We start from the raw sequence: 118,343 nt of genomic DNA on the forward strand, positions 1-118,343 counted from the left end.
CCGCAACGAAACTTAAGCAGTAGGTGAAATGGGCGATTCTGGGCCTGCCCTTTGACCTACTTTTTATTTTACGACGTTTTATGCACTAAACTAACCTACAATGAGAGAAAAATAGACAGAAAAAGCTCTGACATCACTTTTTAAGCTATTTTTTATCCTATTTCAAAATGTTGCTCTTATGCTACCTCGCCCTTTGACCTTCATTTAAAATGACTTACGATATTTTCCTATAAGGAGGCTGTCTCCTCCTACTGTAAGCTCCCTCAGTGTAATCTACTACGACCTGCTAATAGGCTTCTGCTCTCAGCGTAATCTGTTTTATGCACTAAACTAACCTACAATGAGAGAAAAATGGACAGAAAAAGCTCTGACATCACTTTTTAAGCTATTTTTTACCTCCTGCAAATTTTGCTCTTATGCTAACTCATTTTTTGACCTACTTTTTATTTTACGATGTTTTATGAACTAAACTAACCTACAATGAGAGAAAAAATGAACAAAAAAAGCTCTGGCATTACTTTTTAAACTATTTTTTATCTTATTTCAAATGTTGCTCTTATGCTAACTTATTTTTTGATCTATTTTTTATTTTACGACGTTTTACGCACTAAACTAACCTACAATGAGAGAAAAATGAACAGAAAAAGCTCTGGCATTATTTTTTAAACTATTGTTTACCTCCTGCAAATTTTGCTCTTATGCTAACTTATTTTTTGACCTATTTTTGAAATGACTTACGATATTTTTCTATAAGGCTGTCTCCCCTTACGATGTTTTTCTGTAAGGCGTATGTTCTAGCAACGCCTATTGACCTACTTTTGAAATGACTTCCTATAAGGCTGTCTCTACTTACGCTGATCGTCTGTTCCTCAGTGTAATCTACTACGACCTGCTACAATGTTTTTTTTTAAACCTAACGGGGGGCCCTCCTACAATGTGGCTCACTGCTATGATGATTTTTTTAAACCTAACGATGGTTTTGGGCCCCTGCTACGATGTTTTTCTCCTCATGATGCAAAATATGGTATTGTAGCGGTATTTGCAATTTAACGCCGGACTTGGAAAAAAAAAATCGGAAAATTTTTGGTTCCATGACGACCTATGTTTATTTTGGTATGGGAGGACAGAGGACACCGAGACTCGACCGACGCACTAAACCCGACCTCTCTACGACTATTCGTTCAAAAGTTACGAGTGATCAAAGTTTTTGGGAGGGGGTGGGCTAACTTCTTACCCCTTGACCCCAGGACCACCAAAACTTGGTATACGTATTCTACACCTCCAAAATCGACAGGGGGCATCTAACGATGCCGTATGGGGGTGTTTTTCGATATTTTTTTTCGATAACTCTTACCATTTTCGAGATATTTGCAATTTAATATTTTTTTAATGCTGGACTTAGAAAATTTTCGGTATATTTTTTTTGTTCCATGACGACCTATGTTTATTTTGGTATGGGAGGACAGAGGACACCTAGACGATGCTAACGCAAGAAATCCCAGCTTTCTATGATCATCTTTTCGAAAGTTACGAGCGATGAAAAAAATATTTTGGCAATTGGCCCACCTTTTACTCAGGACCTCTAAAAAAACTTTGTACATGTACTCCGCATCACCAATATCGACAAAAGGGTCAACGGGGAGGATTTTTGCACTATCTTTCTCTCTCTCACTGTTTTTTCGAGATATTTGCAATTTAACGCTGGACTTGGAAAATTTTCGACAGATGGGCGGTCAAATTTGGTTTCATCACAACCTATGTTTTTTTTGTTAGAAGATCAAAAAGGACACCGAGACTCGACCAACGCACTAAACCCGACCTTTCTACGACTATTTGTTCAAAAGTTACGAGTGATCAAAGTTTTTGGAGGTGGGCTAACTTCTTACCCCTTGACCCCAGGACCACCAAAACTTGGTACATGTATTCTAAACCTCCAAAATCGACAGGGGGGGGTAGCTTTGCTACCGGGATGGAGGTGTTTTTCGATATATTTTTTCGATAACTCTTACTATTTTCGAGATATTTGCAATTTAAGATTTTTTAACGCTGTGGACTTAGAAAATTGGTTCCATGACGACCTATGTTTATTTTGGTATGGGTGGACAGAGGACACCGAGACTCGACCAACGCACTAAACCCGACCTCTCTACGCGTACTCTACGTCACCAAAAAAAAAAAACGACAAGGGGAGATTTTTCGATAACTCTCATTGTTTGCAAAATACTTAGGTTTTTTTGATAGATGACAACGACGGAGTCATCAATGAGTAAACATCTGAACTCGGTGAACAAGTCAACTTCTGCAAATATTCCCCGAGTGTGCGTGCGTGTGTGTATATGTGACGTCGACCTGTTAAGAATGCCATGTCAATAATTCTATAGTTCAAATCACAAACCCTGACACCTTCTGTAAACAAAAACCACCTGCATGCAGAAAGTATTGCAAACTCATAGAAGTAAAATAATCCACACGAAAATCCAGAGTTGTTACAGGATTTATTACGTAAGGTAAAACAATGGCAAATTTGTAGTATGGGATACGCTGCTGCAAATGACGTCTCACTTTAAACCCAATGCTTTTTTTGTACTTATTGCTTCACTTTTATGATTAACTCTTTGCACCAGTAATCACTTCCCATAAATTTGGCTTTTTTTTTTTTTTGCATGTGAATTGAATATATTTTACTTGCATCTTTTTAGACAAAATGATATAACATGGTAATGTATATTTCTAAGGATGATATAGATAGGAGTGTATTTGAAATTTGTTTGTAGATTTTATGTAAATTGTATCTTATGTAAATAAAATATATAATAGACATAAACAGCCATATGCAATGCTGTAAGTCCAATAAATATATTGATGATGATGACAAAGAAAGTTAGCAAATTTATTGCGGTTGGTAACTTTGACAAGCATCCTAATAACGATTTTTTGTTCCACCAAATATAGTGCACTTCGTAAAATAACTTGGTGACATGGCAAGGCAAGATAAGTGTGAACATTTTGTAGTAATATGCATTGTAACTTTCAATGAGCTTTGAGATTTGTGTACATAATGATATTTTATAACATTGGTTATTTTCTAAAAATAATCATGTGAACAGCAAGGAAGTAGTGCAACTTAGTAATATTGCCTGACTTAGCCTTAGAAAAATAACATGGCGAGTTCTATGCGTGAGGGAAAGTCTCAGTGTTCTCCTAACTTGTTTTCAAAACACCAGCAAGGACAGCTTTTGAAAAGGGGTGAGAAACAGATTCTACTCAATATTTATGTAACGTTCTGTCAGTAGTATTCTGAGAAACCAGGAAATGAAGTGGCTAAGTTGGTATCCCAGTGCAGTGGTGTGTCAGTGTCTGCAGTTTTAAGGGTTATGAAAGAGAGAATGACCGGGGGGGAGTAACAATGTATGCGGCTGCATATTCGTCTGAAGTTTTGAGAGCGGGTTCTCACATTCAGAGGCTCTTATATAAAATGAATAGGTGCGGCGAACTATGAGTGTAACAGCAGATGATTGCGGTCATGGATCAGCTGACGCGGAGTGATACATCGAATCGATGAGACCGTTTGTTTACAGAAGGTGTCAGGGATTTTGTGATTTTTAGACCTTAGCTTGGATATGTCATAATTTTTTTTTTTATAGAGAGAAAAGAGAGAGAGAGAGAGAGGGGGGTCATGTAACTGGTGATTTGCTTGGCTAAGGGGAATTTTCTGAGAATTCTTTCTATTCCAAATATTCTTTGTATATGTGTGTGGGTACGCAAATATATTCTTCTTAGGACCGGCGTATCTTTAAACACCTTTCTTAATGGGACCAAAAAAAATGTTGGGACTTTTTGCCGGTCCCAATAAGAAAAAGGCATTTCGAGACTCCTGAGAGCCCTTGCGACCTGTACGCGAAGTATTTCGAAGGTACCAAAAAGTTCATATTTGTTGGATTAGTGTTTATGTCGCTGTGTTACACTCTGCCACCTGCTGGTGAAAGCTGGTACCTTCAAGGCTGTGTAAAACTGTGGTGTTTAATCGCATCCCTTGGTACCGTGAAGTGTGGGTGTGTAAAATCTTGGATCTATTTCGCATGTATTGGTACCGAACATCCCAGGGGGTTGAGAGGCGAGGAAAGGTACGTGCAAATGCCGTCGGGGTTCCCCTCTCGCCTGGCCGTCTTGTTGCTTCCGAGCTGTCAATGTTGCCAACTTAAAACTTTGGAACCAGATCTGTTTTTCTATTATCTTCTAACCCTCCAAGTGTAATTGTAATTGATTTGTTTTGTTTTACTTCGCTTTTTGTACCACTGTTGGCTAATTTGCCAAGATGGGGATGAGTGATGATATCATGAAATTGATGAATCGACTCCCACAACATCCATGCCCAGACCGGGATTCGAACTCGGGAACCCTGGTGTCGTAGCGCGATGTGTTAACCACTCCACCACGGGGGTCGGCTTTAATCCTGCAATCAAACAAAATGCTACAATAGAATTTATTCCTCCAAATGTGACCGTTCTATATGTGTCTATAACAAATTATTAGTTGGGTTTTACTATAATACTGGTAAACAGAAATCCATTTGTAAAGCTCATTTTCTTCCATTACCAGGAAACAAAGAGTAGAGTTATCAGATGTTATCAGTAGAAACTCGTTACTTGTCTCCTTTCGGCCATGATGAGGATAAGAATGGAGATTTCTGACCAAGGCGACAAGCGATCCGGCAAAAAAAAGGGGGGGGGTTCATATCGAAGTGACAAGTGACACGATACCTCTGTCTACAAGCAAGCGTTCTTCTCAAATGCTCTAACAGACCAAGGCGACACGCTGCATGACATCCATGACTTTCAGAAGCGGAAGCCGAGAAGCGAAACGTTTCGAAACGAAGAAGCAAGTCTCGCCTGTTACTTCCGTTTGTCAATATCCTGAATTGGGTCGCCTAGGTCTGGTGTTCGGGCTTTAACAGTGAATGCTTACTTGAAGACTGAAGTGGCTTGTCTTTCTTTTCGCTTGTCACTTCGGTATGAACTTCAGTGTCATTTGCAGCCGTCGTTTGCTACTTGTTGCCTGTCGTTTCGGTTTAAAATCTCTCGGCAAGAAAGCATTCAATGCGTAGGCATGACCACCAGACCGAAGCAACACGATAACGTCCCTAGTGCGTGAAACATGCAAGTGGCACGTGTAGTTTGTCATATCACATTTGTTAGAAAGTTTTATTTATTTAAGAATTTTTGTTTCCAAAGCCATTTATCGCTTCGGTACGAAAGTTCCATTGGGACGAAGCGACGAGCAACGAGGGGTTTCTCACTGAAGTAACACTACCCGTGCAGCATAGCATATATTATTGAGTGTTTGTTTCCAAGTGACACGTGTCGCGTCTCGCTTCGGTCTGAAAGCATCCCAAGACTCGTACGGTATTCGAACATAGGATCCCTATTCGTAGAACACGAACACAAACGTTTATACTTCTCAAAGTTAACGGCTTGATTGCAATCCTTAACTACATTTAATTTCAATGCAGTTCTTTTTTTAACAGTCGTGTTTGGCAACACTGATAAGTGAAGCGAAGTTTTCACTCTCGCCTCTGCAGCCGCGCCGAAACCGTGGACAGAGAGCTGTGGATGTCTTTTTGCGACGTTGCATGCTACACGTATTTGACGTCTTCTGTACTCGCTCGCTCTGTTTAACGTGCGACTAAACGAGAGGGGAAAGTCTTCACCCGACAACGTCGCAGGGGCAAAACAATCGCTTCCTTGCTTGTAGTAAGTTAACCGCGCATTTTCCCCCTGTGTCTGTTGTCACGGTATCTTACGCTTGATCTCTCCATTGCGTTATTTTCACAAAGTAGGAACTGTGTCCTGCTCGTCACTTCGGTTTGCGTCTGTTTCTTCATAGTTCAAATGTAAAAAGATAACATACAAATGCTTACGCAGAGATATTCGCATTATTATATGCGTATAACGCATTTGCTTATACATAATTGATTGATTGATTTGGTGTTTTAAGTCCACTTTATGCACAATAAGGCTAATCGGGACTGGACCTACAGTTTAAAGTGGGATCCGAACCACTATGAGCTTCCACCGGTTATCGAACCCGGGATCCCTTGATTACAAGGCAACGACGCTACCACTGCGCCATCTTATGCATAAAACAACCGAGAGAACAATGACATGTACATTTGATAATGTTCCCCACCAGAAAACTTTAAGGGAAAAAGCTCGAGTTGAAGACATCGATTCAATTTTTTATATAATGCCTGGAAACAACATATTTGCCTTCTATGACCTTAACGAAAATATTAAATCCACTGTAGTAAACATTACTTTCTAGATGGCAAAATAAAATGTAAACGACATAAATACTCTTCCCGTTTCTAAACCTGACAATTTATAGCCGTGTATTTGATTGCACTTTATAATTAATAATGAAATTAAGTAAATGGTCACAAAGTATTCAGGTTTAGTGAATGATAGCGTATTCCTTCCCTCAGTGTGGTCTTTATATAACAATATTTACAAAGTTACAGAAGCAAATGTACTTGAAGGGACAGCAAAGATTTTATGCCATCAAAATATATGTGGCGACTGCCTGTGTTCTCCCCTGTGTATGGCAGCGTGCCGTGACACCATTCGAGCAAATGATATGGCTCCACACATTCTCGATCTCTGCCGTAGTGAAAGAGACATGAATGATCAACACCACGCTCTGATGTAATCTAGGGGTGGCGGGTTCGACACGCGGTGGAGGCACATGGCACAGTGGTTCGGATCCCACTTTAAACTGTAGGCCCAGTCCCGATTAGCCTTACTGTGCATAAAGTGGACTTAAAATTCCAATCAATCAATCGATCAAAAACCACGCTCTGATGAAGCATTATAAAGGGAAGTCTCCTTAAAACGAACATATTCAGTAGATTCGACTCTATTGCAGCTCACCTGCGTGAAGGAAAGGTTAACACAGTGCGTTACGACGATACGTGGTTTCAGGTTCGAATCCCGGCCTGCTCATGGGTGTTCCTTTGACGGTGCCCTTCATCAATTTCATCATATTCTTACTCATCCTCGTCGTTTGGATTAGCCAAAAATGAAAAAAACCGACGCTAAAAATAATCTAATCCAATGTATTCATTTGTTACCTTCTGGCCTCCATGAAGAAGTAGCTACGAAGCCAGAAGCCCTACTTTTGAATCCTGGGTGAGGAATGGATATATCATCGTGTTCGTTCTAATTCCACCATTAATTCTTATTAACGATTAACCTACGACGTAGAAAAACGCTTAAAATTAACGTAAATATACGTCGCATTCTTCTGTCGCTACATTGATGTGGATCATTTCTCTATCCTAGGGGGAAAATGTTAGTTTAGCAACGTGAAGAATATTCGCTTTCGAGGCAACCCAAGGCATTAAGAGGCAGTGGTGTAGCAAGGGGTGAGGGAAGTGCCGGACCGCATGGCTCCTCGTGCGTAAAGGTGCCTCGCGTCGAATGAGCTTGAAACGAAAAATGTTATAAACAGAAGTGGGGGGACATGGAAAATGCTATTTTTGCGGGAAATAATATTAAAACATTTATTTATTATTTATCTGGTTTTAAATTCTAATTAAACGTTATAATTTGAATGAATACGTCAAATCAGAAGCATAACATACAGGCAGGCAGGTCTTAAGCCTAAGGGGCACGAAAGAAGTAAAAAATGATCGTCGTATTTCTCACGTGAAACAGTTAGCAAAAATTCACGATAACTTGCTTAGACATTTTTACCCATTTATTCTTTCATTGAATAAAAAGCCCGTTGTCTTGTATTCTCTTCTTTCTCTTTACCTTTCACTCCCGAATTTAATAAGTTAACAACAAACACCTCCAACTGCCACGAAGCAAGCGTGAGGCATTTAAATGCTCGCGTTTTTTCATTCCTTCCTAGAACAGGCCTGTACCCAGGATATTTTTGAAGTGGTTAGAGACAAATCCGAAAATGTGGAACAAAAGAGAACATCCGAAATGCTGTTGGATTTGTTGAATTAGGCTATTTTACGTCGATTTTCTGACACTTTTGGCTGATCGCGATGATGAGGATGAGTAACGATATGATGAAATTGATCAAGGAACACTCGCAAAGAACATCCATGCTCAAACCTGGATTCGAACCCGTAACCCACGGCTTCGTAGTGCGCTGTGCTAACCACTCCGTCCAGTTGGTCGACCCTGGTCGGCGAAATGCTGTTGGGAGTATAGGATGTGACCACCAATGTTATGGTAGTATTATTGTACGAGCTAGTGCTAGCTCGTAGATACAATGCTAAGTGTACACTCAACGGTTAAAGCAATATGTCCATCTCCTTTGAATTGTCATTCAGTCTGTTTTCCACAGTGTCATGATAATGGGTTGAAAGAGGAACGCAGATGTCAACATAAACTTCGCATGAAAAGAATTAATGACCCCGTAGAACAACGCAAGTTGTAGAGTAAAGAGAGAATGAAAATGGTGGTGAACAAATTGCCTACTATTATCTTTCCTAGTTGTAGAATTGTAGAGTTGCAATGTTACGGTCCAAAGTATCGGGAAAAATCAACTCACTGATAACCCCCTCCCCCCCTATCCGACAATCAGCATTCAGCAACGCAATCGCTTACAGACTAAAGTTGTCACAAGGCGTACAGCTTGGTGCTTATTGTTTACGTTCAATTCTCAGAAGTATTCGAATATTTCTGTCTTCCGCAAACTAACAATATTTTATTTTTTTAGAAATGTTCTTGTACCAGCACCATTGAACAGCCGTGAAAATTCTATGGTTAGAAAATAATACATTTGTAAATGAAATGATATACATTAGCAATCATTATTAAAATGAAGAACATGTCTAAATGTGGGTTAACCCCCCACCCCCACAAATAAAACTCGAAACATTTTGGTAAATACGACTTAAGTTTGAAATAAATTGGGACAGGGATTTGGAAGAATGGACTGTCTCGACTAAATTAAATGTCTTGTAAACAGGCATCAATGATTATAAAACAAAAATTACAAGGACAGTTTACTTTCCCTTGGTAGATAAGGTTTAGCATAGTGCTGGTGCAAAGGTGGAAAAAAAGAGGGGAGAGACTACTCGCCCCCCATTTCCCCTTAATTTCCGCCACTGGATGGGGGCCTCGCATTCTAATCTCTTCCAGGGCGTCGCTATATGTTGCTACGCCACTGTTGAGAGAGGATTACTAAATTCAAAATTCCATCTTTCGAAGCGTCATACATGTTTTGTGCACTAGTTTTTATACAAGTACTTATTGTTAGTTGATTTAATTTATTTGACGTCGCATTTCTACCACTTCTGGCTAATTGCGAGGATGCAAACGAATGTCAGAAATTAATGAAGGGACAATCACAGATTTAAGGTTCTTATCAATAGCAACCAATTTTCGCGACGTGTGCAAGTCGCAACTGGACGTGTTCATTGGCAAAATAGGGGTGACGGAACTATGTTCAGGAAGTGAGTTTCGTGAAAATTGTCTGCTGTGGAAACAACAATGAAATTTCAAACGTAGTAACATCACCATCAAAATACGTAGAGATGTTTACGAATTATGTAAGGGTACAGAATGAAAAAAAAATAACCATCCATATACTACTATATACGCAAACGGAACATATCAGGAAAGTATTCATTACGTCACATTAGTAGATAAACTTGTTTGTAAACCAGGAACTTTATTTTGGATCATTCACTTAAATTGGTCTCCTTAGTAAATCGTATAATCAGCACAAATGCACACAGCAGTAATCAGGATAATATTCACTAGTAATAGTGTTCACAATAAAGAAAATGTAGTAACTGAATGTTTTTTGGCATTCTGTATTGTATCGAGGGCGTTTGTAGAATGTGCAACAGGGACCAAAGCGTCACAGTTTTATTTGTTCCACTTCGAAACGGTTTGTTACGAATTGTAAGAGATATCACAAACACAACACAGAAAGCAGTAATAAACACAGCAAGCGAACCTTAGCAAGCAAAAGGCACAGGGTGGTTTGGTGAGTGTTCTACCTGCTTCCCCTCTCGCGTTTGGAATCGTACTTTCCAGCTAGTTTCGTTTCCCTTGAACGGACTTTACCAGTCAAATAATTTAGAACTCCAAGTTACTTGGTGACAAATAAAAAAAATACTACACTAATCCGAAAAAAAATTTACCTTACTTCACAGAATATAATACTAATATGATCCTTTCTTTAACATGGAATTATCATTACCCGCAGACTATATGAGTGTTTCCAAAGATCTGCTGCATATACCCTTTCCCTCATAACAAACATCAACTAAAAAGTAAAACACGAGCGTTTCTCTATTTGCAGTCCGTCATTGTTTACGTGTAGCACGCAAGGTTAAAGTTTCAGGGTTTGAATCCCAGAAAAGCATGTTTTTGCACTTGTCCTTTCTTGCATCATGATAAGATGTACAAATGTCTCAGCTCGACAAAATTCGACGGCAGAACTGTTCTGCTGCTTGCAGGAGTGTATGTTATCTGCTTCAGTAATCTATACTCCCGTGTTCCACTTGCCAGGCTGCGAGAGTAGTGCTTTCAATTATTTTGACTGGTATGCAATTTTCGCTGCTGGCTACAAGCAAGGTGTAACAAAATCATACCTCATGTGATATTGAATTTGAATTTAAAAATTTTGGGTGCGTCAGCACTTAGGCTATTTTGCACCCGTCACAATATACGGGGTCCAGCTCCTTACCGTAACTAAAATAGCATTATTGCACTGTCTTGTTACTAAATTACAAAAATTTTCTGGCTTTCGTTAAAAGCTGAGGCTGCAAAGTGGAACTCAGCACACACAAGGACAAAAAACAGGACAAGACACACAAAATTATACTAGCCATAGTGCCAGTCGCCAGAGCCTCGTTCGTCTGCAAAATGTAGTGTAGGGTGTACTACTTGACAATTGGGTGTACTACGTTGAAGGCCACCCCTTACACCCCACCTCAAGTGGGGATTGTTACAGATTAATTATTCGTTAAAATTAACATCAACAAGATAGCAAACAATGAACTATGAATCAACGAAATTAATAACAGCGTTTGCTTTTCTTTGACGGTTTACTCAGGAAACTGACCAGTGATCCAATATTTTGTTCCCAGTTATTTAAATTCATTATTTTATTATTATTATTATTATTATTATTATTATTATTATTATTATTATTTAAATCTTGTATCTACAAAGAAAATTAAAAAAAAAGAAACATAAGGACGTCTTATTTGAAATTCTTAACCCGTAGCGTGAAACAAAGGATGGGAGGGACTTCGAAATGCAACAGTTAACTTTCGTACTTGGTTCTTGGAGAGAACGTGCGTAATATTAATTTAACGAATGGTTTGTCCAATGAATGATTAATAATTGTGACAGACAGGCGGAGCAAGGGGCGAAAATCCCGTGGATAGAACGAAATTACTATTTACATTGGGAACCATCAAACGTCATGTAGTTACCTAACAACCACTGCATAGCCAACCCAAATCTCGACAAATTAAAAGTAAAAGCGAGCAAATGTAGAAATATTATGCAATAGATATTGGTCCATCATTCCCAGCTGAATTGTATCCCCAGACATCTCTCACAAGTGACTTATCAAAAGTTTCATCTCCACATGATTTTGCAAAACTCTACCTCTGCAATTCTACTTCCCTCTCCAGAGGTATACCATGTTCGATTCCCGGTGGAGGCACATAGTGGTTCGGATCTCACTTTAAAACTATAGGTCGTGTCCCATTTAACCGATCTGTGCATAAAAGTGAACTTAAAACTATACATTAAAAAAAACTCGAGAGATATTCCGATCTCCGCACGGAGTGCTTAGCAGAGAGTTTACGAAGCCAATGTTTACGGTTCGCATCTCCCCCTGGACGTGGGTGTTCTTTGTAAGTGTTCCTGCATCAACTTCCTAATGTCTTCCTATCATCACTCATTCTCATCGTCGCGATTAGCCAGAGTGATAGAAAAGCGACGCTAAATAACAAAATCGAATCATTCCAGACACACACACACACACAAACAACATACATACACTGAAGAGACTGAATAGTAGGAAATGTTTTGACATTTTTTATCACAAGTATGTGTGTTTTACATTGAAGGTAACTTCAATAATGCTTTGAGATGGGCCCAAGATATGTAGATCCGTCAATGACAGTCATTTGTTTTCTCCTCTCTCTTCCTCCGCATTGCTTTTACCCGAGAACCGCCGTGTTGCCAGTTTCCTTCAGTGCTTCGTTGTCAAAAGCTTCAAAAACGATAAATATTACATCTCTACTTTCGATGTCTAAGTTTCATGATGATACAAATGCTTAGCATTGAATAAAGGCGACGACCATCTGTTCAAGAATGCTTAACATTTTGACAACGCAAGGAAAGGATTCTATTGTAAAGAGCTGCTTGCGTCACCCACGCTCCGACCGCTCCCTTACTGTTGGACTTATGCACGTTGTGGTTCGCATACCACTTTTAATTATAGGTCAGCACCGATTAGCCCATCTTTGCATAAAGTAGACTTAGAACTCAATTTAGCGTGATCACAGGTTCCATTACCGAACATTTCGGTTTCTTGAAGGCAATTGGGGAGCTACGTGAAGTAGAGGATAAAGATTACAGGGGCAAAGGGATTCGATGTGCTGACCACGTGTCAACTTATAAGAAAGCCACTTAACAGGCCTTTGTTATTCAAGGCCGTTTCGCCACGGAGTTTTTTCATCGTAACTGTTATGGAGATGATTAATTTTATATAAGATTGGCGAGAAAATATTAACAAAACATCCTATTATTGTGTTTCACGCTAATCGGAGGTGAATTCTGTTACTGGGTGATAGATGGGTGTTATGATATGTCAGCTGTAAAGTTAAGAACAGTGGCGTATTTAGAAGGAGTTTTAGAGCTAGGTAGTCTTATTTTTGCTCAACTTTCCTAAAAAAAAACGTCAAATTTAGGAAAAGATGGCATGATCTAGGAGTGGTAAGAAGTAACTCATAATCCCTTTACTGCATTTGTGAGTACGCCACTGGAAGCGTGGGGAATACTGCTGCAAATGGAGAGGGTTCCTTACATAACGATAACAGGAGCGAGGTGTAATGAATGGCTTTCCTGCAAGAGCCTAAATGTCAACCTCTCTTCCACGTCCTGGACTCAGGGGGGGGGGGGGGGAAGGTTGCCATTAGGTTATCCTAGGCTATAACCTAGGGCCACACAAAAATGAGACACTGAAGGGACAGAAGTGAAGACCATGGACTATTAACATTTCTTAATGTTGTGATAATGGCAAATTAAAACATGCCAAATCCTATTACTTGCTTATTTCGTGAACGAAGGACTATCTAGCGCTTAAATAAGTTCTTACACAATGACCTATTTTCAAACGTCACCTAGATCATACAAACAATATGTACCGATATTGTATCAATGTTTTAAACTTTACAAGTTTTATTAGTACAGAGCATGCAGTTAGTGAAAATAAAGTACCATGATATCAAAATTATTAATAAAAATGTCTACAGTGCCCGAAAGAAAAGATAGCCTAGGGGCCCAAATTCTATTACTATCCCGCTCTGCATTGGCTGCATTTTGCAGACAATTTGGGCATTGACGTCTAGACTCACATTCAGTCTGTTTGTTGCGTACTGTCCAAACATTTTTGTCATTGCCCTCACATCAATTCCATCCTAATCTTAGCGATTGACCAAATGAATCAGAAGCGAGAAGTGAAATTAGTTAAATCAATCTGTAGATAACAGCAGAAAATGGCTGTGCCTTCCTCAAATTGAAGATTCCTATCGCAAATATATAATATAACATGAAGGATAGTATGAATGATGAAACAGATTGTTGGAACAAACACAATTTCATGTCAAGGTTTTCCAGAATGCGAACCTAGGACCCCGAGTTTTGTAACACGGTACGCCAACCATTCAGGCACAGAGCCGACCTGAAATACTTTTTTTATTATTATCTAAACCTCAAAATAATATGTTAATATTGAATCAATGCTTTTTCTTGTTCACATCACATCACCTACAAATTATCAGTGATTGAAGGGTGTGTGAGGCCCTACACATCGTTTTATATATTCTGTTAGATAGTCTGGTCATTGTTAAGAGACTAAACAAAATGCAGGACTACATTTAGAATATAATCGTTATATTTGCACCTTCAATCACTGCCACAATCACTGTAGATGTAATGCCTATAAAGTGTGTTTACAACACGCTCCGAAACGTTTGCCGGAATCATTGCAATGGGTGTGATTTCGCGCAAACAATTGTGGGGGAAGTTGTTGGCTGAATATCATCCAATGGTAACAGCCGCTGAGGCTCTAATGGTGTACAGCAAACTTGAACCATATTGGGAGTACTGCATTCCCAACTAGTTGCCCCCATGCAGACGCCACTGTTGCTTGTGTATATAAGTGTTCACTCACTTACAAGCGAAACCGAAACTCGAGCTCTCAGCGAGACAACTCCAGGCGCCGTGAAACAGATAACGGTTGAGCCACTGACGTTCGTTGGAACATGCATTTATACAGTCGTGGCGTCCCACTGCTTTGGTTGCGTTGAAGTATTTTGACAGGTGTCCGTATTTCGTTGCAGGATACATGCAAGACTTAACAGAAGAATGTTAATGATATACATATGATATAAAATGGTGATTAATTATTATTCGGAAATTAATAGACGATTTCTCTTCTGCAGAGTGTAAGAATGTTTTCTTCCGATAAAATTAACGACGAAATAGTAAAAAAAATATTTAACCAGAAATCAAAAAAGTGAATAACAGCCCTTGCTTTTATTTACCTTTTGATATATTACCAAAGCAATTACTGACCTTTTTTTTAATACTGTCGATACTGTGCGTAAATGCAGTCAGTACCCCTGCCCCCAAAATGATATGTTTACTGTCTCCTTATATATATATCTCTGCCTCTAATTAATTATATATTTGCCACGTAAGACAGATGAAACTGACATAGGAATTCGAACCTAGAATTTATTGTGTTCAGATAATGAGTCGACCGACATTTAACAATCGCGACGTCCTTTAACTTCTCCAGGCACAAATAGCCTAGATATATAAATTTACTTTCTTTTGATCTATAAAACAATTTAAAAAAACATCTTTTACATATGAAGCAAATTAAAACTGATTTGTGAGGGCATAGGAGTGCGCACGTGGGTTGCCAGTGGTGCATGAACACCTCCAAATGCGTCCTCAAAAAATTAAGAATGTAGAGACAACCATTATAATAATGAAAATAATGTCTCCCCTGCTGTCTCGAGATTTGAATTTAATGGTCGGACCTTTCTAAAGTTAAAGCCAGAAGAGTGAAACGACTTGCAGCCAAAGATATCCTCTTCCCTAAATTTAAGCTGCTCTTGCCTATCCTCTTCTCTACTCTGCTTCATAAATTACAAACGTGTCGTGAGGCTAACGCTCTCTTCATTTTCGTCAGTTAATTTTTGAACAGCCTGTGTAATTTTACTTTTCCTCCTTGATATTTTGCTTTTCTGACAGTGCGCAGCATATCTTCAAGGAAAAAATTCTTCTAAATGCAACTCAAATTTCGTAAATTCTTCTTCGCTCATTCCCGTGCAAGATTTATGGTACCACTTTTTACAAAAACTACATTCTATTGCCCCCTCATAACAAAGTTCCTTGACGCAGCATTCAAGTATTTTATTCCAGCCTATTTCGGCTGCTTCGTCCTGAGACTGAGAGATCGACGTTCGAACCATGTTTGTACCACTGACCTACTTATCGCTAGCTCCCTAATCCCTTAATCCTGTACAGCTGCAACGAAAGAGCCTGCTCACCCGATCAAACTGTACAGCTTTTTTTCACTTTCTTACGCAGGACACAAATATCTTACACACAAATAATCCTATCTCAACTTATTATTAACAAGATTTCTTAAGTTAAATGTATTATCTCAAAAAATAATCAGAAGGAACTCCCGGTACAAGGCACCATGTAGCGTTATACAAAATTGATTCGAAGATGAATTTTTTGTGGACTGACGTCAAAAGCAAAACAGTAAATAAAACCAACAGTGGATTTATATATATATATATATATATATATATATATATATATATATATATATATATATATATATATAATTAATAGAACTGTGCTTTATAGGTGAGGTTTCAACATACAATATTTATACATCCAGGCCCAGGTATCTGACATCAACGGTTTATAAACGTTTTCCGGAATACGTTGAGGGCCAGCTTCCAGAATAGATTTGTTGAGATACAATACGATTTTTTTCAATAACTCTTTGTACCGTACAGAAATTTATTTTTTCTTGTTGTAACCAATGTTGCCTACTACACATGGCAAGAAACTACCTACCCTGTCGTTATTTATTTATTATTTTATTGTTACTATATATTTTTAATTTCATCACTCCAGGCGTTAACTTCCTTAGCGCGCTTAGTAAATATACTCAACACTAAACACACTAATCAATGAACACACTGAAGCACTAAACACATGGAGGGAGTTGGGGGGAATATAAACCTGGATGGTGACTAAAATCCAGTTGTATGTCTTCCATCTTCCTTAGTTCCGCTGTCTAGGGGTCCCGGGTTCGAATCCCGCTCGGGCTTGGTTGTTTGTAAATGCCCATTCATCAATTTCATCATTTCATCCCTCATCTCCATCTTCGCAAATTAGCCAAGAGGCACAAAACGCGAAGTAAAATAAACTAAATCAATCAATCAATCATTCAGTAAATTCGACTTTATTGCTAACGGCCCCCATGGCTGAGTGGTTAGCACATCGTGCTACGTCGGCAGGGGTTCAGGGTTCGAATCTCGGCCTGAGCATAGATGTTTGTGAGTGTCCAGTCATCAATTTTATCATATCATCATCATTCCCATTGTCGAAAATTAGCCAAAGTGACACACAAAGTGAAGTAAAATAAAGTAAATCAATCCGTCAATCTATTGCTGCTAACCTTCGTGGCGGAAAGGTTAGCACATCGCATTACGACGCTACTTCGGTGTTCCTTTGTGGATGCTTTTCATAAATTTCATCGTATCATTACTCATCCCCATAGTTTCGACTAGCCAAAATGGGTAAGAAAAGCGAAGCTACATAATAATAATCTAATCAAATCCACTTTATTTTGTTCATTTTTTTACCTTGCTGCATTCAGGAAGGAGTGGCTACGAAGCCAGAAGTTCTAATTTAGAATCATGAGTAAGGTATGCCATTGTGTTCCTTCTATCATTTATATCTGCATTCCAGCATTAATGGTCATTAACGATTAACTAAAGAAAAGCGACTCAGATTAACATTAATAGGCTATACGTTTAATTTTTACTGTCGCTTCATTAATGTGGATCATTTCACTATCCTAGGGGAAAATGTTACTTGAGCAACGTAAGGAATACTTGCATTCGAGGCAATGCAAGACATGGGAGGGGGATTACTAAATTTAAACTACCACCTTTCGAAGCGTCACATATATTTTATGCAGTTTATGCTACACTGAGAGCATTTTATTGTTAGTTCATTTAGTTTATTTAGCGTCGGATTTCTACCATTTCTGGCTAATTACGAGGATGCAAATGAATGTTAGAAGTGGAGAAGGGACGATCAGAAACATATAACGCAAACCCCACAGAGGATGATTATGTATGGCAGTTGGCAGTGGCTGAAAACAAAAATAAAGTATTTAAATTTTTCCTTCCGAATTTTTATGTGCTGTTTTATGTGCATGCATTACATTTCAAGCTCTTCTTGGTGATTTTGTTTTTCTACCGACTTGAATTTCTTTGGCCGTTATCTCTTTGTATCGATGTCACGGACCCAAACAGCACAGGTGACGTCACAGAAAGTACAGTAGTGCGTCCCAAATGGCGCAACGTTACCGTAATACGTCAACATATTATGCGCCGCTCAGTGTTCTGTTTTTTACGCCGAACAACCGATTGGGAATTTTAGGTTTGAAAATTAAAGCCTTAACCTCCAAAAGTATCATATTAATATGAAAGATTAATCTTAGAAAATGAAAGAAACTCTTCAACAAAGTTTTAAACTATATACGAATTGTAGTTATAAAAACCTACCGATTAAATTATATTCTTACACCAATATCCATATTTTGAAACATATTTTTATAGAAATAAATTACGGCTTTTCAACAACACTTTTAATGTCAGTTAAAATATATTCATATTTTCAATCATTGATTGACGCATAGTCGTAACGTAATTTCCTGAGAAATATGGTGTGAAAAGATTAATTTCCCCACTTCTAAAGATTCGACTCTGTGGACGAGTGCGTTGAGTGACCGTACACTCCGAGTTCGAGTCCCGTCAGCCTGGACGAGGCTGTTTTGTGAGTGTCTCTTCATCCATTTAGCATAATCATGATCCATCGTCGTGAATAGTCAAAAGTGGAAGAAAAGCGACATAAAATAAATATGAAATACAAATGGCTTCTAAACAACACTGGCCTGGAAGACGACAAAGCTTCGTATTGTCCATAAACTCCACAAATGAATTTCGCAGTCCATCACCCTCCCCCCCCCCCCACTTCCCTTTTAAACAGGGGATCATTTCGTGGGCTGTACAAATATAAGACATAAAATAGAACAAAGTAGGTTTCACCGGTGACCAGTAGCATAGAAGCAGCTCCCTCAATGCAGGGAAGGGGGAGGCTAGGGAGCTGGAAATGTTGTCTATGCCTTCAAATATTGGATAATTTCACGTACATATTTTTTTACACTAATAAACCGGTCTAAATTGTCCATTTTAACCCTAAATTGAGTAAAGAAAATTTCCTCGCTCGGCTCACAATGAGAGCTTTTCTTCATATAGAGTATATATGTTCTAAAATAATACTTTCGACAGAAGCAAAAGTTTAATGATGTGTAAAGGGTGTGTCGAATTGTGTGTTGTTCTCTTTGGCATACAATTCTCAACCTACGGCTCTCTGAATGCACAAATTTTAAACAATATTCACTGTACAACTTCTCTAACTGAATGTAATGTATTCGCTATATGTTATACGTCTAATAATAATAATAATAATAAATGCATGTTAACTGAATCAAGTCTTTTTCGGTGTAATGGGCTTTCGATCCCCTAGAAATCTTAAATATCGATCTTTATGTGTGAGACGAGACTTTTTGCCCCTGGAGGAAATCTGTCGACGCTAACTAAACAGATTGGTGAAACTTCAACTTCCCTGGGAAAGCCAAGGTTTGCCAAGCAGTTTTTCAATGAATAACACCATGTCAGTGTATGGAGTCCAATTAATTTTGAAAGAAAAGCAGAATGAAACGATACCAAAATTAATGAACAACCATGAGTAGAAAAATTGCGAAAATAATTAAACACGAACACTTTCAGCACGAATAGAGGTTACATGGAAAGAACCCCTGCAACAATTCTATGCTGTCTTCAGCCGAAAAATATACGCAATGTTAGTGGTATAGGTGACTTCGCACACACCACACTGCGAGAGGAGGGGCCCGTGCCCCAAGACTCCATTCCGAGACCGGAAAGTGAAAGAAAGAAAATAATTATGATGATAGATTGAATTCTTGAAGTGCATCCGATTTGGAACACCTTTTATTAAATAATTCTGAATTTTGCGTACGTATTATGTGTGCCCATATTTCTATTATTCATTTAAATTATGAAACTAATTAGTATATTAATACTTGCTATTTAATCAAGTTAAAACATCATGACACTTTGTTGAATGAGTTGAAAGGTGCTTAGACTTAAAATGTGCTAAGGTGACAAGAGAACAGGCGATTGGTTTACATGCTGTTAACGAACAGCGATATCTCTTTATATGTAATCATCACGATCTCTCGCACAAACACTGCGTTATAAAGGAAGCAATAAAGAAAGATTCTGCCGAACTACTCTCCAATTAAAAATTATGGCTACTGGAGTTTGCACTCAAATTAAAAATTAACCACTTAACTTATTGAATTCTGATTTAAGCTAAAAAAAACCTATTTTTTTTTCAAGTATGCTCTCAATTTCTTATCGTCGTGAGAACAAAAAATGCAGCTTTTTTGTTGTTTTTCAAACTATGCTCTCTTTGAGATTCTGTAATTAAAAAACTTGTGGTCCAATCGGGACGAAATTTAAATACGTAGCTCTACTGGTTAATTTTTAATTGGAGTTCAAACTCGAGTCTCCATAATGTTTAATCCGACTGTAGACAATCATTCGCTCTCAGGCCATAAAGCAGAGAAAACAGGAATGGCATAGTCTCACTTCTGTCCGTACTTTCAAGCGGCAACCCTCGAATCAGCCACGAACGGCGTCACCAACCCCCTCCCCTCCCTTAACGTCCCCTCGCACTCAAGCAAGAAGCACAGCGTCGAAGATCCAATTGCTTACATGGGCCAATCTTGAAGGTCTCAAACAATTATTAAAATTCTGGTTTGAAAGATTGCGTTAATACTTTTTCACAATTTTCCGCAAAGTTTAGCTAAATCTAAAGAATAAACGCGATAATATGGAGTCATGGACATCGTGTTTGTACCTTCATAATTTTGTCATTCCACCTCATTGTCTCGATTTATCCACGAAATAGACCAGCGGCGAAAAATAAACAAAATAGAAATAGCTATGTAGGGAACATTTTAATTGAATAGGTCGCTAATTCTTTCTAAATAATGTGACGTGTAGAAACGTTTATATTACAATCGAAGCAAGCAAGAAATATTATTTTGCAAAATTGAGGGGAAAACCGGCAATTTTGACCAAATATTTAGTCTAAAATTTCTACTAAAGTAAAAAGTTGTTAACCGTAAGTGGCTGCTGGGAGATCAGAATGTAATCTTGATTTATTTGGGAGATGTAGGAAATGTCTCGTCTGACCACCCACTTCCCCCAAGAACAAAGTGTGCCTGTATAAAATGAGTAGGCATAATAGTCCTTCCATTAATACTGGCCATGGTTTGATTGCATTATCTTTCAGACATCTGTATTTCAACTGACTTGCAAAAGCGTTTTAGCATGATTTTTCTTTTACATTTGTTGAACAAAGAAAACTGGGAAACATTGTTAACTGTTCGACCATTTCTTACATTAATAATACGCAAATGCGCGTAGGCGTGGAACTAAACGTACTTGCAATCACACGTGTAGGTACTTTAACTTTGTTTCGGGCGGGGTATAATATTAGGAAACTCATTAACATACATATACGTATTGCATTCTCCGTACCTTGTCCGGTACCCCTAGTGTCGTAGCGCCATGTGCTAACCAGTCCTCCACGGGGGCCTGCCGCGACGATATATCGCCTTCATGATAAATATCGCCAAATGTCGTGACTATATATCGCTGACACCTTATATGTCGCCAAATATCGTGACGTTATATCGCTGACACGATAGATGTTTTAAAATTTATTGACGATATGTTGCGCAACACTAGTAAGAACTAATAACCTGGAAGTTAAATTGGAAGTTTAATTCGAAAATAAACGAAAGAAGGCAAGGAGAGGAAATTTAAAATTACAAACAGATTTAATAAATGATTCAAATGTTTGTAGATAAGCGAAGATTTGTGGCCACCGAGAAAAGTGAGTTTACACTGGATATAAAGCAAAACAAACAGCCCGACTATTTCTTAAAAGTTCTTGAAAGAAATGGGCCGGAAAAATCAGACCATCCCATTGGCTGGTCGCAAATCTGAGTTAACCATTTTTCAGGACCAAACTTGAAACTAAAGCTGAAGAAAAGAAAACAGGCAGTTTCTGGATCCACGCATCTTTCAAATCTCCATTGCCGAAGTTGAAATTAAAAGATTGTCGAAGGGAATGTAAGGACACTTTATGTTTTGAAACATAAAAATGAACAAAACAAATTTTGCACTTTCATTTAGCGTATCGAACCGTACTCTTGGTTATTTGTTAGTTTGATTTTACAAGTAATCCTCTGCTCCAACACACCACACAAACACGTGGGGCCTCTCCGATGGCGTAGTGGCAACGTTGTCGTTTTGCCAAGAGGTCCTGGCACACAGTACAGTGGTTCGGATCACACTATAAACTGTAGGTCCAGTTCCGATTAGCCTATCTGTGCATAAAGTGCACTTTATTAACAATTCAAATCAACCACACATTCATATATACACATATTTGTGTGAAGTCAGGTAGAAGTCGTAGAAATAGTATAAACATATGTTTAAACGTTTTGGTATTATATTATCAAAGCTCAATTATTGTTTTCCCCTCCAATAATTCCCATCAAGCATCGTGTCACAACCCCCTCCCTCCGGACACCCCTGTCTCCAGTTTGTTTCACGACTGAGTTCACTGAAAACCTAGTCCGGTCAACTTAAGTAGCTGTTTTGTAGGGATATAAGAAAACAAATGCAGAAGTTATTAACTTTGAGCATCTCAAGAATTCTCAGAATTCAAGATTAAAGAATTTTTACTTAGAAATGCAGAAAGTGATTAAAAACAAATTCTCACGATAACTTATGACATGTGTTTACAAATTATTTATCTCGGTCAATAAGACTTACGAGCGAAAAATATGTGCGACTTCCAGAAAAGATAATAATGATTTGAGATTTCCCCGCAACATGCAACACAGTGGCGACAAGCGATAAAATAGTAAAAATGTACACATTTTTGTAAGTACTGTATACTGGTTGTATACATTCTTAAACAATAACGTCTAAGATTACATCAACTTCATACATTCTCTCTTTCCTTTTCCCTCCACTAGAAAGAACTTTTCGTTAAGCACTTTGGTTAGCGTAATTTGCATTGGATACCAAACTCTAGATTGAATTATTCTTGTAATAAATTGTTGACTATCAGCCAAGACATCAGAAAAGCGTCTTTGTCGTATTAGAACTTTCCTAATTTTACGCCTCCTCTCTGACAATTTTGATTGATTCCGACGATGAGAACGAATGATGAAGACAAGAAATGACAAAAAAAAAATATTTAAAAATTTGTTTTAAGTCAACCTCTTGCAAAGATCGGACTCCACAATGTGCCTCCGCAGGGAATAGAACCTAGAACTCCTTGATTACAAGGCAACTGTGTTACCCACTGCACGATACACTACACAAAAATAAAACAGTCATTCCCAAACAAGGGGTGTATGCTTTATGTGAATAAAGTGGCCTTAAAATTAAAACAAAAACTAAAAAAAGAAAGATAGAAAGCAGAAATAAACTCAAGGGGTTCAACCTTGAACCGTTGGTGATGATATCTACATTCTGTCATTTGACATCTGAAACCTTTAGTCGATTTCCGTTGCGGAGTAAACGGCGTAACACGCTGTGAAGCCTCAGGCTCCTACGTACCTGGTCAGGCGTGGATGTATCATTGTGTGATCCATCACCATTTCATCGGTTCGTCATTTATCCTCTTCGTCGCGATTAACCAGATAGGTAGAAAATGGGCGTAAAATAGAAATACACTGGAACCCTTAGTTTAGTGTTGTATTGGCGATGCATGGAAACTGTAACCACAAATATTCGTTCGTGTATTAGACGACCAAGATTTGAAATGTGTGCTCCTTTTCGAAGAATTCAATTGCTACTTTTTGCACAGAAAGGCTATTCGAGACTGAACCTACAGTCTAAAGTGGAATCCGAAACACTGTACCACGTGTCCCCACCGGTATCAAACCCGTGACGCGACCCCTTGATTACAAGGCGACGCTATCGTTTTCCAAGACCACAGCAAAACGTCCTTTTGCTGTATACAGTCAACGGCAAAAATTATAGCAGGCAAGATATCAATAGTTGTTTTCAATTATTTACTTTCCCAGACAGGGCTTTTTTTTAAGAAGCTGTATGACGATTCCGATCCTTGAAAATCACATTGAGGAACACAGACTTAATTAACATAATGATGAGCAATTTGTCTATTATTACATTTGCCTTCGATTGTGCGCACAACACAGGAATTCTGCATTTATCGCAAGTTACACAGGAAGAGCGAGAGAAACCTGGGAAGTGCTTTTACATATAACATCTAAAAGCAACACCGAGTTTCCCCCCCCCCCCCCATCCCTTGTCTGCGAGGGGCTTAGTGGGCATGGTTGCCACTGCTTCAGAAACACATTCAGGCCGTGTGGGAAGAGAGAGAACTAATAACGCTCACTCCCGTGTTCTCTCAGCATTGCTTCACGAAACGTATAACAGAAATATTTTCAATTTAAACTTTGTAAACCAACTTTATGCTTTAATGTTGAAAAAATAACGTTATTTAAAAGCAGCGAAGTTAATCATAAAAGATGAGTGTCTGGCAACCTTAGATACCGATAGAAGAGAAACAAGATCGCCTGCTTGACAGTAAGGTTGTCCTGTCTCCTGGTTGCAACGTTGCAAACGCAAGCTGCAGAAAATGCAAGCTCTTCGAAAAAAAGTTTAGAAAACACCTTTTTTTATAATCAATCGGTCTACAAACCGAAGGCAATAGCAATTGAATAGAATGGCCATATTTTCACGCAACAACTTTACTTTTTACTCTACTTTTTTTTGTCTGAGAGCGTACCGGGGGTGGGGTCTGTAGACTCCCCTAATACATTAGCAATATTCAAAGAAATTTAAATGCAGTATTTATTCATTCATTCAGTATAGGTTATATACGCGTGACTTACAAAGTACGAAATTACCTTACATATAATTTTGTTGTGGATTTGTCACATTTTACATTGTTATAACAATTTTCTTCTGCGATAAACAAGTGCTTAGCTTTCCTTAATTTGTCATTGAATATAAGTCAACTAAGGGGAAAACAGAAATCCTCAGCATTGTACGTACCAACATGTGACACTGACGACACCTCACAAAATTAGATAAACTTCATAATACAACGACCTCGTACTCTAAACCAAACCAATGCAATGCTCAGGTTATAATACCAATAATATGGCTACCGTTCCAAGTATTTTTTTTTGTGAAAGTATTGTGGATTGTGTGGATTAGTACGAGGTGAAGGTAACTAATTTGTACCGTCTGGTTAACCACGACGCGGATATGAGAGGACGTGCAGAACGGAAGAAACGGAATGTTTCCTGCAAGTTATCTAAGTTTCTGGTCAAATAATCGTCTGCAATAAGTGAGAAATAATTCCAAAGGGCGGAATCACAGCCTGATTAACTGAAATTGCTGTTCTCTGCTTGCTTTCCTACTCAATAACATGCAACTCGCTATCACTACAATTCACGAATGTTGACGAAAAGAAGATTTAAATAAGATAAGGCATTTTGCCACCGCAAACTCGTTCACCCCAAGGTCCGGGCTGAGACGTTAAGGCAAAATAAATTCATTAAATGAAGGGCTCGAGTGTAAAACATGGTAAGTGACATCTTACCATGTACATCTTATACGTACCATCTTACAAAAATGATCAAAATGTCACAAACAGTTCAATCTGTTCTTTATACTTAGTTTTTTGCGATTTTCTTGTCACTTGAAGTGAAGCGAAGGAAGGTTTTTCACCGTAACACTGGATTGCTCAATATCCCTCGAAACGATCTCCTCTCAGCGGATGATAGTGCATGAGAACTATTGGGAGCGAAGAGGTCCAAGGGCAAGGTGCAACGGTGGCATTTCCACAACAATCTCTCTTTCAAAAGATCATTAACAGATCTACAGCAATAGCAACGTATTCACAATTAAAGTGAAACAAGAAAGGACAATAAATATAAGAATGAAACCTAATTGATTTATATTAATAGCAAAACTAAACACAATGTTTCAAGTGTTACGCCGACATCCGTGGAGGAGTGGTTAGCATAGCGTGCTACGACGCCTGAGGTCCCGGGTTCGAATCCCGGCCTGGGCATGGTTATTTGTGAGTGTCCCTTCATCGGTTTCATTGTACATCAGCCATTTCCATCTTCGCGATTCGCCAAAAGTGGCAGAAAAGCAAAGTAAAATAAACCAATTCAATCAATCAATCTTTCAGCTGTACCATAATAAAACAATTTCATCAATTTTGAAATTAATTGACATCTTTAACCACTTAGTAAAGAAATCAGTTTGCTACTTTATGCAAATCTGATATTTATGAAAGTAAAAAATAATTCTTTAAATGTATTTAATAATGTTATTTCTAAATATTTAGTTATTTAGTAATTAGTAATGTTGTATTTAATTACGTATACATATTAGCGCGCACGTACGTGTAGATTAAGATCTTTGTAAACCTCAACCAGTGATTTCACACCATGTACACGAAGCAAAAAGAAGAAGAGTCAGTATTGATTGATTGAGTTGATGTTTTAAGTCCACTTTATGCACAGTAAGGCTAATCAGAACTGGACCTACAGTTTAAGGTGGGATACGAACCACTATGTGTCTCCACCGGGCATCGAACCCGGGACCCCTTGATTACAAGGCAACGACGAAGAGTCAATATGATGATGTTACACCCATATTCTGCCTTCCGTTCCAAAGATATGGGCCTTCCTGATTGTTTCATGCCCAACGCTGTCGCTTTGTAATGAAGGGATTCCGAGATCGAACTTTCATGCCTGCTTGGGGTAGATTGATCAGAGGCTCGAATCCCACTTTAAACTGTAGGTCCTTCCCGATTAGCCAATCATGCAAAACGTGGACTCAAAACAAAGTTAAACCACAGATGAATGTGGTTTGACCAAAGTTTTGCTTTGACACGTACGCCATATTAAACGATGAAACAACATTGACCCCCCACCCTTCACTCATCCGTTTTGCTTTGTATTTCGCATGTATTGACTTCAATTATATCCTACTTAAGTGGATGATGAACCAAGTTTGATGTACAGATATTACCAACGATGGCAAAAACGAAGTACGTAGTGACTAGCAGCTAATGCAAACGCAATTTTGAGTCTGTAACTTTTCCGAACGCGGGATGAGACTTCCTGGCGCCATTCTTTACTCCGCAGACGCTGCCAGCAAGGGAGGCCACGAAGCAAGTTGCACAGAATTATAAAAAAAACCGCGTTTGGTAGAACCTGTCCCGCTTCCCGCGCTAGGGAGCGCTCGACAGTTTCGGTGCCAATGAGAAACGAGGAAAAAATCGTCTGCTGGGCAGCGAGGAGCGAATGGAAGCCAGAAGAGAGGCGCTTACGTAGACGCTGTTGCGACGTTGCGTATTTTAATTGGCTGCCTGGCTTTGACTTTCCCCAGCACCGAGAAAAGCCAGGGAGCATCTAGCGCGGGAAGCGGGACAGGTTCTACCAAACGCGGTATAGTTATTGCTTGTGGCGTTCTGAAAGACCACTGTGGAAAGTAAAGGAACCCACCACAGAGTGTTTTCTTTTTACTTTGTACAGTCAACAGCAAAGAATTGGTAGGAAAATTGTCCATTGCTATCTTCATTACTTTTTATTCTATATCCTGTGCTGTTTTAAGGAATGACACTATGTTGGTTCGAAGCAGGCATTGCCCTCTTCATATTGACGTCATTATTTCAATTCAGTACCATCACATTGTGTAATACAGACTTAATGAAAATGGTGGTGGACAATTCGCCTACTGTTTCTTTCGCCGCTGAGTGTACAGCAGAACTATTAAATACATTTATAAAATGATCAGAAAATACTATAACTTTAGATCAATTCGTATTTTCTTTAAAAAAAAATCAGCCTGAGGCTATCCAACTACTCTTCTTTAGCCAACATATTTAAAGACGCTAAAAGCATGAAGCTTGTACAAAATTATGTAACGAGATTGCTAATTTGAAGCAAGTATATATGATAAAATATTTTGAGACTCATTTTAATCAACGCAAAGCAATGTTCATTTTCTGCAGCGACCAATTTATTCGTCCAACAAACTTATGTAAGTTATTTAGATAACTATCCGCTTCTACTCGTTCCTCTGGACCGGCACCAGAAGGCAGAGTGGTTAGCACATCGCGGTACGACGCCAGGGGTCCCGGGTTCGAATCCTGACCTGGGAACGGAAGTTTGTGAGTGTGCATTCATCAATTTCATCATATGATCACTCATCCTCATCTTCGAAAATTAGCCAAAAGTGGCACAAAAAGGGAAGTAAAGTAAAGCAAATTAATCAATCAATCGTTCCTTTGGGGCAGGTAGGAGATTCAGTTCAGACGCGATTGAGTAATGTGGAACGGTTTCACCCCTAAATAGAACCGAGACGTAGTGCGATAATATTTTCTTTCGCCCATCTTTTTGTTAGATGTTTGACTATGCATTATGGCAATTGCCAGTGAGTCACTGATAAAATAAAAACATTTAAATATGAAGGATAATAGCAGGTTGACGTGTGAATATACAAAATTATTAATTTGGAGTACCTAAATGTAAAATCGTCGCGATTAACAAAACAGGAAGAAAAGCCACGTAAAATATACAGTGCGTTCAATTTAAAATTGAACCCACCGGAAAAGCATCATGAGAGTAAGTATTAATTTCCTTTTCAATTTCCTTGCCTCTAAGTTCCACACCAAGCTACGTGACTATGCAGCCGTAGTGTTACCATTACAAACATATAAATGCATTGCGTTAGGTATTCGTAAATGGGCGGACTGCGGTACAATTTTAAATTAAACGCGCTGTAAATAACCGAGTATAAATAGTTGTTTATTAACTTCGGCTTTTCCTTTTGTGTTGCTTACGAATTTAGAAACAGTACCTGAATACTTTCTTCCGAAAGAAGCACTGCACAGGCACACAACCTCCACATGTGTACATAAGTATAAGTGTGTGATTTGAAATTAAATATGAATGATAAGAAACGTTATACTTTTTAAAGATGGTGGAGTTATTGATTTACCGTTACTTGAAAATTCCGGAATCTCAGGTATTGGCAACGACGAAATATCGATATATCGAAAAGGTACCTTCGTTATTTTCCGGTACTTTCTGCATCTTTGATGTAACCGGTAGTTCGAGATATTGAACCAGGGTATCTAAAACTCACTCTATTCTCGTAATATTCTGAGACTGACTCTTGCAAGGTATAAGTTTACTCTCCAGCACTTGAAATGAGAAGAGAAAGGAAAGGGGGGGGGGGGATTTCTCGCGCCCATAAGCAAAGATGAAGACATGGGACTGGATCGCAATTCTGCCATTGATGGCAACAACTAGGGTGATGTTCTAGCCCCTTTTAGCCCTAGTAATGAGCATCACCTCACGTCACGAAGTCTCCGGGGTGTCACTTCGCGAGGTTTTCTTTCTCCTGATAGGAGAGGGAGCTACTTTTTTAGTTTTACCGTCGGGGCAAAACGAGCCGACATCTGGACAAAGCCTCGGGTTCGAATCTCGAACGTCCCCCAACCTTTACGTTGCAGAGAAAGCAATGGCAAATGGGCGCGGTAGGAAGAGAACCAACGAAACGCACGCATTCATGTAATATAAGATTTTCATATAAAACGTTGTTAAATGTTTAAAAACTCATACTTGACTGATCGAAATCAAATTATTTCAAGGATGGGGTCGACTTCTCAACTGATCACTCTTTTGGTTTGCCTCTAATTATGGTCATCCATTCTTAACTTACTTATTTCTTTTTTCCATTGCTTTTGAAGTGGAGATGAGTGAAGTGTCAGGAAATTTCGTTAGAGGACGCAGTTGAGGGGACAAGAAGTGCCAAAATTTGAGGAGAGGCAACTACCCCCACGCCCCCATAATCGCCGCCACTGTGTATAATCCTATTCTAGTTAATATTATTAATAATAATATGTTAATGTAATTGCCCTTGTTCACCAAGAAGTGATTCCATGGCTGATGGTTACTGTGGCACGATATTTAGGGAGTGGCCTCGGCTGGAATCTACGATGGAATTATTTTTTATGTAATCCGCTTCGAGTTAATTACTTCATTTCCTTGTTTTTAACTTGCTGGTGTATATAGTGCACCGTAAAGCAGGCAAAATTAAAAAAAATATCCTGAAATGGTCACATAAAGGGGATATATTTTGTGCTGTTAAAACTATTGATTTATTTGGTTTATTTTACTTCGCTTTCTGCCACCTACGGTTAATTGAGTTGAGGACGAGTGATCATATAACCTAATGAAATTGATCAAGAGACTCGCACAAACAGCCAATTTCTGGCCAGGGTTCGAACCAGGGACCCCTGGCTTCGTAGCGCGCTGTGCTAGCCACTCCGCCACGGAGGCCGGTTGCTGAAACCATCGATATCCGTTATCTGTACTCGAAAATATGACCTCTAAATATCGATATACTGAGAACCTACATTTTCGGTATCTTCGGTAACCAACATAAAGTACTCTCTTTAATGGTGACATTCATTTATATCTTGTAAGGTTGAAGAGTAGAGGCACTAACGTTAGGCCCTACGAGAATATTTGTGCGCGTCTGAATTTATTTGCTCTCATCTACCAACCACTTCGACTCATTGTTATATTTATGATAGAAACGGATGATTTGATTTGATTTGAGTTGATTTAGTTTATTTTACTTCGCGTGTTGTGCCTCTTGGCTAATTTGCGAAGATGGAGGATGAGTGATGAAATGATGAAATTGATGAATGGACATTCACAAACAACCAAGCCCGACCGGGATTCGAACCCGGGACCCTTGGCGTCGCAGCGCGATGTGCTAACCACTCGGCCACAGGGTCGGGCTAGAAACGGATGAAAAACGCCCGCTCTAGTAAAGACGATTTTATTATTATCACTATTAATATTATTACGGTTTGTATATATTCTTTGCCCCAACAGGCAGCGAGTAGCAGAAGGGCGATTGAGTTGTGTAGAAAGAGCCACAACTGATGACCGAGACGCACTGGGAAAACATCCCCCACCCCCCTTTTTTTCAGAAGCGTGCGGTAAAGGAAACTGAGCAAGCACCACTTGCGTTTTTTTTTTTTTTTAACATTTTTGTTCATGTCTTTCAATGCATTTAACACCTTAGAATGGAATTAATTTCTACAACATATTTACATGTGCAGACCTTTCAGTTCTCCTATTTGCAGTGGTATTGCCTGCAAACATAAACCGGCTCGCTCAGCCACGCGGGTTAGCTGATCGCGTTACAAGGAAGAGACTGAAGCTTGACGCCCAATGAGACGCGGCGAAACATGGAAATTTCCGGCAACAGATCTGCTGTCTGCTTCTACTTAAATCAAATGGTGTAACGCCCACTACAGTGAAACGCGCGAAACCGAAGCACGAAAATTTTGGCAGGCTATGTTACAGATTATCGCCCACTGAGACGCCGGAAACGGGTCTGTCGTGTTCATTTGCTGAGTTTCTCCGCGTCTCAGTGGACGTCATGCTTTATGCAGTACTTACATGGTCACTGTCCGTCCCCCTTCACGTTAAATAAAAAGCGATTCCAGGCCCGTGTTTGTTATAATAAGCCGAAATGGAAAATTGACCCGTCGTTTGCCTATCACGAAAAGTCACGCCCCTTTCCCCCTTCCTATGGTTTAGCTGTTTGACTGTGCATTCTGGCGAATGTCAGTGAGAGAAGGATACGCTTAAACTAATATATTAGTAAAACATTACTCACATTATTCACAGTTTAGAAGTATATAAGATCGTCACGGTTAACCCAATACAAACAAAAGTGCCATAAAATTACTTAGTATAAATAGAAGTAATACTTAATTTGTCTAAAGTTGCATTATTTTCATAAAGCTTATCCCTTTTGCGTTGATTCCCAATTTAGTAAAAAAAAAAAAAACGAACGCACGTTCACCCATCATATATTTTTAGTTTTGAGTTTGTATTTTAAGGCCACTTTATGCATAGATAAGCTAATCGGAACTGGACCCACAGAAGTGCAGAAATGCAGGACGTTGTCTGATTGCAATATAAATACAACTTGTAAGAAACGTGATACTTATTACGGCTGCTGGAAATATCAATATAGCAGACCCCCAAGTATTGGCATCAAACAAATATGTTCTGCATCTTCGATGTGACCTGTATTTCGATACACCGAAACCTGGTATCTAAAATCCATAACTGGCTGTCCTACGCATTTTATTCTGGGATTGACACTTCCAAGGCACAGTCAACGGCAAACATAATGGTAGGAAAATTGCCCAACGCTATTTTCATTACATTTTCATTCTATTGTACATCCTATGTTGTTTTTAGGAGTAAACTACGTTAGTTCGAAGCGGGCAATGGCCTCTGCTTATTGATGTCATTATTTCAATATTTTATTATCACACTGTGTAATACAGACTGAATGAAAATGGTGATGGATAGTGGCGGCAATTGGGCGCCAAAACTGCGGTGCAAGGTGCCAAAACGGGGGGAAAGATGCCAAAACTGGGGGGAAGGTGGCAAGGACAGTTTAGTTTCCCTTCGTATATAAGGTTTAGCATAAAAGTTGCAAAAAAAGGGAGGAAGTGCCCCCCTTGGCACCTCTGGCGATGGACAATTCGTCGTTACCAGGATTTCTGAATAATAGAGCTGTCCTATGTTTTCTTGATGTTTTGTGCATAATAGGTTAGACGAACCAGGTGATTTAAATTGACTTGAGCTTTTATTATAAATCAACTTTGTGTAGAAATAGGCTAGTCATGGTGGATCTACAGTTTAAAGTTGAATCATAACACTATGTGTCTCCATCGAACACAGGACATCTTTATTACAAGACAACGAAGTTGCCACTACACCATCGGGGAGAGCCTCTAAAGACACACCAGCCAAATTATAATCGAGAACTCCAAATTACTTAGGGACAAATAAAAAAAAATAGTACACTAACCCGAAAATGTAATACTAGTATGTTCCTTTCTTTAACACGAAATTAGCATGACCTGCAGACTACATGAGTGTTTCCAAAGACCAAAGATATGTTGCTTATACTCTCTCCTTCACAACAAACTTCAACTAAGAATTAAAACACTAGTGTTTCTCTTCGTCATATTCTGGTGAACCTGATTAACAAAAATTTCAGATCTAAATTTTACTTCCAGTCTGTCTTTATTTACGTGCAGCGCGCAAGGGTAACGTTTCAAGTTTCCAATCCCAGAAAAACATGCTTTGTACTTGTCCTTTCTTGCATCATGACAAGCTGTACAGTCACGAACAGTTCTGGGTTGTAACGATTTCATTGACTTTCGATTGGACAATTACAAACCAGTAGTGTCAGTGACTGTACTAACGTCCCAATTCGATATTTCAACGGCAGAGTGTTTCTACTGCTTGCGCAAGTGGGTGTTATCTGCTGCCGTAATCTACAGTCGTTCCCCTTCTCCCACTGGTTTGGCTGCGAGAGTAGTGCGTAAGAATTATTTTGACTGGTATCTAATTTTCGCTTCGGGCTACAAGCAAGGTGTAACATGATTGATTGATTTAGTTTATTTTACTTCGCGTAAAAATTGCCTCTTGGCTAATTTGCGAAGATGGGGATGAGTGATGAAATGATGAAATTGATGAATGGACATTTACAAACAACCAAACCTGACCGGGATTCGAACCCGGGACCCTTGGCGTCGCAGCGCGATGTGCTAACCACTCGGCCACAGGGTCGGGCAACATAATTATACCTAATGCCACATATAACATGACGATTATTATTAGAGATTAATTATGATTGCCCTTTTGCGGAGTGAAATACTTTTCTCTTTCGCAATAACTAACAACAACGGGATAGCAAAGTTATGAACTATGAATTAACGTAATGAATAACAGCGTTGGTTTTTCTGTGACAGTTTACTTAGGAAACTCACCTGTGGTCGAACGTTTCATTCCCAGTTTTTCTAAATGTAATATTATTATTTTATTATTTTTCTAAATCTTGTATTTACAACGACAATCAAAGAAAAGTAAGAATACCTTATTTGAAATTGTAAATCCCCCGAGACAAAGGGAGACTGAGTTCGGAATGCAAAAGTTAACCTTCGTACTTGGTTCTTGGAGAGAACCTGCATAGTATTAATATTACGAATGGTTTGTAAAATGAATGAGTAATAATTGCAACAGGCAGGCGGAGCAAGGGACGAAAATCCCGTGGATAGAAAGAAATTACTATTTACGTTGGGAACCATCAAACATGATTTGCTTACCTAAACACTACTGCATACCCAGCCCAAAGCTTGACATATTAAAAGTAATAACGAGCAAATGTAGAATGAAATGTATTAAGAAACAGTTATTGGTCCATCATTCCCAGCTGAGTTTTATCTTTAGACATCTCTCATAAGTGACTTATCAAAAGTTTCATCTGTCCATGATTTTGCAAAACTCTACCTTTCCAATTCCACCTTCCTCTTCAGAGGTATACCTTGTTCGATACCCGGTGGAGGCACATAGTGGTTCGGATCTCATTTTAAAACGTTAGGTCCAGTCTCATTTAGCCTACCTGTGCATAAAAATGGACTTAAAACTATCCGTAAAAAATCCAGAGATATACCGACCTCCGTGCGAAGTGGTTAGCACAGAGTTTACGACGCCAGTGGTAACGGGTTCGCATCTCTGCTGGGCATGGCTGTTCTTTGCGAGTGTTACTGCATCCACTCCGTAATTTCATCCTATCATCACTCATCCTCATCGTCGCGATTAGACACACTCTGTAGGCGACGCTAAATAACAAAATCAAATTTTTCCATGGGCCCGCACGCACGAACAATATATACATACATTGAAGAAACGGAATAGCAGAAAGGTTTTGACATTTCCTTTCACATACTTCTGTATTTTACATTGAAGGGGCCTTAAGTGATGCTTGCCATGGGCCCAAAATATGTAGATCCGTCACTGGCAGTCATTTGTTTTCTCCTCTCTCTTCCGCATTTACCCGAGTACCGCCGTGTTGCCAGTTTCCTTCACTCCTTCGTTATCAAAAGCTTCAACAACGATAAATATTACATCTTGACTTTCGGTGTGTGACGTTCATAATGATAATGCTTAGCACTGAATAAAGGTGACGACCATCTGTTGAAGAATGCTGAACATTTTGGCAACGCAGGGGCAGGATCACATGGTAAAGAGCTCATTGCGTCACCACTCTCCGACCGCTCCCTTATTGTTGAAAATTAAATAACAGGGCCAGTGGATTTTTCTCATCTTGGTCAAGCTTAAACATCAAATTCATTCTCTCTATTTTTCTTAGCTGAAGTTCGACTTTCAATCATTCTTCGGCTAATTCCGTCCTTTGCAGCTGATACGTTTTCACCTTTCAAGTAAATGCAGGATTGATTGATTTGGTGTTTGAATAGCACTTTCTGCTAATCGGGACTGGACCTACAGTTTAAAGTGGGATCCAAACCACTGTGTGCCTCCACTGGGTATCGAACTCGGGACCTCTCATTACAAGGCGACGACGCTACAACTGCGCCATGGGGGAGACCCAAGTAAATGCAGGAAAAATCATGCCTTGTGTAAGAAATAAGAAGCTAAGAGGATGAAAAACGTTTCTGCTCTGTCACTTTGCCTTCCTGCAAGAAAGCGATAAGAACTGCGTGCTTTTTTTTCCTTTCGCCAAACTACATTGTACATGCAGTACAAGAAGACCTGTGTCAGGTGGTGCGGACGGAATAGATAGTCAAAATGCTACAAAAGAAACGTTTGACCCATCTTTCAGTGCTGACGGAGTATCTTTGCGAAACTTTTCTTTGGTTTGTTCAAAAGATTTACTGGTAATTCATTACTGCAAAGATTAGGTACTGTAACTGTGTTTGCTTTATCAATATTATTTCCGTACTCAACCCACGATTTTCAAAGTGCTTTGAAGCAGTCGAACGGTTATTGCCTAACATATACGGCCAACCCTATGTAGTTGTGGTAATTTCTTCGGCCTGTAATCAAGGAGATCCGGGTTCGATACCCGGGGGAGACACACAGTGGTTCGGATACAACTTTAAACTGTAGGTCCAGTCTTGATTAGCCCATCTTAGCATAAAGTAAACTAAGAAATCAAGTTAGCGTGATAACAGATTTATTTACCGGTGGGAGCTCGAACATTTCTGGCTCTTGAAGCCAGTTGGGAAGCTACGTGAATTAGTGGGATCCGATCGAGAAAACCAGATAACAGCGGCAATGCGATTCGATGTTCTGATCACGTGTCAACCAATCAACAGGCGTTTGTTATTCAAGGGCAGTTTCGCCACGGAGTTTATTCATCGTGACTGTTATATAGATGATTAATTGATAAGATGAGCGGGAAAATATTGAAGAATCAGTCTGTTATCCTAACTACTACGTCAGCTTGTATTGTGTTTCACGCTAAACAGAGCCGAATTCTGTCACTTGGTTATGATATGCCAGCTGGAAAGTTATGGAACAGCTGCCTATCTACTCGTAAAAGGGGTTTTAGAGCAACTTTCCTTTTAAGAAAACGTCAAATTTAGGAAAACAATGCATGATCTAGGAGTGGTAAGAAATAACTCATAATCTCCTTATGCTCACATCCCTTTACTACATTTATAGGCACGCCACTGAAAGGGTGGGAATATTACCCACAAACAGGAGCGGGGTGTAAGGGATGACTTTCCTTCAAGCGCCTAAATGACAACGTCTCTTTTAGGTACGACACGAAGGACTCAAGGAAGGGGGCGGGGGGTTGGTACTAGATACCTAGGGCCGCACAAAAATGAGAAGCTGAAGGAGCAGAAGTGAAGAAGACCATGGACTATTAAAATTTCTTAACGTTGTTATAATAGCAGAATAGAACATGTCAAATCCTTTTTCTTGCTAATTTCATGAACGAAGGAGTATCTAGCGCTTAAATAAGTTCTTACATCATGACCATATTTTCAAAGGTCACGTGATACAAACAATATGTACAATTTTATTGCTCGAATATAAACAATTGTTCCTCGAAATAAACGAATGTAAACATTTTGAATGCCAACAATTAAAAGTCAAGTGGAGAGATATTGAAGGCTGAAATCAACATCCTTGTTTCTTGGTTCGCGTCCAGTGTGGCTATTGTTTTCCTTTAGTGCGTTTGCGGTATTTGTGTTATATGGCGAAATATATATTGAAAGTGGCAGTTTTAAAGGACAACGAAGTTTAATGAATATTTTTAATCAGATGTATCGATATTTTAAACTACACAAGTGCTATTAGTACAGAGTGTGCATTTTGCAGACAAACGGGGCTTTGGCGTCTAGACTCACACTCAGTCTGTGTGTTGCTAACCGCCCATGCGTGTTCGTCATTGCCTGGCTTCAATTTCACCCTAATCTTCGCGTGACCAAAAGAGACAGAAGCGAGATGTAAACTAATCAAATCAATAAGTAGATAACAGCAGCAAATGTTGTGTCTTCATGCAAATGTCGCATATAATGTGAAGGCTAGGATGAATGATGAAACAGGCTGTTGGAACAAACACAACTTCATGTCCAGGTTTTTTAACCGGGATGCGAACCTAGGACGCCGTGTGTTTTGTGGCACGCTACGCTAACAATTCAGCCACAGAGCCGGCTTGCGGGAGTGATTTCCGATACGTAAACGATATAACTGGGAAGATGAAAAGAGACTGTTGCATTGGCGTCTTCAAGTCTGCACGGAGCGTTCACCACATCAGTTGCAAAACCTTAACTTGATTTTGCTGTTTCATGGGTGATATTATTTATTCCCATATTTTCGGTCATTGTGTTTCTGTATAATCAAGGGGTCTCGGGTTCGATACCCGGTGGAGGCACTAGTGGTTCGGATCCCAATTTTAACTGTAGGTCCAGTCCCGATTAACCTGACTGTGAATAAAGTGGACTTAAAACACCAAGTCAATTAATTGTGTTTTTGTAGTCGAACTTTGAGATATGCATGCGAAAAGAAATGTTAATTCCACGATGGTGGATTAAGGGTGTATGCTTTGTTAACTGACTAGCAATTACAATTATGGAAAATTAAATCTTTGTAGGTAGGCTCACCTAAAGAATACTGGTAAAATGTTTTACTTTTATGTAGGAGTGCTGAATTCACCGCATTATTCCTACAAGGGAAGGGAAACTATGCCTTCAAAATGTAAATACTTTTATCCAAAACCCGATTAGCCTTCCTGTGCATAAAGTGGACTTGAAACAAAAAAATAATCAATCAATCTTATCCAAAACGCTAGTAAAAAAAGTAAAAAAGAGGGTGGGAAAAGTTGTTTTCAGCACTCTGTCGCTGTCCTCAATATTTCGGCATCCATGTCTTACTTCAGAAGCACGGACTTGAACTTTCCTACAGTATAAACGAAATATTACGTGCAACCCTCCCCCACTCCATCCGCCAAAAAATCTGCTGCTACCAGGGGGCTCTGGGTTCTACTCTAACTCCGCGCTTTTAATCCGAGGAGACGGGGTTCTTCACACATTGACTCACATGCTAGCCTTTCATGAAAATTCGCGCTTTTAGTAGGTCATTCCCAGTGAATAGAACTGCGGAGGTGTAGCTCGCGCACATTGAAACAATGTTTGTTAAAAAGAACTTACGAAGCTTGGTTCACGTCAAAATAGAGGCCTAGCAGTCTTTGTCGAATTGTATGACTCGTTCCCGTGTGTCTCCATATCGATGGCGGGGCAATCGTTTCACGGTTAAGCTCTCGAAATTAGTAATATTTTATCATTACTGCAAGAATTGTGCGTTACTCTTCCTTTCCTTTATGCTTACTTGAGAAATGTAGATTTATTTCAATTTCACTGGTTTTTATAGTTTTCACTTTGTTCTACAATACGTATATCCTATCAACATACGTATTTTGTATTTTTACCTGATCAAATGATATAACTTGGTTCTCTAATATCTAGAGTTGAACAACGGCCAATTTGTAGCCATTTTTATACCTTACTTAAAACTGTTATTCCGACGAAAATTATTTGTGTTATTGAAGTCGTGACTTTACAATTTTATGATCTGTAGGAATCGAAGATGAAAGAGTTTCAAATTACATCACCTAGCCTATACCTTTTTTCGACTACATTTGAATTGTATTCTAGCTCAGGAGTAAAAGACAGAAGAGGAAAGGTGGCAGCCAAATTGTTGATTGAATGGGAATCTGACCAAAGCGAAGAACCCTTGCAGCAATACCATATAATACATGATTGCAAGCATAAAACCATTGTTTTACAAAAGAACTACAGTTAAGACTGGAATAAGTTTGGTTTTTCTTATCCCTAGCTTCCCCTGGCGTACAAGAAATTAACATACCTGAGGGGGCCTCAGAGGCCCAGACATTTTTTTCCTTTTTAACATTAAAATTAAAATTCATGGAACAATTTTTTAATGAATCATTTCTTCTTTTGTTTTTCATATAACTTATATAACAAATATAATAATTGCAAAATGACCATCATGTGAACCAATTATTACACGAGTCTCACACACATTTTATCATTCACTAGATCTCAAAATTACATGTTAATGTTGAATCAATGGTATTTCTTGTTTTCGTATGTGCTGTTCTCAAGTAATTATAATAACTACATTAATTACCATAATTATCAACCAATTGTACACTGTTACAGGCACAAGTTTCATGGCGGAACATACTGATAGGCCCACAGCGTGAATTTTCCTCCTATGTACGTTACCTTCATCATTGTATGAGCAAAAGTTATTCAGAAATATTGGTAGGGACCATTGCAACGTATTTCAATTTATTTTCATTTTTTAAATACAAATGTCCACAGTTGAGAATTTGGTTGGCCTGGAATCCCCCCCCCCCCGGGTAAGCTAGTGCTAACAATATATCATTTTAATTAAGGGCGCGGGGGAGGGGCTGATTCCAAATAAATAATAGTTATGCACAATATAATGTAATCTAGTCAGTAGGGCGCCTGTCTGCCACACGGGAGTCCCTTGGATGATCTAAGGTCGAAATGTTTCCGTCGTTGTCCCCGCGTAAAGCGACTGGAGCTCATCCAGCCTCAAATAAATGGTGGGTAACTAGAGGTAAAACTCTGGGGTGTAAAGGCGACAGGAACGTAGTGCTGATCACATCACCTCCAAATTGGCCGGGATCGAAGAGTGTGTGAGGCCTTACACATCTTTTTAGATAGTCTGATAGATAGTCTGTTAATCTTTACGAGGCTAAAACAAAATGAAGAAGAACTGCATTTAGAATGTAATCGTTATATGCGTACCTTCAGTCACTGCCACAAATACTGTAGGCGCAATGCCTATCAAGTGTGTTAAAAAAACACCCCGAAATGTTTGCCGAAATCGTGGCCATGACGGTGGGTGTGATTTCGCGCAATGAATATCATCCAGTGGAAACTGAACCACTGAGGCTCGAACGCCGGACCGCCGCATCGTTACATGTGATACCGTTACCACTACGTGACTTGCGATAGTGGACAGCAGTCATACTATTTCCCCATCTTTCTTTGCAGTTCACGTTAATTGTGCAGCGAACTTGAATCAATTGGGGGTATTGCGTTCCCAACCATAACTATCCCCCTGCACACGCCACTGATGCTTGGGTGTATACATTACTCTCGTTCACTTGGAAGTGAACCCGAAACTCGAGCTCTCACAGCAGATCCAGCACACATGTCTGGGCGAAACAACTCCAGAGTCCAGACTCTTAGGCGCCAGTAAAAGTTAGCGGTGGAGTCGTGCGAGTTTCGTTGAAAGGAACGTTCATTTTTACACACGTGGCCAAAGTCCTTTGTTACACTGGTTTTGTTGCGTTTTTACTGTTGTCAATATTTAGCTGCAGGATACATGCAAGGCGTGACAAAATTACGATTTATCTTTTGCAGAGTAAAAAAAAATCTCTTTCGATAAAGTTAACAACAACGAGATAGGAAAATACTTAACCAGACATCAACAAAGTGAATAACAGCATTTGCTTTTCTTCACCTTTTGATGTATTACCAACGCAAATAGATGCCATTGTTTTTTTAAAAACTGCCGATACTGTGCGTAGATGCAGTGAGGACTTCTGCCACCAAAATGGCACGTTTGCTGTCTCTTCCAATTCTCTCTATACTCTGTCCCGGGTATCTATGGAGCAAGGCTGCGCAAGAAAGGGGAAGAGTGAGTAAGCGGAGCGCTGCTGGAAAGGGTGGTCGTTGTTCACCTTTACCACAATCCCGTTCCCTCGCACGCGTTCGTTAGTCAGTCCTCCATATTGACTGATTGCGCAGAGACTTGCTTTCGTTCGGCCGCTGCAGAGAAACCTGGGGCAGAGCATATTTCCAAATTATTTCCTATTTGCCTCATTAGAGATACGAAACTGACATAGGAATTCCAACCCAGAATTTTTGGTGCTAAGATAATGAGTCCACCGAGATTTTACAATCCTAACGTCCTTTAACTTTTCCAAGCAATCATAGCTGAAAGATATAAAAAGGTTCGATTATAATTCTGTTAAAGTAGAAGCATTTTTCGTAAGTAACGAAAGCGCTTTGCTCATATTCGAATAGCATCGTTCAGTAAACAAACGATTCATTGATTGACTTTGTGTTTTAAGTACACTTTATGCACAGTGTGGCTAATCAGGACTAGACCTACAGTTGAAGGTGGAACCCGAAACACTATATTCCTATGCCTTCATCCGCTATCGAACCTGGGACCCCTTGATTACAAGGCGACGACGTTACCACTACACCAACGGGGAGGTCCCAGTTAACAAACGAAACACAATACGAGTGCAAGGAAGAGTAACAGTGTAAATAATGCTTTCTTTTCTTCTACAACACACCCGATATTAACACACTTTCAAACAACATCGCTAATTTTGGTTACCGTCAATACTTTCTTCTACAGATGAAGCAAATGAAAATTGATATGTGAGGGCATAGTCTTGCGCACGGGGGGTGCCAATGGTGCCTGACCACCCTGGAATGTGTCCTCAAAAAATAAAATATGTAGAAACAACCACTACAATAATGAAAGTTATATTTCCCGTAATGCCTCCAAATTTGAATTTTAACAGTTTGGTCTTTCTCGAGTTCTAGCGAGATGGGAGAAGCGATTTGCAGCCAAAGCTGGAAACATCTCCCTTTCTCTCATTCTCATTCTACCTTTACTAACCAGATATTGTTGAGAAGCATCGACATGGAGAAAAAGTATACAAAATTGATTTATGTACGAGAGGTGGTCAGAATTGCTACAGCGTAGAGCTAGAATTTATGTTTGCATTCATTAATATTTACATCGCTTTTCAGCCACTATTGGCGACGACGAAGATGAATTATGAGTTACACTTACAAAGGTAGACTCATGCAGGCCGGAACTTAAAAATACTTGATTGATTTATTTAAATTATGGACACGTCAGCACATTTAACACTCACTCTGGTCCCCCATTTCCCAGTTCTTCACTGCCTTCATTTGAAAATGTTGGTTTTCTTAAAATTTCGGAGTGGACCGTAGCCCCTTCAACCATCCCCCCTCGGCCTACGGCAGTGATTACGTACAGTCGAGGCAAATACTAGAACTGCCGTCGTCTGAAGACTCAAGTCTGTACACCCTAGTTAAAAACAGATGTTGCGAAGGGCAACTTAGCATGCAGGGCGCCAACACGCAACCGCAGAGGATTATACTGTCCGTGCATCTGGGCTCCAGATCCTCATTATTCTGCAGAATGCGGTCCAGGGTTTTACTGCGTGGAATTCGTACTCTTCACAAACGTCACGCCTTACACCTCACACAGGGAATCGAACCCGGATCCATTGGCACCTAGGTCGCCAGTTTACCACTGAACACGCTCGACCACCGAGCTATCTACGTATGACCCATACAATGCAATGAAAAATGCTGCACGCCAGGCTGATAAAAATCAGAAGGACTGATAATAGCCTAATTGTCAAAATACTTTTTACTCCAAGGTGTGAGTTTAACGACTAACTAAAGTAAACCGTGCTCTAGAGAAATATTTTAGTGCTAAATTTTGAACTTTAGAAGATGTTGACTTTCTTAAATGTTCCCTCCTAATATTCTAAAGCTCATGAAATATTGTTGTTTTGCAAACACCAATTCACTTCTTCTCTGCCTACAGAGGAACGGGACCCGCCTCTGCAACTCATATGACGTCATGCTTCAGAAGGGAGAGTTTCCATGACCGCGTTGCATTCACCTTGTGGTCTCTTGTGGTCTTTCAACGGTGGGAGAGCTCCACCTTTGACCCCTGTGTACCTTCACAGCATGATTCAATGCACGTAGATTATATTTACCTTTTACCTTTAGAATAAGTATCACTGAAGATTTCAACGACGAATTTAAAATTGCTTTTTCTCCCATTTTCCCTGTTCCCTCTCACGCGTTAATTGGTCGAGCACTCTCGAGTCACTCTCGGAACAGAGTATACAAACAGAGCTACAATGTGCCTAGCTCGTAACTTCACTCAAAGTTTCAGAAAATTGTACATGAAAGGCCGAGTTATCCAATATATATAAAGCCCCAATCCCACCACTGACTGACTCACTGACACAAATGTTCTCCATGAAGGAACCCCCGGAGGCGAGAAATGCCCAACTACGACACCCCATGAAATCGTCACAAAAGGCCGAGAAAATTCAAAAATAGCTCAAATAGCCCTTCTTTTTTCACGTCCTTAGCAACCGTTGCCACGGACATTTTTTGCAGCACACACTGTTTCCTTCAATTCTTAATTGTGGAGATACATTATATTTCTCACAGATCTACAACACACAGCTGAATCAACTCCTGGCTTTGAAAAGGTGGATCAAACGAGGGTGACATCTACATAATAAGGAGTTTCAGCCCAGATACAATTACGTACATATATTGGTAAACTCAATGCGAAAATATTATCTACATCGTGGTTGCTTTAACTAAATGTTTAGAGGTATAATAACAAACAATTATTTAGAGAGTTTGCCGTGCTTGTTGTTCACCATGGAAACGGACGTTTCCCGTTTTGAACGAGACAGTCCTGTTTGAGAGGCGTGTCGCGGTCGTCCCTTCGATATTATTTAAAAACACTATTTGTACCGTTTTAGAAAAGCCTAGGGGTTAACTTGAAAACCAAGTATAAAGTTGAGATATTTCATGCTAAAAAAAAAAAAAAGTTGTATTGTTTTGCGTGTGTTCCGTTATTTGTAGAGAGTGCATAAGCATGCCCAAGAAACGTATATGCAGTTTCAATATGAACTTGGGACAAACCACAAACTGAAGTGGGAAATCACGCGTCAGATGTGTGGGGTAAGGTTTTTGAGGAGATTTACAAACGGTTGGTGAAAAATAAAGCCGCTCTCAAGAAGATTGATTGTTCTGATACATACTTCTGGCACTCCCCAACTTCTGCGTAGGGCTAACATCAAAGGTTGATCAGAAGGAACCAGAAATACTGTGTAAGTCACACCGAGATTATAATAAATAATAGCTTTTGACAATGAGAGATCATATTTCAAATAATAAAATAATAATAATACTTTAATTATAACAATAAATTTATAATTAGGCCTAACTGATTTTTCAGGAGGGGAGGAGGTACACTGATCTCCTTGGGATGTCCCGTTTTGGGGTCAAAATATTATGGGCACTCTACTACTAGGGTGCCAAATATCTAGCCCCTGGGTTCTCATTCCATTGTAATTATCATACTCTTACCATGAAAAGGTCTCCTGCGTATTATCTGCGGTCCCGGGTTCGAACTTAGATGAGAGCTCCAAAATTTGGGTGATGACACAACACAATTAATATAATTCAAAGACTTAATAAGGTTCTCCAGTCGGGGGAGAACCGGAAATTTTTCCACCTGTTCAGGCAGCTCCGGCGTCCACCCATCGTCGTATAAAGTGGGTACCTGGAGGAAACTCTGGGGGTAAAGGCGGCAAGGGACGTGGTGCTGATCACATCACCCCCACCTTCGGCCGTAATCAAGAAAGTGTGAGGCCCTAACCCCACGCTCCCTATACGCCTTCATGGCGTGGTGCATTGCACAGGGGAGCACTTTCCCTTCACTTTTTTTTTTTTTTTTTTAAATAAGGACGATCTGGCTCCTATTGAGAAAGTCTGATAACAGCGTCGATGGGACTGAATGCGATCAACGAAGAACCCATTTGATAAGCTCTGGTCTTCAAAAGGCTGTTGGACTATAGAGTTACTAAATACATGGTAAAAACAGATAACTTGGTCCAAATTTAACAATGTATATCTTGTCCCAACCCTCCATCCCCGGTCACGTTCCTGGTCTTGTGTGGGTCGCTCGGAACTTGCTTTTGGCGCGCCACGATTCGGATGGAAACAGACAACTCTGCTAGTGATTCTTGCAGTCTAATTCTCGAATGAATATTTCACTTGCTCTCGTTGCCTTCACTAATTCTATTTAAACCAGCCCAATAATCAAAGAACAAAATAGCTATATTGGGAACCTTTCCAACAACTCCCACATTCGCAAAATAGTACATATTTTGCTTGGTTAAGTCCGCTTTATGCACAGTAAGGCTTATTGGGAATGGATCTACAGTTTAAAGTGGAATCCAACCCACAAAGTGCCTCCACCGGGTATCGAACCCGGGACCCTTTGATTACAAGGCGACGAAGCAACCAATACGCCATTTTTTTTTAAGGAATGCCCCTAACCGGAAGTATCCCCCGTTTTTCACTATATTATCAAGATTTTCATTTCTCGGTTATTCTCAATTTTCAGTTTTTCTCATTTGGACAAACAAATACCCGTGCCTTACCCGGGACTCGCACCCGGAACCCCTGACGTCGTAGCGCTCTGTGATAACCACACCGTCACGGAGGCCGACAGGGCCATCGGGGAGGCTTTAAGTGGAACTCGTACCCCTCCTACTTGACTGCGAGAAGAACTACCGAAATAAGAAAGGACCGGGCGTCCGGTAAAAAAGGCGCGAAAACGAAATGCTTGTGGTCTAGGTGCTAGGACGCAAAGAAGCACCAGCAGGCTTCATGGGTGACGTGGAAGTAGAGGTCAGGTGATCAACAGTTACTGTGATTGGGTGGTTGCAAGGAATGAGATTTATAAAACATTTTCTTGTTCGCTCCATTCGCGAAACAAACATTTCTCTACGATTCACATCAAGTTTATACGTCAATCATTCTTTATTACAATTATGCCCTATTTCAGGGGATCCCAAACTTTGTAGTTTCAAAAGTTTTCTGCGGCGCCCAAGTCAGAATATAGGCATAGGCCTATCTAAAACTTGCAACGCTAAGTTAGTGTTGTTAGGTTGCTTGCCTTATGTTAAAAAATAAGCACATATTTCAAATTCAGAAACATTGTTTATGTAAATAGTACTAAATAAGCACATGTTTGGAACAAGCATATCTAAAACCCTGTGTAGATTAACAAGTAAGTGGCATTTCAGTTAAAATTCCGGAACATTTCGCGGCACCCCAGGGCGCCGCGGCGCACCCTTAGGGAACCACTACCCTATTCAATATTGAATCAGTTTGTTAAGAAAGGTTTAATTGAAATGTCCATTAAGACTCACACCATTATAAACTTGGATAGTTTCGCTGTACTGGACTTCTGGTAAATTAACACTTAATTCATTTTACAAAGAAATTAAATAAGTTACTTTTCCTTTGCTCCTTTTGTTCAAATCTACAGTCTACATGGAACAGCCATCTGAAGCACCACCCTCCTCCCCAAATCTAATAACTCCAACAGAAATAACTTTTTTGTCGACTATAGTCTCCAAATTCTGTTCTCAACCAGAGAGATAAAATCGTAACAATTCTATTGCGAGTGACCCTTCACAACGATGAGGAAAGTGAGATCCAAGTTCCAGCGAATAATTTGTTAGGGCCGCTTCAGTTGATTATAGTGCACGCTGAGTTTCAAATATAATGAGTGGCTTCGCAAATGATCTACGGAGACTGTATTTGTATAAGCATTCTCTTCCTTTCCTGAGGAGAATTCAATGAAACAATGGCTTGGTGTAGCTTTCAGAGGGGAGCGGCACGTGACACGCTTAACTTGCAAACCAGCATTCAGAAATAAATGCAACCTTTCGTATCAAGACAGGTCAAGCTGCACGTGTAGCTCTGATTAGGCCGTTTTCTCAATACCGTGCATCCTGTCACCTAGTGCTCTTGTTAGCTCATGCGCGGTGAATGTTTGGATTTAGACTAACTGTGCTAGTGTCGCTTGCCGCTTGCAGCTTCTGTGTGAATTCTCCGTGTCGCTTGTCGCCTGTCACTTGTCGTCTGTCGTTTGCAGCTTTCTTGCCTTGTAAGGGAGAGAAAGCGCCAACCAACACATGTCCCTTGGAAGCGAACCAGCAGTAATGAATTGAACCTTTCGAACAGAAGCGACACGACAAGATGCAGGTGTCGCTTGTAGCTTGCGTGTCGCTCTGATTGGCCAGTTTTGTTAATACCGTGCATCATGTCGCTTCGTACTTTTGTTCGCGCATGCGCGGTGAATGCTTTGCCTTATATTGAATGGTCTAATGTCGCTTGTCGCTTTGGTATAAAATCTCCATGTCGCTAGTCGCCTGTCGTTTATGCCGTTTAAGCAGATTCCAGACCGAAGCGAACGCGACAAGCGACAAGCCTCGGTAATCATTGCAACGTTTCGAACTGATACAGCACGGTAAGCTGCAAATATTGCATGTCGCTTGGTTGTGTCACTCAAACTGGCTACTTTATCAATGTTGTGCATCGTGATGCCTCCACTTGTCGTGCACGGGCGGTGAATGTTTTAGTCTACAAGACAAAAGGGACCCGTGTCTCTTGTCGATGTGGAAGCACACTGTCGCTTGTCGCATCCGTCAGAATTCTTCCCCTGACCCCTTCAAGGAGACTTCAGATCGAAGCGACAAGTGGCAGGCGACAATCGACAGACAACACTGGCATGGACGTCAGCAGGGTTTTTTCCAGGGAAGGGCAAGGAAGGTATTTTGTTTTTACAGGGGGAGCAAATAAGCCACATTTTACCCAATGTTCCTTCAAAAAAACATTGCTTACATTTGAATTTATCATGTTCGTGCATTAATTAACACATATTATTGTGGCTGAAATGGAATTATATGTGTGAAATATATAATTTTTGGTTGACTTTCATTTTCCAAAGGGGGCACGGGTCCCCCTTGCCCCCCCCCCCTTACGGACTCCCATGAACACTGGCGACTTCGATCTAAAGCAAGAAATTCACCGCTCATGCGCGAAAAACCTAATGCACCGAGCCGAAAGCGACATGTGTATCTTGCCCAGTCGCATCAATGCGAAAGGTCGAATTGATTACTGAGGGTTCAATTCCAAGCGATACGTATCTCTTGTCGCTTGTTACCTATTGCGTTTCGCTTGGTAGCGTTCCAATAAAGAGCTTCGTTTCACACAGTTGCGGCATGATAGGCCACACAAGCCTGCTTTGATTTCTGAAATCTTCAAACAACACATAAAAGTATGCAAAGTAAAAATTAAGAGTCAGCGATTAGGGTAAATGTGATTATTTTCTCAATTCCACAGTGGGGCAAAAACTCCTTAAGTACGGCACTGACTGCACAACAGTTAACCCCTTCCTAACTCCGCCGCGAGAGGAACTCTTCTTTTTCCCCTCCCCTTCCGACCGCCGCGAGAGGAACTCTTTCCCCCTCCCCTTCCGAATGCTCTGCGCCGAGACAGAAACGTCCAAGTTACGCGCTCTCAATTGACGCCGTAAAGCGCATTTCACAACTATTTGCTCAATTCGGTATGGTACGTAGCTGCTTACACACAGGAAGAAATCATGTGACCTACAAGAATTGTGATTGGTTGGACGGTTTGTGCAATATTGATCGGTACCCACAACGGATGCAATTGTATTAAAAATTACAACACGTAAATTAGACAGGTGATATTGGTACCAGGTTCCAACAAGAATAGTAACCATTTTTTCGTGAGGAAAACTGCATAAATGATAATTTTCAAAAACCACGGTGGTATTTGTAATCACATGCATGGTCTCGACATTTTAAAATGAATTTTATTTTGCTAATTTATCAAATTATAGTGGTTCCAACAACATATGTACACTCACTCGGGCCTTATAAGACCACGTTTACACGTATGTGTGTAGCCATAACAATATCAAGAGGGCCATATTTTTAACAAGCTTATGGACAACAATCTTACAGATGTAGCTTTTGTAAGTGTAGGCAAATCAATCTGAGGGGGGTCATACTTTCACGGGAAATTCCCGAGGGCATTTTTACAAAAATCTTGGGTTAGACCGAGTACCACACTTGAGCAATAAGCTCATATGCACATCTTGAGCTAGTTTTAAGTGTAGCCAAATCTGCCCGAGAGGGGCTCATACTTTCTCGAGTTTATATTATCACAAATCCCCCCAAAGTTGATGGTCTAGAACATTTCAAATGTGTATTTAAAGTTAAGTTCATGTGGCACAATTCAGAGTAAACTTTACAAGAGAAGCAAAATGAAACATTAGATCATCTTAAGCAAAATTATTTGGGGGGTTCTGACCCACATCGTTAACATTGGGGGGGCTCGAGCCCCCCCAAGCCCCATGCACTCGGTGCCTATGTGCACAGGGAACTTTAACTTTACCTGTGATATTGTATTAGTTTCTGTACCTCTGAGTAACTACGTTTATTTTTTATATGCGCATATACGAACCCTGTACTATGTCAATGGCTGAGGGTCCCCCTAAAGACTTACTTGTCTCAGCCCCCCCCCCCCCCCCCGCACTGCGGGGTTTTGCGGGTTGTAGATCCGGCACTGCTCATGAAGCACATGAAATCTAAACTTCTTCCCAGACACTTGAATGTAACGCTTTACAAAACGCTTATCAGACCGGTGCTCACTTATGTAGCTGAAAAATTGATAAATTTAAGTAGGCTAAGGTGGTCAGGTTATGTTATGTGTCTCAATGAAAACGATCCAGCAAGGGAAGTGCTTGTGTCAGAACCTGGAGGTTAAAAGGAAGGCGAAATTTGAGATGGCAGGAGCAAGTTGAAGAGGACGCCGCAAGAGCTGGGTGTAGGAACTGTAATGCTGTTGATACCAGACGAGATGAATGGCAGACTCTCTTGAGGAAGGCCGATGCCAATCCTGGGCTGTAGCGTCACGGAAGTAAGTAAGTGTATTTTCCCTAAACAAAACATTCAACAATTGTCCATTTGGGGCAGCTTAGAGGAAAGAAAGAACAAGCGCTTTCTACCTTACATTCCCTCCATGAGTGTTGGGAGTACGATGCAGTGATTGTTGCAACAATGCGATCTGGGCTTAAGCAGTGACAAACGAATTGTAAGCGGCATGCCTGTTGAGTTGAAAGTGTACTTATCTGCTACATTTAGACTTTTATTGTGAAGTTCTTTTTAGAATAGTTTTAACTTTACTATGGGACAGTGGCGAGAGTATTGAGTGTCAGTGAAATGGTGAATCCTGGTACAAATGGTATGCGGTAAGCTGTTTCAAGGAAGATTTCATCGAAACGCATGGTAACTGTACTTTGCCTTCAAAAGAAGGAAATGAAAAAGGAATAATGTTTATTTTTCACTCCACTAAAAATATTATTATAAATGAAAGCACAATATATACTGCTGGACAAAAAAAACCGGACACCTTAATATTTGACATCTGATTTGCAATGTATTACAGAATGTTTGGCAGATCATGTAGTACGTACCATATGCACTATTCATAGATCCGGACTTTGTTTATGCATTCGTACTTAATTCCGTTTCTGCAACATTTAGTTAGCCTTCGAATCAGAATTTATGCGTTATCACAAAAAATGCAAGTGTCCGGTTTATTTTGTCCAGCAGTATATATATACCATTCATATATAGAAAAGGATACATGCAATTTCTTGCATTTTTCACTTTACATGATACAAAATTTAATGTATCCCTTTTTATATATGAATGGTAGAGGGTGTTCCGGGAGGAAGCGGCAATACCTTGGGAACTGGTAGTATGGGTGATTCTAAGCAAAAAAGTTCATATGAACATGGGTCCGATTTTGAACGATAACGGAGATATGAACAGAAATAAAAATGATGTAGGAAAACGTAAACAAAAACAGTAACGAGTAAAACATGGCAATGTAGTGGTAATTGTGTAAGTAAATACGAGAAGGGACATACTGATACTAATCTTTATTGCATGAGTTTGTGGTGTAGCAGTAATTAGTACACGATAATTAAGTAATGAAGCAAGCAATAAATGTAGAACCGCTCATTCCAGTCGGTTGATCATTCAACATCTGAATTCCACCTACCCTAATCGATGGATTGGTCGTTGTCGTCGTCGTGGTAGTGGTCTGGTTCCGTGGCCACCTCGTTCTCCCGACCTAACCCCCTCTTGATTTCTGTTTATGTGGGTGGATGAAGCAGGAGGTTTACCGGGATAGGGTGAATACAAGGGATGAACCGCACATTCGCATTATGAATGCTGCTGCGTTAAGGCTCGGCTGGACCTTTGGCATGCGAATGGGCGAATTTTTTCAAATTTTCCTCTCCATTCGGAAAACCTCTTGGATATTTCAAAATATGAAAAATTACATACGCTTAGAATTGCTTCTAGTGCATTGACGTGAATTTTCGTGTAGTTTTCTTTCACTGTTGTCTAGATATTATCAATAGTTTCGTGATTACGTAAGTCTATTAAACTATTGATAATATCTAGACAACAGTGAAAGAAAACTACACGAATATTCACGTCAATGCTCTAGAAGGAATTCTAAGCTGAATGTATTTTTCATATTTTTAAATATCCAAGAGGTTTTTCGAATGGAGTGGAAAATTTGAAAAAAAAATCGCCCATTCGATTGCCAAAGGTCCAGCTACAGTGCCTTGAATAATGTAGTGTGGAAAACGGACAGTTTTGGCCTCTCTGGCAGGTTCCACTCGGAAAGGATACCGCTAGAGGCGCTGGTGTCGGTACAAGTGCATGGCATTCGTCTGGTTATAATGGAAGTAAATGGAGTTTTCGCTGCAACGTCTGATTCTTTTACATGAAGCATTTCTATGAATGTGATAATTACTATGATATTTGGTACAGTGGTCGCGAAGATATTAACGAACATTCTAGACATTCGACCACGTCCTGTTATAGTCATAATTTCGTTAATAATACGGGAGAAAAATTCGCGTGGAATGCTCTTGGCAACTAAATTTTTGTGTATGAATTAGGTTCATTATTATTATTATCATCATCATCATCATTTGTTTTAAAGATATGCACACTGAAGCATTTGTATTTTTGATATTTACTGTCTCTTTTCTTCCGCTTTAAACTAATCGCGGCGATGATGATAATGATGATTGCATGAAACGCCAAGGGGAACCCCACAAAACTTTCTTAGTGCCATCGACATGAGTGTAAGGAAACTTTCAAACCAATGGGACAAGCGACACGGGATGTTCACACTGTCACACTAGTGACACACACTTCCAGACTGTAAAATAGCATTCATTGCACATGAGGGTCCAAACAGCAAACGATACGTTCATATGGCGTATTGGCGTGCTACTTGTTACTTCGGTCGGAAAGCTCCTTAAAGGAAGGGTGCTCAGACCGAAGCGACGCGCTACAGGGGGAATTCCCAACTAAGTGACAAGCGACGTGGTGCTTTCAGTCTATTAGCAAGCGTTCGCTGCTAATTGTGCGAACAACAGATAGGCGACACGATAAACCGCATTTTACAACAACAGATCTATGTGACATGATAAGCCACACGTGTCGCTTTGTCGCTTGTGCGTCACTCAAACTAGATAATTTCCTCAATAGCTTGCAACATGCTGCCGTGGCTTGTTGTTCGCGCATGCAATGAGTGTCTTGCTTTAGGGAGATTGCGCACCAAAGCGATAAGCGGCACGCGACACTTATCGCTTGAGGATTTCACCAACCGAACGCTGGCCTGTGCTTCCCGTCATGCCGCTACGATGTGAAATGTTGCTCTTGATTGGCTCGTTTCCAAGCAACATGTGTCGCTGCGGTATGAAAGTTGCCTTGGACCGAAGGACCCGTGTCGCTTTGGTGTGAAATACTCGTATCGTTTGTCGCGTGTCGCTTTGGTCTAAAATATGCTTGAGGAAACGGTGCAGTCAGAGCTTGTGTCCCTACGGTTCGAAAGGCTGCATTGATTACGGACTGCTCGCTTCCAAGCGACACTTGTGGTTTGTCGCCTCGGTATGAAATATCTCTCAGGATACTATTTATATTCTAATAACATAGAAAAATAAAACTCTAGTACACAATCCAACACCCGTCCGGAATCACTTTGCGATGTTTCTTCTTGTGTTACGCATGCTATTTATTTATTAATTTTATTTTACTTTTCTTTCCAAATTAATGCCGTTTCGTGACTGCAAATCACTACACAAATATAACTGTTTCCATCAATTCACGTACCGCATTTCAAGACAAACAAATCTACACAATATATTCCAAAAACTAACTAAGCCACATTACTTTCATAAGAAAATTAGCACTCGTACTGATCGCACTGCCATCTATGTTTTCATCCGTCTGGGGAACTAGTTTCTTGGGTCGTTTTCCACACTACGTTATTCAAGGCGCTGTAGACCAGCCGAGCCTTAATCCGGGAACATCATCGGGAACTTTTGTAGTGCAACACAAGATGTCATCCTTTCACGTAGTACACCCTGGACTGCATTTTGCAGACGAACGAGGCTCTGGCGACTGGCACTATGGCCAGTATAATTTTGTGTGTGTTGTCCTGTTTTTTGTCCTTGTGTGTGCTGAGTGCTTCTTTACAGCCTCAGCTTTTAAAGAAGGTCAGAATATTTTAATATTTTAGTATCACGACACACACTGCAATTATGCTATTTTAGTTCTGGTAAGGGGCTGGACCCCGTATAGCGCGACGGGTGCAAAATAGCCTTTAAGTGCTGACGCACCCAAAAAATTGAATTCAAATTCAAAACAAGATGTCCTCCGACGGGCTCAGAAGTGCATGTATGTTGGTGGTGATGTTTTTGAGAGTCTGCTCTGACCTGCTACCATTTCTGTGCCCTTTTCCCTCCTTACATTCGTTCATGTGAGTACTGACCAGCAGGTGTTAACATATCATTTTTCTACATTTATTGCTTGCTTCATTACTTAATTATCGTGTACTAATTACTGCTACACCACAAACTCATGCAATAAAGATTAGTATCAGCATGTCCCTTCTCTTATTTACTTACACAATTACCATTACATTGCCATGTTTTACTCGTTACTGTTTTTGTTTACGTTTTCCTACATCATTTTTATTTCTGTTCCTATCTCCGTTATCGTTCAAAATCGGACCCATGTTCATGTGAACTTTTTTGCTTAGAATCACCTATACTACCAGTTCCCAAGGTATTGCCGCTTCATCCCGGAACACCCTGTATTGTGCTTTCATTTAAAATAATATTTTTAGTAGAGTATAGCTTTTCCATTTCCTTTTTTTTAACAATAATTTCCTCTTTTTTTGTTCTTTTGAGAGTAAAATTTTTACCTTTAAAATCTGGTCTCTACACATGACTAACACAAATGGACTATATTTGTATTTTTGTTATTTTGAGCAACATTTCTGCCCCTTTTGGTTAATTTAGATGATGGCTATAAGTGATGATTAAATGATATTGATGTAGGGAAAATTGCACAAAACACCCATGTCCGACCCAGGAGAAAGATCTTTAATGGAAGATCGAAGGTTGACCACTTACTCGCTCAGCCACCGAGTCAGCTTAACAAAGTATATTTGCACATTTCATGACACTGTAGGAAAGAAAGTTGACATGGACATGCACAGTGCCGGATCTACAAGCCGCAAAACGCCTTCAGGGGGCCCTTAGCCATTGGCATAGTAGAGGGTTCGTATGTGCGTATGTAAAAAATAAACGTAGTTACTCAGGGGAACAGAAACGAATACAGTATATACAGGTAAATGTAAAGTTAAAATTCCCTGTGCATAAATAGCACCGTTCCAAAAGGCACATTTAGGGTATGTGGGCCCTCATTTTTTAGATGTCGGCCATCTTGGAGGTGATGTGATCAGCACCACGCTGCCGACGCCCTTACCCTCCCCCCGGTACCATTTGATTTGAGGCTGGGTGGGCCCTAGAGCCGCTATATGCGGGGGACAAAGCCGGAAAAATTCCGACCTCAGATCACCCACCCCGGGTTTCCCGCGGGGCAGTCAGACTAGAATCAAATCAGGCTGGAATTTCACGAGAAATGCAGTGGTGAAGGATTCTTCTACCTATCTTTAATCAGGAGAAGTTACGACTGGATGATTGTAACAAATGTATCATTTTCCAGGTGTGAGGAAACAGTGCCATATGTAGGCTATATCACATCACCCCTTCCGTATTTACAAAAAATTGAGTTGAATTCAATATGGCGGACGTCCGCTTGGAACACACCAATGTGGTTCCCCCTAAGCCTAACCTGTTTCTATCATGACCAATTGTACCCAGCCTAACTCCTTTACTTTTTATAGGGGTGTTAGGGGAATTTGAATCATCCTCTACGCCCTTATATGTGACTTTGTCAACATGAAATCAAGAATTACACACACATACAGTATATATAAGTGTTCGGAAAGTTACTCTTAAAAAGGTAACTAGTTTCAGTTACTCTTTTTAAAAAGTAACTCATGTCAGTTACAGTTACATGTGCTTCAAAAGTAACTGTAAGTTACTTTAACAGTTACTTTCTGCTGAAAATTTTCTTGCAACCAAATTTCACAAATCGATCATTAATTGTAATAACAAATTTTATGAAGACACCATGAAGGCGTATAGGGGGTGTGGAGTTAGACCCAACACTTTTTTGATCATGGCCGAAGGTGGAGGTGATGTGATCAGCACCACGTCCCTGGCATCCTTTACCCTTCTCCAGAATTTCCTCCAGATATCCACTTTATATGACGCTGGAGCCTCTTCAACAGGTGGAAAAAATCTCGGTTCTCCCCCACCGAGGATCGAACCCGGGGTCTCTCGCATAGTAGTCAGGCACCCTAACGATTTTTTTTTTAGGAATATCCCTATGCGATAGTATCCCCGTTAATCACATCATCTCAATTTTCACGTATGCCAATTTTCTGTTTTCTGTGTTCTCATTGGAACAAACACAAACATCCATGTCCGAAACGAACTAGAATCCAGGACACCTGACATATAGTGCGTTGTGCTAACCACTCCGCCAAGGAGGTTGACCTGAGCTACTGCGACTTCAACATTTGTATTTATTATCATTGTTGTTCTTAAGGAATGTCCATTGGAGTGAAGGGGATTCTAGAAACTGTATAGAAAGAGAGAGACAGATATCACTCACGTAGAATATATTCTAAGAAGGGAGGTCTGTTTCGCATAAAGGGCGTGTCAGAGAGAAATAAATTTTGTTGTATAATTTCAAGTGTTTAGAACCAGAAAATGATAAAAATTGTAGTAGCCTATAATTGTGCGTTATCAATTAAGGTGAAAATGGCATTTTAAACTTACCCTTTCAGTTGTCTCTAAGAGGATTACGTAAACAAGCAAGAATGATGGCTAGGGTCTTCCTGATTCGTTAGTTTGCCACTTGAGTGTTGTAATTCACTGTTGTATCGATAATAATGGTGAGATCTGTCGTATCTGTTATTTCAAGGAAATGAGTTCTCATTTAAATTTTAAACGAATAGCACTTATCAAAATATATTACTTTTTTAAAAAATATCCAGAAATGCTGAATAATCAAGCGCATTCTAACCGAAAACATTTTTACTTTCATTTTAAAATTATCAGGAACTGAGATAAATGAAATCACGTGGAAACAATTGGATTGTTTTCCATTCATATGCGCAATTGCTATCTCTCGCCTTCTTCAGTTTCGTTCATACTACCAATATCCTTGAATTTTTTCGTAAAAACACTGAAATATTGCAGTACGTCCCTTTTCAGCTTAATCCGATATTATAGCAAAGGAAGAAACTATCGGATGCTGCTTACAGAAGGGGGAAGTTATTCACTGAGGAACACCACAGAGGAACAAACTACGGAAACAAGAGGCACTTCACAGCACACATCTGACAATGACAAACTGTCAGCAATAGGAAGGAATTCTCCTCCTAGAAGCTTATCTTCCCGCTTCTGGGAAATCCACCCCTCTTCCGAGGTATGTATATCGCTTTGGAATTCAGGTCTACCAAACAAGAGATGAAACATACGATAAGCCTTGAAATTCTTGGCACCTGGCTGGAGCCTGCCGACTGACCACCGCCAGGAGACAAATTTACTATAACTACTTTCTCTTTTCCTCTTCATCTATTGTTTGCAAGAATTAATGTATCAAAGAAGGGCTTCTATATCACAGCAGAAAATGAATTCCGGTTCACTTTGAGTCCTAAATCGCTTATGACACTTATATAGCAATTTAAGTGTCGCAAAGTAACTGTAGAAGTAACTGTTAAAACGTTACTTCTATCATAAAAAAAGTAACTCAGTTACAGTTACTCACTTTTAAAAGTAACTAGTTACAGTTACATTTTCTCAAAAAAAAGTAACTGAGTAACTTGTAGCTAGTTACTTCCAAACACTGGTATACATGTATATACAGTGCGCTCTCTTTAATTCGAACTTGGATAATTCGAATAATTGGATAATTCGAAAAAAGCAAATTCCCCTTGAAACCCCTATCTAAAACAACGTTAAAAATTACTACTTAATTCGAATTTTGAAGGTTAAATTTGGATAATTCGAAGTCAGGTTTCCAATAATTTAACATAAATACTTCCAAGAAAGACCAAAGTGGTTGCTACATAAGAAATTCCAACCGATGACTCGTCCCCCTTTTCTTCTTGGAAAGGTTGTTTTTATGGTTAACAGATATGCGGAAGGCAGATAAGAGAGGGCAGTGGGAATCCCCAGAGCTTTTGTTTCTAGGAATGTGACCTTCACCCTCTCAGAAACAAGTTGAGAGGGGAGGGGATAGCTGGACAGAAGGGGTCATTTGTCTGTGTGTTTTATTGGAGTCTCAGTGTCGAAACATGGTGCGTACAGTAGCTTAACATTAGATAAGAAAGTTGAAGTGCTTAGAGAGGTAGAAAGAGGAATGAAAAACAATCACGTGAGGCGAATATTCCAATAAGTGTACTGTTCCTGGATGGAGATATGGATAAAACAAAGCAGTTGTAAGGTAAGTTGTACTGTTTGCGTATTAATGCAGTTTTATGTTTAATACAGTTTGTTATTTCGTTGGTGTTTTTTTTTTTCAATTACATTCTGGTTAATTCGAATTTTGGATAATTCAATTTTTTCGCAGCTCCTTGGAGTTCGAATTAAAAAGAGTCCACTGTATATTTTATGTATGTATGTATGTGTGTGTAAAGGTAGGTAGGTAGGTAGAGGGACCTTTGGTATTATTTTGCGGGGGGAGGCAAGATTTGTAGTTCCGGCACTGAATTTGCTTGAGATAGAATATTGAAGAAAAGCCTTAATCAAGGCTGAAAGATTGTAGCCCCATCTAGTTGGCTGCACTTTTTGACACTCGGTGCAGTGCAGGTGTATCCAGGGTAAGGGTGGTGCAAGGAAATGACGTTTAACCAACTACACGGAAAGCGGTGTTCAAGTTCAGAAGATTCGTCAAATGCCTGTCTGCTGCTTTAAAAGCCCATTTGATTTGATTAGTTAGTACTCACCACGTGATCATACACCACACATACACCGGTCCGGAAGGTAGTGCAAACGGTGCAGACACCAAATACACTACATGACTCCAAATCAACTAACTAGACGTGACCATGTAACCAACTAAGTTAGTCAATGAGAGTCAAAAAGTTCAGCGGACTGGACGTGGCTTGTATGTGTATATTAGTCTACCATGGAACGCTGGTTGTTTCAGACATGAATCGTGGCAGTAGATGTGTAAGTTCCTTGTAGAACCGTTCAGTGGCGTACGCAGGGGGGGTTACGGGGTTTAACCCCCTCTCGAGCTTCTAAAATATTATGAAAAATGCTGTGGAAAAAAATAAAAATGGCCAATTTATCACAGTCAAAGATCTGCGACAATACAATTACTATTACTATTGCTACTACTACTACTACTAATAATAATAATTTGAATTAATATTTCCATGCAGCCAGGACCGGATTAAGACGAAATTGGGCCTGATGCTGCATACCGTCGAGGTGAAAAATTTACTACCTGTGTCTAGGCGTCCAAAATTGGGCCTGCAAATTTCCTTCTAAGATTTATTTTCAGGTTAATATGGCAAAAGAAAACTGTTCAGCTTTCGGAAAATTCTCGTCTGTTTTCATCTGGGCCTATTTCAGGAATCGAATGGGCCTAATGCTGCAGCATCAATAGCACCCACCTTAATCTGGCCCTGCATACAGCACGGAGAAAAGCACAGCATTCCAAACACACGCGTCTTTCAGAGAAAATAAACACGAATTCTTGAAAATAAAATATGAGGGCAACTACGATTTAAAAGAGAAAAAAATGTTTTGTATCTCAGTTGCAACAATGTTCAATACACTGGCGTATGCAGGATTTTTTTTCGGGAGGGGCTGGAATAGTAAATGTGGATAGTACAGTACATGGCTTCGTTTTGGAGGGCAGGATGCATAATAAAATATTTCGTATTTTTAGAGCTTTTCAGTCTATTAAAATTGTATTCAAAGACAAAAATGGTAATCGGGACTCACTTTAAAAGAGGTTTCGCATTTTCACATTTTGATTATTTAAAGTTCTTAACGGATTTTTGTTTGAAAATTCTGATTTTCTCAAAATTTCGGTAGGGGCTGTAACCCCATCAGCCACCCCTTCACGTATGCCAGTGTTCAATGAACATGTATTTTTTTGTGCGAACAATGAGAATTAACTAAAGAAAGTTATTGGTTCGTTGTAAGAGGCTAATGTAGACAAAGGCTACGCGGGCAAGAATACAGCCAACCGTCCGCCTTCCCATTGTTTACCGCAGCACGTTTGAATATCTCTCTTTAAAATGTGTCACCTTGTTGACTAGACAATTATTCAAACAACAATAAGCTTAACTATTGCAAAATATTTTGTTGGTAAGATCAATGAGACAATCCATATGTGAATTATCGGCGACATTTATGCGGGGAAGAAGCCGGAAAAAGTCCAATTACGGGAATCGAATCCGGATCTCCCACGTGGTTGTCAGACGCTCTACCGACCAGACCATCGCAGCTCCTTGGATGAGTTCCATACTTTCATTATTTCAATTTATTTTAATATATTTTCTTGTTTTTGTGTATTTTCTTCACACTTAAAATATCTCGCATCGTTGACCAGACAATTATTTCGTAACAAAGAAACAAAAAATGCTCCCAGAATTCGAATGACTAAAAAGTAAATTCGTTCTATTGCTTTCATAAATACTATATTTATGTAGATCTCTACTACTTAATAGTAGTAGTGGTATTAGTAGTATTATTAGTAGTAATTCAGCTAATTAATTAATTATAAGTATTATTAATTAATTATGAGTATTATTTAATTAAAGTGTAATAAAACAATGGTAGTGTGAATTTGTAGAAAGTTTTAGAAATAACCCCATCCCTTGATAAAATCCTGCGTACGCTACTGGAACCATTCCTAAATAGAAGTTCTTGGACCGAACCTTGCATCCAATGAAACAAATATAGTTTGATCCCTGACGTCATTTTATGTTAAGCATCAATTCAACGACTTGCCACCTGTACACATTGATTTGACGCTGGATGACCTCCAGAGCCTCTGCGGGGACAAGGCCGGAAAAATTCCGACTTTACATCACCCACATCAGGAATCGAACCCGGGCCGACCGCGTGCCAATGAGACGATCTACCGATTAGACCACTGCTGCTCCAAGGAATACATTTCTGAATTTAGTGCTGCACAAAATACATACATTTCAAAATCATGTAGACATTTGAGCTGTTATTTTGATATTATTATGTAGGAATTAAAAATAAATGTGTAACTACCTACAATAAATGTATTCTTTAACAGTAATTCTTAAAGTATTTGGAAATAAGGCTTTAATTGTTGTTACTTTAAACAGTAAATATATAACATGGTCAAGCAGTGGCGGCGATTGCGTTCCAAAACTGGGGGGGGGGGGGCAAGGGCAGTTTATTTTCCTTTGGTAGATAAGGTTTAGCATAGTGTTGGGGCAAAAATGGCAAATGTCCCCCACGCCACCCCATAATAGCCGCCACTGTGGTGAAGGTTTTATTGGAAGCGGATAGTAGGGCGACTAGGGTGGAAAGTAGGCAGGGGGGGAGTTAAAAATCCACCTCACCCGGGTAAAAATTTTATCTTCAGCCTCCGTTGCCTATTCCCTTACCAAGGACAAAGGGGAATGTTATCGAGGAAATTTCATAGCACAACATGCACCTCAGAAGCAGTTGAAACATATGTATATAAAATTTGCATTAGTCCATCGTAATGCGCAATAAAATAAATGCCGTTTCGTTAATTCTTTTGTATTCAATGTGTCTTATTTACGATTTTATTTCGATCGAGGAGCACAAGTTTTATTCGTGACTTAGCAATAAGGTACCTTTAACATGTTATGTTTACCTCGCAACACTCCTTATTGGTGCTTTCAAAATCTTCACTCGTGTTGTTCACTAGATCCAAGAGGTAAATATGAGCTGTTGACTTTGCCGATTTGGCAAATAAGGGTAAATGAAGCCTACACGTTCGTTTTCGCCGACAGCTTACTAATATGCACGTCACAGAAAACGAACTTTGTGACGCAGGTGTCACGAATATCGCTTCTTACCTTTACGTGCAAATTGACGTCGAGTTTTGCTGATTTTTATAACAGATGCTTTCAGTTAGTGAGGAGAAGTTATTGGGGATTGAGCTATGGATGAGAACACGACTTCAAATTGTATTGGATCAGACGATGATTGATCACGTTCCAGAATTCAGAATTCACCTGTAGAGAAGGTAGGTTTCAGGGTTAGCATAAACACCGGGATGATCCTTTCTCTGTTTCTGTATTCATCAGATGTCTTATATTTTTCTCACTCGTTATATTCAAAACAGTTTTTTCGATTGCCCCAGTATTCGCGCCAGGAGGTTAGCTAGAAACACTGCAGTAGGATTTAAACATGTACAGTCACGGATACTTCCGGGCTGTAACGGTCCCATTGCATGCAAATGAGATCATTAAAACCCAGAAGTGTCCGTGACTGTACATCAGGGGTCATCTATATCAGTGAGAAAACCTCGAAAACACTTGCAAATACTGGATGTTTCACTCGCTCTCGGCCTATGATTCTCGCTTACAAAAATCAAACTATTGGTCATAATGTAACGACATTTGCTGTGGACATACCTTGGTGTATGAGAAGCATGGTGACGTCACAGCGAGTGTTGGAAGTGGTCGCCATTACCATGCCTGCACACACCTTTCCATGTTGCAGAACGTAGCCACCAACACATGAAGAGGCACAGCGTGAAGTTCCCGCCGAATGCTGTCTTGCAGTTCCATGATAGTCTGTGGCTTGTTGCGATAGACCTTTCCTTTCAGCATACCCCATAGGAAGAAATCCGATGTGGTAAGTTCAGGCCAAAGTCAATTGGAAATGACACGATAGTCAAAGAACGACGCAATTTCTTGCATGCTGGCGTTGGAAGTATGGCAAGTGGCGCCACCCTGCTGAAAATAGCCATTACGGAGTTCCTCGTGATCCAACTGACCAAGAACTCAGACTGAAAGCACACGTCCGTACGATTGGCATTTAATGACAGAATCGCCCACACGCACGCGCATGACCACGCAAATACTAGATAGACTGTGGCGCCATCTACAATGACGTCACCATGCTTCTCATACACCAAGTTATATCCGTAGCAAATTTCATTACATTATTAGTAGAGACCGGATGTTTAGGCACTAAAAACATATAAAATAGGCAGGCAAATAAGCACTTATAATTTTCAAAATAGGCAGTAAAATAGGCATTAAAATACAAATAGGCAATAAAAAAGGCAATGAAATTTAACTCAAAATAATGAAGATAGACATACAAAAAGAAATAGGTGTTTAAATAATATAAAGACTTACCTGTACATTCATTATAGTTGCTTAAAATAAACCAGGAGCTCATCATTAGAGACAGCAGTCCAATGTTGTACTTAATAAATCACTGCAAACAGGAGTCACGTCAGCCCAAAATTTTCCATTGTATAATGGCTACACACAATAGTTTGACAAAATAAATTGTTGGCTACTTCCAACCAGTACGCAAATTATTTAAATATACACTTTATCACTGCACACAGGGTTATTTCAGTTAAAAAATATACACTGTATATTCCACACAGCAGTTCGAACTAAGAAACTGTTTAAATGCATTTCAAGTTTGTACTGTACGGTTTGGCAGTCTCTGAATAAGAAGCACTAATTGCGGTACAAGGTATTTCTTCAGGTGATCAACCGACAAGTTATGTCTACGATCGGACAACACATTTTTTAGAATTGAAAAAGATATTTCAACCTCCACAGATGTTACCGGAGCATACTTAAAGCACGCGAGAACATGTGGATCTAACTCAGTTTGTATATTTTCAGCTTTCAGAACTTGTTGAATTGCCCTTAATTTGTCCAAGTTCTTATTAGCTGCAATAACTCGCTAACTGTTATTTTTAAATTTCTTGGAAGCATCGGAAACTAATCCTGGGAACAGGAAATTGTATGCACAGAGTTCAGTCATGTCCCAATTTTAAAGAAAATGCCTAAAATAGGCAATATCTGGCATTTATGAAATAATATAGGCAATATCGTATGAAATAGGCAAAATAGGCAAAATTAAATTGACTTTAAATGAAGCTAATCCCTCCCCCCTGGCCTTTGCAACATTCGTTTTCATCATATCTCTAACAGGAAAGAATAGGCATTTTGCCTAACATCCGGTCTCTAATTATTAGCAATAGTTTGATTGGGGCCGAGAAGGAGTGAAGCATCCTGTAATTCGGCTTACTTAAACCAAGACACCCAAAGTTCTTATTTAAAAGTACTTAGGGACATATTATCTCGCAGAAATTATCTAGCATTTGAATATATGCAGTAATATGCTAAGCAAATTTTATTTATGTTGATGGTACAACTGTGCGGCTTAAGAGTATTACAATATATTTCATGGTTACCAGAAATGATGTAAGAATGGTTAAATAGCTCATTGCCATATGTTTCAGTTCACAGTTTGTCTTATTTATTTTCAAGGGCATGATAGAACAGAACTTCCAATGGATATTAAATTGGAAGAACTTGGAAATCAGAATCAGGGACACGGAGGAACTTACGTCAATGGCGGTTTCATCCTACCAGAACTTTCAGTGAACCCGTTCATGGTCTTTGACTACAATATCAAACAATTGAACAATGTTTCTGTTGTTCCAAACCTGAATAAGAAAGAACAACCAAGTCCAAGTGATAGTTGGAAGATATTCAAGAACCTCGTAGTCCTAAGCATAGCTTCCATGGTATTCTCTACTGCGCACTTGGGCAATATTCAGTTATACGACTCGTTAGACAAAAGTGAAGGTGTGGAAGTGATATCGTCGATAGTTCTGCTAATTTGTGTGATTTTGTCAGCGTCTCTGTTGGCTGTCTTCGTTATCTACTGGCTTGGATGCAAGTCTAGCATCATCATATCTATTCTGTTCAGCATACCGTACATAGCAGTACAATGCTATCCTCGCATGTACACAGTGATTCCGTGTGCATTTATTTTTGGGATCTTGAGAGGTCTGTTGACGGTGGCTCAATATCTCTACGTGTCTACGTTAGGAAACATGTATGCAGAATATGCCAAACAAAAAACTGACGAGGTGCTTCCCAAGTTTTTTGGAATATTTTTCATGATGGTTCACTCTTCTCAGATATGGGAACATCTGTTGTCGTTTTCAGGTGAGTTTTTCATTTGTTGCCAGATAATTAGTAGAATATTAAATAAGTTTTGGTGTATTCGTATATCTATTAGACCATGGAATTACTCCACGTCACTATGAATTCTGAATATGTTTGACATCACATTATATTTTAACTTCTTTTAGCCCCTGAAACGTACCTAATAATGTCATCTCTTGGGAATGAAACTTGAGATGTTTTCATTTTGAGTTTTTGTTTCGTTGGTCGCGCAAGGTCTCTTGTTCCTGGTGTGTGATTTTAACGTCGTTATTCATCAATTATTGTTTTGTCAACACCCTCCCTCTGTCTAGCTGAGTTTCTAACCTTCCTCTTTTACCCCACGATTTTGTTTCCAGTGTTAGTAAGATATTCGAACCGCTAGGGAGGGTTCGTTGAAGCCCCTTGCTGTCTGAGTACATGCGCGGCTATAGGCGTACCTGCTTAGTTTTTAATGAAAATGCTGTCTCCCGTTCCGTGCCTCATTAACGAAGAGTACCTCTTGATAATTTTACAGAATTTCATTTTTTATAGTTTTATAGAATCTCAATTGTTGAAAGAAAATATCTAATTTTAATAACTGAGGATTTGGCGTTTTAGACCATTAATTTGTCATATTTTAAAAACCCGGTCTCTGAGACCGTCGACGTAACTTTTCTCGCGCGACCTACTTTATACTCAGATAGGCTAATCGGGACTGGGTCTACAGTTTAAAGTGGGATCCGAACAACTAAGTGCCCCCACCGGGTATCGAACCTATGATCCCTTGATTACAAGACAACGACGTTACCACTACGCCATCGGCGAGGCCCTATGAAACTTCAGAAGGCATAGAAATTTTGCATGTCGTTTTAAATATATATTTTGCACTTAGGCCCAAATAGTGTAAAATACATACCTTGGTAAGATAAATCGTGTAGCGGATCCACATACCAAATCCTACTGAAATTATTATTGATTTTTGCATACAGTCCATGATTCCAGAAAATATTGACATACAAGAACATGTCCTCTAAATAGATGTTGTTAATAGTGAATTAACTTCGACAAATTTCTAGACCAGGGAAAGAAAAAGAATGTATTATAATCGGAACCTAGACTAAAACCTATCCATTGATAACTTAAAATTTTAAATAACAAGAATGGAAAAGGGGGGATGGGGGAGTAAGCCCGCCTCCACCTGCATACTACATTCGAAATACTCTTAATGACCTGTTGGCTTTAAATAAACCAGGACGTCAGTTGCATGAATTTAACGGTTCCCCGCCTTGTTATTTTCTTTCTTTTCATCTTTAGTTTCAATTTACGTACATAAATACAATAAGAAAAATACAATTAAGAAGTATAGTCTTTTGCAAATGTATTTTTTATTTATTTAAGGATTTTAATTTTGTAATTAGTTAAACTATTAGTAGTGTAGTTTAATGTTTAGTTTATGTTGGTTTATGCCAAGTTTTGGTTATCTAACTGTTGTTATTTTGGGTAGGTTATAATTAGATAGAACAACCATTCTGGAATCCAGAACAGTTCATGGTTTGAGTGGTTTAAGAAGGTAGGGTTTTAGGGGCGAGGGTTTAGATGGGGGTGATTGGAGAACTATATAAACCGTACATCACAAAGTTCAAATTTCTTGTCTAAGGCTTCACTGAAATAAACTATCAAACAATGCAAATTAAAATAAACCGGAAGAAAACCTCTCGTTTTGCAGATTTTCAAGATGGAAGAAAGAAAACCTGAATTTGTTCACAAGTCAAGAATTTTAATTTTATTTGTAAGTTAGTATGATTTGTATTTTGAATTTTAATTATATGTGGTTTTCACATGCTCTTCTACATTACAAGAAAAAAATAATAAATTTCTGTGAAAAAAACTACGTGGATTCTGACCAAGACAATTGAAGACTAAAATTGGTAAACGCTGTAAGTGCCAAAATAATTCAAACACAGTTTTCCATGTTAAACTGTGAAATGTGCCATGCTTTATAATGTGGTAAACGTGAAAAGTGGCTGGTAGCCCTCTGAGTAGTTCAAAGGGCGTGTAAAGAGGTCACTAGTGTGAACGTTCTTACGGGCTGATGTGCGGAACGATGCGATTTCCCAACACTTTCGCTTTTGGCACTTACAACGTTTACCACTTTTAGTTCTCAATCCAATCATTCAAGCTTACAGACTTTGCAAACAGTACGTTAGATCATCAGAAACTTCCATAAGGGCATGGATATGCACTAAGTTAGCCATATATATGTGACAGTACTTTCTACTGACAATGTCTATAGTACTCTTTAGAGAATGTGCTCGACAATGGTGATATCGACAATTAATTTGAAATCAAATATTCAAGAAAATTACGATTAATTTTTCTTCTTGTTTCAGTGTTTTTCCACGGAAATTCTAAGAACGCCAGAATGGAGGAGGGTGACAGAAATTCCAGTGGAACGTTTGAGCAGGATTTCACTTTGTCTCATTTCCCGCGTCCAGCTGACTCTAAAATTTACGCCGCGTCAAGCATTTACGTTGTATGTGTGGTGCTATCGGCAATGATCGTAGCGCTATCCTTAGATCCAATAAAAACGTAAGTACATGCATGTCACACGCGAGAGCGTGCTAGAATAAAAACTTAAAAACTCATCTTGTTAGTTTGAGAATATATATTTTCTATACTTCTCTTTGATGTTAAATACGAGGTGCATTTCAAAAGAAAAAGCAGATCATTTATAAAAAGTGACTGGCAATAGTGATCGCATCGCACCTGCACAGTAACATCATTTAGTCTATTATCGACCTAACAGTTATATTTTCGCTATCAACTGTTGTGAGTTAGAGCGTGTTAAAATGGCTGCTCTATTACACAATCCCAGCGGTTGAGACCTACGTCTGTGATTCGATTTCTTAACTCAAAAGGTCATAATGCTGCTGAAATTCACCCAGAACTGTATGAAGTGTAGGGTCCGAGTTGTAATGAGTGAATGAAAAGTATGGCAATTGTGTCGTGCGTTCACACCCACAAAAGGCGAAAATGTTCAAGCCAACTCCATCTGAACAAAAAGTCATGGCAACTGTTTTCTGGACCAATAAGGTGTTCTTTTAGTGAATTTCATGGATCCGGGGGAAACCATCACATCGCAGGCGTACTGTGAAACACTCTCAAAACTAAGACGTGCAGTACAAAACCGATTACGTGGAATGCTGCGTTCAGGAACTGTTTTTATCCTTGACAACGCTAGACCACACACTATCCAGACGATTGATAGGTTCGAATGTAAACTTTTTGATCACTCCCCTTATAATCTGGACCTTACACCTAGTGACTATCACGTCTTCCTGTACCTCAAGAAGTGACTTGCGTCTCAACGATTTGAAGAAACTAAAGTTCATCCCAGGCGGCGAACTTATATGCAGAGTGTATACAAAAGCTTGTTCTACGGTACCAAAGGTGCTCGGAAAATAATGGTGACTATGTTGAGAAATGAAGTAGATATGTACGTGTTTATAACCACTAATACAGTGTTCCTACACTTCTCTTCTTGTTTCATGTAATCAGTCGGTCCTTTCTTTTGAAATGCGCCTCGTATAAGAATTGTCAGTTTGTCTTGCAATTGTTTTCTGTAGTTGTTACAGTCAAGGCCTTTCTATGAAGAGAAACGACCTCAACATTATGTTTATTGAGACTCAGAAACCAATTCTGTAGGTATATACAGGAACCTATCACATAACAGATTTGAAACAATTTTTTGCCCTCATTTAGTAATTATTTCATAACTCTATTTCCATCACAATCTAAATCCTCCACATGATGTATTTAAGTTAAGTCATTGCAAATGTATGTATTACCATTTTCAGGTTCAGGCAAAGCCATGTAAATGATAACGGGAAGTCGACTCTAAGGTTTGAGTTAGTGATGAAAACGATATCCTTGCTACGCAGCCACACTCAGTTGCTTCTCATTCCTTTGACATTGTACTACGGAATGCACACCAACTTCATAGCTGGGGAATTCATGGAGGTAATTAAACTATTTTAGTAGCATATATGTGTTCCCTCATACAATTGCGACCAAGTCTTCTTGAATTTTGGTTCTAATAATACAAGGGTCGGTCATTCCCACTCGCCACCTCCGAAGAAATCGAAGCCTATGCAGAGTTCTCGCGGCCACGTATGTGCTCTTCCTTACTGGCCTCCATGATATGCCGGACGGCAAGTCCCTGCACATCTGCACTTCACACTGCTCACACTCGCACTGCTTCACAGAAGCCTTCGACAGAACTGTCATCTACCGAGCGATAACGGAACCCTCCCTCCTTCCAGTGGCAGGAGTTTCGTACCGCGGCATCTACAAGTCGAGATATACGAGGTGGCCTGTTTTCCACTGACTGACCCTTATATTTTAAAACTCAAATCTCTACATAGTCGAATAATAATAACTATAAAAAATAGGCAATAAAAGTTTATTGCACTTCACTTACAATTTCTCTATGAGAAATTCAAAAAACAATATAGGCACTTCGAAATTGATAGTAATTTTCTCTAGTTATTTAAGGTAAGACGATCAATATGGCATTTTTTAAAGTTTTTCTTTTAATGAAAACTTCAATTTAAATACCCTAGAAAGAAATGGTCTGGGAACGACACCTTTGATATTATATGAGTCTGACGTTATTTAGCACAGAAAGAAGTTCGGCTCATATCCTTGTGTTCAAATAACAATTGAATACATTATTGATTGATTTTGTTTATTTTACTTCGCATTTTTGCCACTTTTGGCTAATCGCGAAGATGGGGATGAGTGATGATATGATGAAATTGATGAAGGGACACAGACAGAACGCCCAGGCCAGGTTTCGAACCCGTTGAATACATAAATTATTATGTGTGTACATAAAATGTATTAAAAGTAATGCTTGAAACGAAAGTATTCTTGACAAAATAACTGGGTAAAGCTATAGAGCAACACTTTCTGGTATTCATTGTAGATCTTCGAAGTAGACCACTTGGCCATGTCTCTAAGGTGCTACATCATGGTTTGCTTCGGGACCACGTGCTCTGTTGCGGCGCTCGCTCTAAGCTGCGCAGTGAAAGTCACCGGTCGCCTAATCGTTTTGATGCTGGCTGCGGCAATCCACCTGTCGCTGATTATAACGTTGATTGCATGGACTCCAAACCGGGACCCTTATCAAGCCATGTTCCTCCTAGCTGGTCTCTGGGGGATTGGAAGCGGAGTGCTGAGTTTTCACCTGAGCTGTAAGTTGGTAATCTGTCTTGCAAAACGAGCCTCACTTGCCGCACCCAACTCAAAATCCTTCTCGGTGAAGCGCCGTATTTTGTTTTATGACGCCAGGCTAAATACGTTGGTTGGATATTTAATAGTGGCAACACTGCTGTATATACGCCATGAAACGGAACCGGTGCTTCTCACTTATGCCACATGTTAGTTTGATACCTAAGCTACCTCCCAGTAAATGGACTCTTCCTTCCAACGCTAGGCGCATGCGCAGTGACGAAAGCAATAGAGTATCGTTGGAGTTGGCGGTCTAAAGCTGTGTAGTCAGAACCTCACTAACGAGAAAGTTCTGCTGATTCTCGCCGTACCTCCAGGACAGATCGTCAATGCGCAGTATTACTGTTCATTTTTGGAACATAACCTGCGAACTGCATTTCAAAAGAAGAGCTAAATCCTCCCATCATTTTGCAACACAATGCTCGGGCGCATGTAGCGCAAGCTGTGGCTGATTTCTTAGCTCGATGGAGGTGGCAGATGCTCTACCAGTGCCTGTGACTTTGATTTGATCCCTAAGATGAAGGGCATTCGCTTCCGAACTGTTCCAGAGATTCATCAGGCAATAGACTGTTCCATTCGAACCATCAACAGAACAGGCGCTGCTGCAGAAATTCTACGACTTTCACATCGGTTGTACACAATGCTGCTGACTACATCGAAGGGCTGTAAAAGTTTCACAGTGGTATCTCTTTTGCACCATTTGAGAGTAAATAGTAGCCACTATTAAATTTCCAACCCACGTACATGTTATGCTATGTAGTGTATTTATTAAGACATTTAAACCTAAGAAGCCTAACCCAAACACGAAAGAATTCCGCGCTTGCGTCAGAAAACTAAAGACGGCGCTTGACCAAGTTTTGACTTGGGTGCGATGAGTGAGTTGATAGCCCTTGCTAAACATTGAATAGAAACAATCGGTAGATAGAGGCTAGTGTAACCTACAATATTTTGATTCATTGATTGAGTTGGTGTTTTAGATCCACATGCACAGTGCGGCTAATCGGGACTGGATTTACAGTTTAAATTGGGATCCGAACCTGTAAAGACCTCCACCTCAAAGTACAAGGCGACCACGCTTATACTGCGCCATCGGGGAGGCCGTATATTTTGATCTACCTACCTAAGCACTCGCATTAGTAATGGGGGCATTCAAAGAACGATACTGAAATTTGTGTTGCACATATCACACAGGGATATTTTTCCTATAGAGTGATTAAAGTTACCTCCTTGTAATAAAGGGAAGTCGAGTTTGATTCTAGGAAGTCTCGATTCTCGCTCTACTTTACATTGTTGGTGCATCTTTCCAGCCTATCTGTGCATTAACACGGTTTAAACCAACTTTGTGGTGAAGATCGTCCGTTGTTTGAACGACTTTCCGATAGATCTTATTTCCGATCCCCACGAAGGATAACAATAGTTTGAGACAGGAGAAGAGAAACTGAATATGTTGACCAAGGCAGAAATTAATTTTATTATAAAACATAAACTAAACGTAACGTTTCAACCTTCTAGCAAGGTCTTCTTCAGACTCTTCACCAAGTACAAATGTAACAAGGTACAATAAAGGACGATATATATACACAAACATTACTCCCCTAAAGACTATTAGAAAGTTGTTCTGGAACATTCTAGCAGGTGGCTTTCCCTTGTCAACTGTACTTTCACCTAAAAGTCTAAACATATTTTCTTCCATATAGAATGTGGTTGGACTCTTCATCTAACGCTCTTTTTCCTTCCTTCTTCTCTCATCTTTCTCTCTTGTCCTTTCCACTCTTTCTAACACCTTCTTCCATTCTTCATTTATCTTCAGTCTCCCATTCCAGTTCATTGTGTCTTCTTCACCTTTCTTCTCTATTTCCTTGGCCTCCTTCCATTTTCTCACTCTATTCTCCCTTCCTATCTGCTTAGCCTCATCCCACTCTATGTCATGTCCATAAATTTCTGCCTTGGTCAGCATATTGAGTTTTTATATCATGGAAACAAGGCTTAATGGCGTTATAATAGGAGAAGAGAGTTCCTGGCTACAAACGTAATTGTAGCCAGTAGCATCTAGTAGCGTCCGGTCGAATTCTGATACAATATCATTGTCGCCAATATCCAGGCATTTCATAGACATTTCCTTGCTTGTTTGAGTTAGTTCAAGTGCACGTTATACACAGAAAGGCTAAGCGGGACTGGGCCTACAGTGTAAAGTGGGATCTTTGGTTTGATTTGGTGTTTTATGTCCACTTTATGCACAGATAGGCTAATCGGAACTGGACCTACGGTTTAAAGTGGGATCCGAACCACTATGTACCTCCTCCGGGTATCGAACCCGGGCCCCCTTGATTTCAAGTCGACGTCGTAAAGTGGGATCTGAACCACTGTGTGCTTCCACCGGTATGGAACCCGGGACCACTTGATTACAAGGCGACTATGGTACCACTGCACCATCGAGGAGGCCCTTATAGACATTTGCTTCGTCGGCATCAGTGCACGTGACCCTGGTCGTCGCCAGAAATTTTTGTAGGGGGTCGGGCAAATGATAAATGTTGAATAGTAGATAAATAATAAGTATTATTACCATGGTTATAAATATTATTATACAATAATAAATATTAAAAACTAACACAAATAAATTGTATTCGAAATAATAATAATAATAATTATTATTATTATTATATAAATGGCGAGACTAGATCCACCAGCACAACTATTTTCTACTATTTCTTTTGCATTTTATGCAGTTAATATCTGAAATGCATTTTGATATTAACTTTTGTACGTCTTATTCAAGAAAAGGCTTTAAATGTTAGGGGGATTTTTTTCATGAAGTTTGTTGCGTGACCTCTCAACTACAACAGTAATTCTTAGAGTCTTGAAAACTATAGAACCATTTGTTCTTTGGATGAAATGGTAGAATATAACCATGTTCGTGTATTTTTCACTTAATGTTTTCCATCCAATGCATTTTTACTTTGATTATTCATCTCTTCGAATACTAACTAAATGAACTTTATTTCTGTTCTTAACAATAAGAGGAACAAACTTTCGACTTTCTTGTATCTTTAAATGAACAATGTCAATTTCCAGGCGGAGTCCTCCCCCTTCCCATGCTCCCGACACCCATGCACGTGACAATTAAGTATACTCCTTTTGTTCTTGCAGCAACGTACGCACTCCTGTTTCCGGACAGAGAGGACGCCTCCTTCGGGAGCTTGACGGCGTGGGAAGCGGTGGGCCTTCTCCTGTCGTACGGTTGCCGTTCTCTTCTGCCCCCTGGCGGCCAGCTCTGCGTCCTCCTGTCGCTGCTCGTGATTGGATTGGTTGCCTACGTGGCGGCCGAGTACTTGGAGCACAAGATGTTCACCTACCAGTATGACGTTACCAAGATCAATGTCATAAAGCGACGGAAGATTTTCTGAAAGCACTCCTTTCCCAAAGCTGTTATTTTCTTTACACACAAGGAACCAAGGTTGTTAAAGGTCGAGGAATTTTAAATACATTCAATTCCGGTCCAGGAGAGAAAATCAGCAAGCGTAAATTCGTTCTGGACCGTAAAGGACCTTTTTACCTGTAAAGTATTTCAATTCGGTCCAGGAATATTTTTTCCGGCTGAATTTAAATACGGTCCAGGAACCTTTTTTAAATTAAACAATACGCAACTTGGACCGAATTTAAATTGTGCAAGATAAAAGGTTCCGGTCCTGCAGCGGAACCCAATAGAACCCATTAGAATTTATTGCTTCCTGGACCCTTAACAACCCTGCATGGAACTTCTATAATTTGTTTAAAGAACTAATGTGTCATGTGCTTTGAACCAAAATTTCATTCCAGAGTTTTGGAAATGCAGAAAGTCACAAAGACAAAAGTCAAATATACTATTGTTGTGTAAGGGAAAACTGAATCCATTGCGGCGTTAAAAGCTCATTGAAACAAATGTAAGAAGCAGTTGTATTGTGAAAAGCATTTCAGCTAATTATTTTCCTTGTCTCGCTTTATCGTTTTCCAAGCGAGTCACCAAGCCAGTGCCGAATCTACAAGCCGCAAAACCCCGCAGTGCGCGGGGGGGGGGGCTGGGGCAAGTAAGCCTTTATGGGGCCCCCAGCCATTGACATAGTAGAGGGTTCGTATATGCGTATGTAAAAAATAAACGTAGTTACTCAGGGGTACAGAAATGAATACAATATATACAGGTAAAGTTAAAGTTCCCTGTGCATATAGCACTGTGCCATGAAGGCACATTTAGGGTATGTGGAGGTTGGGCTCCCACATATTTTCGATATCGGACATCTTTACCCCCACCCGGTACCATTTGATTTGAGGCTGGGTGGGCCCTGGAGCCGATTTATACGGGGACACCCCGGGTTTCCCGCGTTGCAGTCAGACTAGAATGAAATGAGGCTAGAATTTCACGAGAAATGCAGTGGTGAAGGTTTCTTCAACCTATCTTTAATCAGGAAAATGATGTTATGACTGCATGATTGATACAAATGTATCATTTTCCAGGTGTGAGAAAACAGTGTCATATATATATCACATCACCACGTGCGCCGAAACCAGGGGGTCAGGTGGGCCCGGGCCCCTCCAGTTCTCGTTTGCCCCCCCCCCCCCCCCCGCCATAGGGGTCCCAATGTATAACTTTCAACATATTACTTAACCTTTGCACACATAAACTTCGCACACAACAGGTGGGAAATTAGGCAGGATTCTGCTCTGAAATGGGTAGGTAGAGGGGGGGCCTTTGGTACCATTTTGCGGGGGGCCCAAGACTTGTAGATCCGGCACTGCACCAAGGGTGTACAGTCACGGACACTGCCGGCTTGTAACGAATACATTGACTTTCAATTGAATCGTTACAAGCCGGCAGTGTCCGTGACTGTACATTTGAAGAGTTTGTTCAAGCACAGCTGTAAGAGCATGCGAGGACGACACTCGCAACTTTTATGCATAAAGATGAAGCAAATGTGGTAATGTAAATAAAGTCATAAATTAATAAAAAAAATACAAAGATGGTGGCTCTGTATCATCCCCGGGACGAAAAGTGAATTGTGTTGCTACTTTATCATTTCTTCCAGGGTTGAAATGCGTTCAACACCAAGGCAATGGTCCTGAAAGAGTACGTGAAACGAACATGACCAGTTCTGCATCGTTGAAGTTCTCTGAGGAAAAACGAGTGAGTGCCACAGTCACTTCACGCATCAAATGGTAACAAAATTAATTATGTGTCACCCTATTGACGAAAATGAATATGTTGACATACAGTAAATATACCCTAATATAGGCTGTCAAAATTTCACAATTTACCCTGCAATCCTTGACTAAAATGTAGCGTACACCGGCAGCGTGTTCTGCATGGAAGACAGTTTGACATTTGAGTGCTTACGGGAAATTCACCCCACAATGCAATTAGAAGAATGCATAATTAAAACTCAATAATTGTGAGTGCCCACCTCTTCAACCGAAGTACCCTTTCCAACCTTTTAACTGTTGGCGTTGCTGGACATATTTAACATTTCAGTAACATTTTGTTGGGCAACCACACCGTGTGACAATTACCTAAGTTAAGAAAAGCGATGAGTGGAGCGTTGTTATTTTTTGTCTAAAAAGCAGAGCCTTGCGTGTTGGTGTAATGACAACTCTGCAATGCACAAGGCAAAATGTCTCTGTTCTTCCTTCATGCAATAAAGCTTTTTTTCTTTATCTATCGTGGCCAAGGGTAGAGCTTTCAGATAGCAAAACGCGATTCACGCAGCTAAATGGCCACCGTGCTTTACACCTGCACGGAACCGGTTACATAAACAGGTGTTATCCAATGCCATCTTTTCATGCACATAAACACAGTGACACGTTTGTAAGGAAACGAGGCACAACCACTCTGTACTACCTGTTTGCTACTTCCTGCAGCTAGTTACCAACTGTGATGGAAATCGTAACCAACCATTCAGGCAGCTATTGACCAGGTAGGGAGAATCTTTTCATTGTGTTTAATGTTGTGTTTTCTCTGCATGCATTGTCCTGTAACAGTACTTAACATGTTTGCCATAAACATCGTGTACACTCAAGCTTACTAAAAGTCTTCAGCAAACATCGTCAGGGAGTTATATGTAAATACATAATTATGTATGAAGCTGAAGTCAGTTATATGTTGCAGTGGCGTCTCGTGGCCTCAAATTTGGCCGGGGCTTATTTTTTTGAAAGAATTTAAAATGTAATGACAATTCACATGATTACAAAAGAAACAGGTTTTGTTGTGAAACATACCTTTCTACGAACGTTGACTCCTGTTCTTCTGCTCAGCAAATTTTGTTATTACTTTTTCGTTGAAGCCCTCTTTGTTTGAAATGTATTCTATCTCTATTGTAAGCAAGTGCCAAGGCATTTGGTCTGTCTTGGCCCATTGCATTTCTTAAGCAGGTTTCAATACGCTTCAATGTGCTGAAACATCGTTCAGATTCAGCTGTAGCCACTGGAGTTATTAAAACTATGTTTGTCATTTTTACTGTTTCTGAAAAGGTACCCTCTAAATAATTTTAAATAAAAAATGAATGCAATCTACTGATAGAGTTTATGTTTTTCAACTCTTCACTACAATAAAGAACACGAAGTTCCCTCTTTAGTTTTCCCTCTTCTATGAAGGGATAATAAATCTGGGAAGATGCCTCTGTTTAAAGATTGTTCTCTTTCATTATGTCCTCGTAGAGCAAGTTCATGTCGACCACAGAATTTTAAGCAATCGATAATTCTATTTAATATATGCCTTTTTTTCCGGACAAATTCAATGGGTCTTGTAATTGACAGCCAATGTCCTTCATCAATTTGTGTTCGAACATCAACCCTGCCAAACTCACTCAAACATAGCGAATGAAAGCCACCAAAACACTACAGCACAACACGCGAGATCGAACGCGACGCAACGGAGCTAGCCCCGAATCAGCACTCAAATCCATTGCACTCTTCCCTCCTCTCTCTGCTAGCATGTGACCTTCACTGTAGCGTAGGTGGATGTAGGCCACGCCTTCCTTTACGACGTGCCCCGGAAAACGATAATTGACATCAATGCCGCTAGGAGCGCTGTCGTATCCATTGCAACAGACGATGAATTTACGTGGGTAAAAATCGCCTTTTAAAAGACTGTGTAATAGTTATGCGTTATGGTGATTGATAATTACGTGAATACGTCCGTTTTTCTTTAGGGGCTAAGCCCCGGAAGCCCCAAGGGACGAGACGCCACTGATATGTTGTACTATCTTTCCGCATCATGGCATGTAGACACGAAAAATGCAGTTCTCATTTTCCATATTTCTATTAGGTTTTGGCTCATATTTTACATATTTTAGTTATTTTTAGTTTAGGAGGCAGTAGCGGCTTCCGCCTATTCGCACATTCGCACGTGCACACCCAAATAAATCTGTAATGCAAATCATTATTATTATACTTATTTGTTGAACTCTATCTCATTCGAAACATCAAGTGTTCCCACGCCGCTGCACCAAGAGAGATGGTGGAGAAGCCTGCGATCAGTGATATCCACCCGCGTAGACCAGGTCGCGATCGGGGCTGGAACACAATTGTAGTTTCGCTCCCTATGACGCTCTTGCAGCAGTCGCGTAGAGGACGCTGATTGGGTGTTTTGGCTTAAGCGCCGTGTGAGTGGAGGTTGCATCATTTAGGAAGGCTGTGAACGCAGGGATGTGTGTGCGAGCAAATGTAGTGTTGCAAACCCATCCCATTGGAGATCGTGTCATGGAGTCGATGGAACCCATACATCATCGCAAATTGAGGGATTTTTTTTTATGAAAGAAAAATTTCGATGGCATAACAAAGGAAGAAAAGGGCGAGAGGGGGAGGGCAAGTGAAACCAAAACGAGTGTTTTAAGCATGCATTTGCTTCGTGCATCTTGGTCAAAATAAGCGGCCTCTGTGGCGCAGTAGCCGAATTATCAACCCGCGAGGAGGGAGCGTGCATCAAAATAGTCAGCTGTTTCCATTGTGTGCCTGTTACTGCGTTACAAATTATTTAACGCTGTCAAAAGGCCGTTCTTGTTTCAGTGCAAAGTGTTTGATTTCATGATGAATAGGGAAACTGTACATAGCGAAAGCAGACTTAACGTTCTTGAATTTTTGGAGGGAAGTTAGCTAGAAAGCCTGTAGCAACTGCAGTAATATATGTATACGGCGGAAAAGAAGGAAAATTGTGAAGTACGATTACGAAGCAGGGCAGTGTGAACTTAGTGAATACTGTAATTTGCTTTAACATTTATTATTCTCTTGATTTCGCTTGATTTGCTTTGTTTGATCAGGCTGTCAACAGCTAGATAAATTACAACTAATTTCCTCCGTGTGGTAGTTTGATCGGTTTCTTTGGTGTACGCCAATGCTATTATTCTCATTGCTCATTAATATCAGCAGAGCGGGGGAGAAAGTTTTTACGAAATAATTTGCAAATCGATATAGTATCATCGTATTGATATTGTAGATCGGTATTTCTATGTTTTGAGTGATTTTGTCAGGTTATCGAATGCTGAATTACATACTACACAATAACATCGCTCTTCTCGTGAATGGCTGGATAATTTCCGAAATATTTTAAATTTGTAAAACAATTCGTGTGAAAAAAAAATCATGAAATACGTATAACTCTGTCATAGCCCCATTTTCAGTGAAAGGTGATCAAAACTTGGGTTGCCAATATATTAAGCTTCATTATGTACGCAAAAACGGGTGTGAGTATTCACAGGAGTAGTGTAACACTTCTGGACGATAGACTGAAGTGCACACTCATAGAGCCAGACCACGAGCCGAGGAGGTGTACCCGTTTTTCCATACGCGCACACTATTATCAATATATACATATATCATTTTCTTCTACATTTATTATTATTATCGAACATTCAGCAAGACTCCAAATCCCCGTCAGTTTCAGTGAAGCCAAGCAAAGGTCATTTGCCTTGCCCACAAAAGGCGACGGCTATATTTACCCTTTCTCTCCCAGAAGCTCCTTTGTCTCCCGAACGTGAAATATTTCCATTCTTCCCTGCAACCAACCCCCTCCTCCACGTCAGCCAACAGAAAGTGGACATGGACAAAAAAACCTAACCCAACGGTGATTTTGGCAGTGCAGTGTGCGTCTATAAGCTAGACAGAAGAGTCGGTGGAGAATTCAAGTGACAAGTGTGTGTCTAGAACTTGTGCCGGAGAGTCTGTTGTCGAGAAGCTGCGATAGAAGTGTTGAGGATTTGCCTTGACAAGTCTTTGTCGATAGGTTGCGCTGAGAGTTCGTGTAAAAATGGTTATACTGAACATCCTGAGTCTAGAAGTCAGTGTCTGTCAATGCTGAGAGCATAGCATTTAACCCTTGATTTACGATGTACGGGATAGTTTTCGTCACAAGATAAACTATACCTTTTTTTCATATAAAAGGATATATGTAAATGGTCAGTGTACAGAAGACAGATGTGAACTGTGACGTGTGCTTCCGCGGCCTGATATATATGTAGGAATCGTCACCGGAGGGCAGTGTGATTGACACCACGGACAGTTGGGACAACCAGGACAACCAGGTTCCCAATACACAACGCCAGGACATCGGTGTAAGTGTGACAGGAATTGAAATTAAGGTGTGGACTTGTAATTCTTATTATCATGTAGAGATTCTTAACATAATACATATTCACATATCACAGTCCATCAATCAAATCGCTATAATTTAATATGCAACCCCATCCTTTTCCCCATCTCAATAATATTTTCTATTTGTTTATGTGCACCGTGCAGGTACAGCCGGGCATCGAACCCTGGACGGCTTGGTCCCCAACCGCCTGTTGTTCAGCTTCAACCAAGCGGCCCTGGGGGGAAAGAGCTAGCCTGTACGGACACATAACACTTCTGGACGATAGACTGAAGCGCACACTCATAGAGCCAGACCACGAGCCGAGGAGGGCTGGGATTAGAGTTTCAACACTTAGTTTTGTCGTTCGTTGCAAGTAGGGTGTGCCACGCATCAGACCCGAGGCAAAAGAGGGGAGGGGCTGAATATTTCCCGAATGTAAATAACATTCAATATACCTAACATAATATACAAAGATATCGCATGTGTGCCATAATAATACTTATTTTTTCAACCTAAGTCTTTTGTTTGGCCTTAAGGGAAACAAGACGGCATCATCGTTGAAATCTCGTGCTTTACTGATTGAAGTATCAGAAGGCTACTGATTTCGTAGCACAACAAAGCCAGGTAATTGCTCTGCGCTTGAGGGCCTCCCCGATGGCGTTGTGTTCGCGTAGTCGCCTTGTAATCAAGGCGTTCCGGGTTCGATACCCGGTGGAGGCATACAATGGTTCAGATCCCATTTTAAACTGTAGGTCCAGTCACGATTGGTTTATCTGTGCAGAAAGTGGACTTAAAAACATACTCACTCACGTTCCTGGCTTGAATATGGCACAAATGGTCGAGAACTGGCAGTCATACCATAGCGTCAACGAGTTTATTTGGGTTGTTTTACTTCGCATTTTGCCACTTGTGGCTAATCGCGAAGGTGAGAATGAGTGATGATATGATTAAAGTGATGAAGGGACCGTAAATTCTATTGGGTTCCACTGCAGAACCGGAAACTTTTTTCTCGCACAAAATAAATTCGGTACAAGTTGCGTATTGTTTAATTGAAAAAATGTTCCCGGACCGTATTTAAATTCATCCGGAAAAAACTTTCCTGAACAGTATTGAAATACAGGTGGGAAAGAAGTTTCTGGACCGCATTTAAATTGATCCGAAAAAAAAAAAGATTCCTTGACTACATTTAAATTCAGCTTAAAAAATGTTATTGGACCGAATTTAATTTCATCCGGGGAAAAGATTCCTGGACCGTATTTAAATTCATCCGGGAAAAAGTTCCTGGACCGAATTGAAATACACTACAGATAGAAAGGTTCGTTACGGTCCAGAACCCATTTACGCTTGCTGATTTTCTCTCCTGGACCGGAATGTATTTTTTAAGAAATTCCTGGACCTTGTACAATCCTGGTGCTAACCACTCCGCCACAGAGGCCGGCAGGCATGAAGTGAAAGAATTGAAAATGTGGAGTAAGCAACCTCGTTGTTTTCAACATGCCAATATTACCCGGGTGTGCTTTGTACAGACAACATTCCAGAGTCAAGGATTGTATTTATGTATGTGGAGAAACGACAACACGACGATGCTGAGTGCATTCCTTTTCCATTCTCACGTTCCCTGACCTTCCTTTTCAAGACCCTACGTGATTATCCTTTCCTACCGCAACAAATATTGCTGTAGTGGCTCTCCAGGTGCTTTCATGACTGCAACTGTACTTGTTAACACCTGCATGAAAAATTATATATTTAAATAGGGAATAATAATTGCTCGAGTTTCGTTTCTTCTTGGTTTGAATGCAAAAGTATGCAGATATAATGTATTAACCAGGGAAGGGATTTATATATAGGCTAGTAAAATGTGCTAAATATGTAAATACATATTCACCAAAATATGGAGTTAAATATGGACTTAAAATTGTAAAAATTTACCTTTTTAATAATATAAGAGACTACACGAGCTACATAAAATACAATAATCTTACATTAACATTAATTGTAAACAACACAAAAAGTGTTTTCATTTTTTTTTTTTTAAATAATGAAAACAAAATTTTGTGTGTTAGTGTTCGAAAGTGGATTTATATTGATTCAAGCTGCGTTCAATATTGTATGTTAGTTATTCGCAAGAAATTAACCCGACTCTTTCGGTCACACGGGGACATGTAGAGTTTTTGCACGAATATGGAGTATATGCTGAGAAATGTTCTGAAATATGGAAATAATATGCAAAAATAACTAAAATATGTAAAATATGAACCAAAACCTAATATGTGTAAAAATATGGAAAATAAAAACTGAATTTTTCGAATCTAGATGCCATGCTGCGCAAAGATAATACAAATATAACTGATTTCAACTCGTATATAGATATGTATTTACATATAAATCCGTTACATGGTAAACCATTTAATGAGTAAAAATAACACGAAAGCAAAGACAAATATACTTCCGCACTATGCCCTCTTAATGCTAAACCTTGTCTTCAAAGAAAAAGTAAATTGTCCCCAACACCCTTCTCCCCCGCAGTTTTGGCACCCAATAACTACTGACGGAAATATATATATGTTTGGGTTCAAGCACAGCTTATTTTCTATTTTGTTCATCTAATTTGTCGCAATTTTGAATTAAACAGGCCTCATATCTAGTACTGTAGGTGAAACTCACATCTTACACACTTCGTGGAGAAATTTTACAGGTGGAAGTGCAACACTGTTACCTTAGTCGACACAGACACTATGAGATAAGGAGTGGCCTTGTTGTCGTCTGAAGTCAGTATTACCTAATAGCCCTTCCTAAAACCATTACTTTCAAGATATTAGCCGAGCACAGCACACAGGGAATATTCATATTTATTTTTCCACTGTCAACAACAGAACTGGAGCGAAGTAAGTTGATGTTGTTTTGTTATTCTTACGGTATTTGCATACTGATGTCGCGATATCTGTTCATAATCTTAAAATTCGAGGAACGACGATACACGTAAACAAATACAAAATAGCATGTACACTGACGATGTTCTGGCACAGATCCACGGGGAGGGCGATGGGTGTGAACGCCCCTCCCAAATGCCTAGACTAAAGTCGTTTTCACGTTCAGAAGACACAATAGCGTTTATGGAGAAACCGCACAGTGTTGCCAATACAGCGCTAGCACATGTCGCCGGGAAATGATGACCTTCCTTCACAATGAAGGTGTTACATATTTTGTATATATAATGATAATTCTATGTAATTATTAATATTAATATTATACTGTGAACGTTACAGTTACCCTTTTTACTATGATCATTGCGATCACTACACACGCGAGTGTAATGCACGAATATGACACTTCAGAAATCACTTTAAAAAGTAAAAATCACTGATCGCTCACACAACTGAAAACACTTTTTCGAGAGAGGGAAAAGGTCCAAAGAGACCAAAGCAGAGCTCTCACTCAAGTAAGGGGAACCTGGCACATGGGTTAGATTCAAGTTGCAACCCAAACAAACAAATGAGTTATGGCCCACGTGAACTGATAATGACTCAAGCAAGGCATGTCATATTTCTATCTTGAAGTCCCATATTTTGTCACGTGTTGGAAAGCCTTTCAATGGTTAATATGGTGTCTATGAATTTATGTGTACGTTGGAAACTTCATTTCAGTATTAATGTCGACAGTAATGTAAACAAAAACAACGTGTATTTGCGACAGCACTATGTTACTCACAACAGCAGCATTGGAAATAATTGTCAATTATTAAATTTAAGTAATTTCAATTCTATTATAACAAACTGCATGAAGTTCATATTTTTACTGAATGGAAATAAAATAAAATAAAATAACAACTCGAAAACTTGGCCGGAATGCTGCGGTGAGCCAGCTCAAGATGGCCAGACAACGTCTCCTTTCTTCGCGCGCGGTTCGGGTTAAAAAGAAACTCCAAATGCATGGAAGTAATATTTCTGGGAACCTTTGAGTGGTTACAAAAAATAATTTCATTATTTTCTCCACAACTTTGTCGCTGGAAGTTTTTACTTGGAATTACAGAACAAAAAATGGCCAGCGACGACATTTTCTACTGCACGAATATAAAAAATCTCCACATACTTTATTTGAATATTTTTTAATGCAAATATGCTTTAAAGTATTGATAAATTCTGAGTACCACCATCACTTATGACAATTAAAAAACAGTGTCAATTTTTTTAATAATGAATGCTTCAATTTTACGGCATGTTTCAACGTTAGGAATGAAAACAATGTAAAAATTGTGTTTTCAGAGAAAATTTGCGTTTTTAATTTATCTAAAATTATGTAAGCAAGGTACCAGTTTTTTGTGTTCACCATCGTATTCTCTACAAAATTTCCTGCAAAACTACAGGTACCGATTTTGCTTAAGCTAAATTTGTAAATCCAGAAATTTCACAACAGCGCGCTCGTATTTCCCATAAGAAAAGCATTGCCCATAAGAGCCCATTGTGTCTTCTGAACGTGAAAACGACTTTCGGTTTTTGCATGCATTGTATTTAATCTGTGTCTTATTCATATCTCAGTATTATATGTGTAAACTATCATTTATTTCATTGGCGTAAAACATTTTGTGTCGTTATTAAGGATATTTTGTATATATTGTAACAGCGAATGACAGTTATTATTATTACGGTGCCTGACAGCCAAGAATTACCTTCAAAAAGTTGAATCTGTTCAAAAGCTATTTATGAGGTTATTATGCAAGAAATTTAAAATAATTATTATGACCAATATTACTCTAAATGGTTAACACAATTGAATATGTCTACCTTAGAAGAAAAAAGAAAAATAGAAAGTAATAATTTTATACAGAAGAATTTATATTTCCAAATAGATAGTGAATACTTTTTGAATAATATACCTTATAAAATTCCCAGATATTCCCAAAGGAATATCTCAATTCTAACATATCTCTGAAAGACTAGAAGTTTAATAGGTATCTGAACTTGTAGAAAGCTACAATATAAACTTATGATAATGTGTAAGATTGTAGAATTTTTTGTATTATTCTATAATTATGATACGTTCAATTGCCTGTATTATTATACTAAACTAACTAACTAACTCTCTAGCCTTCTTAAACCCGAAGGTTCATGGCTGCAGCAACACAGGCCTTCCATCTGTCCCTATCTTGTGCAAGATCTATATACTCTTTTCCATCCCTACAGATTTCCCTTAGGTCCATTTCGACGTTGTCCCTCCATCTTCGTCTTGGCCTTCCTACTGGTCTCTTACCATCAGGTTTCCCAACAAGAATCCTGTAAACTCCTCTTTCCTCTCCCATTCGTGCCACATGGCCTGCCCACCTAAGTCTTCTTGATTTAATTATTCTAATAATGTCTGGACATGAATACAAATTATGTAGTTCTAAATTATGTAACCTTCTCCACTCACCTGTCTCCTCATCCCTTTTAGGTCCAAATATTTTCCTAAGGATCCTATTTTCAAATACTCTCAATTTATGTTCCTCTTTCAATGTAAGGGACCAAGTTTCACATCCATATAATACTACAGGCAAAATTACTGTTTTGTATATATTAACTTTTAGTTTCTTAGATATTAAACGAGAAGACAAAAGTTTATGAAGAGAGAAGTAACATGCATTTCCTGAATGAAGCCTACTTTTTATTTCCTCTTTAATATAATTTTCATTTGTTAATATTACTCCTAAGTATTTGAATTTGGAAACTGTTTCAAACGAGTTGTTATCAATAATTAGATTTTGATTATTACCTAACACTTGGTTTCGGCCTGTAAGCATATATTTAGTTTTCCCTTTGTTAACTTCCAAACCTATCTCTTTAGCAGTTTTGAAAAATATTTTAGCATTATTCTTAATTGTATTCACATCATCCCCCAGTAAGTCTACATCATCTGCATATGCTAACAACTGAGTCACACCATTTAATTTTAGTCCTTCTTTAGTTTCGTTTACCTTCCTAACAGCATATTCTAAGGCAAAATTAAAGAGCAATGGAGATAATGCATCTCCTTGTTTTAACCCATCATGAATTGTAAATTTGTCAGACATATTAATACCCACACGAATTTTACTTTCTGTTTCACTGGTGCATACTTTTATCATACTAACAAGCTTCTTAGGTATTACAAACTCTACTAATATATTATATAATTTATCTCTTTTGACCGAATCATATGCTTTTTTGAAATCAACGAATAGCTGATGGACATTTTGATTATATTCCCACTTTTTTTCAAGTGTCTGTCTGATGTGAAAAATTTGATCTGTAGTTGATCTGTTGCGTTTAAATCCACATTGATAATCACCTATAATTTCATTAGCATATGGGGTTAGTCTTGTTAAAAGAATGTTAGATAATATTTTATATGTTGTTGAGAGTAGAGAAATTCCACGGTAATTATTGCAGTTCATTTTATCACCTTTTTTAAACACAGGGACAATTATGGATTCTTTCCACTGTTGAGGGATTTCTTCTTTATTCCATATTAAACAAATTAATTTATGAATTTGACATATTAATGAATTTCCACCATATTTAATTAACTCAGCTGGTATTAAATCAATGCCAGGTGCTTTGTTATTCTTTAGCCTTTTAATAGCATCTTTAACTTCAGTCAAGTTAGGTTCTGGAACTAAAGGTTCTGCTGTGTGGACTTCATTTACTTCTGATTTATCTCCTACATGGATATTTAAAAGGTCATTAAAGTAGTTCTTCCATCTATTTAGAATATCGCTTGGGTCAGCTAGAAAATCACCGTCTTGATCTTTTATCAAGTTTACTTTAGGTTGCCACCCCTTTCTAAACTCATTTACACCTTTATATAAATCTCTGATATTTTTATTTTTGCTGTTTGTTTCAATTTCCTTAATTTTGCTTTTCAAGTAATCTCTTTTTTTACTTCTAAACGTGCGGTTAATTTCTCGCTTTATTCTATTATAATTGTTTAGATTTGTATCATCAGAGTTATTTAACCACCTAAGTCTAGCCTGATTTCTTATTTCTATTAGATTATGACATTCATTATCAAACCATGGCTTACTTTTTCTCGGTTTATGGTATCCTATACTTTCTTTAGCTGCTGATTCTATTGCATTACGTATGTGCTCCCAATTCTTATTTACGTCTGTTTCCTTTATATTTTCATCATCATTTAAATCCTGCAAAATATCAAATCTATTTGACAGTTTAATTTGGTAATCTTTCTTAATTCTTTCATCAGTAAACTTTCCTGTATCAAATTTTATAACTTTTAGATTTTGTTGCTTATGATTTATCACTGAGAGTCTTTCTCTTAATTTAGCAATTACTAAATAATGGTTACTGGCACAGTCAGCACCTCTATGTGTACGAACGTCAATTATACTAGTATGCCTTCTCTTATCAATGAGAATATGATCTATCTGATTATGAGTTTTACCATCTGGAGAAGACCAGGTATATTTATGGATATCTTTATGTTTAAAAGTGGTACTTTTCACAATTAAATTCTTTGAGGTTGCAAAAGTAATCAATCTTATACCATTATCATTACTTAATTCATGAAGACTTTCTTTACCAATCGTGGGTTTAAATGTCTCTTCTTTGCCAATCTGTGCATTACAATCACCTAACAGAATTTTCATATCATACTGAGAAAATTTATCAAAGACCTGTTCTAACTCTGTATAAAAATCATCTTTAGTATTATCATCTTTATCTTCCGTTGGTGCATGTATGTTTATTAAGATCATTTTACACCACCTACCCTGTAAAACTGCATATGATATCCTATCATTAATAAATTCTACTGTTTTAAGAGCCGAGATAATTCTATTATTTATGAAAAAGCCTGTTCCAAAATTATGATTTTCAGTACCACCATAGAAAAAAGTATAATTTTTAGTTTTACAATTCCCTTCTCCTGGCCACCTAACTTCCTGGACAGCTACTACATCTAATTTATACTTAACTATCTCATTAACTGTACACTGAAATGCCCCAGGCCGGTAAAGGCTCAGAACATTCCAGGTGCCTAATTTAATATCCTTATTCCTAACGTAGATCTTATCCTTAGTCCAGGGACCTCCCAAAGTAGTCCCCACCCGGAGATCCGAACGGGGGACTATTTTACCTCCGGAATATTTTACCTTGGGAACATCCATGGCCTGATTCTTGACATGGCTTTTTACAGTGCAGAGTTGTCAGCTCTACGCCTAACCCCCAATATGAATGGAGGAACTACTACAGAAGACAACCACAAACACATTAGAGAGCACAACTACTACACAAGACATACACAAACACATCACAACTATAACACAATATAAACACAAACACACCACAACTACTACACAAGACAAACACAAACAAATTACTACTATGCAAAACAAACATACTAGACAGCACAACTACTACACAAACATACTAGACAGCACAACTGCAACACAAGACACATACTATTAAACGTATTATTATATTTATTAATAATAACTTAATAATACTCAGCGGTGAACGATGAGACTCGATGAAGTAAACAGAATCGTCTCAGGTGCAGGGAACTACCACACCAAGAGATATGCTATAATAACTGAGCCAATATTTGCTCTTTAGCCTTTTATTTCCAAATGAATTTTTAGGCTAGCTTTATTATTTAACGTAGAATGGTTGCAGTATTGTGCATAGCATCAATGCATGGCTATCGGCGGACCTATGGTCACATAGGTCTAGCTTGCGCCCATACCAAGATGCACGACACCGAGGAGTTCTTTTTAAATTTAAAAGCTTCGTCGATCCGTGGCGAAAGTGTGGTTGTTATTACGCGATATCATCGCTTTTATACTATTTTCGAGAACACAGATTCAAGTACAGATGAATCACTCACTATCTTCAAAAGGATACTATCAACAAAACTGACATCTACACATGTTTAGAAATACAAATTCACATAGTGCACTCTCGCAAACATGAAGATACATTAAACTACTCATAATAGAGCATAAAATACAATAAACATTAAACAAAAGATTTACATTACAAAACAGGGTGCAATATTGCATATAATAACAAAGAAATTAAGCTTTCCTTTACAAAAATAAATACATTAGTGACATATCTTCTACTGGTGACGTCACATAAAAATGTGGATCATATCATCTGCCCATTCCTTTCGGAAACTAAGTTTCAGGAAGGAAGTTATCTACCTGGAGGAAACTTAGTTTTAAAGTACAAACTCTTTCTTTTTATCCTCCGAAAAACACACCAATTTTAGGTTATCCACGTTAACCTTACCATATAATTCTTTAGTCCTTGGAATTAGCAATGTCACAACATTATTTTCCACTTTGTGCACTAGATAAAGTCCTATCCACAACATAAATAACTTTTGAATGGTCCTATCTAGTGAGGAGCTTAAGGAATGTTTTTTAACCATCACGAAGTCTCCAACTGTCACTGTCTTGGCGTTTCCCTTCTGTTTTAAATCCTTCGACAGCATCTTCTTTTCCCTGACTTGGGCTAAGAATAATTTGGACTTCCAATCTGGTTGGGCTTCTTCCCGTTCGGGCCAATTGAAATGTATTAGGATCTCTCTGGGTATGGGATGGTTGAAGAATAGTTGAGCAGGCGAGTATCCAGTTGTTTCAGAAATAGAATAATTAATTAACCTAACAACTTTTGATATGTATCGCGACCAAGTCTGATGTTCTCGATAACAAAATAAACGAAGTAATCTGACTCTCTCTTGATTTGCTCGTTCTACTATGTTCCACTTTGGATTGTAAGCTGTTGTGCAAACATGATGGATACCACCGCTTTTGGTAAATTGTTTCCACTGCTTAGAGGTAAACTGAGCTCCTCTGTCGCTTAGGGTAAACGTAACGTTTGGAAAGTGAGCAAAATATCCTCTCTGAAGAGTGTTTATAATTTCTGTAGTGCTGGCAGTCCGTAAAACATATGCGGAGACAAAACGTGTACCCACATCAATAAGTTGAGTTGAGTTGGTGTTTTAAGTCTACTTTATGCACAGTAAGGCTAATCGGGACTGGACCTACAGTTTAAAGTGGGATCCGAACCACTTGTGCCTCCACCGGGTATCGAACCCGGAACCCCTTGATTACAAGGCGGCGACGCTACCAATGCGCCATCGGGGAGGCATCCACATCAATAAGGCTCAAGATGTATTGGTATCCATTAGACCGAGGAAGCTTCCCAATCAAGTCCAGAGAGAGCATCACATGAGGTTGCTTGGGACTGATATGAAGGGTCTCCTGGATTATCCCTAATTTGTCTGGTTTACTCTGGGCACAAATTTCACAATCTCGGATGTACTGTATCACGTCATCTTTCATGCCTTTCCAGAAGTATTGTACTGCAAGTCGCTTCAATGTCTTGGATACTCCAAAATGGCCAGCTTCATCATGAATTACTTTCAAGAGAGGTTGCTTTATTACCACCAGAACACACAATTTCCAAAGAGACTGATTATGACCCTCTCTTAAATAGAATTCCTTCTTGAATGAGATAGGAACGATGGAATCTGAGGTTAGGTTCCTGAGAATTTAGAGATTGGAGTAATTTTTTGCAGAATTCATCTTCATATTATACCTCTCTCCACTTGTCGATGTCATCTAATTCTCCCCTTTCGGCCCACAGGTAGTTTATTCTGAATGTCTGCTGGCTATTTTCAGGATGAATCTGGGGTATATCATCAGCAGGATACCGAGATAAAATATCTGCCAGATCGTTTTGGCGACCAGAGACGTATACTATTTTGTACGGGTACTGTTGGAGTTTTAGAGACCAACGACTCAAACGACTGTTCCAGTTTCTGGCGTCTTGTAACCATATCAGCCCTTTGTGATCACTGTAGATAGTGAAGTGCCTGCCTTTCAAATAAACAGCATACTTCTCAGTTAGCGAGGCCTAAAAATTTCCGAACATCCTTTCTAGTTTTAGGTTTAGGAAACAACTTAATGGCTGAATTTTTGTCAGGTTGGATTTTGATGGTATCTCCAGAAACGATGTGGCCTAAGAAGGTAATTTCATTCTAGACAAATTTACACTTTCGAAGCTTTACTGTCATTCCCACTTCTTGGAGTCGCTGTAACACCTCATCCAGATGTTGGAGATACTTGGAGAGCTCTTTATGGAAAACCAGCAAGTCATCCATATATATATTGAGTTAGATACAGCATGCATGGCAGCTATGAAAATTGATACAGCACTTGGGATACCAAAAGGCATTCGAGCAAACATCCACTGACGTCCCTTATAGGAGAAAGCAGTACATGGTTGGCAGTCAGTTTTTACAGGAATCTGTAAATACCCAGAAGCCAGATCCAGATTTGTAAAATAACGAGCGCCTTTAAATTTTTGTAAGGCATCCGAAATGGGCTCAACTGAATTCCGTTGAACACGTACAATTTTATTCAAATTTCTGAAGTCAATGCATGGGCTGCTACGCCCTTGGGGTACGCACTTAAATGTTATTTATACCACGGCTACAGATATCTTAATCTCAGGGGATAGGTTCTTTATTCGAGAATTCCAAATAAGAAAGCGTTTTTATAGCCAAGAGGATATAGTTAAATGCGGATTTAAATTCTGAAAACTATACACAATACAGAGAAAATATATAGCGAAGCTTGTATATACATTGATATATATATATATATATAGTATATGATGATTCCAAATTTACGTCGGTTATATTCTTCTTGAAAGGAAATCTTCTTTCTTCTCATAATTTCTGGAAAAGGCTTCTTCTTCTTTTCTTCCTTCTATTTTGGGAAAAGGCTTCTTCTTCTTTTCCTTCTTCTAATTTATTTCTTCCCCTTTTTTAAATCGTAATCTTATTTATTAGATATATGCGCTCGCTTTCCCCGCTTCTTTGGTATTATACAAACGACATAAGCTATACTTATAGAAAGAGTAGGGTCGACTAAACTGACAATAGCGCCACCTCCTATGTAACGACCAAAAGGGGATAGCCCAGGATCGCTAACAGCAAGCGCTGCCTATGGCCCAGTGCGTCTAATAAGAAGCGCAACCGTAAGTGCTTCAAGGCGTCTAATTTGACCACAGCGCCACCGAGGGACGGACAAATACAAAAGCTGACAATGTTCTCCTCGTCAGAGGTATTAAATCAAATTTTGATCACTAGGATCAAAAAGGAGATAGAGATACATTTCTGAATTCATTTGCTCACTTATTAACTTCTTTCCTAATTGTTTCATATACGAGCATATTCTTAATTATCTTAAGTGGATATATAAAACATTTTATTCACTCCTTCTATAATTTTTATACTCTTCCTTTATATATTTTGCATTTACTATAATATATATAATCGCTCTTCTCCGCTCCAAGTTTCTACATTGAACTCTACTTTTCTTCATATGGCGTGCTCTATCTATCGTCGCTCTCGGGAAACATTTCTTCCTTGTATTTTTCATTGTGTCGTCGGAACTGGCACGTGACAGGGCATACTGTACCATCAGGCTTGTCGACTACAATTAAAGGGTTCAAGTACGAGGAATTTACAAGACATTATAACACCCCATTGCCTACACTTTTCCAGTTCTTCCTCCAGGAGTTTCCTTTTTGCTACAGGTATGGGATATGGAGATCGATATACAGGTTCTGTGGTGGTGAGTTCAATCTCACACTGGAAGTGAGACTTCCTTCAATTGGCTTCTACCACTTTTGCATAAAATCTCATTCGCATTGACCTTCTGAAGAATATCGTCAGGACTAGCAGTCCACTGATCGACATGGGAATCTTCACGGACTTTTCTTACACACTTCGCTATCGAAGATTCATTATTCACGAGGTCCTGCTCTACCGGAACTCCGTCTACGGTGAGGGATAACTTCTCGTTCTGTAAGTCCATTCCTGCTTCATATTTCCTGAGGAATGGGTCAGCTTCGAGACCTTTCAAGACAAACATGTCCTCCAATAAATTTCTTCCAGCAATACTGTGGGCACACTTTAAAGATGTAACTCTCATACCTTTTAGAAGTTCTACACGGCGTGCTGTAGAATTTGGCTAGCCTTCAGTCCTTTTTCAATGTATATTCCAAACGTGTTGATCACCAAGAAGAATTTGACCAACCTTTCGAGTTTTTTAGCCCACGTGTAAACTTCGTGCATCTGGATTTTTACATGTTATAGTCAGACGTTCGTATATATTAGTTCGTGACGCTGCTTATAAAATGCGTGAAATTACACTCCCCTTGCATCGCTCTTGCCGAGAATAGCAAAGTACCTGCGATACAAATTTGAACAGCCGTAACGGCAATCGCAACTGCCCCTTTCTGATCCGTGATTCGAACTGTGTGTCGACTGTGTCTGCTTGCTTCGCACGGCACTTCGAGTTACGTCATGCCAACTGGCGTGATTAAGAAATCAGCCAAACAGCATAACAGGTGTTGCCACCTATAGCGAGTTTCCTGAACTACGTCACTTTTCTTTCGTAAATGAACGGAATAACCGCAAATAACACTCGGTGTTGAAGATTGTAGGATTTTCGGTAACTTTATACAGATAAACCAGGTTTTTACCAAAAATCGCTACAATATCGATGGGAGCTTCTAAAAGAATGTTGCGTATTATCATCTGTATACATTCTTTGGTCGTTGACTCGTGCAATGAGAAAATTGTTTGAAGGCCAGTCTGTACAAGCAATGCCCTTGCCTATGTGTTCGCGTGTATTAGTGCCAACCCACCTTTCTGCTGTGATAACGTGAGGTCGCTCATTGCCACTCGGAATATCGTATCATGCCACATAAAAGAGCCAACAGCTCTGTTGACCTTAGTGCCGTGGTTTGAAGGACAAGATTTTTGCAACATACTAAAGTTTAGAGAGAACAAAAACGTTGATAAATCTTACTCGTGCTTTTAAACTCAGAGAGAACATCTTGTTCGCTCTGAGGACGTAGATTTCCCTCTCACACGTGAGTTTACTATTTGCTACGATCGTTTCATCGATATTTGCATAGACGTTTATACCTAAAACTTTTATTTTCTTGTATACAGGGATCTCCTTATATTTTGTGAAGGGATTCTCCTTGCCAAGGGGCATCAGGAATGACTTTCGACTGTTTAGTTTTGCTCTTGATGTGTGCTCAAAAGTATGTATTTGACTTTGAACACTGTACAGATCTCTTTCATCCTTGAGGAAAATGATAACGCCATCCATGAAACTTCCTACTTGTATTGTTGTGGATGCCATAGAAATGCCATGTAAATCATTCTGGATACTAAACAGAAAAGAGACTATTGTGAGGACGTACAATGTGCTACTCAAGGGACTACCTTGTAGGACACCTCGTCGCATTTTAAAACTTGTTGTCAAGAAACCATTTATTTTGAGTTTTAGCAGCGTGTGATTATATAAGGTTTTGATCCAATTAATAAAAGTGTCTCCGAAGCCATATGCTTCTAAGAATTTGTACAGATATTCATGGCTCACTCTGTCATATGCTTGAGAAAAGTCTAAGGATAGAATTGCCTCCGATGCATTCTCATTTTGTTTGATAATAATTACGTCTCTTATGGTTTGCAGCAAGTGATGTACATTTTGAGACGTATTACAAGCGAACTGTAAATTGGCAATAAGTTTCACCATATTTTTATATAAACGCTGATTTATGCACTTACTTATAAGTTTGATGTCACTATTCATTATTGAAATTGGCCTAAAATCTGTGACGAACTTTGGATTTGCCTTTTTAGGTACTAACACTGTAACTCCCGTGCTACTGGTCTTCCCTATTGACCCTGTTGTCAACACTTCATTAACCCATTTCGTTAATTCGTCTCTATTAAATCCCAGAAACATTGATAGAATTCTGATGGTAATCCATCTCCGGCTGTAGTTTTATTCCTCGGAACTTTGAATACTGCATTATGAACCTCCTTTCTACTAAAGGCTGTGTGAACTCAGTTCCTTCATTTTCCGTCAGTGATGCAGGGAGGTAGTTCAAAAAATTACATTGCTTTTCTGTTGTTTTAAAGGCTTAACCAAGAAGATCTTTATAGTATTGCAAAAACCTGTCGTGTATACTATGAGGGCTGGTGACAACTTCACAGGAATGTAAAGTTAATTTATGAATAACGCGACTCCTGGCGTGTTTATGTTCTTGAAGAATGTGACTTAGCGTGGCTTGCTCGTCAGAGTCTATAGGAAAAATCTTGCTCTTTATTATTGCAGCAGATTTTCGTTTCCTATGTATAGAAAGTAATTGCGCTTTTATTTCATTTTCATAAGGACGATTGAAATTGCCTTGCAGTGCTAAACGATGGAGATCATTCAAGACTGCAAACAAAAAATTATATTTCTTTCTTTGATCTCTACTAACCTCTGCACTGAAAAATTTACTGACCTGACGAAATTTAGGCTTAACTCGATTAGAGTCTCTTCCACTGGCCGAGAGGCCGTCATAACATAACTACCATTGTGTAATAATGTGCTATTTAAAAGCCAGTATCCTCTACCTAGTCGGGGTTTGATCAAACCTAAATTTATTTTGAGATTTGGTACACTATGATCACTAAAGCAAACTGGAAAATTTTGAACACTAATTATATATTCCTGAAATCTTGGTGCGGCACAAAACCTATCTATTCTTGACGCACTATTGGAGGTGATATGTGTGTAACCTGGATTTTCATCGTTGGCGTGTATCCAAAGCGTCATGTAGTTGTAACCCCTGCGTTAATTCATATAGCGTACGTGAGAAGTTGAATCCTGGGTTTTGATCTTGTGAACGAGTTACACAGTTGAAATCCCCCACTAGTAAAGTGTCTAGTGTGTGGGATGTCAACTCGAGCCCTACAACTGTTGAAAAAAAAATCTTCTCTTGCCCGTCTGTTTTGGCTTCCTGATGGATCATACACATTACAGAGAAAAACGGAGCCTAATTTTGCACTTATTTGCTTGCCAGTGGGATGGCGCACTACATTACTTAAATCCAAGTGTCGCCTACTTGCTAAGGGGGTAAAATTGTTGTATACTTCAAACATGCTCAGTGCGGAAAAATCGTCTATTGCGACCTCTTGAAGTAGGGCGACATCGATATACGATTTAATGAGAAAGTCATTGAGAGCAATTATTTTGGTCTTACTTTGTATTGATTCAAATTTATAGATGCCAAGGTAAATGTTTGCATGATTATAACTGTCTACAGCAGAAAACTAAAGTTACTTAAATTCTTCAAACTTACAGATCTCCAACTTCTGCCTAGAATACATTAACTATGCTTTCCACTAAATAAATCTGGAGTAAGTTTGTTACTCGTTGAAGGTTTTTCTTTAGTTATATTTGCTGAATTACTTGTTAAACTAACCTTTGAAACAACTTGTTTTGGGGTACCAGTTTCTACTCTAAATTCGTTATGAACTATTGTGGAACTTACGCATTCATTATTTTTCTTCTTCTTTCTTCGTAGCACCAAAGAGTCTTCCGCCACTGACCGTAACATTGATATAGATCTTGACCGTGATTTCCTAGGGGAGACAACGACGAAGAATTCTGCCTCCGAAAACAAAGCACTTGGTGGGGGGGAGGGGGGTGAGGGTATGTGATGCATCTCCTCTGAAGTGGTCAAGGTTGGCTGCTCCATCTCTTCCCTTCCTGTTGGTGTATTTTCCACACTAACGTCGTGTATGGTACCTGTCTCCTCTTCGGTGATTATGGAGCTGTCCGTGTTCCCTTCTTTGTTATCTCCTGACGCAGTGACTTCTGCAACTGATGGAGGTGAATCTCTTGGTTTAGTCCGCACGATTAGCACGGTAGGTTCATATACCATCGGTATTGTCAGCAGGTATATTGACAGGCACCCTGCGGAACTGGTTCCCAGGGGATCGACGTTTGGGACACTGGGTCACATTCTGCCCCACTTCCTCACACGCGAGGCACGTACGGGTCTGCCCAGGGTATGTTACCCAATATGAGTCTCCATTCATCATTACATATGAGGGTATGGGTTTATATAGTATCATTTTGATCAAGACACGTCCAGTTCGAGTAGGGTAAATGTGATCCGCAGAGTATGTCTCGTCGTCAACTTTCAACACTTCCCCATAAGAACTCATGACTCGAATTATCACTTCTGCACTTAATTCAGTTGGGACTACATGGATTCTGACAATTACATGTCGCTGGTGGGCCCATTCTACTTCAACCTTATTGTCACCATCTATGTCACTATAGATTACATCAGCACCAAAATCATTTAGTAACCGTTCTCCTACCACTTTTGTCACAAATTTTACGTACAAACACTAACGAAAGTAATATATTTCAAAACTGAGCACTTGGTTCGTAGGCACTTGGTATACCTCATGAAACCATCGATGAAAATCCAATGACGTTGGTCGCGTTATTACGTCAGTGAAAACAAATTTCAAGGTGTTTTCTCTTTGTGTGTTCATCGTGATCTATTTCATCGTATCTTCACTGGCTCTCGGTAATTGTATACAAAACCTCGCTTACACTCCAAGGGAAGAAAACTAACACAACACTAGCAAACCGTATACGGCCCTAGCTAACTCGGACAGTTCGATCACTAAGCCTTCTCGCGCGAAGGCGGAGCTCGCTACGAACTGCTTCCTGCACGAGTTGAAGGCAGAATGTGACACCACGCCTTTACCTTCCGTTCAAACAACAATTTTTATATATATTCAGTCACTCCAAGATTGTAAATGACGTTGGATATTCATGTAGTTGAACTTTTACTTTAATTTTGAATTGCTTTTCTTGTATTAGCAGCTATCTTCGAGAGAAAAATTCAAAGTGATGAAGAAAAACGAGAATGTTGGTAGCTATTGTGAAAATGCGAATTTTTCCTTCTAACTTATTATTGTGATTAGACATTATTAATGGAAAATATCTAGAGGCTTCTACATTACAGGACGATGTTCTCTTCCTGTGATACTGCAACAGACGAAATGCCTTGTGTACTGACGAAAGCCTCGTGTTCAGAACAGTACTATGAAATGTATTTCCTGTTGCGTAAGGAAACGCAAAACAAAGATATTCTATATAACAGTTATAAGGTGCTCATTTCGTTTCTCATTATAAAACCACAAAACAATTTTTCCGTAAACCTGTATGTTAAGTAGGTTCTAATTTATGTTTGGCCATTTATCATTCTTTATAATTATCATTCCAATTAATCATAAACATACATATGCCAGTTGATTTTTAATTTCACGAAAACGAGAAAAGAAGGCACTTTTAAACATGCTGTGCAGGTAGTTTGAAGATTCGTAGATTGAAATAAAGCTTACATTATTTATAAACATTCAAATATGTACTTCGAAAGCCTCTCCGATGGCGTAGCTGTAACGTCGCCGCCTTGTGATCAAGGAGTCTCGGATTCGATACCTGGTGGAGGCAAAATGTGGCCACTTTAAACTGTAGGTCCAGAGCCGATTAGCCTTAATGTGAATAAAACGTACTTAATGTGTCCTGCAATGTAAAAGCCTCTAGATATTTTCCAATAATGATGTCTAATCACAATAATAAGTTAGAAGAAATAACTCGCATTTTCACAGCAGCTACCAATATTCTCGTTTTTCTTCATCACTTTGAAATTTTTCTCGAAGATAGCTGCTAATACAAGAAAAGCAATTCAAAATTAAAGTAAAAGTTCAACTTCATGAATATCCAACGACATTTATAATCTTGGAGTGACTGAATATATAAACGTTGTTGTTTGAATGGAAGGTAAAGGCGTCATGTAGTGCTTAGAGTTCTCGACTGGGCATCTAACGTTCCCAGGTTCGAGTCTCCTTGCGACATGTTCTTTTTTTTTAATTCTTCTTTTATTAAACAAGCGCATTATAAATTTATTTGTAATAACAGTGTAGAGTGGCTACATTGTTCTGAATCTGGAATTTACTAAAACAAATTAAACAAATAAATGAATTGACACATTTTCAAAGGTTATTTTTACGTATAAGATCGTGAATTATGATACGCGAACGTTAATTGTGTACTGCTTCAAAGACATTGACAAATATTAATGAAATAACTATTCACATTTGTGGTAATTCAGGACGTACTAATTTTACCCCGATACCCACTCCAGTTCAATGCAAGGATACCTCCGCAAATATTGAATGAAAAGTTTTCATCATGTGCAATTCTCCATTAAATGTTTGCGCCGATTCGTAATACCTTCGTTTGCTTTGTTACAAACAATTATTCTTTGCACATTACATGTAGCAGGAGAGTTGCATCTACATTTCACACTGGTCAGCTCCTCCAAATTATTCTCAAGAACGAAAGTTTGTAGGGTAGTGGTTACCGTTGTAGATTGTCAACCTGATGATCGTAGGTTCAAACCCCTACGGTGGCAGAAGATTTTCTTAAGTTTTAGAAATATCCCATTGTGTTCATTGTCCACGCAGTGTGAAACGGAATGGTTGTTTGGAATTAACGATGGGGGAGGAGAAATGTTAAATAATAAAACCTCTATTTCAACGAACTGAGAAGTGGAGAAAAATGGAATAATTATTTTTAAATATGAAAATTACATTCATGGTTTTAGTGGTATAACTGCAGGTAGAATCAAAGATCTTACGTGTCAGATTTTATCTCGCTCTGAACTCAGCCAAAAGGCATTTCGCACCGATCTAATACATTCTCCAATTCATTTTAAAATATTATTGGATGTAACATGTCCATATTTTGATCAATGCATCAATTCTTAACGCTGAGACGATATTTTCTACAAATACCTCATCTCTCCTCTAGTCTCCTTTCTCTTCTCTCCTTCTCCTTCTTCTCTCCCCTTCTTCTCCTCTGTTTATATGTCATATCGCCTTCCCTCCTGTTCTCGCCTCTTGTCTCCATCCCATTCTTCTCCACTCCTCTTATCTTCTCTCCTGTCTTAGATTTCCGACTTCACTGCACTCTTCTCCTCTTCTTTTCGTTCTTCTCATGTTCTCTCTTTTACTATACTCTCAACTCCCCCTCTTCTCGTCTCCTCCTCTCCTCTCATATATTTCCCTCCTCTCTTCTCCTCTTTGCTCCATTTTCCTCATCTCTCCTCGCATCTTTTCCCTTTCTCCTCATTACTTCTCCTATCCACATCTGTCCTATATTTCCTTCCATCCTTTACTTTTAATCTTCCCCTTTCGCTCTCTCTTTTCTCCTCTCATTTGTTGTCCCTTTTCGTTTCCTCTCTCCTCTTTTCCTTTGTGCAGACTGGTCAGCGATGAAATACTAGAAAATCGATTTTCTTTCTTTCAGAAAGTATTTTTTATTTGCGACAAATGTAATACTGATATTTTTTTAAAGTTTTATACAATAATACTTGGTTTTATTCCTTTCGAGTATTTCATTAATATATATTGTGCATATGGCAACACTGAAATTGAGCCTATCTCTACACGCAACCCACCAGGGTCTTACGTAACTTGAGTTGCCTAGTTTAAAATGTCGTTGTCCTAAAACTTTTGAGAGACATGTACCTGGTTGTCAAATCGTGCTCATCACTTAAATATTATTATTAATAGTCCATAATTCTGTAATCAGGTTTTTCTGGTAACATTCTACATTTCAAATTGAAATTGCATGTAGATACACATTTTTCCGCTTCTGATGCTGCACAAATGAACCTAGTATGGAATGTTTGTTGAGTGTGTTAATGACAAACACATTCATTTATGCAAGAACACAATTGAAATATTTACAAATTTGAAAAATCGTCTATGTTATTTTCGTAGTTATTTATAGGTTTACATTTAAATATTCCATGGAACGAGGGGGAGGCCATGGCCTCCATGGTCCCTAGCCTGAGTACGGGTCTGAGACGAGTGCTCATATCCTACACGAGTGGTTTGGTCGGTGCCCACTTAGACAACGCAACTTAGACAGTGCAAGGGACAGCATTGAGCAGACAATCCAGGCTGTATCTAGGGAGGAGAGGGGTAATATAACGGATGCAAACATCATAGCCTTGGACTCCTATTTACGTGTAGTCTGGAGGGAGCGCAGGAAAATGCTGCAAGGGGTCAGTGAAAGTGAAGGGTACGGAACAGTGGTTCAGGCATAGGCCGAACGTGGAGTGCATAATTGTAGTGAACAATCTCAAATATTAGAAGAGAGACATATTGCCATTCAGGGGTGCCCACAGGGGGGGTTTCATGACACGTCTGCGTCATGGGAATTTTTTGGGGGGACACATTTTATACCATTTCTATATATCTTAGCAAAAAAATGGAGGGATCGATTCGTTTGATTGACTTGTTATTAGGGTGACCAGACATACTCTTTTTAAGAGTATTATACTCTTTTAGAAGTTCATATACTCTATACTCTTTTCAATTTGCAAAAATCCCCAAATATACTCTTTTCCTTGCTATTTAATTTCATTCATTATTTTACGCGTAAAAATGCCTTAAAACCCACAGAACGGAAAACGTCAAGATGTCAACAAACTGAAGTATTTACTCCCTGACTCAAGAATTTCCTATGAACAATTTCAAGTGTCATTTTCATATTCCATCAACAAGCAAAACATATTTCAAATTCATTGGAATTTAATGATAATGATTAGGGCTGAGCCGATACCACTTTGAACCGATACCGATGCCGATACTCTTACCGATTCCCACCGATACCGATACCGATACTTGAAAATTGCAATAATTAAAATTTGTTCAAAATATTGATCAATATTGGTGTGTAAATATTCTCCTCCAATTATATACATCAACATACCAAGAAATTTGCTTTAGAATATTCAAGAATTGCATCAGAATATTAAAATAGATGTTATGTAGTCACGAAATATAGTTTTTGTGCAAAATTAGTGTAAAATAAAAATGAAGTTTTAATTTTGCATAATTTCCAGGATAATTAGACTGTCAAGAAGTCGCGCGGGATTTTTGCGGACCCCGTGAAAGAGCAAAATGCATGCGCACCTTCAACCTATAGACTATACTCTTTTTGGTCAACAAATATCTGGTCGCCCTACTTGTTATTGAATTTTAATTATGGTTATTATGTAGTTTTCTTACCTGTCTGTGGGTGATCGTGGTGATAGGGTTGAAATAAAACACTACCTCTCATGCCTTTAGAATTGGTTAGTTTGGGGGGGACGTACTGTTCGCATTAATACAAGGTTAGGTGAGCTGACAAACTGTGCAGAATAAGGTTCAGTACACTAACAATGGCAGTGGCCTGAGCAGCTTTGTACGTTTTATGTTAGCAAACATGAAAGTGAGCCTAAATTACCTAAAGTAAACATTGCTTAAATATGTCTGTATTATATTGTTCCGCAAATTTTGACTGACCGTCATAATTTGAGTAAATAATTCGGCTCAACGGGTGGGGAGCGAATGTTCTACCTTTTTGGGGGGAGTGCATCACAGGCCTTGGGGTGGATGAGCACCCCTGTTGCCATTTATACATGTACATATGTATATTTTCATAAATGTTTCTGTTTCTAAATGTATGTAAGGCAGGCGTTTATATAACAATATTGTAGGATACGCACTGCCTAAGGGCTTGTATCTTAAACGTCAATAAATATCATATCATATTAATTAGAATGGATTTCGGCGGGAATCGCCCCTCCCAAGTGTCATTTCTGGATCCCCCACTGAAGCTGTTGCACTCTCGAACCTTAGAGGTTACGACTGCAGCAACACATGTCTTTCCGCCAGTCTTTGCTGAGCAAAATCAATCAGTCATCAGCAGGGAAATGATTTAAAGGTGCAAAATTATGGTCGGGAAAGGGAAAAAAGATTCTGAAAATGTTTTCAAAAAGGCGCAAAATAGATGCTCATAAAGTGCCTTTATTCAGGTCTAAAACAGTTATATTAACATTCTTTATTCAATACTGTAGCAAATAACATAATTAGTAATAATTAGATGAAGTAACCAATATTTAGGAAGTAAACGTAGCATTTACTGGGTTTCAAGCAATTACACTGGATTACGCTCAACATTTCTATATTCTCGAATGTAAGTCGCTGACGCTTTTAGCTCAGAGTCATTCCATGCCAAATCAACACAGATATGTGCAATTTCCAACCTGACCAACTCCGATTTTCATGAAATTTGGGGAGTTGAAACTATGAATGGAACTTAGTGACTGTGAAAGTTTTTAGTTTCGTGCATCTTGCAATTGTTAAATTATTCAAGGTCAAAATTAGCATAAATTGCCCTTTTTGAACCCGCTTAGTTATACTAAATCCGCTGTAACTCCGCCCCTATTTTGCCTAGGAAGCTCAAATAAAGCCTATTGTACAGGGAATTGAACAAGCTTTACAGTGATATATAACAAGCCTACCTTTGGATAATAAAATTTTGTCACGTTACCTTGACCTTGAATATCTCAAAACATGTCATCACCAAAAATCGTGAAAAAAATATATTTGGTGCCTCATACCATACTCTAAAACATATCAAAAAAAACATTCTGGGAATGCAATGGGATCAGAAGATACAAAATAGTATGTGTAACTATGTGACTGATAAAAGCCCCATTATATGAACTATGACGAGTCAAATGTCCCTTAACACCCATTACAAAATGTGAGGGAGTTATCCTGGGTATAATTGGTCATGAAAGAAATAGGTTAGGCACAGGGAGATCCCTAGCCGTGTGTGTCAAGCGCAGGTCCGGCATATTGTTGACTGCCATATTGAATTCAACGCAAAAATTTTAAAGGAAAAGGACTGATGCGATATATCAAATCAGGCTAGAATTTCACGAGGAATGGCTCAAAAAGGGCAATTTATGCTAACTTTGACCTTGAATAATTTAACAATTACAAGACGCACGAAACTAAAAATTTTCATAGTAACTAAGTTCCATTCATAGTTTCAACTCCGTAAATTTCATGAAAATCGGAGATGGTCAGGTTGTGGGCTGTGTTGATTTCATATGGAATGACTCCTCAGCAACTTATGTTATCTTGCTACCAGTGACGTAGGAAGATATGGCGAGACCCTGGGCGAAATTAGAATGCGAGGTCCCCATTCCTTTTTTCATTAATTTTTATAATCTCAATGTGAAACGCTACAAAATCTTCAGCGATATGTCAGCAAATTATCATATTTAAATAATAATAATGATAAAAATTACTCACGAAAATGATATTTAATAATTTCACTCGCCTTAAAAATGGCGTACTTGCGACAGGGAAGGAGCATAAAGAAACTTAAAAAATGACAAGAATGCAATAAAAACAAAAGGGAGGCAACACTGGAACATAGTGCAGAGTTATGAAGGAGAAGACTTAATTTACCACAGTCAATTGTTTTAGTTGAAATAATATTGTCCATTTGCATTTTTTAAGTTAACGGTACTCATAATATTGCACACCAGCTGGGCACCCCCTAATGTGACTATTTTTTTTAAAAATGTAGAAATTACCATTAAAATAATAACAAAATAATATCAGTGTTTAACAAAGTAAGGAATTTTCATTAATTTCAGATGTCCCGTTCTATCTCTCTCCAAAAATAGATGTTTTACTCTAATAACTATTATAATCAGCCTCCACGATGGCGCAGTGGTAGCGTCGTTGCCTTGTAAACAAGAGGTTACGGGTTGATTCCCTGTGGAGGCGGCACATATTGGTTCCGATCACACTTTAAACTGTAGGTCCAGTCCTGATTAGCCTTACTTAATTTCTTCTTGATTTAAAGTTCAATATTTTTTGTAGGCAAAAATACCAAATATAGAATAATATACAAAATACTAATCATGTTAAACCGTAAGTAGTGTCATTATCATTAAACTGTAAATAAACATGGCAGCTGGTATTTTGCATACTAACATTAAAAAAATTGCAAAAATTAAGCTACCATGACTGTTAAAAATATTTTGAGTTACAATATATTATTTTAACTGCAATAAATCTTACTGAAATTATTATAGTTTCATTAATACATTCAACAAACATTTCCATAGTATGTTCCAGAAACAGAAAAATATATATATATTTTATTTGCTTTAATCAAACTGTTCAAATATTTTATAAGGCCGTTTACCAGTAAAAAGCCTTTCTGTTTTAAAAAACAACAACATATATCCAGTGGCGGTGATTGGGTTCCAAAACTGGGGGGCAAGGACAGTTTAATATTCCTTGGTACATAAGGTTTAGCATAGTTCGGGGCAAAAGTGGCAAAAAGTGGGGGGCAACTGACCCCTTCACCCCCATAATCGTCGCCACTGCATATATCTATATGTATGGTGCCAAAAACCATGCAAGCAATTTTAAGCGTGTTTTAAAAACATAGAAAAATTGATTTAAGTAAAACAAAATATCTAAATAAAGAAAATCATAAATAATAATTTTTATCCACCTGCTGTACAGTGAAGTAGTTGTCTCTCTTACAGATAACCCTAGCGGGCGAGTAGAATGGATGGCTCCAAATTTAAACCACAAGTAGGGTGCACAAACCATGCCTTCGAAATTACGGAAGAGCAACAAGCAGTTGCGGATTCGACGCAGCGGAAACAATCGTTCAGCGCATGCGTCGGTCCATCGAAGCAGCAGCTGACCAGATACTTCATCCTGAGGAACGTGTTCGTCCTCAGCCTCGCCTTCACGCTCATATTCACGGCATACCTCGGCAACTCGGCACTTCAGAGTTCGATCAACGCGGTTGCAGGTTTAGGTTTGGCGTCCCTGGCTGCCACCTACGCAGCCCTCATCTTCTCGGCGCTGTTCCTTCCGTCGGCGGTGATCGGCTTCCTCGGCTGCAAGTGGGCGCTCTGTATCTGCATCCTCACCTACGTGCCTTACATCGTGGCGCAGTACTACCCTTCCTTCTCCACGCTCATTCCGGCGGGACTGCTCGTGGGCTTCGGGGGTGGCGTCCTGTGGAGCGCCCAAGGAACGTACCTCACGATGCTGAGCGAGTGCTACGCCAAACTCACGGAAACGAAGCCAGATGTAGTCTCCGCAAGGTTCTTTGGATTCTTCTACTTGATGTTTCACACCAGTGTCATATGGGGGAATCTCATTTCCTTCACAGGTAAGTCACTATACAGGGTGTTTCAGAAATAATTGAAGGGTTACAAAAATAGTATTGAACTTACGTGAATGAAACCAGTCCTGAATGAACTAAGAACGCAGTTTTTTTTACACCTGCAAATGTTCAGTGTGTGCATCATGGGTGACACGACACATCGACACGATTGTCTAGTTCTTGCCACACTCTCATCAACATGGGCCTGTCGATAGTGTATATCCCTGCTATGATACTTTCCCTTAAGTCTGCGATATCACGCGGCATCGGTGAGACGAATAACCTGTCTTTGATGAAATCCCACAAAGAGAAGTCACACGGTGTAAGGTCAGGTGATCTAGGGAGTGATATTAGTTTCGCCTAGCGGCAGGGATGTGAACTCTCAGCATAACAAAACATACACGCACAAACAGTTTGCGTTACTCGTTCGTTCTGGACTGGTTTCATTAACGTAAGTTCAATAGTTTACTTGCAATAATACTTTTAACCCTTCGATTATTTCTGAAATAACTCAATTAGTACTCCGGCAGTTTGTTTCTTTATACAGCATATTTGCAAAAGATACCATTCAACCTACATGTGTATCAATATACGTTGTATAAAACACACCTTACTACTAACTTCGTTGACCCTGTACAGCTACATTGCAACATCATCTTGTGTTATTATGTGGAATTGTAATGCAAACGCAAATTATGTTGATCAAGGGAAGAAAAAGTAATGATTATTTGATTATCCAAATTACTACTATAACTTGACAAGTTTAAAAACAAGACGTTGCAAATAGCTGTTGCACACCTCACACCACATTTCCCCACTCCATTCTCCGTGGCGACATTGGTTCGCAGTGTTGTAACATGGAGGGAGCGGAATGGTCTGAAGATTTTCAACGAAATTTGTATTTGCTTTTCCTGGGCTGTTTTCTACCTGTCGGAGTACAGAAATTCAGCTCACCTTTCGCCAACGACTGTTTTCCTTCTTTTAAAACTTGGCCTCCCCGATGGCGCAGTGGTAGCGTCGTCGCCTTGTAATCAAGGGATCCCGGGTTCGATTCCCGGGGTAGGCACATAGTGGTTCGGATGCCACTTTAAACTGTAGGTCCAGTCCCGATTAGCCTTACTGTGTATAAAGTGGACTTAAAACAACAAATCAATCAAATTCAATTCTTTTACAACTTGAGAAACCATCCATTTAGATACTCCCGTGGCGGCGATTGTGGACTCGACAACATTAGCCTATACTTCAGTTTATGTAACTTCTGATTTCGCAAATATGTTGTAACATTGTAAACAATTTCTCTGGCCTGTCCTCTAAGGGGCTTTCCAGAGCAGATTGTGGATTTCGTTGGACCCGGCATGATTTGATTTTTGCATTTCAAAAATATGCAGTCTAGAGTAAAGAGCAAGGACATTTCAATGCTTTAAAAAGAACACAGGCAAACGTGTTATCAGATTGTCTTCTCGTAGTGATTGTTGTACGATAAACAAAAGAACCCCCCACCCCACTCGGCTTTTAAAAAATAAACAGGCCACCGCTCGATGTCGCACTCAGAAAATGAAGTCATTCGTCCTGTAGTTTCTCTTCGTTATAAACCTTAACGCGCGTGCGTAATAGTACAGTTTACGATCCGCGCACCGCACGCATTTTCAAAGACCGGATTAAATCAAATAAACCACTGAAAAACTGATATAATATGAGCCCGCACCGTCAATGTACACAGTAAAAATATTTGTTTTAGCTTAATTTTGCTGAGTTGGCACCACTGGTACTTTCAAGGCAGATCAGTACGTAGAAGAGTGGTGTGGAGGATGACGTAATAGGAAGTGCTCCGCAGCGATCTGCGCATATCGGGACTTAACTTGTCAGGTTAAGACATCGTCTCTCTTAAATATCAACGACATCGAAGATATGTTTACGTATAATGTTTCCAACTTCTTTGTCCTTATTAGCGAGTGAGAGTTGGGGAGAGAAACCCTTACTTAGGCAAAATAACTTCCCACAATTAATGACATAACCATATGTGTTATCTAAATGTCTATCTCACTCATACATGCTGAGCGTTGAATAATATTACTTGAAAATAGTGATGAAGGATTTGTATATGTACATGTTTTGTTTTCAACTACACGGTGTCACGAAGTTGGATTATGGTTACTTTACTAAGAAAATAAGTACCAAATGTTTATAATTGTTGAACATTGCCCCAGGATTACACTTTTCCAAGATGCATTCAAGGAACAGTTAAAGCTTATAAAATGCTACTATGTTACTTCAAGTTAATATTCAGCTTGTTTATTTTATTTGCATACTGCGAAAATTCCAGATATAGAACAAATGGCCATTATACACTGAAATTACCAACAATGAAAAAAATAACAAAACAGAAATTGAATAACAATTAACAGAAAATGAGTTTTAAAAAGGCACTATTTGATATAATTTACAAGCATATATTCCATTCCATTCACTATTTTGTACTGTTCGAATTACCTAATTCCTCTGCCTCTGTAATAATATTCTTTACTTGTAGTTATGGATGCTGGATTATCCGGAAATAGCTCCTCCGAGAACAGAAGTGTAGACCTCAACACGTGTGGAGCGAATTTCATCCCTTGGAAACATGAAGAAAACAGCAACCTCCAGCGACCTTCCGATGACAGGATATATCCTGTCTTTGGAATCTACATTGCGTGCACGTTGTTGGCGGCGATTCTAGTTGGGGCCTTCATGAATTCACTGAAAATGTAAGGACAAAATTTCGACCTGCTAGTGTTGCCAGCTACGGAGATTTGTCCCAAAAATGGTACTTTTTTACTCAACCCATAAAATCGCCAATCATAAGTCCATCAAAGGACTTATATCTATTTCTCACTCAAAAGTGCATTTCTGGAAAAAAAAATTAACGCTGCCTTCCGCCAGTTATGTATTTATCTAATTTTCTGTATGGAGTAAACTAATAATATTAAGCATTGGAAAATATATCAATGGATGAGGCTTTATAATACAGAAAAACCGGTGTAAATATCTCTTACGGTTTTCATGTGTAAATTTTCAAAATTTGGGTTGCTCGACTTTTGAAACACTCGGTAGAACAGACAGGACACTATTACGACAGCTGCGAGGGAGGAAATGGTTATGGCTCATTGTCTTAAGTTGTGAAATGAGATTTTTTTCTCTACTTTGGTTCAAAGGCAATTTTGTTATTAAGTACACTTAAACACGGATGGGCTGACGGGGATTGGGTCTGCAGTTTACAGTGGGATCAGAACCACTATGTGCCTCTATTTGGCATCGAATCTAGGGCCCTTTGATTACAAAACAACAACGTTATCACTAAGCTATCGGGAGGCTTTCTTCCAGAAGAAGAGAAACAGGGTAAAAACTAATAATTTATTAAATTAACATTAATTAAAGTGCATATTTCCTCCCCCAGGTGTTGCCAGCTTTATGACCACTTGCACAGAATCGTCACCAGGTTACACGAACAAGGCACAGTTTCAAAATACACATTGGTCTGCTTTCTAGCGACGAAAGATAAAACAAAGGGAAAGTCTATGTGAATGTAGAATGTATCCACTTTTTCCTCACTTCGTACAATCCAAGTTTCTGCCATGGATGTACGATACGATACGATATTTTTTCCGTATTGTGATATCGGCGATATATCGTCTCCACGATATATATCGCTAAATATCGTGACGATATATCGAAGACACGATATATCGCAAAATATCGTGACGATATATCGCCGACACGATATATATCGCCAAAATATCGTGACGGTTATCGCCGACATGATATATATCGCCAAATATCGTGACGATATATCGCCGTCACGATATTTATCGCCAAATATCGTGACGATATATCGCCGACACGATATATATCGCCAAAATATAGTGACGATTATCACCGACACGATATATATCGCCAAATATCGTGAAGATATATCGCCGACACGATATATATCGTGACGAAACATCGCGAAAATACCGTGACGATATATCACCAAAAGATCGTGACGATATATCGTCTAGTTGATAACGCCTGGACCACTGGCGGTTTCAGGATTCGTAAACAAGGAGTACGATAAGCAAAACAGCCCCCCCTGTACTTATACAGAATAAAAATCGATTACACAATTTCTCACCGTCTTTTATATTGACGTGTGTAATGTACAATTTACTGCAAAAGCAAACCTATTTTTGCGTAAGTGCGTAACCTATTTTTGTTCACATTGAATTTCAATAAATTTAAAATGTCCTGCTTTTCCGTTGATCCATTTTGTACAATAAGATTTGCTAGTGGATTTCTCTTCTAGTAGAATGTATTATACTAATTTTTTCTAGCATTTAATATGTAGTATCTGTATGACGATCTTTTATAAGTTTAATAATACAGTATAATTAACGTAAGAACTTTTGGAATATACAGCACTAGTAAAAAGGATCCCAAATTATACAGGCACATTTCTATATGCTTCTAACGAAACTATTAACAATTAATTATTAATATTTAATAATTAAATAATATAATTAATGCCTCTATATTGTTAATAATAACTTTTGCAAACATCTTCCCCATTAGCTACTGTGTTAACCCTGAAAATTAATATTTTTGGTCCTAAGTATACATACCAACATAATAAAAAACTAGAAGCCACAAAGAAGAAATCGGATACTTCAGAGTTCCGAACAGTATAATTGATTTTCTTTGGGGAACGATAAAAGAGAATTTGTTTCTTGCTTTTAGAATCAGTAACATGACCGGAAGTATGAGAAATGGGTGAAACTATAAAATTAGGTACGACAACTTCATTCAAATACTCGCCAAGAACGTATGATTTGGTTAATTTTTTCTCAGGGGCGAAATGTTACGTGTTCTCATTGTCTCTCAATAACTTAACGAAAGGTTGGTTAACTTACGTTTCCTTTCGTTGTTGTTAGCCGTACCTAATATTATACGTAGTTTTTCCAAGAAATGTCCAACTCTTGCAGCAATATTTTATTGTGATTTCAAAAGCCAGGAGAGAAGCAAAGACGAAAACAACGCTAAACCTGACATAACTAATGTTATCCAAAATTGAAGTGTCAATATCTCTAGTTTCGAAACTCAAATCGCAAAAATATTTTCAATATGATACTGTTCGGGAAAAGTATACAAAAATGATTCGCTAGAAGTAGGCCGTTTTTCAATGATTTCAAAAACTCACCTGATTTAGAACGTTTTAGAAAATTATTCATAAAAGTAGACTGACGCAAGGCAGCCTTTTCCCGTTCTCTCTGTCTTTTCCTAGTTTCTGCCCCTGACAGATTTTTTTGCTGTACTCATTTTCATTGGATGCGAAAACGGAAAACCAGAAAGAAAAATTCTGCTAAGCTATCGACTTGTTCAGTTCTTTCGTCTCGAGTTCTCATCCTTCTAACAATGGTTATCATTGCGCTTGCCTTGTTCACATTTGTAACATTCAGCAATAATTGTTTGCAGGGTGACAGATAAAGGGAAGGAAGCCACTACGCATTCTCCAGGCTCATATCTGAAGCTTGCGGCTGCAACAATAAAGCAGATGGGGAAAAAGAAGCACCTTCTTCTTGCGCCCATAGCCTTCTACACGGGAATGGATCCTGGCTTCTTCATGTCAGACATCAATGAGGTAAATTCCCCCACGAAAATTTTAATGTGAATGCAGGAATAGAGGGGCATGAATTTTCCAACCAATATTCGTATTTTTGTTATTTTTTGTCTCTTTTCTGCCACTTTTGACAAATCGCGACGATAAGTATGAGTAATAGATGAAATTGATGAAGAGGCGCTCGCAAAAACACCTATGCTAAGACCGTGATCTGAACTCTGGTCTCCTGGTGTCGTAGCATCCTGTGCAAACCCAGGCCGGGAGTCAAACGTGGGAACTTTGAATAAATGGTAGTTACATTTACTCGAACTTGTTATAGACGTTAGTAACTTGAAATTAAGAGTAGAGCAACAAAGTGACGATCTCTATGGTGGAGGTCGGGCATTGAAGTAAGACCTCCCAAATATAGCGTCTCTGTTGTCCTTTCCTCTCCACAACTCCAACTTTTAAGCAAAATATTTTACTGTTACGTCAGCAGGCCATTGGAACAAATTGCCACCTAAAATTCATGTCTCTTCATCAATTGTGACATTCAGAAAACTGCAACAATTACATAAATGACTTCCCAAACTAAGTAGCAGGTGCAGAGAATGATAGAAGAAAGGAAAACACACACACACATGTAATATAAGGCTGTGTAAGGACGAGAATATGTGTGTGTGTGTGGGGGGGGGTGCTCGTGTATAGATTAGATTCCTATTCTTATATGTAATTCTTTCTTTATATTTTGTATTCCTTTGTAATTTTCATACAGTATAACCTCGTTAATCCGGACCCCGATAATCCGACTTTGCTTAATCCGGACAGGCAAAAGGCCAGAAAAAAATCAGGATGAAAGGTTTTAAATATAGCTAGAAGTCAACAAGAGAACTTCCCAAGGAAAAGACAGTCAACCACTGATGAAATTCTGTTTCCCGCAGACTTTGTACTGTACTGTATAGTGTATTTAGGCCTATGCCCTTTAAATACACCATAATAAACGTGTTTTGTTGCTATAAACGGAGTTTCAATGTACTTTCTACTGTTGTTTTAGGTTATTTCAGTTAATCCGGACTTTCGTTAAACCGGTCAACTTATCCCCCATTAGTCCGGATTAACGAGGTTTTACTGTATTGCTTTTTTCTTTTTTAATATTTCAATGTACACTACTAACTTCCATATTCAAAAGTCGTGTAAACATGTTCAAGTGGATCAAAAGGCTCCACAGCCTTAACTTTGCCATCTAAACAAGACGATATAATTAAATATTTTTGAAAACATTTCTCCAAAAATGAATTCGGATGAATATAATGCATATAATTCTTCATGTAAGAAAATTTACGTCGTTGTTATTTTACTATTTCAAGTACCCCCCTTTGATATTTTTAATTTTTCCTGTTTCACACATTTCCCCTCTGAAATGATGACCTTTGTTCCAGGCGTTCATTTCGTGCGCATTGGGGATCTCCAAGATAGGCATGGTGGGAATCTGCAACGGCGCCGCCGCTGCCCTCTGCTCGATGCTCATGGGTTACGCGGCCCAGTGTGCCGGCAGGGTCCCTTTGATGGCCCTCGGCGTCGGCGTCAACCTCGGGGCCTTCACCACCATGCTCTACTGGCGGCCGGACCCTGCCCAGAGCCACGTCCTCTTCATCCTGGTCGGTCTCATAGGATTTGGGCAAGGGACCATCTTCCCTTTAACAAACGGTGAGTTCGAAGCAATTATATTTTTTAAAAAAAAAAATGGTGTAACTGTGTGCCGTAAGCGCATTGCCCGTTTCCACACCTTGAATAAGGCAGACAATATTTTTTCATACATCATCACATGAGATTAGAGCTTACACCTATTTGTCAACCTCTATTTCACGTAGTACACCCTGGACTGCATTTTGCAGACTAACGAGGCTCTGCCGTCTGAAACTACGGCCTTGTAGGACTGCGTGTGTGTTGTCCTGCGTTTTGTATTTATGTGTGTTGAGTGCCCCTTTACATCCTCAGCTTTTAATCCAAGTAAGAACATGTTAGTCCGGTATTACGGTTAAGTAATATTAGTTATACAGTAAAACCTCGTTAATCCGGACTAATGGGGGGATAAGTTGACCGGTTTAACGAAAGTCCGGATTAACTGAAATAACTTTATAGAACAGTAGAAAGTGTATTAAAACTCCGTTTATAGCAACAAAACACGTTTATTATGGTGAATTTAAAGGGCATAGGCCTAAATACACTATACAGTACAGTACAAAGTCTGCGGGAAACAGAATTTCATCAGTGGTTGACTGCCTTTTCTTTGGGAAGTTCTCTTGTTGACTTCTAGCCACATTTAAAACCTTGCATTCTGCTTTTTATTTCTTTTTTTTTGACTGTCCGGATTAATGGAAGTCCGGCTTATAGGTCCGGATTAACGAGGTTTTAATGTATTTTATAGCTCTTTTCAGTTCTTACGGCGGTCAGTCCTAGTTCTGCCAAGGGAATTGGGGAGCGGGGATTACGCAACAGACCAACCAGACAACAGCAGTTGCGCCGAGAGACACGACGAGGCCGGAAAAAGCACTACGTGAAACTCGTTCTACTGGCTACTATGTTTCTTATCGCGTTGGATTGGTCGCTTCTCCGCTCCCCACTTCCCCTGCCAGCTTCTAGAGCGCCCGCCGTAAGAACTGAAAAGATCTATAGTTATGGTAAGGTGTTGGACCCAGTATAATGTGACGGTTGCAAAATAGCTAGTGTTGTCCACGAGACGAGACTTTGGCCTGTCTCGTCGCGTGGAGTCTCGTGGAAATGCTGTCTCGTCTCGAAAATATTCGTTTGTCTTATGACACAAGGTCAATCTCGTCTCGTCTCGAATTTTTAAAAGCCTGTCCCGTCTCGTCCCGTGGGCAACACTAAAAATAGCCTAAGTGTTGAAGCACCCAAACTTTCAAATTCAAATTCAACCATATGAGATTAGACCGACGAGATCGGCATGCAAGAATTTATTTTACTTTATATATATTTCCAAGTGAAGAATTGCACAAATATTAAGAGGAGACAAGATTGTGTTCTTTAGAAAATTAGAGTTCATTGTAATCATATCCAGTTAAATTTTCATATTGAATAGTTCTTATTGTTTTTAGTCTAGCCTTGCTACAGTGAAGAACAGAGAACCAGTAAGATTCCTCATTGTCAATGTTCTAAAATAAATTTCACATGTTTTTTTTAATACCTCTCTATTTTAATTGTGAAGTAAAGCATTTATTCATCCTGAATAACTATTGGGGAAGTGCCCCAGCACTGTCCAGGAAAATCTGTGACCTACAGAAAGTGGCGCATATTGTATCTACCAACTTCAAATGACAACATAAAGACGGTGAGTGCTTGTAGTAACTTTATATGGTTACAAAATATAAATAGGGGCATTTATTACAGTGTATAATATGGACAAAACATACATCAGTTCACCTTGAAAATAAAGTCCACTAAACGTCCTCCGTTCAAAGCGATACGGGAAGTGCGCGTCTCAACATATCCTGTGGAATAGCACGTATTTCACGGCAACTGACGTTCCACAACATTACCCGTGCCCTTAGGCGCCGACTCCATGGGGCTTGGGGAGGCTCGAGCCCCCCCCCCCCCCAATGTTAACGATGTGGGGGCAGAACCCCCCAAATAATTTTGCTTAAGAGAATCTAATTTATTATTTTGCTTCTCTTGTAAAGTTTACTCTGAATTGTGCCACATGAACTTAACTTTAAATACACATTGGAAATGTTCTAGACCATCAACTTTGGAGGCTGAGACCGCTAAACCATCAACTTTGGGGGGGGGGGGGGACTATGACCAGAGACAGCAAAACACATGACTTAACACTATATACTAAGTATGTAATTATGAGTATTGTTAACGTTTTTACTAAAAAAGAGTTTCAAAAGACGATGTGCATGAACTAGGGTAGTGGATGGGACGTTCGGGCTACAAATGGCTCTCACAGGACATTCAGAACGAGATCATTGATATATTAGGGAGATCTGTTTTGCGCTCCGTGGTAGCAGATATTAAAAGTCGGGAATATTTTGCTATTGTGGTTGACGAAACTGGTGACATATCAATTCGTTGACAATTAATATTCTGCATTCGAACTGTGAATAAAAATTTTGATATATTTGAGGAATTCATGGGCTTTTATGAGATTCCGAACACTGAGGCCAAAACTTAAAAAAAGGGAGGGAGTGAGTCAATCATTAATTTATTTCAGTGATCAGAGGCCCCCCCCCCAATAATTTTGACAAGTCGGCGCCCCTGCCCGTGCCTCTCCACTGTCTAAGTCACCTCAGAATGTTGTGTGTCTCTGGAACAGAACAGGTGCATGGAGATCTTCACTGTTCTGCCGCAGTGCCCAGAACAGTTTGGACGTAGGCTTCCACCGCCGCAATCCATGTCTGCACCGGCCAACGCTCCTTACTAATGGGCTTGGTCAAAGCAAACTATTGTAGGTGGCAGCACTCCTGTTGTGTCCCCACACTTTTAATGGCCAATTGTTCTCCCATTTAAATACATGGGGAATTTGATTCTGAACATACTGCTTTTACATTAAATTGCAAGTTTAATTTCATCTTAACCTCAGAAATTAACTCCCAACTCTCCACGGATGTACGGATGCCGCACACGTGCATCCTGACAGGGTTGTCAACTCAAATGGGTAGATACAATGTGCGCCACCCAACTAAGGTTACTAATGTGTGCAATTTCAGATGTAAACCTAATGCACTAAATAATTCACTTTTCCCACAGATATGGTATGAATGTTGAAATAATAGACACTCTTCTTTTTCAGCCATCTATGGTATATATTTCCCGAACGATAAAGAAGCTTCATACGGAACGTACAGGTTATGGGAGTCCGTTGGTTTCTTCCTCACGTTTTCCTACTCGCCATATCTACCAACATACATCAAATTGTACATACTGCTGGCCACACTATCTATTGGGTTTATTTGCTACGTAGGTGCGGAATATGTTAACTACAATGAGACTAAGAATTCAGTAAACATATCAACGTAGTCAAATTCTGTGTTCAAGATCACGATAAATGTATTTTTAATATCCGCCTAAGAAGTGTACACGTCAACTTACCGACTAACTAGATACGAGCGTCTACGGGTGTTCTGTTGAGTGAATATGTGAGCACAGTGACATTTGCAGTCTGTAATGTCAGGTCACGTTATTTCACACTGGAAGGGAACAGGACTGCGCTCGCTCGCTTTTGGGCTGGTCGATGTACTTGACTGTTGTAGCTATGATTGATTCTTTTATCACTTGGAGTTTCAAAATTTCATATTTAATTTAACAAATTTCGCTTTTTTGTACTCATTCACAATTAATAGATTGGAAAGATGTGATTTCACAATCACCTTGTTAGGTAAAAACAGAGAATTTGGAATGCATCACTTGACACAGTAAAAATGCTTATTTGAAAATGACGCATTTATAGTTAATCACATAAATAATACATGTTAATGTAAAAAAATACATTTTGTTCCATTCTTCAATGTATTTTGATGCATCAAAAAGTGCATCATTAGCAACGTATGCACTTTAATGTGTTACTGGTGTCAACAAATATGCGTGTTTCTGTAGGGTTGACACATTTTGAGTTCTATGTGAACTAATTGTGCATGCTTTGTAGCTGGTTCTGAGCATAGAACCTGAAACCACGCACATCTTGCGTATAAAACTTTGTATCGTATTTATCACGTTTCAACTCGCTGATGATCGCAATTTACACCCTACAGTTTCTGCAAATACAGTTTTTTAATTCGAACTAACGTGAGGAAATAAAATTAGAAAAGCATAGCAAGCATAATAGGATAATCTGGACTGGGCCTACATGACAAGAAATTTCAAGGTTGAAATTTTAATCTTTCTTCACTTTCAAGTTTTGTATTTATAAAGATTTTCTTGTTTAATTTACAAACATTTCGCTTTTAATTTTAAGACAACGACTTGCTATAGACAGAAAATATCGTAAATTACCGTTTTGTCATTAACATTAAAGAATTAAAGCTCAATACTAAACACTCACTCATCTCCCGATTGCGTGCAAGGTCTTACTGAAATAAGACCCCGTAATCAAAATTGTTATCAAGTGCTGTCGATATTGTTACAACAAGAATCTCAAATGTGATCAAAATTGTAGAATGGTTTTGAATAAAATCTTTTTACTCATATATTTATATCTTCTTTTATTTCTTCAAAGAAAATCCTGCTGTAAGTGATACAAATCAGTTAAGATTTGCCTTGCCAATTTATTTAATGTGAAAGGACAAAATCCAAGTAATGTTTCCATGCATAGTATCATTTGTTATTTAAAGAAATTTGTTTGGAAAATTTTGTACAGGAAATAGATAAATTCAATACAGGTTAGAGTATACTAAAACATTTATATTGCACAAACTCCTTCTAATTTCTAATTTCTACTTATTGACAATACATTTATATTCCGTTGTAATATATATGTTATAAATATATTATAATTCTAAATCTTGTAGCAACAAGAAACACAAAGTAAATTTTATATGACACTTTCTGACACTTGACATGGTACTAAACATTGCAAAGCTACATTGTATATTTTATATTCTGCATTCCATTCTACATTTTCCTGTCGTCTACATAAGTGTCACCACATCCAGCCATTTTGGTTAATATTGAGAGATTGAGAAATTCTATCCCTGTAGGTTTGGCAACCCTGTCAGGCTAAATTAACCATGCCGACTGAATTGTGCTAACGTGGTCTTCAATGTTCAATTCAATTTCCGACGGCATAACAAATATCTTTCATAGTATTTTTTACGAGAGCTACAGTGTGAGGATTTTTCTAAAAATTTACTAAGTGACAAAGTATTATAGATTATTCCATGACATACCATTCACTGGCTTGAACAGAAGCAACCAACTCTCTGATGAGTAGGAAGGTGTGGTTTTTAAGCTCCCGCACAATAAACACTGACCACTAGGCAATTGAATTTTAATGCACTGTAACTGTATCGTCTTGTGTGAGCATGAAATCACTCAACAGTTTATGGCTATTCACTATCAATTTTACAGTGTGATACCTTCAGCCGCAACAGCTTATCACGACAATACTCGTTAAACCTTATGAAGTCGGTTTCAGATGTGCTTTAAGAGCTTCTCGGAATCCCTGCTTCTGTCGCTGCTTGTCACGCCAAGCCGTGAAATTAGAAAATCTCCCTGACATCT

General features: G+C 39.1%; 3 protein-coding genes across 3 annotated transcripts in view; all 3 read left to right on the forward strand.

The window, feature by feature from the left end:
• The window catches only part of LOC146005434 (uncharacterized), a 23,138-nt gene extending 5,853 nt beyond the window's left edge, over positions 1-17,285 (forward strand). Inside the window, exon 3 of the mRNA XM_083144678.1 lies at positions 17,280-17,285. Within this exon, the coding sequence (XP_083000804.1) occupies positions 17,280-17,285 (6 nt within the window). The remainder of the gene's footprint in view (positions 1-17,279) is intronic.
• A 44,297-nt stretch (positions 17,286-61,582) lies between these two features.
• LOC146005269 (UNC93-like protein) lies at positions 61,583-74,005 on the forward strand. Its single transcript, XM_083144382.1, has 6 exons — positions 61,583-61,684; positions 63,966-64,652; positions 67,022-67,220; positions 68,489-68,651; positions 69,619-69,886; positions 73,071-74,005. Exons 2-6 carry the CDS (start codon positions 63,989-63,991, stop codon positions 73,325-73,327), a joined length of 1,551 nt encoding a protein of 516 aa, XP_083000508.1. The 5' UTR covers positions 61,583-61,684; positions 63,966-63,988; the 3' UTR covers positions 73,328-74,005.
• A 1,754-nt stretch (positions 74,006-75,759) lies between these two features.
• LOC146005222 (UNC93-like protein) lies at positions 75,760-116,841 on the forward strand. Its single transcript, XM_083144300.1, has 6 exons — positions 75,760-75,865; positions 104,859-105,499; positions 108,024-108,237; positions 110,981-111,146; positions 112,544-112,811; positions 115,918-116,841. Exons 2-6 carry the CDS (start codon positions 104,881-104,883, stop codon positions 116,142-116,144), a joined length of 1,494 nt encoding a protein of 497 aa, XP_083000426.1. The 5' UTR covers positions 75,760-75,865; positions 104,859-104,880; the 3' UTR covers positions 116,145-116,841.
• Positions 116,842-118,343: the final 1,502 nt, after the last annotated feature.

This window comes from Lepisma saccharinum, chromosome 23 (assembly GCF_977018435.1).
Source record: "Lepisma saccharinum chromosome 23, izLepSacc3.1, whole genome shotgun sequence".
In the NCBI taxonomy this organism is placed as follows: Eukaryota; Metazoa; Arthropoda; class Insecta; order Zygentoma; family Lepismatidae; genus Lepisma; species Lepisma saccharinum.

Excerpts from the sequence above, each read along its gene's own strand:
- LOC146005222 (XM_083144300.1), top strand. The coding sequence starts at position 104,881 with ATGGATGGCTCCAAATTTAAACCACAAGTAGGGTGCACAAACCATGCC. Across the intron at positions 108,238-110,980 it reads TTCATGAATTCACTGAAAAT|GGTGACAGATAAAGGGAAGG; the intron begins GTAAGGACAAAA and ends AATTGTTTGCAG. Across the intron at positions 111,147-112,543 it reads TCATGTCAGACATCAATGAG|GCGTTCATTTCGTGCGCATT; the intron begins GTAAATTCCCCC and ends CCTTTGTTCCAG.
- LOC146005269 (XM_083144382.1), top strand. The coding sequence starts at position 63,989 with ATGGATATTAAATTGGAAGAACTTGGAAATCAGAATCAGGGACACGGA. Across the intron at positions 67,221-68,488 it reads TCCTTAGATCCAATAAAAAC|GTTCAGGCAAAGCCATGTAA; the intron begins GTAAGTACATGC and ends TACCATTTTCAG. Across the intron at positions 68,652-69,618 it reads TAGCTGGGGAATTCATGGAG|ATCTTCGAAGTAGACCACTT; the intron begins GTAATTAAACTA and ends TATTCATTGTAG.